The following is a 117,382-nucleotide window of genomic DNA, read 5'->3' as shown; positions in this document are numbered from 1 at the left end:
GCCTCGATCAGGTGCTACTCGCAACAGAGAAGTGCAAAGAATAATCAGAGGTGTTTTCCAAGAGCCAAGGATCACCTGTGGAGAGCTTCAAAAATACCTGGAATTAGCATGTACTGTTGTCACAAGGAAAACAGTGCCCCCCATGGGGATGCATTTGAACAGCATTTAGACAAGCCAGCTAAATACTGGGAGAATTTAGTTTGGTCGGATGAGAGCAAAATTGAACTGTTTCGATGCCATAATGCACACCACGTTTGGAGGAGAAATGGCACAGTACATCACCCTAAAAACCATACCAAGTTCAAAGGTGGGAACATGATGGTGTGGGGCTGATTTTCAGCAAATGGTACTGGTAAACTTCACATTGAAGGAAGGATGAATGGGTAAATGTTAGTGATGGGCAAATGATACGAAGAAGCGGCTCAGAAAATGGATGGATGGATGAACAAAACACTTGGATGACTATACAGACTTTACTGAACTTTAATTGCTGTCATGGGAAACAGTGCCAGTGCTTTAGTGGTTGCTATGGCTTCAGTTGTCCACCAGATGTCACCGTCACTGAAGCCTTGAAGCTTTTAATGTTTTTCAGGACAATTGTTCGGAAAGCCTCAGTGCTTCATGAGGCTTCACTTGCCCACCACTAGCAAATGTACATTCTTATAAAAAATCTGATGCCATCTACGAGGATGATGAAAATGAAACGTGGGTGGACATTTCATCAGGATAATGATCAAAAACATACTGCCAAGGAAACTTGCAATTGGTTTCAAAGAAAAAAAATAAAGCTGCTAGAATGACCCTGCCAATCACCTGACTTGAATCCAATTGAAAATCTATGGAAAGAATTGAAACTCAAGGTCCATAAAAGAAACCCATGGAACGTTCAAGATTTGAAGACTGCTTGTGTGGATGAATGGACCAAAATCAGACCAAAGCAATGCATGTGACTAGTTTCTCCATACAGGAGGCGTCTTAAAGCTGTCATTGCAAACAAAGGATTTTGTACAAAGTATTAAATAAATACCTGTTGGTGTGTTCAATGCTTTTTCCCTGTGTCATTTCACATTATTACACACAACTTATTTTCTGAGCTTATTTGTTTTTCTATGTATGGATTACTTGGGGGCGGCACGGTGGACGACTGGTTAAAGCGTCAGCCTCACAGTTCTGAGGTGCGGGGTCGATCCCCGGCCCCACCTGTGTGGAGTTTGCATGTTCTCCCCGTGCCTGCGTGGGTTTTCTCCGGGCACTCCGGTTTCCTCCCACATCCCAAAAACATGCATTAATTGGAGACTCTAAATTGCCCTGTGAGTGCAAATGGTTGTTTGTTTGTATGTGCCCTGCGATTGGCTGGCAACCAGTTCAGGGTGTACCCCGCCTCCTGCCCGATGATAGCTGGGATAGGCTCTAGCACGCCCGTGACCCTAGTGAGGAGAAGCGGCTCAGAAAATGGATGGATGGATGGATGGATTACTTGGGTTGTTCCCAACATCTGGTGAAATTTTCATTTCAATTGCACCTTTGGAAATATATTTAGTGAGAAAAATGGTGACGTGTTTAATAAATATTTCAGCCGCTGTATGTGTTTGTATATGTGTATATGTATGAACATGTTTATATATTAATAATATATATATATTTATTCATACACAAATTGGTATCAATTTTAACATACCGTAATTTCCCGTGTATAATGCGCACCCATGTATAATGCACACCCCCAAAGTTGACCTCAAAATTCTGGAAAACCCTTCAACCTATTTATAATGCATTTTTACAATGCATGATTTTGCTTCTACCCATATGATCAAAACATGAAGTATTGTCTGTATTTTGTGAGTTTTTCCAAATAATTATTCTGAAGTTATGCACTTTATTTGATCACATAATACTTTATTTGTATTTACTTACTCTTATTTTGAAATTCCCAGCCCTACTTTTATTTATTAAATGAGAAAACACACAGTTGTGCTCATATGTTTGATTACCCAGGCAGAATTTGTAAGATGTGTACAATTCTTTTAAGAAAACATGAGCGACCAGGCAAATTTGGCGAATTAGTAAGATGTGTACAATTCTTTTAAGAAAACATGAACGACCAGGCGAAACACATTTAATTTTATTTTAATGGGATTCAAATTAAACTGTCAAGCATTTCAGAAAAGCATTATCATTGGACAAAACATAACCATAAAGAAATTAATGATGGTTGTTGTTCAGTCATAAGTCATATTTAAAAAAATTTAGAAATTTCACAAATTCTGCCTGGGTATGTAAACTTATGAGCACAATTGTACATATATGCAGTCATATATACATATATATACATATATACATACATATATACATATATATATATATATATATATATATATATATATATATATATACATACATATATATATATATATATATATATATATATATATATATATACCGATCAATGCAAACTAGAACTAGTAGACATTCCAACAGCTTCTTCCCTCTTGCGATCAACTTCTTAAACACCTAACCTATAATTCCATTACAACAAGCTGGCAATTTTTTGACTTGAGTTCGTTGTCACATTTCTGTGGGGCCAATTATGTATTACTCGTGCACTCACTGTAGTTGTCTCGCCATGCTGCACTATTTGCATATACTGGCCACTCATGCCAGAGTAGCATTTGCTCCATTTGCACACTGATTGAGGAGTATCTGTAACATTTGCACAACCAACATTGTACCAGATTATCGCACTACTCGTCACTTTAAACCGCATACACTCCTTGAAGTCTCAGCGCCCTTTGCACAATGGTCATTGCAATATTAGTCATTCGAACTGCTCTAAGTGCTAGAGGACTCTGCATCTTTTTGCACTATTGTTTTTTGTCAATGTCTTTATGTCTCCAAAGTGTTCTCTAAATTGACTGTCTGTTGTACTAGAGCGGCTCCAACTACCGGAGACAAATTCCTTGTGTGTTTTGGACATACTTGGCTAATAAAGATGATTCTGATTCTGATTCTGAAAAAAAGACAGATTACAGTTTGCACATACACACCGGGACAAATGTCTTAATTTTTGGAGACGTGCTCTAATGAGCATCGTTATGTTTGGAGGAAAAAGAGTGAAGCATCATGTTGTGGGGTTGTGCATTTCACAAAATAGATGGCATCATGAGGAAAGAACATTATGTGGAAATACTGAAGCAGCATCTCGTTACATCAGCCAGGAAGTTAAAGCTTGGGCGTAAATGGATCTTCCAAATAGACAATGACCCATAGGATAGTGCCAAACTGGTAACAAAGCGGTTTAAGGATAACAAAGTCAATGTTTTGGAGTGGGCATCACAAACCCCTTATCTCAATCGTATTGAAATTTTATGGGCAGACCTGAAATGGCATGTGCAAGCAAGGTGGCCTACAACCTTGGCTCATTTACAGCAGCTCTGTCAAGAGGAATGGGCGAAAAATTTGGCCCATTCCTCTTGTGGAAGGCTATCCACAATGTTTGACTCAAGTCATACAGTTCAAAGGCAATAGTGCCAGATACTAATAAGACGTACTATATGTAAACGTCTGACTTTGAAGAAGAAAAAAATTGTCCCCCAAAGATTCCTGTCTGATTATTCTGGCATTCAGCAAATGGAAATAATTTTGGTAATTCTGTTTGACCTAAAAGAGGAAAAGTTTAGTCTGATTTCATGTCAGACAGTGAATAAAACAGCATATCTGTCTTTTTATGTAATGCATCTAAACATCTGGTTTCAACTGTACATTTGGAAATAGTTTGAAAGGGTAAGGAGCAGTCCTCTCGAGTGCCTGTTCCAAAAGTGTCCAGTCAAAAATAATGATTATAGGGCAGTACCCATAACCTCCAATGTAGTAAAACCACTTGAAAAAAATCATGATGGAGGAACTCAGAAAGGAGACTGTGCATTTAGACCAATTTAGATGAGTTTGCCTATTCAAAGAATCACAGTACATCTGATGCAATAGTCAATGGAGCACATCTCATTTTGAAACACTTAGAGACCCTATAGCATATGCCAGGCTGACCTTTATTGATGTTAGTTCAGCATTTAATACTATTGATTCTGATCTTCCGGTCCGTAGATTTGTTGAGCTTAATCTAAATCCACTTCTCATATTATGGTATTCTTCCAATTAAAAAAAGGCAACAGGTCAGATTTAATTCTGCGTTGTTGAAGAACGAGTATGTAGTACTGGGGTGCAGCAGGAAACTGTTAGCTCTTCCCTCTTATTTAAATTATACACGTGTGACTCTGTCCAATTTATCGTAAAATATTCGGATGGAAAAGTCATAAGTCTTGACAAAGAATAGAAGATCTTATATTTTGAATGGGAAGATTTATCGAGTGCTGTGATGAACATGACTTACAAATGAATGTAAAGCAAACAAAATGCATTATAGTTGATCCCGTCTGCCTCACAGTTCTGAGGACCCGGGTTCAATCCCCGGCCCCGCCTGTGTGGAGTTTGCATGTTCTCCCCGTGCCTGCGTGGGTTTTCTCCGGGCACTGCGGTTTCCTCCCACATCCCAAAAACATGCATGGTCGGTTAATTGGAGACTCTAAATTGCCCGTAGATGTGAATGTGAGTGCGAATGGTTGTTTGTTTCTATGTGCCCTGCGATTGGCTGGCAACCAGTTCAGGGTGTACCCCGCCTCCTGCCCGATGACAGCTGGGATAGGCTGCAGCACGCCCGCGACCCTAGTGAGGGGAAGCGGCTCAGAAAATGGATGGATGGATGGATAAAAAAAGTGTACTCGGTGGAAAATAACTCCAGTCACGTCTCTCCTTCCAGTGTTATCTGTGTGTGCTGGGGGTGGGGGGTGTTGGGGTGCTCTTTGATAGAGAGAGAGAAGGGTGCGGGGGAAATACCAGGCAGCCCCTGCTATTGGCTACGTTTTATGTGTGGGTGGGGCTTGTAGGGAGGCGGCGGCGGCGGCGGTGGTGGCGGTGGTGGTATTGAGAGCAGGGCACAGCTTCTATCTGCTTCAGTTTTGGAAGGAGTACCACAGCGGCAAGAGAATGAAGTGCGATAACCCCGTCAACAGATAATGAGTGAACCAACGACGGTTTCGCAACAGCAGCCTCCGCATTGCTCCAACTCAGGCATAAAAAAAACAACAACACCTGCATTTGGACTCAGCCTCTTCGCTCCAAGCTCTAACACAGTTCAGTCAGTCTCTGCTCCGCTGCCAACACGTGCGGTTGTGTTTGTATCATCTCAGGGGGACCGTTTTTTTATATTTGTCAACGCACGTCATACATGTATGCACACAATTTCTGGATTTGAAACAATTACAGCCCGCGCCTGAAGAGTGTGAGTCGTGATTTGGAATGGATCTGTGAAAGGCTTAGAAATTCTGTGTACCTAAATGGAGCAACACTGGGGGTAAAATCCTTGAGCATCGCGCAAAGGTGAGTTTCATTATAATAATCATAATTAATAATAATAATAATACTTATTATTATTATTAATATTGTATTTCTTTGCAGCAGATGGCAGCCTCTCTCTCTTTGACTTTCAGTAAAGAAAACTTTACTCATATCTTTAGAACGGACAAAATCTGTTGGATTTTGATGGATGACCTGTCATTGTGTCTGTAGGTTAGTAAGTCCAAAAACTGTCCAGGCTGGGTAATTGGAGACTTCATATTGCTCATAGCTTTGAATGGTTGTCTGTCTATATGGGTGGTATGCAGTGTTGCGACAGTTACCATGAAAAAGGAACTCGGTAACTATTAGTTATTTTGCCAATACTTTATTGAAAGTGCATTTTTAACAGTCGTGTTTGAGAATTATTATTATTATTATTATTTTATTACAAAAAAGTCATTTTGACACGACATAAATACCTTTTTTATCCATCCATCCATTTTCTTCACCGCTTATCCTTATTAGGGTCATGGGTGTGTTGGAGCCTATCCCAGCTATCTTCGGGGGTGAGGTACACTGCGAACCGGTCACTGGCCAATCGCAGGGCACATATAAACAAACAACCATTCGTACTCACATTCACACCTACGGGCAATTTAGAGTCTTCAATCAACCTACGACGCATGTTTTTGGGATGTGGGAGGAAACCGTATTGCCAGGAGAAAAAGGTGCTCTTGACCTGAAAATTTCACCAGATGTTGGGAACAACCCAAGTAATCCATACATACAAAGAAGGTAGAACAAAAAAAGCTCAGAAATTAAGTCGTGTGTAAAAATGTGAAATGACACGGAGGAAAAAGTATTGAATGCATGAAGAAAGGGAGGTGCAAAAAGGCATGAAAACCAAGAAAACACCGAAAATCTATCAATAATCAAACAGCAATCCAGCCCCTTGTCAGTGCAAATGAATATCAGATCACGGTCCGCCAGTTAATAACATCTGTTTTAAACAATCGAGCGAGCTGTTTAGCTGCTTAGCTCGCTAGCTAGTTAGCTAGAAAACTTAATAAATAGTTAACTTTCCCGAAAGTGTCATATTGTTCTACAGTATCTATGTCTGAGACTTTCCCTTTAACCTTGATTGTAACCGCGCAACTTAAAATGTTTCTTCAACATTGACGTAGTGTTTTTGAAGCTATAGAACACTTTGGCGACAGTAGAGTATACAATATAACTCAATAACATTTCATCTTTAGCTGACACAAACTTGTTAACAGCTTGAAAACATGAGCCTCTCTCCTTTCTCCATTGTTGACTGACTGCTTGTCCGCGCGAGATGTCCACGTCTTGAAAACATGACTTGGTGCATACGGGACATCACTCCCCTGGATGGGAGGATGTGTGATCCTTCCCAGAATGCATCACAACTCTGTTTGTAAAAATGTCATAATGTACAGTTGTCCGTTGTGTGCCTTAAAGTTCGGAATAGTTAAGAATGGTGTTTTATTATTTGTCTGTAAAACAAAGGCTGACAGTTGGTTTAAACCTACAACATACACCGTCAGTGAATGATGTGTTCATTGACATGCCCCAAATTAGTCTCTGCTGTGAACTGGTGGCAATTGTCTGTAAACCTCCTCCCATCTTTCCGCTCAAATTTCTCTTACTGCTAATGGTTTTTACATTAACCCCACCTGACGGCAGTTACAGTATATTCATAGCCTGTGGTCACTATGAGAAGTAAATAATGTGTATGACCAAGCAGAAGGAGACTTGAGTGAGTGGCATGCTAATTGTTGTCACAGATTAAACCACACACATGCTACATGCAGTTTTGTCCATCCATTCATTTTCCATACCGCTTATCCTCACTCGGGTCGTGACTTTGAACTGGTCGCCACCCAATCACAGCATGCAGTTTTGTGTTTAACGGAAACTGTTGCCAGAGGGCTCCAATGTAACATTCTTGCAGTTTTGTATGTGTGTCTTATTTTTTAATTTAACCCTAGTTTGATTAGCACAGTGGGAAAAAAAAAAGTTGTTTGAATGTACTTAATTTGAAGATGTACATCTGTTGCACATGATTAAAATTATGTTAAACTAACATACATTGTTTATTTCGAGGAAACGAAGGGGGCAGAGAATTACACAGTTTACCATTTTAATCATGTGCAACTGCAAATTAAGTACTTCTTTTCACCGCACTTGCTAGTTTTCCCTGCTGCTGCTTCTCTATTATGTAATAAGATTCTTTCAAATGAAATAAGTGTTGTCACAGTAAATTTGTTAAGTTAGATTGAATGAGTCTGCATTGTACGGTGCCCTGGAAGTGCAAAACAATATAACAAATTCTGAAACACTTACATTTCAGAAAACAAATGAACAAAAGCCGAAACACTTTTACTTTTCAGAAAACAAATGAACAAAAGCCGAAACACTTTTTCAGAAAACAAATGAACAAAAGCCGAAACACTTTTTCAGAAAACAAATGAACAAAAACCGAAACAATTTTACATTTCAGAAAACACATTCACAAAAGCAGATATACTTTTACAAAAGACAAAACAAATTACAATTGAGACAACCCGGAAAGGGAACGTCCAACATGATTAGGAATCCAGCGCATTTTCCTGCTCCAACATTACTGGCTCCAGGACTGATTGGCTGCTGTATCCCGGTAGAACACGCTCCACTGCTTCCAGACGGTAAAGGAAGTATGTGACTTATTAAGTGTGGCAGCGTTAATATAAATGCCATTAACCCTAAAGCCTGTCGAACACTGTGCAACGTGGTCGAACCCGACTGGACCGAACCATCGCATAAATATAGGAGTTGCCGACGCACCCCCACACATTGAGCTATTGTTCACATGGACGCCCTGAACAGCGAGCCTGTATAGGCGTTTGATGCTGTATATACAACCCCAATTCCAATGAAGTTGGGACGTTGTGTGAAACATAAATAAAAACAGAATACAATGATTTGAAAATCATGTTCAACCTATATTTAATTGAATACACTACAAAGACGAGATATTTAATGTTCAAACAGTTTTTTGGAAAGTGTTGCAGCCATAAAATTCAAAGTTAATGATAATTTGCTAAAAACAATAAAGTTTATCAGTTTGAACATTAAATATCTTGTCTTCGTAGTGTATTCAATTAAAGTACAAGCGACGAGCCCCCCCAAGCTGAGAACAATAGCACACTAGCCAACGACTTGAATACCTTGCACATTCAATAACAACAAACCGTGGTTCACTGCCAAACTTAAGCAACTTTGCCAGGCTAAAGAGGACGCATATCGAAGTGGGGACAGGGCCCTGAATAATCGCACTAGAAACCAAAAATTAACATTGCAAAGAGAAACTATGCAGTAAAGTTAGAAAAACAGTTTAGCGCTAACAACTCTAAATCAGTCTGGGATGCATTACAATCGCTAACCAATTACAAGCGACGATCCCCCCCCCCCAAGCTGAGAACTATAGTAGACTAACCGACGAGTTGAACACCTTCTACTGCAGATTTGAAAAGGACACTTTCACACCACCGACTTCTGCGTTAACCATCCACGAACAGGATGTGAGACGCATCTTCAAACAACTAAATATTAACAAGGCGGCAGGCCCAGACCATGTGTCCCCATCCTGCCTCAATGTCTGCGCGGACCAGCTCGCTCCAGTCTTCACTCAGATCTTCAATAGATCTGGAACTGTGCGAAGTATCATCCTGTTCCCTGCTGGACCCCCTGCAGTTTGCATACGGGGCAAACGGGTCTGCGGATGATACAGTCAACATGGGACTGCACTTCATCCTAGAACACCTCGACAGTGCAGGGACCTATGCGAGGATCCTGTTCGTGGACTTCAGCCCAGCGTTCAACACCATCATCCCTGAACTCCTTTCCTCCAAGCTTCTCCAGCTCAGCGTCTCACCTGCCATCTGCCAGTGGATTTACAGCTACCTGATGGGCAGGACACAGCAGGTGAGGCTGGGGGAGGTCACCTCATCCACGCGGAGCATCAGCACTGGGGCGCTCCAAGGTTGTGTCCTCTTTCCGTTACTCTTCTCTCGCTACACGAACGACTGCACCGGGATGTCAAACTCCTGAAGTTTGCAGATGACACCACTGTGATCGGCCTCATCAAGGACGGTGACGAGTCTGCATATCGACAGGAAGTGGAGCGGCTGGAGCTGTGGTGCGGCCGACACAACCTGGAGCTGAACACGCTCAATACTGTAGAGATGATCGTGGACTTCAGGAGGCATCCTTCGCCACAGCTCCCCCTCACGCTGTCCAGCTGCCTTGTGTCAACTGTCGAGACCTTCAAGTTCCTGGGAATTACAGTCTCTCAGCACCTGAAGTGGGCGACCAACATCAAGTCCGTCCTCAAAAAGGCCCAGCAGAGGACGTACTTCCTGCGGCTTCTGAGAAAGCACGGCCTGCCACAGGAGCTACTGAGGCAGTTCTACACAGCAGTCATCGAATCAGTCTTGTGTTCTTCCATCACAGTCTGGTTTGGTGCTGCTACAAAAAAGGACAAACTCCGACTGCAACGGACAATCAAAACTGCTGAAAGGATTGTCAGTACCCCCCCTACCCACCCTTGAGGACTTGCGCGCTGCCAGAACTAAGACGAGTGTGCAAAATCCTCTCGGACCCTCCACATCCCGGTCACCGTCTCTTCCAGCTCCTTCCCTCAGGTAGGAGCTGCCGATCAATGCAAACTAGAACTAGCAGACATTCCAACAGCTTCTTCGCTCTTGCAATCAACCTCTTAAACACCTAACCTACAATTCTATTGCAACACGCTGGCAATTTTTTTGTCTTTTTGTCTTGAGTTTGTTGTCACATTTCTGTTGGGCCAATTATATATTACTCGTGCACTCACTGTAGTAGTCTCAGCACGCTGCACTATTTGCATATCTGTTGTTGACCAATACTGGCCACTCATACCAGAGTAGCATCTGCTCCATTTGCACACTGACTGAGGAGTATCTGCAACATTTGCACAATCAACATTGTCCCAGACTATCATACTACTCGCTTGAAGTCTCGGCGCCCTTTGCACTATGGTCGTTGCACCGGACTATTGTAATATTAGTCATTCGAACTGCTCTAAGTGCTAGAGGAGTCTGCATCTTTTTGCACAACTGTCAAAAAAAAAAAAAAAAAAAAAAATGTACCGAAAGGACATTACCAGATAACTACCAACCCTTTATTGCTCAGTGACTGTTTTTCTCAATGTCTTTATGTCTCAAAAGTTTTCTTTTGTCGTACTAAAGCGGCTCTAGTCTGTGAAATGGGACGTTCCCTTTCCGGGAACGTTGTCGCAAACGTAATTTGTTTCGTCTTTTGTAAAAGTGTTTCGGTTTTTGTTAATTTGTTTTCTGAAAAGTGTTTTGGCTTTTATTAATTTGTTTTCTGAAATTCACATTTTTTTTTGGCTTTTGTTAATTTGTTTTCTGACATGTAAAAGTATTTTACAATTTGTTATATTTTCTTGCACTTCCAGGCCACCGTAGCATTGTGTCACTGTGAAACTTGAGCTGGTCCCAGTTGATTTAGAGGCAGAGTACACCCAGGGTGACATGGTGGACGACTGGTTAGCACATCTGCCTCACAGTTGTGAGGACCTGGGTTCAAATTCGGCCTCGCCTGTGTGGAGTTTGCATGTTCTCCCTATGCCTGTGTGGGTTTTCTCCGGGTACTCTGGTTTCCTCCCACATCCCAAAAAAGGATGGTAGGTTAATTGATGCATTCAATACTTTTTCCTCCGTGTCATTTCACATTTTTACACAACTTAATTTTTTAGCTTTTTTGTTCTACCTTCTTTGTATGTATGGATTACTTGGGTTGTTCCCAACATCTGGTGAAATTTTCAAGTCAAGAGCACCTTTTTCTCCTGGCAATACGGTTTCCTCCCACATCCCAAAAACATGCGTCGTAGGTTGATTGAAGACTCTAAATTGCCCGTAGGTGTGAATGTGAGTGTGAATGGATGTTTGTTTATATGTTGTCAGGATTATTTTAACCAACACCTTCACACCAAGGAAGGAGACAAGTAAGAATCACAACTTGAGTTACGCAACTTTGCAAAGTGAGAGCAGCTTCAAGAACAAGCACCACGCTTATCTCTCCCAACTCCTCTGAGGTGCCTGTACTTGCGCAGCTCTTTTTATTAAAACTTGAGTCGGTGGTATCACATTCCAAGATCCTTTTAAGGAATTGTTTGTTATCAAGATGTGGTCAGTGCCTGGAGGTGTGGGGCTTTGTGCCTTGTTGAATGTGCATTGTAGTGCTTTTCCAAACTGCTCTTGTTTCCAGTGAACAAGGGTGCTATCATCTTAATGCAGTTACAGCAACAATGTGTTTTTATGCGATAATATATAAAATGTTTCCATCATATGTGCCCTGCTATTGCCTGGCCACCTGTTTGGGGTGCAATTAGCTGGGATAGGCTCCAGAATACCCGCGACCTTAATGAGGCTAAGCGGTATGGGAAATGAATGAGTAGACCCATGAGTGACCGCACATGAGATACAACTTTCTCAGCATATTGAATCAATCGCAACTGGAGTGTTATGTTTGTCGTAGAAGACGTTTCACCTCTCATCCGAGCAGGCATCATCAGTTCATGCAACAAGGCTTAGGCCATGTCGACACGGAAATGGAGCTGATCTAAACATGGAATCGTTTCAAGAAATATGTGGTTCCACACAAAAAACGCTAAAACACTGTGGTATATTTGCCAGACCTGTGTGGCACTGTTATGTTGCCACCGAAAATCACCAAAAGCATAAAATAAGAAGCCACGTGACGTAAACAAACTCACACAGAGCGAGGAATAAAGAACACATTTGTGTGGATTGGATTTTTGCAGAGATTTTGTTGGAAAAGCCATATCACACTCAGGAGTTTCTACAGCACAAATCCAACAGGGGTAATCCACCATTGATGATGTTAATGTTGTTAGTGTTCGTGCACCATCACAACCGGGCCATGATGCCTGTTTTGCATACATGGAAACGCGAGGGCAGCATTTTGAGATTTATCCACTATGGGACCTGATTTTGTTTTGTTTTTGTTTTTTTAAAGGATCGGCTTTGGGCTCCCAAAACACCGAAATGCATGCCTGGACAAAATGTAGAAGTGAAACCTTTGCAGATACACTAAAATGGGTTTTCGTGTGTCCCTGTTGTGCTACCAGTGCATTGTGGAACATGATCTGTCCAGTACTCTGCGCCCTTCAGTCTACAGAGACTTTGTTACTTATCTGTTGTTTTTTGAAACTGTCACATTGGATATTAAAAGTCATCTCCAATGACTACTTTGGTCTGGTGTACTGAGTTTGGGTTGTACTCATACCCATGACAATCATATTATACAGGTTGTCATGTTGTGGCTGGTTGATGAAGAAGGGTGTATAGAGCAGAGCAATAGAGTCCCGGAGCAACTGGGGTGTTTAGTTCCTTGCTTAAAGCTACCTCAGTGAGAGTGTTTAAAGAGGGTTTTGTGTAGATGTATTAGTATTACAATGGTTACATTTGTGCGATAATTAAGAATAATAAAATGTTACATGGCGGCACGGTGACCGACTGGTTAGAGCGTCAGCCTCACAGTTCTGAGGACCGGGGTACAATCCCCAGCCCCGCCTGTGTGGAGTTTGCATGTTCTCCCCGTGCCTGCGGGGGTTTTCTCCGGGCACTCCGGTTTCCTCCCACATCCCAAAAACATGCATGAATTGGAGACTCTAAATTGCCCGTAGGTGTGAATGTGAGTGCGAATGGTTGTTTGTTTGTATGTGCCCTGTGATTGGCTGGCAACCAGTTCAGGGTGTACCCCGCCTCCTGCCCGATGATAGCTGGGATAGGTTCTAGCACGCCCGCGACCCTCGTGAGGAGAAGCGGCTCAGAAAATGGATTGATGGATGGAAAATATAAATAAATAAATATTTACTGTAATGTCTGGTAATGATTGAGGTACTGAATAACTATTTTTTAAAATTTGACACAAGCGGTCAGGCAGAGAGGTGACAGTTTGTTTGACTGGAGCAAATGTGTGTGTCTGTGGGGGGATTGGGGGGTACAATGTCATAAAACTGTCATGCTTACGTCACACGTCATTTGCTGCAAGAGTTGAACACGTGGCATAAAATATGCATTTGGATTACGTTCAAACCCATAAATTGTGGCCACTGTTTTTATCTGCAGTGGCGCAAGATGAAAATACAGCACCTACCCGCACACGTGAGCTATTATTTTGCTCACTAATCATTCACGATGCTCCTGTGTGTGTGTGTGTGCATGCGCACGCACGTGTTTGTTTGTGAGAGGGACACAAATGTCATGTCACAGAGATCCAGTTAGAAGTTGAAAAAGTAAAAATACAAAATGCAGATATATTGTTTATAATTGTATATTGACAACATGTAGACATAACCTCCAGTATTGTCAACCAGTATATTTGAATATTTATTTTTATTATTTTTTTTATGTATACACCATATGTTATGCATACAATAGCCAGTTATGGAGCTAGGCTGTACTACACAATACAAGCCAGTGTACTATCAAAATAATTTGGAAGCTTTTTTTCACTTAATCCACATTTTTAATCAAAAGAGGACCATTTGAAAGGATAAACTTAAATCTGTGGACAATAACAAAAATGCCAGTTTTTTTTTTTTTTTATTACAACCTGCAGGTTTCAATTTGATTAACCTGTGGTTGGACTTCTCAGAAAAGGTCACAAGTATGTCTCGCACATCTATATTTTTAACATTCTTACCTGTATACAAGTGTCCAAAATGTTAACTACTGTAAAACGTAACGCTAACAAAATACAACTTTTATGACAAGTGACAATGTGCATGCTGATGCTGGAGTCTTCCTGCTTTGAATGAGTCCTCATCATGTATTGTACTGGGCAGGCACATGCAGGGATTTTTATGGAGCCAGGGGCTTAAGCAAAAAAAACAAAAAAACGCAACCAAGCAAATGGAAAACAGTGGCTGAATCGACCAACAGCTAATTGACTGCCATTATATTTGAAGTGATTTACAGTCTTGCCACTTTCCATCACTCAAAAAAATATTGACAGCATTCAACTTAAGATAATGGGTGTCCCGATCTGATCTTTAAGATCAGGTGTAGGTCTGATGTCAGTAGTGGTAGTATCCGATTGAATCGTACTGGATCTGAAATCTCTGATTTTACCTCTCTTATACAAGCAGTCCATTCCATTCGCCGCTCCAGCACTTCTATCAAGCAGCGCCCGGATAGCATGCAGATCCCTTGTGATCACATAAACAGATTGCTAAGGTGCTACCATAGTAGCAAGGAGTAAGTGTGAATTTTGCTTGCTTATAGTCATTTATTGACACTTCATAGACTTCAGCTCAGCTTTCAATACCATCATCCCCCAACAACTGATTCACAGATTCACTCAACACTTCGATGTGCACATCGCTGCTGGACTTTCTGACAGGGAGACCCAGGCAGTACGGGTCAGCAGCAACACATCCAGCACCATCACCCTTAACACGGGGGCTCTTCAAGGATGTGTGTTGAGTCCCCTCCTCTTCACTCTGCTGACCTATGACAGCACACCGATACACAGCTCCAACCGCTTCATCAAGTTTGTAGTTGACACAACTGTGGTGGGTCTCATCAGCAACAGGGAGGAGACAGACAACAGGAGTGAGGCGAGCCGCCTGGCCGGTGGTGCACGGACAATAATCTCCCTGAATGTGGAAAAACCCAAGGAGATTGTTGTGGACTTCAGGAGAGTGCACTCCCAGCATGCACCCTGAACATCAACGGTGCTGCGGTGGAGTTCTTGGGAGTGCATGTCACTAAGAACCTCTCCTGGACCAGCAACATCTCATTACTGGCCAAGAAAGCTCACCAGCATTTCTACTTCCTGCGCAAGCTGAGAAGAGCCAGAGTCCGACCCCCATCATGTGCTTGTTCTACAGATGGACCATAGAGAGCATCCTGACCAACTGTGTGGTATAGATCCTGCGCCGCATCCTGCCGCAAGACTCTCCACCGCATAGTGAGGGCAGCTGAGAAGATTATTGGAACCTCTCTTCCCACACTGCAGGACATTGACAGCACCCGGCTCACCCGCAAAGCCCTACGCATAGCGGGGGATGTCACCCATCCATCACACAGCCTCTCCAGTCTGCTGCCATCAGAGAGGAGACTGCGGAGTCTGCGGGCCAGGACTAGCTGACTTAAATACAGTTTTATTCATCAGGCTTTCAGGAAGCTGAACTCTCTTGTCCTCTGCCCACCTGAACTTTGAACCCCCACGAACATGGGCATGCACACACACGTGCACAACTCCCCACACTGACTTCAAATTTGTAAATGTCTTCATGTGTCTTGGCACTCAGACTTTGACTATGTTTCACATGTCTCCCAATCGTGATATTGGCACATTTAATTTATACGTTTTATACTGTATATACCATAGCTTTATTTAGCTTCTTTATACGGCTGTTTATTATTTATACTTTTTTAAATATTCTTTTGTAGCACCGTGGGTCCTTGAGTACCATAATTTCAACCCTATCTATATGCTACACATATTGTAGAATTGACAATAAAAATACCTTGTACCTTCAGTTGAAGTTCACTTTAAAACTAAAAACAGAATTACAACTAATGAATTTTCAAATACATCACAGACTTCCTTTCTTTTTTCATTTTTGTTCACAAAAATTGTGAGCTCAAAGCTAACACACGATGGATGAAAAACACCATTGACGAGCAAAAGAAAATTAGGGTTAGGTTATCTAACTTGCGGCACTCATCTCTCATATAATATTAGTACACAAACGCTGTATAAACAGAGATAAACAGGAAATATAACAATACTCTCAGGCATATATTCTTCAAACTCTGGAAAAACGAGTTATTTTAACAATACCTGTATTTCATCGTGACAGCTACTCTCTTTGTTACCACAAGTATGTATCTCATTGTGTGCACCACACTGCCCCTCAGAGGTCAAGATCTGCACGGCACAGTTACTTTATGTAACATTTTCTGAACCTCTTATCCTCACTAGGGTCACGGGTGTGTGTCAGTAGTGGTAGTATCAATTTTATCTGTATTTTGTTCGTTTTTTCAAAGAGTTTTTCTGAAGTTAAGCACTTTATTTGAACACATAATACTTTTTATTTACTTGCTCTTATTTTGAAATTCACAGCCCTACTTTTATTTAGTAAATGAGAAAACACAGTTGTGCTCATGTGTTTGATTACCCAGGCAGAATTTGTAAGATGGGTACAATTCTTTCAAGAAAACATGAAGGGCCAGGCGTAACACATTTAATTTTATTTTAATGGGATTCAAATTAAATTGTCAAGCATTTCAGAAAAGCATTATCATCAAACAAAACATAACCATAAAGAAATTAATGATGGTTGTTGTTCAGTCATCAGTTGTATTTAAAAAAACAATATTTCACAAAGTCTCCCAGGTTATGTAAACTTATGAGCACAACTGTACATATTATGCAGTCATACGTACCCGTGTCATTTTGGAATGAAAGTGTAGGCTCCACCTTTCCCATAACCTCGAGGTGGCGGTGGCATATTGGAAGGAAATTGTTCAGCTTTTTCATAACCTCTAGATGGCGGCATACATTTATAAAATGTATGTTTTTTCCCCCCATTTCCCCCAATACCCATGTATAATGCGCACCATTTACTTTTGACATTTTTTTAAAATGCGCGTTATACACGAAAAACTATGGTCGATACCATTTTTCCATTTTCATCTGTCCATAAGGGTAAGACTGTTGCCCATTAGTGGTTTTCATCACCCATACTGTGTGGGTGCAGCACGCTTGGAATCACAACTACAAATCATATCTTGTACTATCACGTAGTAGATGTTTTTGACACTGGAAACGTGTAATTAACTTACAATGAAGCCAGTACAACCGTGACAGGCTCAGGCAGGGTTTTAAAGTCAAATTTTAAAGTAAAGGGTAAAAACATTATGAAACATCTTTACTTTCAGTATACCTCAGCATCTTAATGTGTTACTGTGGCTACTGTTCCATCTCCCACTAATACATGTAAACCACTTTGCAGAAGCAGAATAAAAAAACACTGGTGAGTTTATGTATTGAAATCCAGTCACACAAATCCTGTCCAAATCAGATACCTTCATCAGACAATTAAGGTCCATATTTGTCCATTTGTGACCATATCCAGTACTCGATCTGTAGAGGCTTCCTGTTACGTGCATTTACAATTTTCCTTGAGCCAAAGAATGCAACACAGTTTAAACTTGTGTTAAAATTAATTTTGTATTTTTCAAATATTTCTCTAATTGTATGATTTTAATAGTTGCTAATTTGAGTTGTTGTAAAAGATGAGTTGCGGTGCCTAAATAGAAGTACTAGGATTTTTATCTTGATGTCTATCTTGGGCGTTGCAACATGTAGCTCCTCAATTTGCCATTTAAAAGCCTCAATTGGTGTGTCTAGTCGGGGGTGCGGGGATTCTGGGTCTCCTGCCGGGTAATGTGAATAGAGGATTAGGAAGAGGAGGTATTGGAGTTAGGATGAGGTGTTGCATCCTCAAGAGAGGTGTCGACTCTTCCAAGCATGGTCTTTTGTCCTCTTTCATAGTAAGATCAATTGTAAGAGCGTAATCGAGGCAGTCTGGTTGTTGGCTCAGAGGAAGGCACACCGAGCTGCTGGAGACGAGTAAATTTCAGTTGCTAGCCTTCGGCCACGATACTTAAAGGTAAGATGTTTGACTCACCTAATTGAGTTGCTGTTTATATAATTTATGTCATGTTTATTTTATCCAGTCTCTGAGTGGTTTCATGAGTTTGCAACAAAATCTCAATGGAAAGGTTACCTTTTAAAGATATTTTGATCTTGGAATTTTATAATGACCAAAACCTTTTTCAATAGTCCACTCCTGTTTGTTGCAGGTCCAAACTGTCCTCCTTTGTAGTGGCACTGAACCAGACTGCCTTAAGATGCAATGAGTCGTATACACAAATCAGATGCTAGTCACACACCAAAGATATAATTGTTGTTATTCATTGGTATTTGGGCAGTTCACTGTCATTTTGTCTGACATACTTTTTCAGTTGACTATATTCTGTTTTGTAGACTGCATTATAAATTCAGATGATGGACCTAGTCATGCTTGAAGAATAGACTTGTCATCCACTCCGTTTCACCTCTGCGAGTCAGTCTGACTGCAGCAGGTTTGTTCTCAAAATATTTGTATTTAGATTTTTTTATGTTCAGCAGGTTTTGCATTCCCTCTTTTGTGAGTGGTTGAAAGGAGGCACCAAAATAACTGCTTGATACTGTATGACATTTTGGCACCCTTCCCTTTGGGTACTAAACAGTGGTTAAGTACAAGGTTGGAGCTAGACATATTGCAGTCTATTTTTATTGAAAGATAAAACTAAATTATGTAGCTACATTAAACCTAATCAACAACATCAAAATTAGGTGCCCGGGAGTTTCAAGTTTTTTTTATTTTTTTTAAATAGTGCAAAATCACACTGAGGCATCCCAGTGCACTTCACAATATTTTAAAACAAGGAAACACAGATACATCAACAACAGGACACATGAACAGACTGCAGTTTACGAATACAATATATCACCATCACAAATTTATTTCATGATGTACAGAATATAATCCCTTTAATTTAATAACTGGTATGACAGAAATGTGTTACATACTTGATTATGCTAAACATTGTAACCCAGCTCTGCTGAGATATGTTTTATACATTCTCGCTGAGTCAAAATCTTTCCATATCATCTGTGTGTGATTGTGATGACATTTCTAACAAATGGCAAATGGAAAGAGCAACACGAGCAAAATCCTGCTTTCTTCAGATGCGGAGTCAGGGTGTGGGCCAGGAACTGACTAAGATAAAGAAGGCTGAAGAGAGTCTGTTAAATATTTCAAGAGGACCAAGGTATTTCAAAGGGCGAGAACCAGGCCCGAATAGCATTTTGTAAATCTTTGCTTGGTTTCAGATATTAATATATGCACGGAGAGTTATGTAGATCTCTAATAGTACAAACAATGGTAATACCTTATGCAGAATGCTTATTTTGTATCACAAGTGTCCAGTTGTGTGAAATGTACAACATAAACTACCTTCTTTTAAGATATACCAGCCTTTAATTTTTGCTCTTTAACATGTGTGTCAAAAATATGTAGTGGGAATCCTATTAGCACATTCCCCTTTCACCAAAAGCTTCCAATCAACTAATGATTAACTTTCAACTCCACCTGCAACATCAAGGGGTATATCTGCACCACATACACACCTAGAAATATCTCATCCTGGGGCAGCCTTTGCCATGTGGACCCCCAAGGTAAAATGTGAAGAGAATGTGGGCAACATTACAACAGATTTGGCAAGTGTGGATAGCAAGACATTGATACCCTGAGTTGTTATTCGTGCACCAAAGTAGCCCCCGTGTGTGCCACCAACGGTGTACTTGTTTGCAGTGTTCACTACTGTGATGGGGTAAAAACAGAGGTCACATTTCAATAATATGCACGTATGTCATGACAATAAAGATGATTCTGTTCTATTCTTACAGTGCATATAGAAACATTCAACTCGATCAAAAACACATTTTGTGGAAATGCAAAGCAATACAAATCACTATAGCATGTTGTAGTGAATATAGTTTATTCCCCCTTCAAAACCGATCGATAGTACGTTTTCAGTTATTCTATAAAAATGTTGTGCTGTGACTTAAATGACATTAAACAGACCTCTCACAAATACAAATTTGTATCCAGTGGTGCTATAATTAGTAATCAATTATGCTGACAATTCTATTGTACGACCGGAGTCAGAGTTTGGTCCGCATATCCGGCAGTAAGTCGGACTCGTTCCCGGTGAGGGTTGGAGTCCGCCAAGGCTGCCCTTTGTCACCGATTCTGTTCATAACTTTTATGGACAGAATTTCAAGGCGCAGCTGAGATGTAGAGGGGGTCCGGTTTGATGGCCTCAGTATTGCATCTCTGCTTTTTGCAGATGATGTGGTTCTGTTGGCTTCATCAAGCCGTGACCTCCAATTCTCACTGGAGCAGTTCGCAGCCAAGTGTGAAGCGGCTGGGATGAGAATCAGCTCCTCCAAATCTGAGACCATGGTCCTCAGTCGGAAAAGGGTGGCGTGCCCTCTCCAGGTCGGGGATGAGATCCTGCCCCAAGTGGAGGAGTTCAAGTATCTTGGGGTCTTGTTCACAAGTGAGGGAAGAATGGAACGGGAGATCGACAGGCGGATCTGTGCAGCGTCTGCAGTGATGCAGACTTTGTATCGGTCCATTGTGGTAAAGAAGGAGCTAAGCCGAAAGGCGAAGCTCTCAATTTACCGGTCGATCTACGTTCCTACCCTCACCTATGGTCAAGAGCTGTGCGTCGTGACCGAAAGAACAAGATCCCGGACATAAGCGGCCGAAATGAGTTCGGTCATCCGGGAGGATATCAGAGTAGAGTCGCTGCTCCCCACATCGAGAGGAGCCAGATGAGGTGGCTGGGGCATCTGATTCGGATGCCTCCCGGACGCCTCCCTGGTGAGGTGTTCCAGGCATGTCCCACCGCGAGGAGACCCCAGCGATGACCCAGGACATGCTGGAGAGACTACGTCCTTCGGCTGGCCTGGGAACGCTTCGGGATCCCCCCGGAAGAGCTGGATGAAGTGGCTGGGGAGAGGGAAGTCTGGGCGTCCCTGCTAAAGCTACTGCCCCCGCGACCCGACCCGGATAAGTGGTAGAAAGAGGTGGTGATCAGTTGACAGCTCCTTCCCTCTCTTTACCCGAGTGCCGCAAGTCCGATGACACGACCACAAAGTCGATCATCGAACTGCGACCTAGGGTGTCCTGGTGCCAAGTGCATGTGTGGACACCCTTATGCTTGAACATGGTGTTCATCCATCGTTCTGCTGGGGGACTTCAATGCTCACGTGGGCAATGACGGTGAGACCTGGAAGGGCGTGATTGGGAGGGACGGCCCCCCCGATCAGAACCCGAGCGGTGTTCTGTTATTGGACTTCTGTGCTCGTCACGGATTGTCCATAACGAACACCTGCAAAATCAGGAATTAAAAAAATTAGAATACTGTGAAGAAATCATTTGTCAGTTTTTGTAGAAAAAAAAAAAGAAATTAGGGTCACATTAAATCAATCAAAATATGGTACTTTCAAAACGATGCGTTAATCTTCAATACTTGGTTGGGAATCCCTTCGCTGCCTCAATGTGCCGTGGCATTGAGGCAATCAGCCAGTGGCATCGCCTGGGAGTTATGTCCAGAAGTCCAGATTTCCTTGCTGTCAGTTCGTCTTTGTTTTTGGGTCTGGTGTCTCTCATTTTCTTCTTGATAATACCCCATAGATTCTCAATGGGGTTTTGATCCGGCGAGTTGGTTGGCCAGTCAAGCACTGTGATGGCATGGGCATCAAACCAGGTTTTGTTGGGCAGGGGCCAGGTCCTGTTGGAAGATGAAATCTGCATCTCCATACAGATTTTCCAAAACATTCTGGTAGACTGTTGCGATGACCTTGGATTTAAGAATGAGCAGAGTTTACCAACACCTGCACTAGACATTGCACCCCAAATCATGACTGACTGTGGATATTTCACACTGGACCTCAAGCAGCTTGGGTTCTGTTCTTCACCTGTCTTCCTCCAAACCCCTGGACCTTGATTCCCGAATGAAAGGCACACTTTACTTTCATTGCAAAAGAGGACCTTGGACTACTGGCCAGCATTCCAGTCCTTGTTCTCCTTGGCCCAGTTGAGTGGCTTCCTACGTTGGCTCAGGCTCAGAAGTGGCTTGACCTGAGGAACCCGACAGTTGTAGCCCATCTCCCGGCCTGAATGTGGTGGTTTTTGAAGCTGTGACTCCCGCCTCGTTCCCCTCTTTCTGGATGTCTACTAGATTCTTGAATCTTCTTTGTTTGATAATCCGCGGTCATCTCTTTTGGTGCTGCATCTCTTCCTGCCACATTTGGTCCTTCCACTAGACTTTTCATTGATAAGCTTGGACACAGCACTCTGTGAACAGCCAGCCTCCGTAGCTATGAACTTTTGTGGCTTACCCATACTATGGAGGGTATCAATGATGGTCTTCTGGGCAGTTGTCAAGTCTGCAGTCTTCCCCATATTGAACCCAACTGTGAAAATTTAACCAAACTAAATCAATTTAAATCTGAGACCATGGTCCTCAGTCGGGAAAGGGTGGCATGCCATCTCCAGGTCGGGGATGAGATCCTGCCCCAAGTGGAGGAATTCAAGTATCTTGGGGTCTTGTTCACGAGTGAGGGAAGAATGGAACGGGAGATCGACAGGCGGATCGGTGCAGCGTCTGCAGTGATGCGGACTTTGTATCGGTCCGTTGTGGTAAAGAAAGAGCTAAGCCGAAAGGCGAAGCTCTCAATTTACCGGTCGATCTTCGTTCCTACCCTCACCTATGGTCATGAGCTGTGGGTCGTGACCGAAAGAACAAGATCCCGGATACAAGCGGCCGAAATGAGTTTCCTCCGCAGGGTGTCCGGGCTCTCCCTTAGAGATAGGGTGAGAAGCTCGGTCATCCGGGAGGATCTCAGAGTAGAGTCGCTACTCCTCCGCATTGAGAGGAGCCAGATGAGGTGGCTGGGGCATCTGATTCGGATGCCTCCCGGACGCCTCCCTGGTGAGGTGTTCCGGGCATGTCCCACCGGGAGGAGACCCCGGGGACGACCCAGGACGCGCTGGAGAGACTACATCCTTCGGCTGGCCTGGGAACGCCTCGGGATCCCCCCGGAAGAGCTGGATGAAGTGGCTGGGGAGAGGGTAGTCTGGGCGTCCCTGCTGAAGCTACTGCCCCCGCGACCCGACCCGGATAAGCGGTAGAGAATGGATGGATGGATAAATCAATTTAATGATACCTGGGGAAACCTGTGCACCCGGGGAAACCTGTGCAGGTGCTTTGAGTTTAGTATGTGACACACAGTTAAAAACATTCATGGCCTTCAAAATTTGGGCTGATTTCTTCACAGTATTCAATTTCTTTGAATCCCTGAAGCCCAAATTATGTAAAAATAAACAAATAAATACTTGAAATTGTTTAAACTGTTGGCCCTGAACAAATAATCTATGGAAGTTTAATTTTTTGAATGGAATTATGGAAATAAATAAACTTTTCCATGATGTTTGATTTTTTTTTTTTTTTTTTTTTGGAAAGGGTCTGTATTGCTGTAGAAAGAGAAGCTACGAATTTTGGATTCTCAGTGCTTTGGTCAAAGTAGCAAGTCTTTTCAAGTCAATGGGTTCAAGTCCAAGTGAAGTCACGAGTCATTGCTTTTCAAGTCCAAGTCGAGTTGCAAGTCTTGTAACATATTGTCGAGTCTAAAGTCATCAAATTCATGACTCGAGTCTGACTCGAGTCCAAGTTATGTGACTCGGGTCCACACCTCTGCCATATTCTCTCGTTCATGCGTAAAGGCCTTTTCACACTGCGCAAAAGCGCAAAGACGATGGCCATCCCATATTTAGAAGTGATGTAACAGCCTCAAAGGAAGTCGGGAGGCTTTCCCCGCTGAGTGGACCGCAACTCTACAATATATTTGTCATTGTTTGAAAAGAAAGCCCCCACTTTTCTTATTTTTAGGAGGAGGAGGTGACGCAGAAGAAAAAAAAAAAAAATAAAAAAGGGAATGGGAATATCCCATACTAATTTCACGGCAGCATCTCTAAGTATAAACTCGTTCGTGAGCTTTCTAGTTCCAGGAAGAGCGCTTCGAGGTGTATTTCAGGCTGAACAGGGAGCTTTGAAAGAGAGTTTGAAAGCCTCCCGCAAAGACGTCTCGGTATATCATTTTTCTATTGGCCCAAACTTCGGGATAGTGGGACACCGTAATTATTATGCCTTCCTGAATTTTCCTCTTGCTGTTTACACTACACGTCTGCCAAAATAGCACTCACAAATAACTTCGCCAGCCCTGCTCCCATTGGATGAACTTTTTGACGTCACTGCCTCAATGCTCCAGAAAAACTAATTTAAGTGGCAACTCTTAAAATTTCTGTTTGGAGCAGTCAAGTGGGCAACTGGTATTTATATCAGTCGAAGAGATAAATCACACTGTGGCCTTATTTGAACACTGTAGCTTTGTGGAAGTGTAATGTTAAGTGAGGGTGGCACTAGAGTTTTGTTTCTCCAAGACCACAGGGAACTTGACTACTTTTTTGGGGGAAATAATGGGATTATAAAGGGATTTTAAGCAGTGTGTCCAAAATTAATGAACTGAAATTCAGTGCAAATCTTGGCTGAGTTTGTTTTCCATGTTAATTTGATATGAATGTCTTGTATGTATATTGTCTTTTGTTTAAAACAAACACAAAAATAGATATTTTTATAGCGGTATGTGGGCAGTGACTCAGGTCTTCAGTGCGCGAGCTCACCTCTTTGTGCCCACACGCATACTTCTTCTGCTTGTGTGTGTGTCATGGTGAGAGGTGGATTTATGCTGTGGATAAGTGGGTTTGTTATGGTTTGGATTCGTGACTTCCTGTGTTGTTCTGGCATCAATAAAATCCTACTCTTTAGCTGCTTTACAGCTAAATTGCCGACCCAAGAAGAGGCGTGGCAGCTAAATGAATTGTTCCATCCATCCATCCATCCATTTTCTGTACCGCTTATCCTCACTAGGGTCGCGGACGTGGAGCCTATCCCAGCTATCTTTGGGCGAGAGGCGGGGTACACCCTGAACTGGTCGCCAGGCAGTCGCAGGGCACATATAATTGTTGTTTCGCTAAAATACATCTAAATAACACTAAACAGCAATAAACTGAACAACATTGGCAACCTTTGAAAATAAATTGTTTACCAAGAATACTCATTCATCCATTCTTGCTGGTACACAAATAAGAACGATAGATACAATTACCAAAGATCAGAGGAAGGATACAAGTGCAAACAATTGGCAGCTGCAGTAGAGCAAACAATTATATACTTACACAGTAGGCTCAAGCTAGATTACAGATATGTCAACAAGTTCTACACAAATAGCTTTGATTTTTGTGAATCTCACACTTAAGTGAGGTGAAATAGCAAGGGACAGGAGTGGTGTTTGAGTAGGTTAATCCAAGGATAAATAGAGCAAACTTTTTTTTTTGGCATGACTATGTTACATGCCTATAGGAGGGTTCAGAGTTTTAGTGTTGTGATATTGTGATACTACAAACTGCCTGAGTGTGCAGTGTGAATCCTCCCTATTTATCAAGGCTGCCCCCCCCCCCCCCCACCCCCCAGTGGCTTGGCAAGCGGCATCTGTGTTCCCAGCTTATCTCCCATCCAAGTACTGTATAACCAGGCCTCCCCCCCTAGCTTCTGAGATCAGACAACAAGTGTTCTCAGAGTACTATGGCTGTATTACCTCAACTATGAAGAATTTAATTTAATTCCAGGTGGATTGTTTTGAAATGCATCTCAAAGAGCAAGTATTAGCCATAATGTTTCTAATGCCATATAAACATACCACGGCCTCCTTGTAGCTTGTCTTCAGTCACAAATGCACTTGGAGCTGTCTGCTTAAAATCTCATCTGGCAGCATTGCTGCTGGGCAATCGCAGGGCTGTCTAAATGAAGCTTGAAGCAACACAGTGATAACCTCATTATTCTTCAGCACTCCATCCAAATACTCTGTTGCAAGTCAGACAAGCTACTGATGCAGTAAGAAAGTTGATCTGTTCATCATGCATGCATAATGGATTTGAGTGTTTTTAGCGGGAGTAGTTAGACATAAGATTCGATCTACATTAAATCTACATCCGAAATCCCAAGAAATATTGATGTTTTTATTCAATTACGATTACAAACATGCGGCACGGTGGACGACTGGTTAGCACATCCGCCTCACAGTTCTGAGGACCAGGGTTCAAATCCGGCCTCGCCAGTGTGGAGTTTGCATGTTCTCCCCGTGCCTGCGTGGGTTTCTCCGGGTACACCGGTTTCCTCCCGCAGCCCAAAAACATGCGGGGTAGGTTAATCGAAGACTCTAAATTGCCCATAGGTGTGATTGTGAGTGTGAACGGTTATCTGTTTATATGTGCCCTGGGATTGGCTGGCGACCAGTTCAGGGTGTACCCCGCCTCTCGCCCAAAGATAGCTGGGGTAGGCTCCAGCACGCCCGCGACCCTAGTGAGGATGTGGTATGGAAAAGGAATGAAACATTTCATTTTCATAAGCACATGTTTCTATGAAATGAAAATATTCTACATTCAACCAATCACAGTAGTGCATATAAATAGCAACAAAGAGACCAGGGAGAAATTAGGATCAAGAAAGTCATACCTTGGTCCCTTCGATAACAGGCCACATTCTTTACCAATTTGTCATGGATGGAGTCTTATCTTCGAGACATCACATCTCCAGTTGAAAATTATTTTCATGTCATGTGTAGACAGATTTGTACTGAAATTGTACTGTACATCTCAACATCTGATTAGAGTGACTTTTCATCATGATTGATTACACACAAAAATGTGGATTTTGAAGACACAGTTTTGGAGCTGCTTTGACCAGCTCTTTGTCAAGTAGAAGATAAAAAAAAAAAATGTAGGGAGTAAGTTGACGTGTTTAACCCTCAGCGAGGGAATTCAGTGAAAGACCCACAATGAATCCCAAAATGTAACACAATACTTTAGAGATGCTTTCACTCCAACCCAGAAGAATTTTTTCAAAACACACATACATTTTCCACGTCCCCTAATGTAACAGTCTTCTTCTTCTTCTTCTTTTCCTTTCGGCTTATCCTGTTAGGGGTCGCCACAGCGCGTCATCCTTTTTCCATGAGAGGCTATCTCCTGCATCCTCCTCTCGAACACCAACTGCCATCATGTCTTCCCTCACGACATCCATCAACCTTCTCTTTGGTCTTCCTCTAGCTCTCTTGCCTGGCAGCTCCATCGTCATCATCCTTCTACCAATATACTCACTCTCTCTCCTCTGGACGTGTCCAAACCATTGAAGTCTGCTCTCTCTAACTTTGTCTCCAAAACATCGAACCTTGGCTGTCCCTCTGATGAGCTCATTTCTAATTTTATCCAACCTGGTCACTCCGAGAGCGAACCTCAACATCTTCATTTCCGCCACCTCCAGCTCTGCTTCCTGTTTTCTCTTCAGTGCCACTGTCTCTAATCCATACATCATGGCTGGCCTCACCACTGTTTTATAAACTTTGCCCTTCATCCTAGCAGAGACTCTTCTGTCACATAACACACCTGACACCTTCCTCCACCCGTTCCAACCTGCTTGGACCCGTTTCTTCACTTCCTGACCACACTCACCATTGCTCTGGACGGTTGACCCCAAGTATTTAAAGTCCTCTACCCTTGCCATCTCTTCTCCCTGTAGCCTCATTCTTCCCCCACCACCCCTCTCATTCATGCACATATATTCTGTTTTACTTCGGCTAATCTTCATTCCTCTTCTTTCCAGTGCATGCCTCCATCTTTCTAACTGTTCCTCCAGCTGCTCCCTGCTTTCACTGCAGATCACAATGTCATCTGCAAACATCATGGTCCACGGGGATTCCAGTCTAACCTCATCTGTCAGCCTATCCATCACCACTGCAAAAAGGAAGGGGCTCAGGGCTGATCCCTGATGCAGTCCCACCTCCACCTTAAATTCTTCTGTCACACCGACAGCACACCTCACTGCTGTTCTGCTGCCCTCGTACATGTCCTTTATTATTCTAACATACTTCTCTGCCACTCCAGACTTCCGCATGCAGTACCACAGTTCCTCTCTGGGTACTCTGTCATAGGCTTTCTCTAGATCTACAAAGACACAATGTAGCTCCTTCTGACCTTCTCTGTACTTTTCCATCAACATCCTCAAGGCAAATAATGCATCTGTGATACTCTTTCTAGGCATGAAACCATACTGTTGCTCGCAAATACTCACTTCTGTCCTGAGTCTAGCCTCCACTACTCTTTCCCATAACTGCATTGTGTGGCTCATCAACTTTATTTCTCTATAGTTGCCACAGCTCTGCACATCACCTTTGTTCTTAAAAATGGGCACCAGTACACTTTTCCTCCATTCCTCAGGCATCTTCTCACGCACTAGAATTCTATTGAACAAGCTGGTCAAAAACTCCACAGCCACCTCTCCTAGATGCTTCCATACCTCCACAGGAATGTCATCAGGACCAACTGCCTTTCCATTTTTCATTCTCTTTAATGCCTTTCTAACTTCCCCCTTACTAATCATTGCCACTTCCTGGTCCACCTCTTCTACTCTCCCTTCTCTATCATTTTCCTCATTCATCAACTCCTCAAAGTATTCTTTCCATCTACCTAGCACACTGCTGGCACTAGTCGACATATTTCCATCTCTATCCTTAATCACCCTAACCTGCTGCACATCCTTCCCATCTCTATCCCTCTGTCTGGCCAGCCTGTATAGATCCTTTTCTCCTTCTTTAGTGTCCAACCTGCCATACATGTCATCATATGCCTCTTGTTTTGCCTTTGCCACCTCTACCTTTGCCCTGTGTCGCATCTCAATGTATTCCTTTCACCTCTCCTCGGTCCTCTCAGTGTCCCACTTCTTCTTAGCTAACCTTTTTCCTCGTATGATTTCCTGTACTGTGAGGTTCCGCCACCAAGTCTCCTTCTCTCCTTTCCTGCCAGAAGATACACCAAGTACTCTCCTGCCTGCTTCTCTGATCACCTTGGCTGCAGTGGTCCAGTCTTCTGGAAGCTCTTCCCGTCCACCGAGAGCCTGTATCACCTCTTCCCGAAAAGCTGCACAACACTCGTCCTGTCTCAGCTTCCACCACATGGTTCTCTTCTCTGCCTTTGTCTTCCTAATTTTCCTCCCCACCACCAGAGTCATCTTACACACCACCATCCTATGCTGTCTAGCCACACTCTCCCCTACCACTACCTTACAGTTGGTAACCTCCTTCAGATTACATCGTCTGCACAAGATGTAATCCACCTGTGTGCTTCTACCTCCGCTCTTGTAGGTCACCCTATGTTCGTGCCTCTTCTGGAAAAAAAGTGTTCACTACAGCCATTTGCATCCTTGTTGCAAAGTCTACCACCATCCGTCCCTCCAAGTTCCTTTCCTGGATGCCGTACTTACCCATCACTTCTTCATCACCCCTGCACTGACTTGTGCCCCCCCTAATGTAACAGTATTCATATTAATTAGAAATTAAATGGAGATCTCTGTTTAGCCTTGATGTTTCTGTCTTTCATTCCAAGCTTCATCTATTAAATAGTTTTACCTCTCATGTGTTCACAGAGTCCGTCAACTGCCTTTCTGGATTAAATGTCACAAAAAATAAAAAAATAAAAAAATAAATAACACTCAGAGTAGTGTTGCACCAAGTACCAAGATACCAGTACCGAACTGAGGTAGTTTGACGTCAGAAATAGCGAGATACCAGTATGTTTATTTATTTATTTTCTTATTTATTTAACGGGACATCGCTCCAATTGTGTCTTAAAGGCGAGTACACAAAAAGCCTACAGGTCAGCCAATGACTGCCTGTCTTCCATCAAATTAGAAATGCCTTAAAAGTGTGGCGGGAGGCTTCTGTGTGTGTGTGTGTGTGTGTGTGTGTGTGTGCATGTGCGTGCCGAGCTGGGAGGAGCAATTAACAGACTTGGTTGCTCTGCAATTGCCGGCAGTGTAGCGGTGCAGTTGCATGGTGCATCCATCTGACTGGTCAGATTTCAATATATATATTTTTTAATGCCAGGTACAACTGAAGATACATTTGTTTGGACAAAAATAATGATGACAAGGCAAATAGCTCATAAGAGTGGAGGAGCTGACATCAAGCCATTGAAGAACCAAAATCATAGTTAATAATACAATAATATTCTTAGTATATAAGTATTGGCCCCCCTTCTCAGTCTCTTTGCAAAGTTTCTGCACTTTTTTTGATTAACAAATGATCAACAAACAAATGTAAATATCAGACAAATATAACCCAAGTGAACTTAAAATGCTGTTTTTAAATGGGGATTTCATTTATTTAGGGGGAATAAAACTATTCAGTTACCTGGCCCTGTGTGGAAAAAGTGATGGCCACCTAAACCAAAAAACTGGTTGGGCCATCCTCAGCAGCAACAACTAAAATCAAATGTTTTCTATCACTGGCATTGAGTCTTTCACATTTCTGTAGACATATCTTGGCCCACTGTTCCTTGCAGAATTGTTTGAATTCAGCAAAAATGGAGCATGAACGGCTTTTTTAAGGTCATGCCACTGCATTTCAATCGGATTCAAGTCTGGACCTCAATGCTGTGCTACATTTACGCAAGATGTAACGAGACACACACCTTCCAAAAAGCTCAACTTTCATCTCGTCAGTCCACATATTCTCCTAAGTCTTGAGAATCATTGAGATGTTTTTTTTTTGCAAAAGTAAGATGAGCCTTGGCGGCACGGTGGACGACTGGTTAGAGCGTCAGCCTCACAGTTCTGAGGACCCGGGTTCAATCCCCGGCCCCGCCTGTGTGGAGTTTGCATGTTCTCCCCGTGCCTGCGTGGGTTTTCTCCGGGCACTCCGGTTTCCTCCCACATCCCAAAAACATGCATGAATTGGAGACTCTAAATTGCCCGTAGGCATGACTGTGAGTGTGAATGGTTGTTTGTTCCTATGTGCCCTGCGATTGGCTGGCAACCAGTTCAGGGTGTACCCCGCCTCCTGCCCGATGATAGCTGGGATAGGCTCCAGCACGCCCGCGACCCTAGTGAGGAGAAGCGGCTCAGAAAATGGATGGATGGAAGATGAGCCTTTATGTTGTTTTGGAACAGCAGTGGTTTTCGACTTGGAACTCTGCTATGGATGCCATTTTTGTCCAGTCTCTTTCTTATTGTTGTGTCATGAACACTGACCTTAACTGAGGCAAAGGAGTCTTGCAGTTCTTTAGAAGTTGTCGTGCTGCTATTCGTACTATTGATCAAACCACTGGCAATAGCAATATGGCAGAAGACTAATATTAACCACATTAAAATGGTTCCAAATGCTAGACTCTGCCATTTTAAAATGTTACTCTAAAAATAATAAAAAATCGAACTAGTCTAGCTACCTTCAGAAAGGTAAAACAGAAGGGGGACTTGACGTACCCAACTTCAACCACGATTACTTAGCTAACCAAATACAGTACCTCATTCAAGGGTTAGATCCAAATGTTGAACAACAATCTTGGCAGGAGCCAGATCAGATAGACTGCAATAACACCAAACTTTCAGACCTCCCATTTATCAGCACAAGTCTCAAATGCCACAATTGTTTTAAGAATCCGATTATATATATATATATATATATATATATATATATATATATATATATATATATATATATATATTGACAGAAAAAAACGGAATTGTTGACATTTTTTCAGATTTTAAAAAAAAGAAAAACTGAAATATAACACAGCCTTAAGTATTCAGACCTTTTGCTGTGACACTCATATTTAATCCAGGTGCTGTCCATTTCTTCTGATCATCCTTGAGATGGTTCTACACCTTCACGGGAGTCCAGCTGTGTTTGATGATACTGATTGGACTTGATTAGGAAAGCCACACCCCTGTCTATATAAGACCTTACAGCTCACAGTGCATGTCAGCGCAAATGAGAATCATGAGGTCAAAGGAACTGCCTGAAGAGCTCAGAGACAGAATTGTGGCAAGGCACAGATCTGGTCAAGGTTAAAAAAAAATTCTGCTGCACTTGAGGTTCCTAAGAGCACAGTGGCCTACATAATCCTGAAATGGAAGACGTTTGGGACGACCAGAACCCTTCCTAGAGCTGGTCGTCCGGCCAAACTGAGCAATTGGGGGAGAAGAGCCTTGGTGAGAAAGGTAAAGAAGAACCCAAAGATCACTGTGGCTGAGCTCCAGAGATGCAATCGGGAAATGGGAGAAAGTTCTAGAAAGTCAAACATCACTGCAGCCCTCCACCAATCGGGGCTTTATGGCAAAGGGGCCCGACGGAAGCCTCTCCTCAGTGCAAGACGCATGAAAGCCCACGTGGAGTTTGCTAAAAAACACCTGAAGTATGCCAAGATAGTGAAAAATAAGACTCTCTGGTCTGATGAGACCAAGATATATGAATGATTCCCAAGACTTTTGGGAGCCAATACTTTTTCACAGCAGTGTATATAGTATATTGTACAATTGTATAGAAGCTATGTAAGAACAAAAGAGAAGGCATTGCCCACAATCACAGAGAGCAGGGCTCTGTCTAGGGTGAACAGAGCCCCTTCCCCTCCTAGGGCGTGTTTAGTCACAATCTAGCTATGCTCCTTGACCCTTCAGCGGGCTGTAAGCACACAAATAACCCTATCAGTTGGTAAACTCCCTGTGGTGCGGGTGTGGGAGCCTTTGCTCTCCCTGTATTCTTCTTGATGTGAATCCAGATTAGAGCCTCGGCATGCGGGATGGACAGCTCTCTGAGAATTTGGCAGGCATTGGACCTTGGGGGGCAATTTCACAGAATTTTTCAAAAGCATCGTGTGGCCTTGTTGTGATCTATTTGGCAGAAGTGATAAGCTACCATTTAGACTGCAAGCCAGGGAGGATGAAATAAACACAAGACTCTTTTTGTTGATGTTTCTTCTACTCCCATTCTGTAACTGCAGACACATTTAAACATATGCTCTTCAATACTGATGTCATACAGTCTTTCACAACCACAGTGTGAAGTTTAACACCACAAACTCACTGTCCATGGTCCTTTTGTGTTGAGAGCAATTGTCACTGTCGTGCTGACATTTCCATGTGTGTAATTATCATTCTGGGGCAAGTCGCAACTGCTGTAGCAGATCAGCTTCTTGTATATGTTCTACACTATTTGTCCTCACATTTCGCTCAATGCTGTTTGATTTGTTCAGTTTCCCGGGAGAGTTTGAACTGTGACTGAAGAGCTTTTTTGTTGCTTCCTGTCACTTATTGCACCACTGGGATTTACATCTGTGAATTTGTTGAGGAATAATTTCTTTTTTCCTTCCTCCTGTGCCAATGTTTACTCTATGCTCCATTATCTTTTTCCTTGGAAGTATATGAGTGGAAAAGGTTTATCATGCGAAGATGGTAAACTAGAATTGATCAACTTATTGTAGTTATTAATAATAAGCCATTCAATATATGGTTTCCTATTAACTTTTTAATATTTTACCCAAAATAAATGCAAATATAGAAGATTACCCTTCAACATTTTCAGTCAGTATTTTCATTTTTTTCTTGCCTTTTAAAGAAATGTCACGAGATGGGCTATTTTAAAGGCAGCCCGTTGTCGACAGAGATACGAAATATTTTCCAATTTGAAGCGTCTTCTCTAACCAAACCAGAACGATCAAATGCAAAATGCCAGGCCTCAGGTAACAAATGTGTTATAAGCCATTTTTTACACTGACCATACACATAACTGTATTCAAAGTATTCAGCTAGTAGGATATATAGAGCGGCAACTCACTCGTATAAGTAGTATATGTAATGTCCAGTCATGCCCCTGTGAGCAATGATGGTCCATTTGTGCAGAAAATTCAATGCAAGCGAGTGGCCATCTATCAAGGAACTGGATCCAAGGGAGAGTAGGGATTATGTACACACCAACACGAAGATATCAACCTATACATCTAACTCGGGGAATGACAATGTTAGGATCATGTCCTGTAATAGTGTACAAGGCACCAGTCCACAGTATCTCCAATAGATGTGCTCATTCTTTACATACCGACAATCCCCTCGCATATACGATGGGACAACAATGTAAACTCAAAACAGTGTTCAGACCAATCTCAGGACATCATTGTATGTATAGTTCATATATAGAGATGTGGCCACACTAACCTGTGAACACAATTATTTTGACTTTGTCACCTAACGTGTCTGTCTTTCTGTGTGTCTCTGTCTGGGTGTGTGTGACCTGTGTAATCTATTTGATTGATGTGCTTTGCATATAGCTTTAGATGCACGCTTAACACAGTGTCCTCCCCCGCTCTGTAGAGAAATGACCTGACAAGGCCTACGGGCACTCACCCACGATTGCTTGCTTTTCCCCCCCCACTCCAAATCCTATGACCTCTGACCCTCCACTGCACTCTATCTCTGACTGGACACATCAGGAACATGTGATTTGAGGTCATGTGATTTGCTTAAAGGGTCATCTACTTCGCCTCAGCTTCACGTTTGATTAGTTTGTATTCTCATCTCAATCAGTAGGGGTTCCCTGTATAGCTTTTTCCCCTCAGATGGTTAATCAAAAACAATTTGACACTGATTACTGGAACAAGCACCAGACAACTAGAGAAAAGATTTATGCTTTGTGCCGTTTCACAATGTCCATCCATCCATCCATTCTCTACCGCTTATCCGGGTCGGGTCGCGGGGGCAGTAGCTTCAGCAGGGACGCCCAGACTACCCTCTCCCCAGCCACTTCATCCAGCTCTTCCGGGGGGATCCCGAGGCGTTCCCAGGCCAGCCGAAGGATGTAGTCTCTCCAGCGCGTCCTGGGTCGTCCCCGGGGTCTCCTCCCGGTGGGACACACAGAAAGACAGACACGTTAGGTGACAAAGTCAAAATAATTGTGTTCACAGGTTAGTGTGGCCACATCTCTATATATGAACTATACATACAATGATGTCCTGAGATTGGTCTGAACACTGTTTTGAGTTTACATTGTTGTCCCATCGTATATGCGAGGGGATTGTCGGTATGTAAAGAATGAGCACATCTATTCACATCTATTCACAATGTGAATAAGAAATCTAAAACAGTTCATCAGAACATAATAAACTATCACGCTGGACTAATATTCACAAGGAGGTCAATTATATCATATTTTCAACTGTTCTGTAATAGAAAAAAATACTGTAAATCTCAGTTTCATCAAATTGACAATCAGATCATTACGAATATTGTACAAATGACTCACATTCTTTGTGTAACAGAGCTGAAGGTAAAGAGCCATTTGAAATCCATGTATGACAATGTTTAGTGTCTATGTATCACTGAGTTAAAAAGGTAATAAATTGGCTAATCGGAAAGTAGTAATTGATATGTTTACATGTTGTGAAGTGGCGACACAAATGCCAATGTCCTCGCACTTTTGGTATATTTCTTTCTAAATCAAACTAGCTGTAATTTATTTTTAAGGATAATGTTTTAAAATGACTTGAAGGTGATATTGAATTCTTTTGGGATAATAGATATTGGTGTATTTATATTTCTTAATATAGGCAAATATAAACTGACCTCCTCCACTGCCACATCCCCACCAGCACCCACCGCTTTGCTGATGCCAAATTCCTGTCTCCCTCCACCTGGACCAAGTACAAAACTTGGGGAGACAGTGCCTTCTCCATTGCAGCCCCTACTCTCTGGAATGCAGAAAACATCAGAGACAAAAAAAACCTACTAAAAACTCAGTTACTCAACACCGCTTTCACTCCCTTAAACACCAATAGTTTATGACTTTCTTTGAGCCTTGTGTTCTTCTCCTTGGTGAGTAAAGAATGTGGTTCTCTCATGATGCCAGCTGCTATCATTGTTGTGTTGACTGGAGAAATGAAGGGAGAAGATTGAAGGGGTTTGGGGTATTGGTGAACAAAGAGTGAGGAAGTCATCATGTGATTCAAATAAAGAAGAATATTAGCATTATTAACGCATAATATTCCTCACATATAATTCAAACGGCATTCACTATCTCTGCCTGAAAACACTCCTCCTCCAACCTCCTTCTGCTGCTGTCTTAGAGATTAATCTCCATCAGTAGTGATTGGTAGAAATGGAGACAGGGATCCCGTGGGGAAATCTGCTCATTATTATGGCTAATCTCTTAACCTCCAAATCCTCTGACTCTCTTACTCTCTCTTTTGCCCCCCCCATTCATACAGATATTCAACAATATTGCCATTGTGGAATCCTTCTTATCACATTCCGCATCGTAATTATAATGCTGTAATATGTCATTCTGATATTAGTGGCCTTTTGTTTGGGTGTTGTTGAACACAAAACATTGGTGGACCTTCAGCCTTGTTTGTCAAAGGCAAACTTTGTTTCCCATTTGATTTTCCCGTTTCCAGGAAGTGTAGCACTATTGATTCTGTGTCCACCAATCAATGTGTGTTGCCACGCCCTTTGGTCCCTGGTCATAGGGTGGCAAAATTTGCATGGATCAGTTGTTTGGATGAACAACATCAAAATGTTTAATAATGCAAATACAAAACAATTATAATCTGAAACAAACACTATTGCTTTCTGGAAACTAGGGCTATTCTGACTTTAGGCCTTTTACACTGACAGATTAATCGCATCAATTTTATTCTCACAGCACTGAATGATGTTTTCTTTCAGCAGTTCAGATTGTTTTGTTTCACTCTGGTACAGTTTGGAACGTCTAGGCTGGGGTTAGAATTGAATAATTCCAACCGAAGCCTAACTACTGCTGTTTTAGCTGAACCCTTCTACAAGATTAGAAGATGTGACAGAATGTTAAACCAATTAGTCCGTCTAAGAGTTACTGTACTAACAGAGACCCATCAAGTTTACGAGTCAATGGAAAACTCCAAATAGCAACATGACAAGCTCATAACCACTTGACGTTTACAGACTTCCGGTAGTAATTGCTATTTGAACTCATTTGATGGGGCAGTGTTTGTCGTTGCCGATCAATTCTGTGAAAACTAGCAAGGGAGCATGAGGGTTTTAGGCTCACATTTATGGCAATCTTATGCACTGTGTACAATAGGCTATTGATTTGTCTCTATGAGTACCTCTGCTGTGGAGTTAATGACGGAACAACAGAGCCTCAAATTATGTCTTCTCATGTTTCATACAAAAGCCTGAGGTGGAATGAAGTCCTATAACATTCCCATAAGGAGAGGAATCAAAATCTTTGAATTCAATCCTGAGATTTTTAGTTTCATAAAGATCCACTTGAAGCATGTGAATCTCTTAAGAAACTGAGCCCATTAATCCATGAGGACATGTTTGTCAAAGTGATGTATGGCTCCACCTTTAGTCCTCACACCATAAAAACAGAATCCAGTTTCTCCGACTGACTGACATTTTTCCAAAATATATTGAGTGAGCAAATTTGCTGAGCACCACTTTTTTTGTACAGTGAAACCTCGATTTAACGGACCCCGATTTACGTCGTAAGTAACGGACCTGGACAGCACGTGTCGAAAATTTGTTTCTAGATGTCACTTAAACCAGTGTTGTCAAAGTCTGTTAGTTCCAGAATTGTCCGTTGTTGTTGACTGGCGCTGTGGCGCAGTGGTGTGAAAAACTTCGCTGATGCCGCATAGGAGAAGTGTATGCCACTCAACCGATTTGTCGACGGGGGGCGACCGATCCGCAGCTGTCCCCCCTTTGCACGCAGTATAGACAGAGACTGGGACACACGTATTTCCGCCTCACATATATACAACATGACTAGATCCAGCCAACAGACGTGCTCGTGCCTACATAGCGGCAATGTTGGATGTGGCATAATTTCCAGGCCATACATTGACGCAGCGGGCATGATGGCAGGAGTTCTTATCTATTGTCACATAGAGCTCTGCGCAGAGAGAGCGCATATGGCAGACTGATAGTTTATTTCAACAGTAGGTTTTGGATTTAATAAAGCAAAGTGCACTCCACTACATATTCCTGGTCTTTAAAGCTTCAAAACATGTAAAAAACCGCAATTAAAGAATCTTTTTGCAGTTCTCCAGTTCATTGAACTTTGAGACAAGAGGGGATTTGATGAGTTTGGAACCTCCTCACCTGTCAGCCAAATCAGAGGAAGAAGCTTGATGAATCAAATGAAGAGACCTCAGGCCAGTAGAGTCAACAGCTTCACAGCAGGCGGGAACCTTAATTTTGGCAATGTTGATGTGACAAAAATAGTAGAATGTGACTCACCACATTAGTAGAAACATAACAAGGACTAGCAACTTTAAGTGCAAAAAGCATGCACTCTGAATGCAGACTATTTTTGTAATGATGCATCACGAAAAAGCGTTTGAGAATAGTTATTAGTTTATTAACATAAACGAAGGCAATAGAGATTTCAATTTGGACTGCTGTATTATCTGTATTTTTTTTATTCTGATCCATGTCCGCCAGACGGTGCTACTTTCCCCATTCAATTCACACAGCAAAATTTTAAACATTGCTCTGAAAACGAACATATGTTGTTGTTGACTTTCATTTTTTCCCATCAGGAGTCGCCAGAATGAGTTACTTAAATTATTTGTCTTTACGCCAGATGCCCTTCCTGACCCAACTCACCTATTTATTATTATTATTATTTTTGAATTTATGCAGGCTTGGGACTGGCCGTGGCTGGGCATTGAGGCATGAGCCGGCAATCGTCTGCACGAGTGGCAGCAACATGAACCACTACCCCACCACTGCAAATGTATACTGAAGTATGTGTAGCTATTTTTACGATACTCAGGTAATTCCCCCAAGTGGTCATTCAAATCACACTCTGCTGTATATTTTACTGTATGTTGCACACCACACAGAGACCCAGATCACACACATGCATGAATGCAAGGACAAATGGCAGCATAAACAGTGCTGCACCTCTTGAGTAGCCAGGAACAGTGGTGATTCTAGGGTTGAGGGGTCAGGCCCCGCCCAACACTGTGCTTGGCTCCCCCTGTGATATTATTCACCCGCATTTACCTATTCCGAATGACATTCCAATGTCATTGCTGTATATCCTTCTGAGTTGGATCAGGGAATCAATGTCACACTCGTTCTTGGCATACAGCTTGATGTCATCCATGTAGATCATGGAGTTCGAACGTCGCCTGGGTCAACAAGGTCCGCGTCAGGTGTAGGGGAATCAGGACACACTGATGACAAATTGGCGACTGGAACAAGAGCAAGAAATTCATGGGGATATATATATATATATATATATATATATATATATATATATATATATATATGTCATTATCTCAGTTGTGAACTTTTAATTCTGCGGGATTTCACTTGGTACCCAGAATTTCTTTTGTGGTTGTTGTTTTTTTGTGAAAGAACATGTGCTACAACGGCATTTTTTGATTGGCCGTTATATTTGCGACTTTGCCGCACACTTCAAATTCAAATTTTGCATCGCAAATAAATAGTTCCCCATGGTCGGTGAGTCATGAAAACTAGTTGCACAACCGCGCACACTGTGCAACAGTTGAGTTGCATTTGCTTGGTGTGTGACGGCCCTTAAACGCTTGGCAAAGGTAGATGGATAAATTAAGTGCATTTACTTTTAAAGGTTTACCAGAATATTTTAACTTCAGGTGAAAAGGTACCATTTTGTTCTTTAGCCTCTATGTGAGACGGAGCAAGTCTTTGCAAGAATTCTACAAAGACAAATTTGTTAGACCCCTGCACGCGTTACAGCAACTGAATGCCTTTGGTTTTGTTTTTCAAAGACTTCGCATACCAGAGCTGTAAAAAAATCCCACAAAGCGCACCTCTTGTATTGCTGACAATATGCAAGGTGACACTACTCCTTTCTCCCTGTTGTTTCTCCTTTTTCCACCAGTCTCCTCCCATTTGTCCGAGGAGCTGAAATGAGAACAGGAGGGAGGCGTAGGGGCTGAAATCAGAGTCCTCCCCTTGGAAGTGGAGGCGATTTCTAGCATGTTTGTGCTTGAGGTGGAGGAGTGGGAGGAGTGCTGGAGAGGAAAGGAAATGAGAGCATGAGGCAGCGACAGTTTGTAGAAGTGGGACGAAAGCCTTCAGAGAGCAAAATAAAAGACGTTGCGTTTATTGTTTGAGTCTGAGACACTCTGGAAATGAACTTAAATAGCAGGAGGCAGATCATGAATCTGTTTCTGCAGCTGACTGAACATGTAACCACATGTTGGAGTTAAGTAATACAAAGTGTTGGCGAGGAAATATACAGGTAAGGACAAAGGTCACTTCTTGCATGGCAGGCTTGTGGCCGTATCTCTGGCAAAAAGAGAGTCGAATATGAATTTTTTCCCCCCCTTTTTTTTCACATTCGATTTTTTAATGAAAAATACCCCATTTAAAATTCAGTCTTCCATGTTATAACTATACAGTATTTACCTTCCAGGTAACATCAACTTTTCATTTGTTGTTAGATGTTTTGTGATCAATTATCAGAGGGGGCATCATCGCTGAAGACTAGAGTGGTGGAAGTGTTGGTGTTTTCCTTTATTGTGAGGGGCCAGAGAAATGGGTTGCCGTTATTGTTGTAGTTCAAGTTGACTGAATTGTCTTTAATTCAGAGGGCTTGCTCACAGCATGAAAAAGTTGGTGTCTCAAAAATTCTGCCTCTATCTGTTGGGTAGGGAAATATTCCAACAGTTTCGTCATTTTCACTGATAATCATAGTTGACACAGATAAATTATGAAATTATCGAACATGCCCAAACTTAGAGATATCATCTTGCAGACTAAGATGTAGGGGTGTCCTGATCCGATCTTTGACATCTAAAATCGGTCAGATGTCATACAAAAAAAAAACAAGTATTCAATCGTATCAGATCGGATCGGACTGGATCTACAACCTCTGATTTTACCACTCTTATACAAGCAGTCCATTCGGTATGCCGATCTCTTGTGATCACAACAACGGGTTGCTCAGGTGCTAACATACTAGCAAGGAGTAAGAGTGAATGTTGCTTGCTTAAAGTCATTTATTAACACTCCAGTTGAAGTTGACTGTAAAACTAAACTTACATAACAAACATACGCTAGCTTAAAACATACGGTAGCATGCATGCACGCTAAAACAATGTTTTTAAAAAGGCAGCGGGACCAAAACTGATTTCGGTTGTATTTTATTTAAGTATTTAACCATGTACTCACGTTATTTTTTTGGTCAATCCTCACCCACAAATCCATCAAAGTCCTCATCTTCTGTATTCGAAATGAACAGCTGGGCAAGTTCTCAATCAAACACGTTAGGTTGGAGTCAGTCTCGTTGCCGTGCGGCTCCTCAGAAATGATGCCGGCTTTTATGATAGCTCGAACAACAGTGGAAGCAGACACGTTAGCCCAAGCAACCACAATCCATTCACAAATTGTGGCGTAACTCGCCCGGCGCTGCCTCCTAGTCTTAGTAAAGCCGTGTTCGCCATCTGTCATCCATGGCTCCCACGCCGCTCACTTCACTTTGAACGCCCGGTTTACACGGATGTCCAGCGGTTCGTCAAGCCTCCCGGAATGATGGCAAGCTTCCTCACTTGCTGCACATGGCAGAGTTAATGGACTCAGTCGAATGGTGACTTGAGACGCTTCTCCCGGCTGTTCTTTGCACATTAATCCATTGCTCGAGTTGGTCTTCCAACTCGGGCCACCTCTCCTTGTTTCCGCGTTTTGTTTTTCTTTTTTTTCCCGCGGAAACTCCGCTTCGTCGTCTTGACTTGGCGAAGCTCGTTTTCCTGCTTACTCCACTTGCGAACCATGGATTCGTTGATCTTGAATTCTCTCTCGGCTGCTCGATTCCCATGTTCCTCCACGTAAACTGATAGCTTGCAGTTTAAACTGTGCTTCGTAAGCGTGTCTCTTCGTAGTTGCCATTTTTGGGGGTCTTTAGCCAAACCGATGTTGTTTTGCAGAATGCACACCCCGGCGCTATATACCTACTGGGGGCGTGGCTTTAGCGTCCTCCTTCACGCAGCCTTCCCCTTTTATGTCCGCATGCTGTCCTCAGCCACGTTCGCTTCTCCTCTGTATAAGCAGCGTGTCGGCAGGAAATGCTAAAAAAAAAAAGATAAATAAATAAATAAAAACAGTCAAGCAGAGCGCTCATCACACAACAACATTTATAGATGTCGGAACTCGGTGCACACATAAGGCGCGCCGCATTATAAGGTGCCCCGCCCATTTTGGAGAAAATGTGAGACTTTTAAGTGCGCCTTACGGTCGTGAAAATACGGTACACCTATTGAATTTTCAACTAGATCACAGACTTCGTTTCTTTCTTTCACAAAAATCACGAGCTCAAAGCTAACAAGCAATGATTGAAAAACACCTGTGACGAGCTAACAAAAATTAGCATTGAACCCGCAGAACTAATCTATCTCAAAATAATTAATACTGGTACATAAACACTGTATAAACACATACAAACAGGCAATATAACAATACTCTCTGGCATATATTCTTCAAACTCTGTGATAAACGGGTTACATTTACAATATTCGATCGTGAGTTGTACTTTCTTTGTTACTGCAAGTGTCTATCTCATTGTATGCACCACACTGCCCCCCAGAGGCCAAGACCTGCACAGCAGGAACAGCGATCCCAACAACGCACACACAGACCTCGAGCCCAGTTGCATCAAGAAGTGTGTTGCCGCACATGTGTAGAAAGCAAATGCTGTTCCCACCATATACTGACAGTTAAAAATACCTGAATTGAACTTTATTTTGCACTTTAAAAGTATAATTTTTACTTATTTATTGTTATTTTATTATTTATTATTTTTTGTTTACTCTGTTCAAATGTAGAATATGCTTATGTTTAAGTGAAGCAGTGGTTATGTTGCAATTTAAATATATTTTTTGTTATTGATTTTATTGAAGTTATTTTTTATTATCTTCAAATATACAGTATTTTTTATTTATTTTATTCAATGAAAAGTTAAGTTAAAGTTACTTTATGTAACTCATTGGTTATTAATAAATCAGAATCAGCTTAGTTGGCAAAGTCTGCAACTAGACACAAAAGGAATTTAAATGGGTCAGTTTTTCTCATACATCATAAACACCGTATTTGACAACCGATTCGGTGTGGCCCCTGCCGTCATTCATGTTTACATTGCAGCTGGTGAGGGCGTGAGATGCGTTCAGGCACGGTGCGTGCATGGGAGCGAATATGTTCTTTTGTAATATCAAAATGATCAAATTATCAAAAATTTGAATTATAAACTGTGAACTGAACTAGTTCATATTTGGAACGGCGAACCGAACTTTTTTGAACTAGTTCGCATAGAAAAAGAACTTTCCCACCACTGTTGTCACTTACATACAGGGTGCTAAAAGGTTTTGCTCAGTGTAGTCAGTGTGTAAAATATGGCCAGGATTTGTGGCTTCACTTTGAGTCATGGAGGTGAAAAATATGGCAAATGTGGTCAGAGAGGAATAACGGGTAAAATGGGTTATGTAGCCAAACATAAGAGGGTTTCAGAAGATACTCGAGCACTAAAATATTCGATAACTGCAGCCCTACATTCAATTCCCCCATCAAATTGTTGTATTTTATTGTTTAATAAAACCCCTACTTCGGGGTCCTGTGCGATAAACCTGCAAAATAAAAATGCTCCTCAAAATTAGAAAGTTGCTCCTTAAATGAAGAAATGATTAGCAAAACTGCTCCACAAAGAAAAAAAATTATTTCAAGCCTTGTACCTTCTGTTGCTGATTATTGTTCTCTACTTGAGTAATAACACTTCATCAAGCCTTTTCTAACGTTCCGTACGACAAATTAACTGAAGTATGGATGTCTATTGCTGATATCGGATCGGACCGATCTTGTTATCGGCCAGAATCAGAATGATCTCCATCGGATCAGAAGTGGAAAAAGTTCTATCCGGACATCCCTACCAAGATGTGCAAAATATTTTGTCTTTGAATGTGTAGGTGAAATTAGATTGTACTTTAATCCAGTGATTCCCTAACCAGCGTGCCATGAGAGATCCTCAGGGGTACCATGGGAAATGATCAAATTTCACCTAATTTATTTGAAAATATTATTTCTTAATTACAAATACATCTTTGTTCATCTATCTATGCCAGCAACGTACAGTGATAGGCAGAATAAATTAAATGCTCTTGCAATTCTTGGCAAAAGTTACAATTACACCCGTGTATTTGCCTGTTGTCATTCATTCAACAAAATAAGTCATGGCTTCCTGAGAGTATACCAGCTTTGTGTTTAATTCAAGGGCCATGTTTCACACTGAGCAAGTCAATTTGTGAGTAAATTGAGATGAGATCGTCTTTATTTCAGTCTATATACTTTTTGTGACATTTTTGTTTGCGGGTGTGCTGTGAGATTTTTCTAATGTAAAATGGTGGATGCCTTGGTTGGGGAAACTGCTCTAATCTATCCAAGGATGAGCAAGAAAAGTAATCATTTGCCCTTGTGAACAATACAAAAATCTTGAGAACAGAAGCTTTAAATGACAGGAAAGTTTCCGGTACTGACTTTCAGCAACAAGGTTTTGGATTCACACTATTTTCCACTTTTAAACGGAGATCCCCCGCAATAAAACTACGACTGAAATTAGGGAAAGACCCCACTCATCCAGCTAATTAACTGGATCGCAACGTTATACAACTCACCCGAAGCAACTGTCACCACAAATGGGGTCACATCACCAAGTTTCACTTTACAAAGAGGAACTAGACAAGGATGCCCACTCTCACCCCTGCTATTTGCACTATTTACGGCAGAACGTTTGTATTAAAGGTATCTGCACTCCTGTGTCAGAACACAAAATCAATCTTTACGCAGATTCTTTAAGACATTTTCTCAATTATCAGAATATGCTATCAATTGGTCAAAATCAACAATACTCCCTCTAACGACTAACTCACGAAATCCTGCGGACCACAATCCAAACTTTCCTATTTCAAAAGGGCAATATCAAATATCTAGGCATTAATATATCAGCAAAATTGACAGAGTTAAATAATCTAAATCACATACCTCGACTGGAATTATTTTTTGATGATGGTTATCAGAATCCGATTATTGCAGCCACTTTATCAGCTTGGTGGAAAAGTCTAGAAACCACACAATCTAAGTCAGCACCATATCATTCCTCCCCAATCTGGCACAATCCCAATGTTGATATTAACAATATACCCCTTTACACCAGCACAGGGGAACAAAGTGGAATTGACCGCCTGCGTCACTTATTCAAAAATAATGTATTCATGTCACGTGAAAGCTTATTCTAAACATTTCAAATTAGAGGCGGTATCATCCTTCAATACTACAAAGTAAGAACAACAAACCTAAAAAGATTCTCAACCCACGTGAATACTCCAGAGCTTTCTGACATTTTCTGAACCTTTGTTCAGAAAACAACAGAACTACTCCCACAAAACAAAAAAACTTATTTCAAAAGTATACAAATTAAGTACTAATTTAATACATTTACCGATTGCAAAATGTGAAAAAGACCTCGCAGTGTCGACTGACATTGATTACTGGGCACATATCTGTAGAAAGACATTCTCAATGACAAAAACGGGTAATTTACAGCTAATCAATTTCACAGTACTCCATAGATCACACATGACACAATATTGTATGCATAAAATGGGTTATTGGGAATCAAATATGTGCACTCGTTTTCCTGAAAATGCTCCAGACACTTATTTTCATGCTCTTTGGCATTGTACAGCGGTTCTGGTCACTAGTTACACAGAAACTCTCCTCAATTTAAAACTGTAGGATTCCAATTTCTCCTAATCTTTGTCGATTGATTGATTTAAAAGGTATTGATCTTCCAAATAAACATGCTAATAAGCAAATGGATAACATTAAGAAAAATCGGTCACCTTTCATTAAAATGGTGAACCTTGAAGCGCGCCGTCTTCTAGCCTCTTACTTCACACACTCTGCACATTTTTATTCTTCACACTGTACGTATTTCGCACATTGGGGCACATTCACATCTCATTCAGGGTCCCGTGGGGGGCTGGCAAGAGGCATGATGGGGCGGACGCAGGGCCGGGTATTGGCACATCTGTGCTGGTCTCCGGTCTGGTCGACCCCCTTCTCTGCCCTGCCGGTCCTCCAGTTTTAATGCATCATACACCCGTCAGTGGGGGAAGGGCAGCGTCGGTGCTGGGGAGGACACTCGGCCAGGTGTTCTGGCACTCTGGCCTGCTCTCTGTCCTGCCATGACTTTCCCCGGCAGATTTTTAAGGCACCACGTACATTCGCACATCCTTTGGCGAGCTGGTTGGCCTGGGTGCGCCTCGTGAATAGTGGTGTGCGATACTGCATACTTTGCTATCGAATCGATACCAAGTAAATACAGACGCACTATCGCCGATACGGATACTTTTCAAAAACTAAAATAGATGCTCCCGCGACCCTTGTGAGGATAAGCGGCTCAGAAAATGGATGGATGGATGGAAAATAGATGCATCATCAAATGGGTAAATATCAATTGTTCATGACCTTTAAGTATTTTTGTGACGTTTCATTTTTTATTATTCCATATTTCACATCCAGAAAAGAATTCGGACAAATTTATTGGTAAATAGAACATACTTTATGATCATAACATTTTTCCAGAAGCAATAGAACAGTAACAAACCATCTTAAATAAACAAAGAAACATTAGGATGGTTCAGGATTACAAACTGAATGAAATAAGGTCACCCACCTCTCCCACAGGAGGACTGTACAAAAAGGCAGAGACAGAAACGGCAAGTAGATTTGATGAAACCAAAGAGTGCGTGCAAGGGTGAAACCGAAACGAAAGTATCGATATTTTCACGCTAGTATCGATCCGATTCAATGCTGACTTGGTATCGATACTATTGATATTTTAGATCGATCCGCCCACCAATCTCGTCTGCATTTTCAATAAACGTTAGAATAATGAGAAAGTTAAAAAATAAGCAGAAGGAGTATTTCAAACTCTCCTGTTGCACAGCAAAACCATTCCAGCACAAAACACATACACATCCACCATTCTGAAATAATAAATAAATAAAGAGAGGAAGAAACGGAGATCCCTTAAAGAACTTACTAAAAACCAGTATAGAAGCTCTCTGAACCCCCACTATTGGCAGGTTAGTGGCTAAACCCCGACACGAATAGCAAACATTTGTAATGGGTTGCCACAGGCGGCATGGTGGACGATTGGTTAGCACATCAGCCTCACAGTTCTGAGGACTGGGGTTCAAACCCTGGTCTCGCCTGTGTGGAGTTTGTATGTTCTCCCCGGATGGAATGACATCATTTCTCACATTTTATACTTAAAATAAATAAGAGGATAAAATAAAAAGGAGGACTAAAAATATTTTCTTTACTTTTGTAGCTTGTGCTACAGATGTGGGATTGGCAGGAGGTGAAATACCTTTGGAAGTTGCTCAAACATGGAGGTCACCGAATGTAAGAGAGCGTTCTACTTTTTAGATTTGAAGATTGACTATGTCAGTACTCCGAAATCCTTATTTGTAGACATGCATGTTTTGTATGGTGTTGGATTAAGGTCAAAGTGATTGCATGATACAAGCTTTTGTTTTCCGCTTCAAAAATATAATTTCTATTTTCAATTTATAAAGGATTACGCAAACAGTCCAATGGGTCAGTTTAATTCTTATAATCTGAATGAAAACAAGACGCCTAGTTCAGTAGAAAACACTTTATTCCGGTCCTATTTTTATTTATGGTATGTGATTAAGGGAACCCATCAATAGGAAGAAAGAAAATAATTTGTATACGGTTGAATATCGTATGGATGACATCCTTAGAGTACATTACGTTTGCTCTGCACTTAACTCTTGTCTTCAAATACAAGGTATTGCTCCTCATTATTCCCTTAATGAGGAATGTAAATCCATTGTCTAATTATTGTGGTGCAAAAGAGGATGTTTGAACTTAATCCACTGGACCAAAGGGATGCTTTTACCTCTTGATTAAAATGCTGTATGTTCCTGATTAACCTATTGACACTGCAGCGTCACCATTTTGCTTTCATTTATTCTTTGATAAAGAGCTTAGTTGGGGTTCCGTCCTCTTAAAATATGGGCTTTTTTTTCAGCAGGAAAGTCATTATTTTCTTGCATGATTAATATCATGATTAAGTTGGTGAAAAAAACAATACATGTTTATTTTAGTTTTTTTGTGTTAATGTGTTCTATATTTGTTTTGATTTTGCTAAGACCCCTTATGATGACGACAAAAAATGGACTCAGGTTTCCCTTGCCCGGACGCGGGTCACCGGGGCCCCCCTCTGGAGCCAGGCCTGGAGGTGGGGCTCGAAGGCGAGCGCCTGGTGGCCGGGCCTGCACCCATGGGACCCGGCCGGGCACAGCCCGAAAGGGTAACCTGGGTCCCCCTTCCCATGGGCTCACCACCTGTGGGAGGGGCCATAGGGGTCGGGTGCAGTGCGAGCTGGGCGGTGGCCGAAGGCGGGGACCTTGGCGATCCGATCCCCGGGTACAGAAGCTGCCTCTCGGGACGTGGAATGTCACCTCTCTGGCAGGAAAGGAGCCCGAGCTGGTGTGTGAGGTTGAGAAGTTCCGACTAGATATAGTCGGACTCGCCTCCACGCACAGCTTGGGCTCTGGTACCAGTCCTCTCGAGAGGGGTTGGACTCTCTTGCACTCTGGAGTTGCCCACGGTGAGAGGCGCCGAGTAGGTGTGGGTATACTTATTGCTCCCCGGCTTGGCGCCTGTACGTTGGTGTTCACCCCGGTGGACGAGAGGGTAGCCTCTCGCTGGGGTCATCGTTCTGCTGGGGGACTTCAATGCTCACGTGGGCAATGACAGTGAGACCTGGAAGGGCGTGATTGGGAGGAACGGCCCCCCCGGTCAGAACCCGAGCGGTGTTCTGTTATTGGACTTCTGTGCTCATCACGGATTGTCCATAACGAACACCATGCATAAGGGTGTCCACACGTGCACTTGGCACCAGGACACCCTAGGTCGCAGTTGGACGATCGACTTTGTGGTCGTGTCATCGGACTTGCGGCCGAATGTCTTGGACACTCTGGTGAAGAGAGGGGCGGAGCTGTCAACTGATCACCACCTGGTGGTGAGTTAGCTCCGATGGTGGGGGAAGATGCCGGTCCGACGTGGCAGGCCCAAACGTATTGTGAGGGTCTGCTGGGAACGTCTGGCGGAATCCCCTGTCAGAAGGAGTTTCAACTCCCACCTCCGACAGAACTTTGCTCATGGTCCGGGGGAGGCGGGGTACATCGAGTCCGAGTGGACCATGTTCCACGCCTCCATTGCTGAGGCGGCCGACCGAAGATGTGACCGTAAGGTGGTCGGTGCCTGTCGTGGCGACAATCCCCGAACCCGTTGGTGGACACCAACGGTGAGGGATGCCGTCAAGCTGAAGAAGGAGTCCTATCAGGCCTTTTTGGCCTGTGGGACTCCTGAGGCAGCTGATGGTTACCGGCTGGCCAAGCGGAATGCAGCTTTTTTGGTCACTGGAGCAAAAACTCGGGCATGGGAGGAGTTCGGTGAGGCCATAGAGAGAGACTTCCGGACGGCTTCGAGGAAATTCTGGTCCACCATCCGGCGTCTCAGGAAGGGGAAGCAGTGCAGCATCAACACTGTGTATAGTGGGGAACGGGCGCTGCTGACCTCGACTCCGCACGTTGTGAGTCGGTGGGGAGAATACTTCGAAGACCTCCTCAATTCCACCGATACGCCTTCCCATGAGGGAGCAGAGTCTGGGTTCTCTGAGGCAGGGTCTCCTATCTCTGGGGTTGAGGTCACCGGGGTGGTTAAAAAGCTCCTCGGTGGCAAGGTCCCGGGGGTGGATGAGATTCGCCCGGAGTTCCTCAAGGCTCTGGATGTTGTAGGGCTGTCCTGGTTGACACGCCTCTGCATCATTGCGTGGACATCTGGGACAGTGCCTCTGGATTGGCAGACTGGGGTGGTGGTCTCCCTTTTTAAGAAAGGGGACCGGAGGGTGTGTTCCAACTACAGGGGGATCACACTCCTCAGCCTCCCTGGTAAGGTCTATTCAGGGGTGCTGGAGAGGAGGGTCCGTCGGGAAGTCAAATCTCAGATTCTGGAGGAGCAGTGTGGTTTTCGTCCTGGCCGTGGAACAGTGGACCAGCTCTACACCCTTTGCAGAGTCCTCGAGGGTGCAAGGGAGTTCGCCCAAGCAGTCTACATGTGTTTTGTGGACTCGGAGAAGGCGTTCGACCGTGTCCCTCGGGTGGTCCTGTGGGGGGTGCTTCGGGAGTATAGGGTACCGAACCCCCTGATATGGGCTGTTCGGTCCCTGTACGACCGGAGTCAGAGTTTTGTCCGCATATCCGGCAGTAAGCCGGACTCGTTTCCGTTTAAGTCTGGGCGTCCCCGCTGAAGCTACTGCCCCCGCGACCCGACCTCAGATAAGCGGTAGAAAATGGATGGATGGATTTTGCTATCACAGCTTTGAGCATTAGACATTTCTGTATAATACTGTGTTCAGCTCCAGGCTGTGTGGGCCACACCAAAGCTCCAGCCACTCCACTTCCTGTCGATACGCAGACTCATCACCGTCTTTGATGAGGCCGATGACTGTGGTGTCGTCTGCAAACTTCAGGAGTTTGACAGCCGGGTGCGTTGAGGTGCAGTCGTTCGTGTAGAGAGAGAAGAGTAGCGGAGAGAGGACACATCCTTGTAGCGTCCCGGTGCTGGTGGTGCGTGTAGATGAGGTGGTGTCCCCCAGCCTCACCTGTTGTGTCCTGCCCGTCAGGAAGCTTATAAATCCACTGGCAGATGCCAGCCGAGACGATGAGCTCGAGAAGCTTGAAGGAGAGGCGTTTGGGTATTGAACACAGAGCTGAAGTCCATGAACAGGATCCTCGCGTAGGTCCCTGTGCCGTCGAGGTGTTCTAGGGTGAAGTGCAGTCCCATGTTGGCTGCGTCATCCACAGACCTGTTTGCTTTGTAGGCAAACTGCAGGGGGTCCAGCAGGGGACCTGTGACGCTCTTGAGGTGGTCCAGCACTTGGCGTTCAAAGGCGACTGTTCAACGACTTTAACTTTACTGTAGTGATGTCACCCGAGATGTCAAGGATTGGTCATGTTAGGTCTATATTCTCTTCCTTGTAATGTAATGAAAATACTGTACTCTCACTGAGCACACAGCTTAAAAGATAAATGTCAGGAAGTAATTGAGGTTTAATTCACTGGAAAGTGCAACCACGTCCGCCCATTTCTCAAGCCATGGAATTCCAATGATACACAGGGTTTTTGTTTAAAAAGACTCGAATTGGAAACTTGGCCTTCCAAATTCCACCAAGACTAGAGCGATTTTTTTTTTCTAAAAAAAAAAAAAATGAAAATAATTCTGGCCAATACCAGTGTGGATAAGCAATGCCACAAATTATATTGTGTTTAATATGGTTTAAAATTATGTTTCTTGTTCTCATTCCCAGATGAAAAGATGCACCCTACCTGAGTTTCCATCTACGCTCTTCTTTCTAACCCATCACCCTTGACCTCTGACCTTCATAGCTCTCAGTTGCCATCCCATCATGACCTTGCTGTGCCGTGGACGCCTGAAGCTTTTAGTAGCGTCACTAATGACCATCGTGCTGATTACCGGGCTCTACCTGCTATCTGGAAGCCTAGAGAGTGAGTACAAATTACACAAGGAAGTGCAGGATGTGCAAATAGTTTGAGAGTATTGAATATTAGTAACTATTATAATTTGGGTGTGTACCAAATCAGAAGAATGACACATTTGAGAACAGAAAACATCCTTATGATATTCAGGTCAATTTCCCTACTCCTGTTCAATTTTGATAATTTATGGAACCTACTCAGTTGCGTTCGAGTTTGCATTCCAATATTACTGGCAGATATTAAGACCACATGTTGTCAGCACTGTATAGTAATTTGAACCACAATAGTATCGTCAGCAAGGGGATTTATCAATTTTGTAATATAACAGAATGATTATTAGGGTTCCCACACGGAATACATTAGCTACGGGAAATGGCGATGAATCTGGAGAAATCACTGCATGTAAGCGGCAAGGCCGAAAACCAACATCAAATGCCCGTGACATTCGATCCCTCAGGCGGCACTGCATCAAAAACCGACATCAATGTGTAAAGGATATCACCACATGGGCTCAGGAACACTTCAGAAAACCAATGTCAGTAAATACAGTTCGGCGCTACATCCGTAAGTGGAACTTGAAACTCTACGATGCAAAGCAAAAGCCATTTATCAACAACACCCAGAAACGCTGCCGGCTTCTCTGGGACCGAGCTCATCTAAGATGGACTGATGCAAAGTGGAAAAGTGTTCTGTGGTCCGACGAGTCCATATTTCAAATTGTGGACGTCGTGTCCTCCGGGCCAAAGAGGAAAAGAACCATCCGGACTGTTATGGACGCAAAGTTCAAAAGCCAGCATCTGTGATAGTATGGGGCTGTGTTAGTGCCAATGGCATGGGTAACTTACACATCTGTGAAGGCACCATTAATGCTGAAAGGTACATACAGGTTTTGGAGAAGCATATGCTGCCATCCAAGCAACGTCTTTTTCATGGACGCCCCTGCTTATTTCAGCAAGACAATGCCAAACCACATTCTGCATGTGCTACAACAGTGTGGCTTCGTAGTAAAAGAGTGCGGGTACTTGACTGGCCTGCCTGCAGTCCAGAGCTGTCTCCCTTTGAAAATGTGTGGCGCATTATTAAGCGTAAAATACGACAACGGAGACCAGACTATTGAACAGCTGAAGCTGTATATCAGGCAAGAATTGGAAATAATTCTACCTACAAAGCTTCAACAATTAGTGTCCCCAGTTCCCAAATGTTTATTGAATGTTGTTATAAAAAAAAAGGTGATGTAACACAGTGGTAAATATGACCCAGCTTTTTTGGAACGTGTTGCAGCCATAAAATTCGAAGTTAATGATTATTTGCTAAAAACAATAAAGTTGATCAATTTGAACATTAAATATCTTGTCTTTGTAGTGTATTCAATTAAATATAGGTCGAACATGATTTGCAAATCATTATATTCTGTTTTTATTTATGTTTAACACAACGTCCCAACTTCATTGGAATTGGGGTTGTATGAGTGCAACACAAATTATGTTCAGTGTACCTTTGACATTTGAAGGAGGGTTTGTCTGTCTGAATTGGTATTGATAAATTTAAATCAACAATAAACTAGTAGAATAAATAATTTTAAGATGAGTAGCCCATGATCAAAATTATGTCACAGCTGTTTAAGACATGACTCTACAGGTAAAAATTGTGTTTTCATGTTGACATTTTGAGATTAAAGTTTATGGATCTATGCTCTCTTTCACTCAAAAAGAAGAAAACTTCCCAAAATACACATTTCGGTGTCATTTGTTTAACTGCCCTGTCAGTGTATCTGTAGAGTTCTCCTTAATTCACTAAACAAACTCCTCTACATATTTAAACATGTTAGGGGAATATATTCTCTCTATAACTGAAGAAGTTCTGTGGTAATTTGTTTTCCTTCATTCTTTATCCCTGCAGTGCCTTAGCAGTTCCAAATCAATGCAAATTAGCACATCGTAATGAATTTAAAATTAGATGAAAATTTTAATTCACAATTTACCTATCAATGTGGTGTTTTAGACATGACATAATTTCCCTACTGAGAAATCATCACCTAACTGCATTCACCTGTTGTGTCCCGGTACATAAGCCTGTATGCCCATGCTCCTCGCCTTAGCCAGATCAAACCTTTCAATTAGTAGCTCATATGTGCACGGTAGCAAGACACACGTTAACTATATTTGGTCTTGTCCTTTATGAACTTGGGAACTTCCTTCGTCACCACTTACCTCCAAGAGTAAAAACACCAGAAACAAAAGAAAACTGTGTCTAGGCTGGGGTCTGCTGTTGCATGTCTCTGCCTCTGCATGCTCGCAGCCACGCTGCAGGAAAAGGGGACGGGCGGGGGGAGCGTCTTACAGAGCCCACTGAGCATCATCTCCGGACCTCCCTCCAGAGATTAGAATGGAATATTTTTTAATTTATGTTTATTTGAGGTCTCCGATTGGCGGGTGACCAGTTCTGGGTGTACCCTGCCTCCCCCCCCAAAGTCAGCTGAGATAAGCGCCAGCACACCCGTGATCTTAGTGAGGATAAGCAGTAGAGAAAGTGGATGGAGGGATATTTATTTGACAGGGAAGCTGTGCCAAAGCAGGAATGTAGAAGTATTTAAGAGAGAGAGAATCATTAAAAAAAAAAAAAAAAAAACGCCCCACAAAAACGCACTTTTTGAGCAGAAGAAAAAGGACAGTGGCTCAAGCTCCCTTTTATGTCTATGTGTGCATGTCTGATATTACACACCAAATGGGCACAGTTAGACTTACCACAGTTTATTTTATTCTCTTTCACACATTTAGAAGAGAGACGAAAATTGGGAGAAGAAAGTCTCCAAAAATCAGTCATTCACTCAACATTTAAAAGTGGTATTAGTTCACAGTATTAGTATTCGTTCACCGTTGCCATTTTAGGTCACAGTGCCTATAGCAATTTTTATAGACCGTGTAGCTTCAGAAATACGTTTTTATGTGTGCCTGACAGTTTCCTGTGTCTTACTCTCCATCTCATGTTGCTCTCAAATATAGATTGCTTTATTTACCCTCATTAAATAGTTCGCAAAAGTAGATGCACAATTCTTCTTAATATATAAGTTGTTTATATAATTACTTTATTTCAAAGGATATATGCTCACAATTTAAGTTTTGTATTTTTTACTGATGTCATTGAACAGTCTAACAATGCAAACAAAATAAATAGCAAAGCGCAGTTCGGTGTCGACCAAGCCATTCATTGTGTTTGTGATGACTCGGCGCACTTACAGAACACCATGGATGCGTGGGGAGGGGGGTTCAGCGCTGCCGTGACGTCAACCGCCGCATCCAAAAGAGAGATGGTGGCAGAGTGCTTTCAAAGAGGAAAAGAGCAATACATTTTGGCGGCATTTTAGGCTGCAGTGAAAAAAATCATTGAGAAACTTGAAGAGGCCAAAAGTAAACCTTAAAGCAAGTCTCCAAATAGCCGTAGCCCGAATTCCACGAGATCCTCCCATGCCTTCATAATCGACTGAATCCATTCCCTTTATCATGCTGCTGGTCGTCGTCTCCTCCTCCTCATTACAAGAAAAGCCAGGGGTTTTCGTTGCAACGGTAACAAATCGACAGTATATTCAGGAGCTGCCGCCTACTTACGTCCAAACAAGCGGGAAAAGGAACTGCGCTACTTCCTGTTCGGTCTCTTTGCAACCATCAAAGCAAAGCAAATGTATTTATTTAGCGCATGTCCTACACAAGATTGCTCATTATGCTTTACATGATTAAAAGCATTTAAAAATAAAGAGAAGAAAAATATATAATATAAAGATTTTAGAAAAACATACAGTGAAAGAAAGATCACTTAAAAGTGAAATTGCTCCAAAATGTGTGCAGCATAGCAGCTAAAAGTTGCTTCACAATGTTTGCTTTGGACTCTGTCCTCCACATATTCCATTAATTATTATTTTTTTTCATATTCAGGACCAAAATCATTTAGTGATTTATTGACCAATAGCATAACTTTAAAGTATATTCTAAAGCTGACTGGGAGCCAGTGTAGAGACTTTAGAACTGGAGTAATCTTCTCTGATCCAGCCACAAATATGATGAGTTTGAATGCGCCATCCTCCTTGCGCCCTACCCTGCGGTGAGTGTCATGCAGAATAAGTGCAGTGTGACAGCTCCTTAAGACACTTGAGGAGGTAAAAAAAGGTCTAAAAAATGTTTAAATACATTTGCTGTAGCGTACACATATACTCCACTCGAACTAATCAGTGACAAAGCAAACAGAGAAAAACAGACCAAGGATGTTCAGCACCTCCAGATGCTTTGCCAAAGACTTCCCTGTAAAATGCACTTGGCTGTTTTCTGGTGTACTGTAACCTGATAAATGTCCGTACAGTTAATTGTCAACATGTTATGTTTTACGGCACTGTTTCACACACTAGTCCATACACCAAAGTAGGGCTGGGGGTAAAAAAATCCAATAACTCTGCTAAGTTGACTTGAAAAATTAGGTCCGCTGGGACCAAAAAAAGAAAAAAAAGCTCCACATGGAACCATGTTTGTGGCGCCTGAACCAGTTTTTCACATGGACATTTATTGGAGACTGACATAGTGTTGGGCCACTGTGATTTTTTTAAAGACACTCTTAGATGTGTAATGGACATAGAACATGATGTACAGTATGAGTGACCTTTAGTTTTTTTTTTAAACCTAGAATGGTAATCGCTGGCGCGCTAATGCTAATTGCAAATGCTAACCGTTTAGCAAAGGCTGATTTTTGTTGTCTCAAATTCTGTACTGAGTTTATACCATACAGTGAAATTTAAGGATAGAAGTCCAGCCCTCAGAAATGAGAATAAACTGCATGTACAAAATAATTGGTGGTTTGGTGTGTGCCACTCAAAGGAGAATGTGATTCAACTGAAAACTGTTCAATTCAGGCGCAGAGTCGCTGTGATGACAGACGCCACATCCAATAAGAGAAGTGGTGGCGAAGTTATTTTTGAGTGACAAGAGCAAAAGATTTGGGCCAAATTGCAGGCGCGGGAAGAATATGCAAACTCCATACAGGCGAGGCCGGATTTGAACCCAGGTCCTCAGAACTGTGAGGCAGATGTGCTAACCAGTCGCCCACCGTGCCGCCGGTAGCTTAGCAACCAGTGCAAAATATGGACACGCTTATGCCATGCTGTTGTCCCTTTGACCATCATCGAAAACCAAGTGCAGTGTGTAAACAAAATAAAGTTGAGTCTTCATCTTTTATTTGTGCCCTACCACAGACGGTCGGTCCCTGTTCCTTCCTCCCTGTTTGGCGGACACACCTGCATCTCTGTTCTTGGAACGAGCCATCCTAGAGTCACGGGTTCGAGAGGTGGAAGAAGAGAACAGGCAGATGAGACTACAGCTTAGCCAGTCACAGAGCACTGCTACCCAGTCAGCTGAGAGAAACTATGGCAACCAGCAGTGGGGCGCCTCTGCTGACACTGTACCAGAGGACGGGTATAACACAGCAGAGGAGAAGAACAACAACACTGATTGTCCAAGATTGCCTACCGTCCAGAAGTGTGAGGTAAAGAAACAATCCTTTACTTTTCCCAAACATATCAGGCTTGTCTCCTGGGTGGCTGTGCTTAGTGTCAACCTTGTTTGATTTGCTGGCATTATTACAAATGTGATGGTTTCATAACTACGTAGGTGTTGCAATTCAGTCATGCTGTACCGTCGTTAGGGGTGAACCAGCGAGTTGACTAATTGACCATTCGATGTGTAGACTTTACCAATGATCGTTGGACTTCAAATCTCCAGTCATGTGTTTTGCATTAATAACATGGACGCCTCACAGAAAGCACCAGATGAGATTTGTGTGTTTCATTTTACAGAGAAAGTGCTTTAATTTGCATTGACTGTTGAAAGCCTTCAGTGTGAAAGTTTATAGAAAGGCAATGAAAAATGTTACAGTAAGTGTACTTGTGGAGCGGTTCTAACACTAAAAAAAGAGCTAATGAAGTTCAATCTTGTGTAGTCTTATTGTATTGTCTTTGTGTAACCTTAAGTACTGCTTACGGCTTTAACACTATCAGGTCTTAAAATATGAAAATGGTTAACACTTGAGAGCATTTGTGGAAAATTATGAAAAGTAATGAAAATGTAATGAAATGTAATTGGTTTTATTACTTTCAGAAAGTAATTAAAGTAGTTACACTACTATTACATTTTCAACTGTGTAACTTGTAAAATAAAATGCACAGTAAAACAGGAAAATCAATTCTGGATATTTTCCAATCTGAGGCTTCAAACAAAAAAAACATTGTACATGCTAACCAATTTATTGCTCTTCTTATTGTGAATTAATTTGGTAGATCTGATAGAGAATTAAATTCCAATTGAAAACGCACAAATCTGGGAGGGAACTTGGAAAACTCATCCATCCATCCATTTTCTGAGCCGCTTCTCCTCACTAGGGTCGCGGGCGTTCTGGAGCCTATCCCAGCTGTCATCGGGCAGGAGGCGGGGTACACCGTGAACTGGTTGCCAGCCAATTGCAGGGCGCATACAAACAAACAACCATGCGCACTCACATTCACACCTACGGCCAATTTAGAGTCTCAAATTAATGCATGTTTTTGGGATGTGGGAGGAAACCGGAGTGCCCGGAGAAAACCCACGCAGGCACGGGGAGAACATGCAAACTCCACACAGGCGGGACCGGGGATTCAACCCTAGTCCTCGGAACTGTGAGGCTGACGCTCTAACCAGTCGTCCACCGTGCCGCCAACTTGGAAAACTTAAAAAAAGAAAAACAAAAGAATGATAAAGTTAATTAAATATACAAAATTACAATCATTTGTCATTTATCATTTACTATCATAAGGCCAGCCGCCAGTCGAACTCAAGGAAGCCGCTACAACGATTGTTAATGGTGTGCATTACGGTAACACGCTGCTGTGCTTCAAGGCCAACTTCAAAATATAAGCTTCATATGTTAAATACATTGGATATGGTGGACGACTGGTTAGCAAATCTGCCTCACAGTTCTGACGACCGGGGTTCAAATCCCGCCCTTGCTTTTGTGGAGTTTACATGTTAACCCCGTGCCTGTGTGGGTTTTCTCCAGTTCGTCCGGTTTCCTCCCACATCCCAAAAACATGCATGGTAGGTTAATTGAAGACTCTAAATTGCCCGTAGGTGTGAATGTGAGTGCCAATGTTTGTTTGTTTCTACGTGCCCTACGATTGGCTGGCAACCAGTTCAGGGTGTACCCCGCCTCCTTCCCGCAGTTAGCTGGCATAGGCTCCAGCACACCCGCGACCCTAGTGAGGATAAGCGGTACATAAAATGGATGGATGGATGGATAGATGGATATCCATGCCAATACATTGGACATCAATGCCCATTTTAGGCTTTTATTTTGAAATTGACACCTGGGGCGCGTTGCCGGCATGTTACCGTAATGCTTAGTATGAAGAATCGTTGTTTGGGCTAGCTTAACTGCTGAAACTTTTCGACTGCAGGATGACCTGACCAGAGTCATTGTTCATACAGTGTATTTCATGCCACTTTGGTGAAATAATTGCGCAAGGGGACCACATGTTCCTTGTCCAGTGTTTTGCTGTTTTTCTGCCATTTTTTTTTTCCAGATGGCTGAACAGATCAGTTGTGTTCCCTACCTAGAAGGGCAGACAACCCTGCTGCACTCTTAATATATGGCTTTCTTGTTTAAAGTCTCTCGCTTTGAATCAAAACATGTCCAAAAAACAGATGTTGATCCCTTTCTGAGCCGCTAGCTCCAATCTTTGGTTGTACTTGCTTCTCTAGTCATGATTCGCTGAGAGGCTACTGCTGCATAGTGCTGTTAGGGAGCTCAATGAAGCATTCGCTCCCTGGTGACTGGCTGACTAAGTTGGGAAAGTGCTTCATATGCCGCAGATCCCGCATTAAAAAAAAATAATAATAAAGAAAGAAAGAGGCGGCACAGTGGATGACTGGTTAGAGCATCAGCCTCACCGTTCTGAGGACCGGGGTTCAATCCCCGGCTCCGCCTGTGTGGAGTTTGCATGTTCTCCCCGTGCCTGCGTGGGTTTTCTCCGGGCACTCCGGTTTCCTCCCACATCCCAAAAACATGCATTAATTGGAGACTCTAAATTGCCCGTAGGTGTGAATGTGAGTGCGAATGGTTGTTTGTTTGCATGTGCCCTGCGATTGGCTGGCAAGCAGTTCAGGGGGTACCCCGCCTCCTGCCCGATGTTAGCTGGGATAGGCTCCAGCACGCCCGCGACCCTAGTGAGGAGAAGCGGCTCAGAAAATGGATGGATGGATGGAAATAAAGAGAAATAAACCAAGGATTTAACCAAGGACCGAGCAGTGCGATCAGTTAAAAGAGTGTCCAGACTTTATTTTCTACAGTTTTGAGAGTGTGTGTTGAGAGAGATGAAGGCTAACGGCTGAGAGAAAAAATAAATAAATAAATAAATAAAAGGTTGACCACAGGTTTAGGGCATTATCAAATTCTGATGGTATGATAACCTTTAGCAAACATATGAAGGTTTCATGGTATTATGGTATTGCAATTACTGCTCTGAAATTTATTATTTTGAAATATTGGGGTAAAAAAAATAATATTTGTAATAAATAAACAATAAACAGTCTTTTTCCCATTAAACACAAGCTATACTTGTATCGTTATGGCTCTATGCCTAATTTTAATATAATACAGAAAACACTGGACTAAAACACGTTGAAATTAGATGAATGGAAAAAAACGTTAAAAATGTTCTATTTCTACACTTCGGGCAACATGAAACTTCCCATACCCTAATTCCAGTGTAGATGTGTAGGAAAAGTATCTCTAACATTCAATACTCTCAAAATATTTGCACATACTGCAATTCTCTGTGTAAATATGTGTGCCTGTTGTGAGTAAACTATAAAGAAATTGCATCTACCAGGTGTCCCCGACTTCCATCCAAGAATAGCAGACAGAGTTGTTTTTTTAAACGTGGAAGCTGGGCGGTGGTCAAAGGGCAGGACCTTGGCGATCCAATCCCCGGCAACAAAAGCTGCCTCAATGGACGTGGAATGTCAGCTCTCTGGCAGGGAAGGAGCCCGAGCTGGTGTGTGAGGTCGAGAAGTTCCGACAAGCTATAGTCTGGCTCGCCACCACACACGGGTTGGGCTCTGGTTCCAGTTGGATTCTCTTCCACTCTGGAGTTGCCCCACGGGAGATGCGTGGAGCAGGTGTGGGTATACTTATTGCTCCCCGGCTCGGCGCCTGTACGTCCCCGGTGGACGAGAGGTTAGCTTCCCTCCCTCCGGACGCTCCCGCTGGGGACTCCATCGTTCTGCTGTAGGACTTCAATGCTTACGTGGGCAATGACAATGAGACCTGGAAGGGCGTGATTGGGAGGAACAGCCCCCCTGATCAGAACCCGAGTGGTGTTCTGTTTTTGGACTCCTGTGCTCATCACTGATAGTCCATAACGAACACCATGTTCAAGCATAAGGGTGTCCATACGTGCACTTGGCACCAGGACACCCACGGTCGCAATTCGATTATCGACTTTGTAGTCATGTCATCGGGCTTGCGGCCACATGTCTTGGACACTCGGGTGAAGAGAGGGGTGGAGCTGTCAACTGATCACCACTTGGTGGTGAGTTGGGTCCGATGGTGGGGAAAGATCCCGGTCTGACCTGGCAGGCCCAAACGTATCGTGAGGGTCTGCTGGGAAGGTCTGGTAGAATCCCCTGTCAGAAGGAGTTTCAACTCCCACCCCCGTCCCGGAGAAGGCGGGGGATATTGAGTCCGAGTGGACCGTGTTCGGTGCCTCCATTGCTGAGGCGGCTGACCGGAGCTGTGGCCGTAAGGTGGTCGGTGTCTGTCGTGGCGGCAATCCCCGAACCCTTTGTGGACACCAGTGGTGAGGGATGTTGTCAAGCTGAAATAGGAGTCCTATCGGGTCTTTTTGGCCTGTGGGACTCCTGAGGCATCTGATGGGTACCGGTTGACCAAGTGGAATCCAGCTTTAGTGATTGCTGAGGCAAAAACTCAGGCGTAGGAGGAGTTTGGTGACGCCATGGAGAACGAATTTCAGACAGCTTCTAGGAAATTTTGGTCCACCATCCGGCATCTCAGGAGGGGGGAGCAGTGCACCATCAACACTGTGTATAATGGGGATGGAGCACTGCTGACCTCGACTCGGGACGTTGTGCGTCGGTAGGGAGAATACTTCGAAGACCTCAATTCAACCGACATGCCTTCCCATGAGGAAGCAGAGTCTGGGGTCTCTGAGGCGGGCTCTCCTATCTCTGGGGTTGAGGCCACCGAGGTGGTTAAAAAGCTCCTCGGTGGCAAGGCCCGGAGTACCTAAAGGCTCTGGATGTTGATGGGCTGTCCTGGTTGACACGCCTCTCCAACATCGCATGGACATCGGGGCCAGTGCCTCTGCATTGGCAGACTGGGGTGGTGGACCCCCTTTTTGAAGGGGGACCGGAGAGTGTGTTCCAACTACAGGTGGATCACACTCCTCAGCCTCCCTGGTAAGGTCTATTCAGGGGTGCTGGAGAGGAGGGTCTGTCGGGAAGTCGAATCTCAGATTCAGGAGGAGCAGTGTGGTTTTCGTCCTGGCCGTGGAACAGTGGACCAACGGCAGGGTCCTCGAGGGTGCATGGGCGTTCGCCCAACCAGTCTATATGTGTATCGTGGACTTGGAGAAGGCATTCAACCATGTCCCTCGGGGAGTCCTGTGGGGGATGCTTTGGGAGTATGTGCTACCGAACCCCCTGATATGGGCTGTTCGTTTCCTGTACAAACGGTGTCAGAGTTTGGTCCGCATTGCTGGCTGTGAGTGATTCGTTTCCGGTCAGGGTTGGACTCAGCCAAGGCTGCCCTTTGTCACCGATTCTGTTCATAACTTTTATGGACAGAGGTTATAGGTGCAGCCGAGGCTTAGAGTGGGTCTGGTTTGGTGGCCTCAGTATTGCATCACTGCTTTTTGCAGATGATGTGGTTCTGTTTGCTTCATGAAGCCGTGATCTCCAACTCTCACTGGAGCGGTTTGCAGCCGTTTGTGAAGCGGCTGGAATGAAAATTTGCACCTCCAAATCTGAGACCATGGACCTCAGTTGGAAAAGGGTGGTGTGCCCTCTCCAGGTCAGGGATGAGATGAGTGGAGGAGTTCAAGTATCTTGGGGTCTTGTTCACGAGTGAGGGAAGGATGGAACTGGAGATCGACAGGCGGATCTGTGCAGCGTCTGCAGTGATGCGGACTTTATCGGTCCATTGTGGTGAAGAAGGAGCTAAGCCGAAAGGCGATGCTCTCAATTTACCGAACGATCTACGTTCCTACCCTCACCTATGGTCACAAGCTGTGGGTCGTGACCGAAAGAACAAGATCCCGGATACAAGCGGCCGAAATGAGTTTCCTCCACAGGGTGTCCGGTCTCTCTCTCAGAGATAGGGTGAGAAGCTCTGTCATCCGCGAGGGGCCCACAGTAGAGCCGCTGCTCCTCCACATTGAGAGGAGCCAGATGAAGTGGCTCGTGCATCTGATTAGGATGCCTCCTGGACGCCTCCCTGGTGAGGTGTTCCGAGCACGTTCCACTGGGACGAGAACCCAGCGACGACCCAGGACACGCTGGAAAGACTATGTCTCCCGGCTGGCCTGGGAATGCCTCTGGATCCCCCGGGAAGAGCTGAATGAATTGGCTGGGGAAAGGGAAGTCTGGGCTTCCCTGCTAAAGCTACTGCCCCCGCGACCCGACCTCGGATAAGCGGAAGAAAATGGATGGATGGATGGAATTTTTGGAATAAATGGGAGATTTGACACTGGCCTACAATTGCAAAGACTCTCAGGGACAAGGTTGGGTCTTCTGAATGAGGGTTGAATATCAGCCGTCTTGAAAGCTACAGGTACAGCGCCGGAGGAGACTGATGAATTTATAATATTTGAAATTGATGGTCCTAAGATTAAAAACAGCTCTTTAACATGTTTCCCAGGAAGAGGGTGGAGCAAGCACGTTGTCTCACGGTCGAGGTTGGATCTTTTGAGTAAGGGTCTAATAAATGCTATCTTGAAAGCTGCAGGTACAGCGCCTGAGGAGAGTGATAGATTTTTTCATATTTAAGATTGAAAGCCCTAAAATCAAAAACAGCTCTTTAGCAAGTTTCCCCAGAAGAGGTTCGAGCAAGCACGCTGTCTGTTTTGCCACACTAACGAGTTTTGTGAGTGTGACAAGGGATATTTCCTCAAAATAAGAGAGAGTAGCTGAATTAGGAGCCACAATGGTTCCCATATTAGTCTCAAAGATTAATAATTCAACTGGGCTTGAGGCACGGTGTCCTTAATCTCATTCCTAAAGAGCAAAATTTTTTTTTTTTTGTAAAAAAATTGCATGAAATCATCATCTGAAAAGGAGGAGCTGTTGGAAGTAGGCTGCTTTGGGGTTAGCAATGCTACTGTGTCAAATAAGTATTTAGGGTCTTTTTTTTTACTGCGAAAAAACAAAACAAAAACAATGAAATTCTTAATTTGCTAGTCTCCCTCCACTTAGACAAAGATATTAATAAAAAAAACAAATCAGAACAATATGATATATAATATAATATATTGCAAAACAAAATCATTATTTGTCTTACCATATTAAGTGTCGAAAGTAAACGTGGTCGTTGTCAGTGGGTTCCAGCTTAATTGCTGCGATTTAAAGCTTTCGATGAGATTCCGGTTTCTTTGGGATGCAGAAAAAGCTCTTTGGATCAATCTTATCAAATATTTTTGTCCAACCGATAATGCAACATGACACTACCATTATTATTATTAGATTGACAAAAACAACACAAGGCACATCTGGGCACACATACAACCCCAATTCCAATGAAGTTGGGACGTTGTGTTAAACATAAATACAAACAGAATACAATGATTTGCAAATCATGTTCAACCTATATTTAATTGAATACACTACAAAGACAAAATATTTAATGTTCAAACTGATAAACTTTGTTTTTAGCAAATAATTATTTAGCAAAAAATAATTATTTTATGGCTGCAACACGTTCCAAAAAAGCTGGGGGAGGGTCATGTTTTCCACTGTTACATCACCTTTTCTTTGAACAACATTCAATAAACGTTTGGGAACTAAGGACACTAATTGTTGAAGCTTTGTAGGTGGAATTCCTGCACTCTTTTACTACGAAGCCACACTGTTGTAACACGTGCAGAATGTGGTTTGGCATTGTCTTGCTGGGGGCGTCCATGAAAAAGACATTGCTTTGATGGCAGCATGTGTTTCTACAAAACCTGTATGTACCTTTCAGCATTAATGGTGCCTTCACAGATGTGTAAGATACCCATGCCATTGGCATTAACACAGCCCCGTACCATCACAGATGCTGGCTCTTGAACTTTGTGTCCATAACAGTCCGGATGGTTCGTTTCCTCTTTGGCCCGGAGGACACGACGTCCACAATTTCCAAAAACAGTTTGAAATGTGGACTCGTCGGACCACAGAACACTTTTCCACTTTGGATCAGTCCAACTTAGATGAACTTGGGCCCAGAGAAGCCGGCGGCGTTTCTGGGTGTTGTTGATAAATGGCTTTTGCTTTTGTTGGATTTATCTCACCCAACACCCATAAAAATGCACAAAAGGAATGAAGACGCTGGTTTCTTTTTCTCATGAGGAGGGCGTATGGGAGATTGTTCAGATTACAGCCTCTCATCACGCTCTAAACAATCTCTCCCGTCGCTCCTGTATTTATTTGAAATAGGGAGGTTTCTGATTTACAAGACATAACGTTCTAAGCAACAAGACACAACACACTAAGGGGAGGGTTTCAAGGTGAAGACATGGGACCAACACCTACCACGTCCCCGACCACGTCCTTGGTCAAGGCGCCCTTCCATCGGATGATTCCTGCTGAGTCATCTTCTTGAAGGCGAGATATCTTCCTCTCTCAAAATCGTCCATAATACTAATGCATGCTTAGCAAATAAATCGATAACTTCTACAATTTATTTAACAGCTTTCCATAGTAGAGTTTCGAGTTCCACTTACGGATGTAGCGCCAAACTGTATTTACTGACATTGGTTTTCTGAAGTGTTCCTGAGCCCATGTGGTGATATTGATGTCGGTTTTTGATGCAGTGCCGCCTGAGGTATCGAAGAGTCACGGGCATTCAATGTTGGTTTTCGGCCTTGCCGCTTACATGCATTGATTTCGTCTGGCTCTCCTGAGGGGGCAGGGGGGATAGCGGGGCGCGGGTTGGTTGGGGCGGTGGCATTGGGTCCCTGCGGCCTCCTCCGGGTGGCCGGTTGTCGGGGCACCTCGGTGGGGCCGGCAGACCACCCTGTATCCCTAGGTGTGGGACAAGTCCCATCCGCCGAGCTGCTCTCGAGTGGACTCCTGGGCCCGATCCCACCTCTCGATTGGGTGGGGTCCTCAGCCTCCGTGGTGAAGGCACAGCAATTACAGGACACTTCTATCAGTCATTGTGCATGCGAAATGGTGTCAATTCACGTGCTTGTGTCCACAGGCACACACCCCTGGGACTTTTTCGCTAGGTGTGGGGCCACTCACTTATTGCGACAAATAACTCATGAATATGCGAATTGCTTGGGTATCCCCTCACTCACACTAACCTCCTATAAACGTTTATAATTTACATAATCACTCCCACCACACTTCAGTTGTACAGCTGGGTTCACGACCCTTGTCCTGCATGCTTCTTCTCCTGTCCTTGTCCTGTTCTATCTTGTCCTGTCCTTCCCTCACAGGGTGTAGCACTACTGCCCCATACAACACTCATATCGAATGTTTCATTGTTCTAGATATGTAATGATTTACTTTACTCATCTTGTTTACAATTAGTGTTTTGTCTTCTGTCGTCGTCTCTCACTCCCCTCTAGAAACGTTGTTCTCTTTAACTGATCGACTCTGATTCTTGATAAATATCAATTATAATACTAAGAAACCACAGCAGCAGCTTAAAAACTCCACTGTAACACAGTAAACTGTCCAGGCATAAAAAGGGAAATAGATCCTCAATCCCGCTTGACCTAACACCCGAACAGGACAAAAATACTTCCATTATAATTTTTACACTGAAGCTTGTATCACATTTTATACCGTTACCATGAAGGGATTTAAGTTATACCGTGATAGGAATTTTAGATCATATTGCCCAACCTGACTTGAATATTTACAGTTTTATGTCTCCACAGGTAATACATGTCGCCTGCGTTTGTGCTGGACACAACGCCAGTAGAGACATGGTGACACTAGTCAAGTCTGTCCTCTTTCACAGGTGGGTTATGTTTTATTTACTTTTAGAAAATTAGTAATGGAGATCATTAGTGGGCAGCGGGGAGAATGGATTGACGGATAGCTGTTATAAAATAAAAATAATATATTTCAAATGTTTCCTGCAACCATTACCATTGGCGTACTCCTTCAGCATGTAGACTATTCTAGAGTATTAGAGTATTGCGCTGGACTTGAGTGTAAAATTTCAAGATAATCACTCTCAAGTAACGAAGGACGATTCAAACACTGCTTTGTAGGTAATTTTATTTTGTTCCCATTTGTGATGACCCCTGTGATTTGGAATCAAAATGCTTTGAAGGGCATCCTCAGTTGTGATCTGAAGTCATCTACACCGGTGATGATTAGATAAATGGTCAATGAGTTATGACCAAAAAGCTGTTAGCCTCACACCAGCAAAGACATTTTGGTCAGTGGCGACCATGTTTTCTAAATAAAATTTTAGAGACGTGTGTGACACTCCTTAAGACTGTGTACCAAGTTCAGGACTGATATTTGAAAATACCACAAGCTAATATGACATGATTGTGTACAATTTTATGAAAATTAGACTAAATTCACCATGGCAGTCTTCTATGGTGCAAAGAACATTTTGGAAACTACGCTGAGCTGAAATTGAAAAAAACTTAAGGTCATCACAAGCTTATCGGAAGAGGAGTATACAGTATCCTTTCAAAATCTGTGCTCGTGATATACCCAGAATCACTAAATATACTCAATGGTTTGGCCATTCGTGGCGCCTCCAGTAGGTTGTGCTTATGTGCTGTGAAGATAAAAGTTTTCTAATGATTGGGCGATTGTCAATGACTTATGGCCAATTTGCTATGAGCTGCAAATACATTTTGGTCAATGGCGGCCAAGTGTTTAAGTCAATTTTGCTCCAACTTTCCAAACTTGTCTGTATTTTTTTTCCCCAGAAATTAGAAATGTGATTGATTGATTTTGAACTAATTGAGTTGAGTTTTTGTCTCAAATTTCCAGGAGAAACCCTCTTCACTTTCATTTTATCACTGATGCTGTGGCCAACCAAATTTTGAGCTCCCTGTTTCAGTCCTGGATGGTCCCATCTGTGCAAGTTAGCTTTTATGATGCAGAAGAACTCAAGGTAAGAGTATGCCAGGCACGCATAACTGTGTCAGCCCTTGTCCCAATAGTTCTACGATGCCCTTGTTCTACAACGCCCTTGCCTCCTCCTCCCTGTTAGGAAAGCCTGAGTCACTACAATTATATCAAAAGACAATCTTTGCTGTCCAAGGTCTTCTTGAACAAAATTCATTTCACAACCAGGTTTAAAAGAGCATCAAAGTGAAGACATCAATACAAAAACGGCACAGCTCAGATAACACTAACACATAAGGTCAAAGCCTTTATCTGTGAAATCAGATTTTTCTTAATATTTTCTGTCAGAGGAATGTTGGACCTGTCTGATAAATGGATGTTCAAGATTAGTTGGAGGTTAAGCGTCAGTTTAGCCTGTAAGTTCAATATTTTATCTGTCTCAGAACTCTTTATAGATAATTTTTGTCTTCACAGAGACAATAAACATACACATCTCAAACATCTCATCTTTGTTTGAGATGTGTATATGTTTATGATTGAAGTTGTAGTTTTCACATTGTATCCTATTGAGAGTTGTTTCTTACATTTTGCTCCTCTCATTTACGTAAATAAGGTAGCCAAAATATGAACCATGGTTCTAAAAACTAGAAATCGTAATATCCTCAATGTTGTGAAAGGCTGTTGCACAGATGAAATATCAAGGAAATACTTTGATCAGTCTAATGCTATCAAAGCACAAAAGCTCAATAGGGCTCTACACTAACGTTTCCCGTGGTAGCATTGGTGCGACCAGCTTTTTAACTTTTTTCAGTTGGTCGCACCAGCACATGATTTGGTTGCACTCTTTTTTTTTTTTGTTTTTTTTTTTTGTGGGGGGGGGGGGGGGGGCACACATAGTCTCATATAATTGGCATACCAAAGTTTTTTACAAAGTCAATATTGACAGTAACTTTAGTTACGATGTCTGCAAAATATTATACTTTTAATATGAAGGTTGTCTGCAACAACCACTGGCTGACAAAAAAGGTCATTTCTTTGATATAATTTTAAAAGAAGACAACGAAAAATTTTTCAAGACTCATATATTGTTAATTTTGAAAACATTTTTTATTATCACTATCAATACGGAAACGCACATTACATTCTGCATAGGCATGTTCAACCTCAATGTGGCCAATCAGGAGAGTAGACGGTCTTCCATTCTCAAGAGTTTGGGCATAGACAATCCCACACTCTTTTGTGGGGACGTCGGTGTCTCCATCTATCATCAATTACATATAGGGCTATTATAGGGCGAAGCTATTATATCACCGATCTTCGGGTCGCAGATGTGCATGCGGTTCCGACTATTTAGGGGTTAACATCGGTACGCGTTCCACACATGCACATTGATCCTCGCCACACGCTCCAGCAATAATAATCCACATGCCTGCCTCACAAAAATGAAAAGAAACAGCTCCATTGTTGTAATGTTTAGGGTAGTTCACGCCAAGAGTTTTGAGCCATCTGACTATCTTAGTATTGGTTTATATTTAAATATAATAATGGAGATACCGAAGGATGGATGCTTGCTTCGAGGAGCACTTGTATGAAGAGATCCACTGGTATTCCAATCCAACAATACAACAAACACAGAAGCCGTTTCTTTTCACATACGCGGCGTCGTCATTTGATCATAAATGTGCATGCCAGCGTGTTAATCAACGGGGATGCGTGGAACAATGTGCTTGCCTGGAACGTGTACTGACATGAACCCTGAAATGTAGCATGAATGGAACAGTGTGCACATCTGCGGTCCGCATGCAAAGTCCAAAGCAGTCTGTGTACGCACAATGCGGAAACTATGGAAGCGTAACAAAGAGGATGACTTACGACTACTCTCGCCCTCGTACAGTGCAGACGCTTTTTTGCTCACTCTGCTTGGTTTGCCTCTGTTTGCATTTTTTTCTAGCTGATAAGCTTGTTTTTCTTCTAAAAAAAAATTTGAAGCAGCGACTCCTGGATATTTTTGAACCTGTAGGACTGTACTTTTTTGTAGATACAGTCAGTTGTTGCCATATTCCATAATTTTCTGATACCCTCTCACCATTACGTGAGCATGGCCTTCTAATTAGCATAAGCCTGCTATGAGTAACAAGACCAGCAGTCAAGATGCCTCCCTTTTCTACTGAGGACTATCACGGACTGCTGCAGAGGATGGAAACGAAAATCCACCGTCTTGAAGTGTATGTGGATGTAAATGGACAGTCAGAAAATGAAACCACTCTACCAATGTCTCAAAATGGTGAGCAGAAGTGTGCTAACAAACAGCCACTTAGCTCAACAAAGAGGACGGATGTGGACTTCGGAAACAGTAATGAATCATCCAGCAGTTCTTACTGGAATTTACTGGGAGCAAAGCCCAAAGATATGGGACAACATTGAAAAGGAAGGACACAACACCAGCAGATTACTGTGGAATCTGACTGGCCTGCGTTGCGGGCTGCTTCAACCCCGAGTGAGTGGCCGTGGACGGTCGCTACAGCGAAGGGCAAGAAAAAAAGGACGCGAGTCAATGCAAAACATTGACATCAGACTTACAAATAGATTTAAGCCACTTTTACAAGACCCTGGCCAAGAATGCTCACCCCACACCATCACTGAAAGGTATGGGAAATAAATCATACAAGAAAAAAATGGCACCCCAATTGTTAATAGTTGGTCATGGAGCTGTCAAGGATGTGAAACATTTTTGCAGTGAGAAAAACACCAAAGTACTGTGTTTTACCAATGACATGGTGTCTGATATCTCTAAGGAAAAATCCTGGAGCTCGCTAATCAGCACCCAACTGTGAAATCTGTCATGATACACACAGGGGCCCTGGATGTTCTCTAGCAGCAATCAGAGGTACTGAAGCGAGATTTTATTGATCTCCTAATAAAAGTGCAATGTTTGGATGATGAGGTTTATATAAGTGGACCTCTCCCACTTGTACGATTTGGAGATGAACGTTTCTCTAGGCTCAGTCAATTAAATAAATGGCTCAAAGATGTGTGTACTGCACTATCCATGAGTTTCATTGGCAATTTCTGCGTTGTTTTTTTTTTGGGAGCGCAGACATCTTTACAAGGCAGACAGTTTCTGTCTAAATTAAGTTGCGTTATTGGCTGCCAACATTTTTTACTGTGTACATCATTCGGCGGCCCAAAAAGAAAACACTGGCCTTGCTGACACGGCTGTAGGTCAAAAGGATGCAGTTGTTCCCAAACAATCGGAGGAACAAGAGCTAAAGCGACACGAGGCGCAGATGGATTCATCAGCGTCATCCAAACAATCGGAGGAGCGAATGACAAATGAGATGAGCCACCACTTTAAATCCCCCACACCGCTCCCTGCCCCATTGGCGCAAAGCCCAACGCAAAACTCACTCTCTACTAGCCTAAATGCCATGTTAGGTCTGATGGACAGGGTGAAGGCTATTGTCAATATTGGAGTCCAGCCCACACCACGCCAACATCCTCCTCCCGCCTGAAACCACCGTCCACTAAAATGCGAAGGGCCCCTCCTTCACACATGAAGAATCTTATCTGTGAATCTGACTGATATCTGCGGGCTCTTTTCCAGAATAAGTCAGACCCCTATGGAGATCAAGCATTTTTCATCCCTGTAATTACAAGGGAAAGAAAGTTGGTCAAAGAAATATGGCACAAAAAAAGTACAACGACAGACTTAGTAGATGCTACTCTGCCATGAGTGGCCAGTATATGCAAATGGCGAGACAACTACAGTGAGTGCCCGAGTAATACATAATTGGCCCCACAGAAATGTGACAACGAACTCAAGTCAAAAAATTGCCAGCATGTTGTAATGGAATTGTAGGTTAGGTGTTTAAGAAGTTGATCGCAAGAGGGAAGAAGCTGTTGGAATGTCTACTAGTTCTAGTTTGCATTGATCGGTAGCGCCTACCTGAGGGAAGGAGCTGGAAGAGCTGGTGACCGAGGTGCGGAGGGTCAGAGAGGATTTTGCACGCCCTTGTCTTAGTTCTGGCAGCGTGCAAGTCCTCAATGGTGGGTAGGGGGGTACCGACAATCCTTTCAGCAGTTTTGATTGTCCGTTGCAGTCGGAGTTTGTCCTTTTTTGTAGCAGCACCAAACCAGACTGTGATGGAAGAACACAGAACTGATTCGATGACTGCTGTGTAGAACTGTCTCAGCAGCTCCGGTGGCAGGCCGTGCTATCTCAGAAACCACAGGAAGTACATCTTCTGCTGGGCCTTTTTGAGGACAGAGTTGATGTTGGTCGCCCACTTCAGGTCCTGAGAGACTCTAATTCCCAGGAACATAAAGGTCTAGACGGTTGACACAAGGCAGCTGGACAACGTGAGGGGCAGCTGTGGCGAAGGATGCCTCCTGAAGTCCACGATCATCTCTACAGTCTTGAGTGTGTTCAGCTCCAGGTTGTGTCGGCCGCACCTCAGCTCCAGCCACTCCGCTTCTTGTCGATATGCAGACTCATCACCGTCCTTGATGAGGCCGATGACAGTGGTGTCATCTGCAAACTTCAGGAGTTTGACAGTCGGGTTCGCTGAGGTGCAGTCGTTCGTGTAGAGAGAGAAGAGCAGCGGAGAGAGGACACAACCTTGGCGCGCCAGTGCTAATGCTGCGTGTGGATGAGGTGGCCTCCCCCAGCCTGACCTGCTGTGTCCTGCCCATCAGAAAGCTGTAAATCCACTCGCAGATGGCAGGTGAGACGCTGAGCTGGAGAAGCTTGGATGAAAGGAGTTCAGGGATGATGGTGTTGAACGCTGAGCTGAAGTCCATGAACAGGATCCTCGCGTAGGTCCCTGCACTGTCGAGGTGTTCTAGGATGAAGTGCAGTCCCATGTTGACTACATCATCCGCAGACCGGTTCGCTTGGTAGGAAAACTGCAGGGGGTCCAGCAGGGGACCTGTGACACTCTTGAGGTGGTCCAGCACGAGACGTTCAAAGGACTTCATGACCACAGATGTCAAAGCGACAGGCCTGTAGTCATTTTGACCCGAGATTTCTTGGGGACTGGAATGATGGTGGAGCGTTGAACAGAATGGAATGTGCAACTGTCCTTTTCAAATCTGCAGTAGAAGGTATTCAAGTCGTTGGCTAGTGTGCTATTGTTCTCAGCTTGGGGGGATCGTCGCTTGTAATTAGTCAGCGATTGGAATGCATGCCAGACTGATTTAGAGTCGTTTGCGCTAAACTGTTTTTCCAACTTTGCTGCATAGTTCCAAGTATTGAAGATAATAGCATAATAGCTAAATGCTGCTTCCCCATAGTGAAGCAGCATTTAGCTATTATGCTGCACACAAATGTGATAAGTTGCCAACAGAAGTGGCGTCAGCCCCAAGTGTGAATTTTTTTAAGTCCAGGTTAAAAACGCTTCTTATTTTCTCATGCTTTTTAGAGTAGTTCCACTTTTTAATGATATTTCTTGCACTGTATGTTGTTTTAATTGAACTTTTATTTTGTTTTTTTTCTCTTTGTTTTAAATATTTATAAGCTGTTTTTTTTCTTTGTTTTTAAATGCTTTTAATCATGTAAAGCACATTGTTACACCTTGTGTGTGAAATGCGCTATATAAATAAATTTGCTTTGCTTTGCTTTACAATCTAATGTGGTGCCTGTGTTGGAGGGAGCATTAAATGTATACACTTGAACTAATGCAACTAGATGAAATTCTTACTTCAACACGCTAAAAAAAAAGATCACAACTACAGTACAACCATTTTGGTCTCGAGCCCCGCACCAAATAATGCACCAGAAAAAATATCACCAAGGGTCAATCTCAGAAACGACACAGAGTGCACATTGATCACATTTAAATGTTTCATATCATCAACATTATTTTTTTTAATATCTCACAAAGACAAAGTAAATTTAAAATGCATCTGGCCCTATGTGAAAAAGTAATGGCCCCCAGAACCTAAGAACTGGTTTGGCCACCCTTGACAGCAATAACTGAAATCTAGCACTTACGTTAACTGGTGATGAGTCTTTCCCATTGCTGGGGAGGAATTTCAGCACATGCTTCTTCACAGAATTGTTTTACCACAGTTATATTGAAGGCTTTTTTTTCTAGCATGAACTGCCTTTCAAGGTCAAACCACATCATTTCAATTGGATTTAAGTCCGTATTTTTTTTTTGACTTGGCAACTCCAACTTGACTTGCTGGTATGCTGTTGTCATGTTGCATAACCGAAGAGCGCTCGAGCATGAGGGCACGAAGTTATGGCCGGCTGTTCGACTGCAGGATTTTCTGGTGGACTGCAGTATTCGTTGTTCTGTTAAAAACAGCAAGTCATGCAGGTCATACTTCTACCACCACCACGTTTGACTGTTGGCATGATATTATTTTTCTAAAATGCTGTTATTCTTACGCCAGATAATCCAGCACAAACCAGTGCAAATTGTAGGCTGGTCCCAAGCCCAGATATATGCAGAGGAACATTCATCTTAAAACTTTGCCAAACAATTATGAGAGTTAATCTAAAGAATTCCATACTGGTTAACAACGTCCGCCCCTGGTACCGTTAACCTGCAGGGCGCCGGTGGAAAATCAGCTACTGTGGGTTGAAGACAAATGAGAGGTGGAAAGCGGGTTCTTGGGCGGAAAGAGAAGAAGAAATCACATAGCCTAGAATTTAATGTGGGGACTTTGAATGTTGGGACTATGACAGGAAAATCTCGGGAGTTGGTTGACACGATGATTAGGAGAAAGGTGGATATATTGTGTGTTCAGGAGACCAGGTGGAAAGGCAGTAAGGGTTTAAATTGTTTTTATAATGGCGTAGATGGGAAGAGAAATGGAGTTTGGGTTATTTTAAAAGAAGAGTTAGCTAAGAAGGCGGCACGATGGACGACAGGTTAGAGCATCTGCCTCACAGTTCTGAGGACCGGGGTTCAATCCTGGGCCCCACCTGTGTGGAGCTTGCATGTTTTCCCCGTGCCTGCGTGGGTTTTCTCCGGGCACTCCGGTTTCCTCCCACTTCCCAAAAACATGCATGGTAGGTTAATTGGAGACTCTAAATTGCCCGTAGGTGTGAATGTGAATGCGAATGGTTGTTTGTTTATATGTGCCCTGCGATTTGCTGGCAACCAGTTCAGGGTGTACCCCGCCTCCTGCCCGATGATAGCTGGGATAGGCTCCAGCACTCCCGCGACCCTTGTGAGGATAAGTGGCTCAGAAAATGGATGGATGGATGGATCGATGGATGGATGGATGGATGGATGGAGTTCGCTCAGAATGTCTTGGAGGTGAAAAGAGTATCAGATCGAGTGATGAGGCTGAAACTTTAAATTCAGAATCAGAATCAGAATCAGAATCAGAATCATCTTTATTTGCCAAGTATGTCCAAAACACACAAGGAATTTGTCTCCGGTAGTTGGAGCCGCTCTAGTACAACAGACAGTCAATTTACAGAACACTTTGGAGACATAAAGACATTGACAAAAAACAACAACAAACAACAATTGTGCAAAAAGATGCAGAGTCCTCAGTTCGAATGGCTAATGACGCAATAGTCCGGTGCAATGACCATTGTGCAAAGGGCACTGAGACTTCAAGGAGTGTATGCGGTTTAAAGTGACGAGTACTGCGATAATCTGGGACAATGGTTGTGCAAATGTTACAGATACTCCTCAATCAGTGTGCAAATGAAGCAGATACTACTCTGGCATGAGTGGCCACTATATGCAAATAGTGCAGCACGGCGAGACAACTACAGTGAGTGCACGAGTAATACATAATACAGAATACAGAAATGTGACAACGAACTCAAGTCAAAAAATTGCCAGCTTGTTGTAATGGAATTGTAAGTTAGCTGTTCAAGAAGTTGATTGCAAGAGGGAAGAAGCTGTTGGAATGTCTACTAGTTCTAGTTTGCATTGATCGGTAGCGCCTACCTGAGGGAAGGAGCTGGAAGAGCTGGTGACCGGGGTGGGGAGGGTCCGAGAGGATTTTGCACGCCCTTGTCTTAGTTCTGGCAGCGTGCAAGTCCTCAAGGGTGGGTAGGGGGGGTACCGACAATCCTTTCAGCAGTTTTGATTGTCCGTTGCAGTCGGAGTTTGTCCTTTTTTGTAGCAGCACCAAACCAGACTGTGATGGAAGAACACAGGACTGATTCGATGACCGCTGTGTAGAACTGTCTCAGCAGCTCCGGTGGCAGGCCATGCTTTCTCAGAAGCCGCAGGAAGTACATCCTCTGCTGGGCCTTTTTGAGGACGGAGTTGATGTTGGTCGTCCACTTCAGGTCCTGGGAGATTGTAATTCCCAGGAACTTGAAGGTCTCGACGGTTGACACAAGGCAGCTGGACAGCGTGAGGGGCAGCTGTGGCGAAGGATTCCTCCTGAAGTCCACGATCATCTCTACAGTCTTGAGCGTGTTCAGCTCCAGGTTGTGTCGGCCGCACCACAGCTCCAGCCGCTCCGCTTCCTGTCGATATGCAGACTCGTCACCGTCCTTGATGAGGCCGATGACAGTGGTGTCATCTGCAAACTTCAGGAGTTTGACAGTCGGGTTCGCTGAGGTGCAGTCGTTCGTGTAGAGAGAGAAGAGCAGCGGAGAGAGGACACAACCTTGGGGCGCCCCAGTGCTGATGCTGCGTGTGGATGAGGTGGCCTCCCCCAGCCTGACCTGCTGTGTCCTGCCCGTCAGAAAGCTGTAGATCCACTGGCAGATGGCAGGTGAGACGCTGAGCTGGAGAAGCTTGGATGAAAGGAGTTCAGGGATGATGGTGTTGAACGCTGAGCTGAAGTCCACGAACAGGATCCTCGCGTAGGTCCCTGCACTGTCGAGGTGTTCTAGGATGAAGTGCAGTCCCATGTTGACTGCATCATCCGCAGATCTGTTCGCTTGGTAGGCAAACTGCAGGGGGTCCAGCAGGGGACCTGTGACACTCTTGAGGTGGTCCAGCACAAGACGTTCAAAGGACTTCATGACCACAGATGTCAAAGCGACAGGCCTGTAGTCATTCAGACCCGAGATTGCAGGTTTCTTGGGGACTGGGATGATGGTGGAGCGTTTGAAGCAGGATGGAACTTCGCACATTTCCAGTGATCTGTTGAAGATCTGAGTGAAGACTGGCGCGAGCTGGTCCGCGCAGACTTTGAGGCAGGATGGAGACACGTGGTCCGGGCCTGCCGCTTTGTTAATCTTTTGTTGTTTGAAGATGCGTCTCACATCCTGTTCATGGATGGTTAACGCAGAGGTCAGAGGTGTGATTGTGGTCGCGGGTGGGGCCGGGTTGGTGTGTGGTGTGAAACTGTCCTTTTCAAATCTGCAGTAGAAGGTATTCAAGTCGTTGGCTAGTGTGCTATTGTTCTCAGCTTGGGGGGATCGTCGCTTGTAATTAGTCAGCGACTGGAATGCATGCCAGACTGATTTAGAGTCGTTTGCGCTAAACTGTTTTTCCAACTTTGCTGTATAGATCCTCTTTGCAATGTTAATTTCTTTGGTCAGCTGGTTTCTAGCTCGATTATACAGGGCCCTGTCCCCGCTCTGATATGCGTCCTCCTTAGCTTGGCGAAGCTGCTTAAGTTTAGCAGTGAACCACGGCTTATTGTTGTTGAATGTGCGAAATGATTTTGTTGGAACACAGACCTCTTCACAGAAACTGATATAGGATGTGACAGTGTCCGTATATTCATCCAGGCTGCCAGCTGAATTTTCAAAGACACTCCAGTCTGTGCAGTCTAAGCAGCTTTGAAGTTCCATATTGAGGGTGTTATGTATAATGTGACTAGCGGCTATGCCCCACAGGTAGGATGTTACCTAGAGGTGAAAGGGAAATTCTGGAAGGAGCTAGACAAAGTAGTTCTGAGCATCCCAGACAGAGAGAATTGCGATTGGTGCAAATTGTAATGGACATGTTGGTGAAGGAAACAGGGGTGACTTGTACAACCTTAATTCCAATTAAATTGGGACGTTGTGTTAAACATAAATAAAAACAGAATACATCCATCCATCCATCCATTTTCTACCACTCATCCGAGGTCGGGTCATAGGGGCAGTAGCTTTAGCAGGGACGCCCAGATTTCCCTCTCCCCAGCCACTTCATCTAGCTGCCAGATGTGGTGGGCCACACTCCTTCCTTATGTTCAACTTTTGCTCTATCAGTCCACACAATATTCCTCCAAGTCTTTGGGATAGTCAAGTTGTTTCTTGTCAAATGTGACATGAACTTTTGTGTTCTTTTTTTTTGTCAGCAGTGGTTTTGGCCATGGAACTCTGCCATGTACAGTGCCTTTAAAAAGTATTGGCCCCCTTCTCAAATTCTTATATTTTTGCATAGTTTCCCCACTTTAATGTGTAAGATCATCAAACAAATGTAAATATCGGACAAATATAACCGAAGTGAATTTTAAATGCTTTTTTAAAATGGTTATTTCCTTTATTAAGGAAAAAAATATTCAAAGTTACCTGGCCCTGTGTGAGTAATGGCCCCCTAAACCAAAAACTGGTTTGGCCATTCTCATTAGCAACAACTGAAATCAAGCATTTCAATAACTGGTAATGAGTCATTATGGAGATATTTTGGCCCATTCTTCCTTGCAGAATTGTTTAAATTCAGCAAAAATGGAGGGTTTTCAAGCATGAACAGCCGTTTTAAGGTCATGCCACTGCATTTCAATCAAATTCAAGTCTGGACTTTTACTAGGCCACTCCAAACCCTTGAATTATTATTCTTTTTTATTATTTTTTTCCCCACCCATTCAAAAGTTTACTTGCTGGTCATTATCCTTTCGCAGAACCAAAGTGCACTTCAGCTTGAGGTCACAAACTGATGGTTGAACATTCTCCTTCAGGATTTGCTGATAAAGAGCAGAATTCCTGATTCCATCAATCACAGCAAGTTGTCTCGGTCCTGAAGGAGCAAAGCAGCCCAAGACCATCACACTACCACCACCATGTTTGACTGTTGGTGTGATTTATTTATTATTTTTCTGAAATTCTGTGCTACATTTACGCCAGATATAAAGAGACACACACCTGCCAAATGTTTTACTTTCATCTCATCAGTCAATATACTATTCTCCCAAAAGTCTATGGAAACATTCAGATTTTTTTGTTTTGTTTGTTTGTTTGTTTGTTTGTTTTTTAAAGTAAGGCGAACCTTTGTTATTTTTGGTCAGCAGTGGTTTTTGACTTGGAACTCCGCCATGGATGCCATTTTTGCCCAGTCTCTTCCTTATTGTTATGAGCACCGACATTGACTGAGGAAAGTGAGGCCTGCAGTTCTTTAGAAGTTGTCCTGGGTTTCTTTGTGGCATTGAGGTGGATTTTTTCGCCTGTGGTTCCGAGTCGGTGGTCACCCGGAGAACACCGGCTTCCATTGGGCAGGAATGAATGAAGACTTCGAGACGCTTGGTGTTTGGGCTAATTTGATTTATTGAACAAGCCTTAGTGTCATAGCAGCTGCGTACAAAGCCAGGACAACGAGAAAGCCCCCGAAAACTCCTGGATCTCAGTTTATCAAGGTTTAATTCTCTGGGTGTGGAATCAGCCCCACCCTGGGTGCACCTGGAAAGTGGTCGCTCCTCATGACCATATTTGGAGTGTTAAAATGGCCACAAGGTGGCACTCTGTGTCCGTGAAATAACCACACCCGCCTGCTGGCGCCTCCCAGACTAGCTAAGCTCACACCCGGTACCCTTATTTTATAAGATGCAAAACAGTCCTCTTTGAAGACCGGGACGTCTGTTGTAAACCCAAGACAGGTTAGTGTCTGGGCGGAGAAGGAAAACCTAACAAACGTACAAATGGCTGAAGGAATTCCTTTGATGTAGAACTACCAAGAAAAGATGGTTGGCTTGAATACAGATCTCCAAACATTTGCCCCCCTCAAAAGAACTCTGACTTCGATACTATTTAAATATACTACAGCATCCTCGATGAATTGTTGCTGTTCTCTTGGGATAATCTTTGTCGGCCTGCCACTCCTCGGAAGGTTCACCACTGTTCCATGTTTTTTGCCATGTGAGGATAATTGCTCTCCCTATGTTTTTCTGAATTCTTAAAGCTTTAGAAATTGCTTTTGCAACCCTTTCCAATCTGATTGATGTCAATTACTTCATTTCGCGACTGTTCTGGAATTTTTTTGGATCATGTCATTTTGTTGCAGCTTTTTAAAATCATTTGTCCAACTTGATTTTGTCAAGACAGATCCTGTTGAAGTTATTTTGTGATTGAACAGGTCTGGAGGTAATCAGGCTTGGGTGTGATCAGTGAAAATTAACTAAATTCATGATTTTACAAGGGGGGTAATTACTTTTTCATACAGGGCCAGGTAAATTTTTGTTTTATTTTTTTGCTTAATAAATGAAATCACCATTTAAAAAGAGCATTGTAAGTTCACTTGGAGTATATTTGTCTGATATTAATTTATTTTTTTTGATGATCTTAAATATTGATGTGGGGAAACTATGCAAAAGTCCAAGAATTTGAGAAGGGGGCCAATACTAATTGTTGCCCATTGTCTTGGTTATGGTTAACTCATGAATACCGACCTTAACTGAGGCCAGTGAGGCCTGCAGTTATTTAGGTGTCATTCTGGGTTCATTTGTGACCTCCTGGATAAGTAGTTGCACTCTTGGAGTAATTTGGTTGGCCGACCACTCCTAGGAAGATTCACCGTTATCTTCATTTCTGATTAATGGCTCTATCTGGACTTCACTGGAGTCCCAAAGCCTTACTTTTACACATTGGGCCAGATAGGTTTGGCTTGTTTTTCCCTTAATAAATAAAATCATCATTGAAAAACTGCATTGTGTTTACTTTGGTTGTCTTTGTACAATATTAAAAAGGGATTGCTGGTCCAATCCAGAAAAAAACATAAAATCATCATTTTATTTGTTTTTACTTTGCTTTGTTTTACTCTGCTGTCTGCAGCCAGGGCGGCATTGAAAATGAGAATCTGTTCTTAATTGCCTTTCCTAGATAATTAATGTCTACAAAACAAATGTCCTGTGGGTATACGTTGAATCCAGTTAGCCAACCCGCAGGGAAATATTTTTAAATCATCTTAAAAATATGGGTGTTAAACATTCTCCATGGCCCTGTTAATCTACCATCTCAAGTGCTAGGATTATAGTACAGTATATGTCACTCCTTGGACAGCTGGGGTATATGTCACTCCTTGAACAGACGCCTGTTCACCATGTTGTTATCAATGTCATCCAGAAAAAAAAGAATTTTGAACATTGAGCAATTGTGACTGTGATTTCGTTACCAATGCAGTGATGTTACATCAGTGAGTGAATTAAAATGTTAGTAGTTGTGTGTGACTTCATCCTGCATCATTCAAATCATTATCACATTCTCCTCCCGACTAGTATTTATGATGAGGCCTTTGTGCTGACAGCTGCTTAGACATGCAGTGGCTTTGTAATAACTCACATCAAACTGAAGAAAAATAGCCAAGATTTTAAGATGATTATATTTGCATATAATGCTCTTATGCAGATCCAATTGCACTGAATCAAGAAAATGTATTAACATGCACTATTTGTCGACACGTACTGTACATACAGTAGAGTCTTTCCCTAAATGTTTTCTATGTGGAAATATTTTAACATTCAAACAGACAACTACAGGTACATTGGAAACATTTTGCCAAATCCATGACTCAGGACTTACTAGTGATGGGGCAGTTCATATAACCCATGGAACCGTCCACCTCAGTTTTTGGGCCACAGTTTAGTATATTTTCGGTATGTGTTTTATGCATAAAATAAATAAATAAAAATTTCATGTTCATGACAATAAAAGGTGATTCTTCTTCTTACGTGAAGTCACTGTGAAAGAAGTAAAAAAAAAAACAAGATCCTTGGGGTCTAGTGAACAAATATTAACAGCTATGCATTAGCCCAGTGGTTCTCAACTGTTGTCACACTGGGACCTGCAATTTCCTATTGTTGCAAAGTTGTGACCCACTTCCATAGATGTTAAGAACAAGAAAGATATTTTTTAAAATAGCTGAAAACACACGTAACGTATATTATATTTTTAAATGCGGTTTCAAATGAGGCGGCACGGTGGCCGACTGGTTAGAGCGTCAGCCTCACAGTTCTGAGGACCCGGGTTCAATCCCCGGCCCCGCCTGTGTGGAGTTTGCATGTTCTCCCCGTGCCTGTGTGGGTTTTCTCCGGGCACTCCGGTTTCCTCCCACATCCCAAAAACATGCATTAATTGGAAACTCTAAATTGCCCATAGGTGTGAATGTGAGTGCACATGGTTGTTTGTTTGTATGTGCCCTGCAATTGGCTGGCAACCAGTTCAGGGTGTACCCCGCCTCCTGCCCGATGACAGCTGGGATAGGCTCCAGCACGCCCGCGACCCTAGTGAGGAGAAGCGGCTCAGAAAATGGAAGGATGGATGGATGATTTCAAATGAGTTTGCTGGACCTACAAAATCCGCCAGCCAGAGGCTGAGCTGCACTGTATTTGTTTACAGTGTAAACTCATGGCGAGAGTGCAAGGACGTACCGTAACATTTCTTGTCGTTTTCCTACTATGTTCCATGTGGGAACGTGGTATGCCTCTGTAATGTACAGAAAAAAATCAGAACACGAATAGGCCTTCATGGTAAATGTAAATTTTTTATTTATTTATTTTTTTAACTAGCTGTCCGCGACCCACCAGTTAAGAATCACTGCATTTGACTATAAGTTCATATTGTACTCAAGCATCGGCGTGGATGAATTTGCGCAGCGAAATTTTTGCTGTCTTTAGTGATCTTGTGAAGCATGTAGTCATTTTGTGTGGAGATAGAATGACCCTAAGAACCTCCATCCATCCATCCATTTTCTACCGCTTATCCGGGTAGGGTCGCGGGGGCAGTAGCTTTAGCAGGGACGCCCAGACTTCCCTCTCCCCAGCCACTTCATCCAGCTCTTCCGGGGGGATCCCGAGGCGTTCCCAGGCCAGCCGAAGGACGTAGTCTCTCCAGCGTGTCTTGGGTCGTCCCCGGGGTCTCCTCCCGGTGGGACGTGCCCGGAACACCGGGCAGGCGTCCGGGAGGCATCCGAATCAGATGCCCCAGCCACCTCATCTGTCTCCTCTCGACTCTACTCTGAGATCCTCCCGGATGATGGAGCTTCTCACCCTATCTCTAAGGGAGAGCCCGGACACCCTGCGGAGGAAACTCATTTCAGCCACTTGTATCCGGGATCTTGTTCTTTCGGTCACGACCCACAGCTCGTGACCATAGGTGAGCGTAGGAACGAAGATCGACCGGTAAATTGAGAGCTTCGCCTTTCGGCTTAGCTCCTTCTTTACCACAACGGACCGATACAAAGTCCGCATCACTAAGAACCTGATTAGTCCTAAATAATGGAAGCACATGTCATAAACCCCATTGCAAAACCATGGTCCATGAATGCATGAAGAGCAAGTACTCACCCATCCATAATACCAACTATATTATGCTACATATATTACATGTCACGTCTATGTTGCGTACACATGCCTGTGGACAACCGTAATTTGCCCAAGCACACCTCTTCCGACATTGAGGGAAGTAAGTGTACCACGCTTGAATATGGAGCATGTACATTTGTCAAACAGTTGGTATTTCAGGCATCAAACATCTTCAAGTTTGGTACTTTTGCTGTGAGTGCATCCGAACTAACCAATGATTTACTGTTCTGTTTCAGTCTGAGGTGTCATGGATACCAAACAAGCATTACTCAGGTATTTATGGCTTGATGAAGCTGACTCTAACCAAAGCCCTGCCACCTGACCTGTCAAAGGTTATTGTCCTGGATACAGACATCACATTTGCCACTGATATTGCTGAGCTCTGGGGTATTTTCAGAAAGTTCACAGGTAAGGCATTTTGAATTTTGTATACCAAAAAAAAAAAAAATTATATTTGCCAAACAAAAATATGACAATGATTTGAAGTGTGGTGTACTGTTGGTCAGATAAACATTGCAGTGCAGTTTGGGTCAGTTCAGCTGAAGCAGATGATATAAATGTTAACTGTTTATTAACCATAACCACAGTGGCACATGTTATTTAGCCAGTAGCTGACTAAGGATACTTAGTATCCTTAGACATAGCATGAACGAATGCATTTGATTCATAGGCATATATTCAGATTAATCTGTGAAAAACACATTTCAAAATGTTCTATTGCAATGTTCTTCTATTCTTTTGTAAGCTTACAGACACATGTAGCTCCATGTATGCTTTGCACCAAACTGCCCCTAAGAGGCAAAGAAAAAGGGTGTATTTTAGTGTAACACCTGGAAAATTTGAATGCATTGCTATAGTTAAAATTACTTTATCACATGTTGACTGCATTAAAATGCATCTTTGTGTTATTTTGTACAGACAGGGTTTAACAAAGTTTTTAGTCATTTATAGTTAATTGTTTATATATATATATATATATATATATAGTTCACAAATTCTTCCTGGATATGGAAACTTATGAGCATAATTGTACATATATGCAGTCTTACATACCCTTGTCATATTGGAATGATCGTGTAGGCTACACCTTTTTCATAACCTCTAGGTGGCGGTGGCATACTAGAATGAATGTGTAAAACGTTTTCATAACATCTAGGGGGCGGTGGCATATTGGAATGAAGTGTACAGCTTTTTCATAACCTCTAGATGGCGGCATACATTTATAAAATGTCAGTCTTTTTCATTTTCTCCTATACCAATGTATAATGTCCACTATTGACTTTTGCCAATTTTTGGGGGGAAACAATGTGCACCATACACGAGACATTACGGTAGTTAGGACGCATTCGCCAGTGTTTGAGTGGAAAACTGGCCACAGGCACTGGCTAGTGCGTCCGAACTAAGCCTTGAAGCGAAAGAAGGAGGAAATTAAAAAAAAAAACCTTCACGTTACTGTCTGCACAAGAGTTTTATTGATGAAACATAAGGTTTCTGAATGAGTAACAGAGGTGTTTCATCGAATTACACACTTATGATGCAACCACAACACATTTAAAAAAACAATTTCTTTCACTTTTTGGTTGTTATTATTTTACCAAATAAGAATTTTTATTTACTTTGGGCTGAATACATTTGGATTAAGCTTGTGTAATATTTAATCACGCGTTTTAGCATTCAGTATTACTAAAGTGTCTGTCTGGAACACTAGCTTGGTTGATTATATCTTGGCTTATTTATTCACAGATAAACAGGTTATTGGTCTTGTGGAGAACCAGAGTGATTGGTACCTTGGAAACCTGTGGAAAAATCACAAACCATGGCCTGCACTCGGCCGAGGCTTTAACACAGGTAGGATCCTGACATAAGATAGCAGTTTTTCCTGAAGATACCAGGTGGAATGGTGTATCTTCAGTCTCCAGTAACAGATGATTACTATTAACAGCCTGTTATCCAGTGATTTCTAAAAATTAAGGGTTTTAAAGTCATATTTTCTATTATTTCATGCGCAAAATTAGGTGTCATTCTTTTATACCTGGAGCGGTTGCGACAAATCAGATGGGAGCAGATGTGGCGTCTGACAGCAGAGAAAGAGTTAATGAGCATGCTCAGTACATCTCTGGCTGATCAGGTGAGGAAAACCAAAATCAAAATCTATTCTTGCGTTTAGTCTAATGTTAGAAGGAGACGTGATAATACTGTCTTTAGACTTCTTATTCAAGTCGTATGTTGTACTTTTAGGACATCTTCAATGCATTCATAAAGCAGAACCCAGTCTTGGTCCACCAGTTGCCCTGCTTCTGGAATGTTCAGCTGTCTGATCACACTCGCTCCGAGCTGTGCTACACTGAGGTTTCCGACCTCAAGGTATGCTCACACAACACTAAGAAAGAGGTCGGTCACTGACGCTTTCTTAAAGTGTGCATTTTTCACAAGACCCGGGGACTCATGTACAAAAGGTGCGTACGCACAAAAACGTGGCGTACTTTCTTTTTCACGGCAAAGTTCAGATGTGAAATGACCGCGGAAATGTGCGGTGCCTCACGCCAACTTCATGGCTGGCATACATACGCACGTTTCGACAGCTGTTGGTGCTTTGGCTACACTTAGAGGTGATGCTGGGAAACTGTTATAATAAATCGGCACATCAGAGACACATGAACAATTAGCACCGATGAACAATTCATGCCCGACAGCATTTTATTTCTACAATGTAAAAGATGCAAGGACTCTGCATTCACTTGTTAACCAGTGTATTTAATGAATCACTACTAATCACCTACTCTGCGCACCACGAATGCTTAATAAATCCAGACTGGTCATTTATGCAGATGATTCTACAATGGACAATACAGCTACTAAATATTTGTATTTATTTAAAGCCACTGAATGGCCACACATTACTGTTAAACATAATTGTCCTGCAAAACATTGTTACCAGCAGTCAATTGAGGATAAGGTATATGTCACAGCGAATGTTCCAAGGCATTGTTTAAACTGTTGATTGAATATGAAGCAAATATTGTTATTATTATGTATGTGTATATATACAGTTATATATATTATTATATTTTTTTGTGTAAACGATATATATATGTATAGTTAAAGAAATTCATGATAAATGTCATAAATGTGATCTGATCTTCATCTAAGTCAGGGTAATGACATAATGAAATAATAACCCTTAACATTAATAAGAATTTCAATTTAGCGCTTCCTGTAGCTGTTGATCACCTGCACAGGCTATTGTTCCTGGCAGAACTGCGTTAGCTCCACTGTATTCTGTGGACATCTCATGTATGGCCCTCCTCAAGTCAATCCATAGCATCTCTTTTTGGTTGAGGTCTGGGCTCTGATTGGACACTCCAAAAGGTGGATTTAGTTTTTCTTACGTCATTCTGTTTTGGACTTTCTCCGGTGTTTTGGTCATTGTCCTGTTGTCTCACCCACTTTCTACACAGGTTCAGCTGATATACATTCTCTTATGGAAAATTGAATAATACTTGTGATGCCATCTTCCACTCAAGAATTATTTACAAGCTGACCATGCCCTGCTTTAGCAAAGGAGGTCCATATAATGATGTTTCCTTCGCCATCCTTTACTGAGGGGATGTTATCATGATGATATGCAATGCCAAATTTAACGCCAGCTGTAGTGCTGTTTTTTTTTTCTTCAAAATAATTCAATTATAGTTTCATAGTTTCACTGTTGCTGTCGCTGTGGTCGTCGTCGTATGTTGTTTCTTTCTCCCTGAACGCTGGCAGCTAGATCCGTTCCACACATCCACACACAGATGTACTTGTAAATATTACTCTGTGGCGGACTAATATGCAAGCGCATCGGCCTGAGGTTCCGCCTGTGCGCTCGGGAACTGCTTTGGATAAGTCACAGGAGTTGACGAAACCAGACAAAACACTTCCGCCGCATCTGCTGTGAAGAAGTAACAGTACTTTTACTCCATTTCAATGATCTAAATGTTGCTCCCTACTTTTATTTATCAATTATTGCTTATTTAACAACTATTTGGTGCGTGACACTACAGCTTTGACTTATGCGTTGGGCGCTGTTTGCGCCAATCCAAATTAAGTGCTAGTCAGGTTTAAGTCTACTTCACCAATCAAACGACAAAAGAAAGTCACATGAGCTCACACAACGTCTGCCATTGGGATTCCCGTGCATATGTATTAACACTATATAAGCCAGCCCCGCTGATCGTCATGCTTACGTGGCGGCCATGTTGGAAAGGTCGTCATTACCATGAAGGCAACGGCGCGCTACTCGTGTTTACATTTAGACGAACAAAAACAACAGCTTTCATGTATTGTCGTATTTGTCTGGCACTGTCTGCCCAAACGTGGATCATTCAGCTCACTTACAACTTGAGAAAACACTGTGCAGTAAATTGCAGATGTTTTGTTGTAGTTTTGACTGCGCACACACACACACACACACACACACCAGAATTTGCACATTCATTTTTATGTATATATATATATATATATTTATATATATATTTTTTTTTAAATTGATGTTCATGCTGGCGGCACGGTGTACGACTGGTTCGAGTGTCTGCCTCACAGTTCTGAGGACCTGGGTTCAATCTCCGGCCCCGCCTGTGTGGAGTTTGCATGTTCTCACCGTGCCTGTGTGGAGGCCAGAACAAAAAAGCAAAGAAATGAGGAAGATTTAATTTTAATCTTAAATTTGTAAATCAGCATGTATTTGAGCGGTGTAAATAAATGCTTTTCTCCGTGAAGAAAATTTGATTCTTTTGCCTTATTGTACTCTTCGGAGTCTTCCAGATTGGTTAATTTATAATAAAATAAAACTAATTCTTTGCAGGGGCCTGGGGGATCAAGCGACCCCAAACACAATGGTTTTTTTTTGGTCACCTTTTTTCATGCCTTTGGTGTTTGCATGTCTGTTCATAGGTGATGCATAATATTGCACAATATAGGACCGAGTGATACCCTGTCTCAATATGTGCTTTTAGGTAATCCACTGGAACTCGCCAAAGAAGCTTCGTGTGAAGAATAAGCATGTCGAGTTTTTCAGAAACCTTTATCTCACCTTCTTGGAGTATGATGGGAACCTGCTGCGGAGGGAGCTGTTTGGCTGCTCAAGTCAGGCCAGCCCAGAGAGCATCCAGGTTAGATGAATTCATGCAAGTGCACACACAGCACCATGTCAGCAGGTAGGGTAAAGTGTTTCTGGACGTATTTAAATCAAAAGTCAAAATCATAATTCATCAAACGTTATAAATATTGTCTTCACATAAATTATTTCATATTAATTTGACATTATACTGTATATATGACAACCATGAGATGAAACGAGAGGTTTCTTATTTATCCCTATTTCATGTTGAAACCAATGAGAAAATGGACTAGCGATACATAAATGTTTCTTTTCATGGCCGATACCGTCATTAGTATTACTCGTCAAGGAAGTTGATAACCGATAATTGGAGCGTTTTGCGGTAAAAAGGAAACACTTGACTTAATTTAAATGCCTTAAGCACATTTATTAAACAGCTTTTAAAATTTGCAACATGTTAGTTTTCTTTTTTAATCTTAGAAAATAGGCATCTTTGTTTTAAAATTCAAACAAAAAGTGCAAGGAGCTCCCAGGGTCAGCAGCATGTCATAAATGAAAACTCCCTAAAGTTTTCAATAGTAACTAAAGTTTTCCAAAAATGTCAATATAATTGAAATGTTAGTTTTAAATAATAATAATAATAATTATTATTATTTTGTTTAAAGTTCAAAAACAGGGAGTTTCCAGGACCAGCATCATCTCTTATGAACTTAACTGCAAATTTAAGCAAATAGTTTCCTAAAGTTTTATCAAGTAAATCAAATAGAGTTAGAGTTGTCACCTCCACCACTGGAGTAGGTCTCCTTTCCACGTGTCGATTACTGGCTCCTTGAGGTACAGATGTAGCTCAGCCTCTACGCAGCTACTGACCAGCAGGTCACCAGTGTGATGTGCCAGCAGAGAGCTGAACGTCTCATCAACACGACTCCTGAAGGATCGCGTTCTCTCTGTCACCTATTGTGGGTGCTTCCATTATTCTCCTGTGTTCATATGCAGCTGCCCAAATAGTTAAACAGCCATTATTTCCCTCCAGATTTAGACATGAATGCTTTCCTGTTGCGCGCACACACACACAATTCTCTAGCCATCCCCTCAACGTGCGGGCTTCCCTGCAATAAAACGAACTGAATGTTACTCTCGCTCTCACTCACACACACAATCACATTACTTTTACCACTATTTCCCTATCAATATTATTAGCAACCATGTTTCAAGAGGTTTATGGTTTATGTGGCAAATTAGCCGCTAGCTAATGGTGGTGTGGTGTTAGCCTGAGAGTTAACCTCTTCACATTGTCTACTAGCGGAGGTTTTCTCAAGGCGAGGCACTGGCAGCTTTAGTTATACAGCTCATTTAATACATAAGGTAACTCAATGTGCTTTACATCAGTCGTCCCCAACCACTGGTGCGCGGACCGGTACCGGGCCGTGAGGCATTTGTGTCCCGGGCCTCAGAGAAAGAATGACCAATTTATATAATTTCTGTTGTCTTGCAATTCATGTGTCAATGTGTTTTATTTTGAAAATTGACCGGATCTTCTCCGCCGCAGCAGCTGAGCGTCTCAATTGACACGTCGAGACTTGAACGCTTCTGTTTCCAGTCCGAGTGGACCTGCTAACGGTGGCAGAGCTCAAAGAACGAAATAATTGAATAAACTAATTCAGTTCATTACGTTTACTGAAACGATTTGTTCTTTTGAACGAAACGTTTGCGAACGAAACAACACTGTATCAGGAGTCCTACTTAAAATACGGGTTTATCGCAACAGTTAACTCTCACGCACCAAGTCCGCTCTGATACAGATACAGTTGTAGGTTCCTGCTCGACACATGCAGAACTAATTTTACGGAGTTCAAAGTCTACTCTCATTGAGGAGCTCTGACCCCCACTCCACAGTGGGCGCACCACGAACGGGGAAGGAGGAAGCAGTAGCGTGCGCCACCACAGCCGGTCCGTGAGAAAAACGTGCGGTGCAAAGAAGCTTGGGGAACACGGCTTTACCTGATTGAAAGTACAACAGTTCCTCTGAGCAAATTCACCCAATTAACACTAACAGGCACGTCTGCAGGGACTGGGAGGGAGCAGAGCTGCTGCATGTGTTTATATACAGTATATTACAAGTAGTTGTGCATTGAGGACTAGGATTTATTTATACATTTTTGCCGGGGAGACGGGACGGGGTCTGCAGTTGATTCCTCAGCCTGCCGCCATTGAGTTTTGGGAGTAGAGGGTACGAGAGGGGCAGAGTGCACAGGGACTCGGGAAGGTGCACTAGGAAAAACGGGTGGTACTGAACGAGGTGGCTTGGGGGCAGGTTTGGATAGACACGACTTAATTGGAGGCGTGGAACAAGGTGTGGGAACTGATGAAAACAACCACGCAATCCAATTCAACCTATCTACTGTTGCTGCTCCCAAACCCAGAACAGAACTCCTTAAATCTTCTATAACCTATTTGTTTTCCAAAAGCAGTTAAAAGAATACCAAATGAAAATATGTCTGCAATGACCAGAGACCTTCCAACGTATTTGTTTGGACGACAAACCTTGACAACGTTCCAACCAAAGTCTCTTTTTCTTTAGCTGCAGACTGCTCTGGAGGAGCTGGATGAGGATGATCAGTGTTATGACTTCCGCCGTGAGCGACTCACCGTTCACAGAGTCCATCTTTACTTCCTACAGTATGAATATACGCCGACAGAGGAGGAGAATGATGTCACTCTTGTGGCTCAACTCTCCATGGATAGGTACCTCCCATTAAAAACATTTCAATTGCCATTTCACCAGTTAGAATTACAGTAGATGGTTATGAAAATCTGGATAGAACTTTGGGCCATCCATATCAAGAAAAAAGATACAAATCCATAAAATCCATTGTTATACAGCAATATCCAAATAAACCTTTTTGGTGATTTTGTACATGATGCTTGTTTGTTTGCATTCATTGTAGTAAGTACTTTAGTAGTAGGATAGTATTGCATTGTACCTCACTAGACAAATGTATGTAGCAAAGTGACCAATGAGGGTTGCAGTTGTGCTATAAATTAAATGAGGTAACTTTAAGGCTGCTGCACACCGAGCGATGCGACCGAACCCAACTGAACTGTCACGCAGTATATAACTGCGCAGTGTTTCTGCAACTATTTTCATGAGTGGGCGATCAGTTGGACACTAGTTTTGCTTTTGCAGCAATTCAAAATTTGAATCACAGTTGCACGATAAAGCCACTAGCCAATCAAAATGCAGATAAGATGTAGATCCAATCTTTTACAACAGTACTTAACTATATTTATAACTTATACCTGTGGATGAAATAGCGAAGCCTGTGGCCAAAATGTATGCGAGCGGTACGTGCCACGCCATGTACATTCAAATGAATGGGAGCAAGCCAGCCTCTTTTAAAATATCCACGCTTGCTTTTATTCTCGCCCTTGTCCTCTCTCTGTAGTAATCTGCTTCTTCCTTAACTATTACACTGATAAAGTAAAGATACTGTATGTGCAGCATCAAACGTCTATACAGGTTAGCTGTTCAGGGCGTCCATACACTGTATATCCAATCGATCATTGTGCGGATGTGAGTCGCCAACTTTTTTTTTTTGCGATGGCCCGGTCCGGGTCATGTGGTCGGGTTCGACCACATAGGGCAATGTGCAGCGGGCCTTAGTAAAAATACTCCTGTCCTCATCACTGCTACTCCATACACACTTAGACATGCTAATATAGCCAACCTATCTGCATTCTCTGTCTGAATAAAAGGTTCTCTTATCTGTCTCACCTGAAGGCTACAGATGCTGGAGGCCATTTGCAAGCACTGGGAAGGACCCATCAGCTTGGCGCTTTACATGTCTGACACAGAAGCTCAGCAGTTCCTACGCTATGCTCAAGCCTCAGAGGTCCTAAAAAACCGTAAGAACATAGGCTATCACATTGTTTATAAGGAGGGCCAGTTCTACCCCGTCAACCTGGTGAGGAATGTTGCCCTGAAGAATGCAAACACCCCCTACGTTTTCCTGACGGATGTGGACTTCTTACCAATGTATGGTCTCTATGATTACCTCAGGTAAGACCAGCTGCCCTTCAATCTTTAAAGCTTCAGCAGTGTATCCCCCTAATTATGAAAGAAGTTCAGCTATAGCTCCACTACAATGATGGGTACGCACAGCTAATAATATACACTAAAGAGAAAAAGTCTACATACTTCTGTTCAAGTGTCAGGGTTTTGTGATATATAAAAATGAGAAAAATAATGTAACATGTATCTTGTAAAGTTCAACTGTAAAAAAAAAAAATTTTAAATTAAGATGGGACGCAAAAATACACAACTGAGATAATGTGCTTACACAAGTGTGCACACCCTCTTATATAGTGTGCGTGGTTGTGTTCAGAATTAACCAGTCACACAAACTCGTTACTCTAAATGGGAGCACAGCAATTGCCACCGTATAAAGTGCCTCCGATTAACCCCAAATAATCGTGTATTCCTGACATATTTGTAGTCACATCTTATAGCACAAGCCATAAGCTGAAGAAACTTTGTACAGCATCAGAGGGCTCTCATTGTTCAAAGGTATCAGTCAGGAGAATGGTACAAAAGAATTTTCGATGCATTAAATTTACCATGGAACAAAGTGAAGACAGTCATCACCAAGTGGAGAAAATATGTCATAACAATGACAATAGTGGCTTTTCCACTGCAGGAATATTTTCAGAAACATCCCAATCTACCCTGGTATTTTGAATTCCCCAGTGTTTCTCCCGAAAAACTACCCAGTACAAAACGTTCCTCCAGGGTTGTTTCAGTTCCTCCAAGCAACTAGGGTTTTTCCTGACATTCACGGAACGCTTGAGGGGGCTGTGCTGATGAACGCGGGTTGGTTGACACAGTCGTCTTGTCAGTGTCACATCTTACTTATTTTTTTCCGACAGGGCTCGAAATAAGCGGATTTGCATCGCAATTTGCGAGTCAAAATTTGCATTTTGCACTTCATGAAAGCATGCCGACTGGCCGGAGAGGCGCGAACCCATGTGGGTGTGTGCGCCCTCTTTGGTGGCATCGGAGGTGACACCACGGGCTGCAGGAGCCGAGGTGGGACCTCCTCCATGCTGCAGAAAATGCCAAGTTGGCCATAGTGCAAGAACAGGAAATGAAGCCAGGCTTTCGGTCTGTGTTTGTTTTGTATGTTTGTATGTGCAAAAATAAAAACGCGTACAGTGGAACCTCGGTTACAAACGTAATTCATTCGTGACTCGGTTTCTAACCCAATACGTTCTTAAACCGAGGTAACGTTTCCCATTGAAATGAATAGAAATGCAATGAATCCACTCCAGCCCCAAAATTAAGTTCTACTGTACTTACCTTTTTATCAGTGTGTGTCGTTAAAAATAAATATAGTGCAATATAGAAATAAGTGAAAACCCACTATTATAAAGAAATAAAACATTAAATAAATATGATAACAGTTTATTGGTCATTAACTTTAACATCATTGAAGAAGAGTTTTCTTCCATATAACACAAGGGGAATTCTGATTCAAGGCGACACGGTGACCGACTGGTTAAGACATCTGCCTCACAGTTCTGAGGACCAGGGTTCAATCCCCGGCCCCGCCTGTGTGGAGTTTGCATGTTCTCCCCGTGCCTGCGTGGGTTTTCTCCGGGTACTCCGGCTTCCTCCCACATCCCAAAAAGATGCATGGTAGGTTAATTGACAACTCTAAATTGCCCGTAGGTATGAATGTGAGTGCGAATGGTTGTTTGTTTATATGTGCCCTGCGATTGGCTGGCAACCAGTTCAGGGTGTACCCCGCCTCCTGCCCGATGATGGCTGGGATGGGCTCGTATGCGTTCTCCATATGCAGAACGCATATGTGGAGAACTATTTTGACGTGATTACGCCAACATTAACCGTTCGTTTTCTTAATTAGAGACGCCACAATTCAATAAAAAACATATATTCCTGGTTGCACCTTGAGAGGAGGATAGCTGCCTCCAACCTCCCCAAATAAAAGGTTAGTAAAGTATGTTAAAATAAAGCTAGGACAAAGATTTTCTGTTTGGGGTGTTTAGTAATGATATATGTATTTGCAATTACTCAAATGTGTTTGCCGTGTTTGCAGAATGAGTAAACATATGCATGCTCACAATAGTGACCCGTGGGATAGCACATTCGTCGATAAATATAAAATACTTGCTCTGAGTCTTATCTTTTTTCTATGTTATAGATTCACTTTGACTGAAGTTTTTCATAATTTGGGTGTATGTGATGGCCCAAGGCATGTAACATTGCAGTTCTCCCCCCTCAAATGAAAAATATCCCATTTTCAGTGATTGTGAAAGTGATGGATCTGGTATGGACTATGAGGTGGAGATTTCCCAGTACGGATGTTGAATGCATATCCTGAACTTGTGGGCACTGATGATGACAGGAACAACATTGATTACAACTTCCCCCTCCTCCAACCCACCAGCACTACCTTACCACCTTTTGATCACAGTGCTGAATGTTTCAAACAAAGCTGTCCTGATCCAATGAAAATTTTCCTGCTACTGTATCCGCCCACACTAAGAGAGATGACCCTTGAAATGTCCAATCTCTACTCCATGCAGACCAAGGGCAGGCTAGTGGATATGGGTATGGATGAGCTCCTTAAATCTGCATATACGTAGCACTGTTCCATGAAGACATACCTGTATGCACTGGTCAGCTGACAGTGATGTTACATAATCAAATAATTTCAAATGCAATGCGAGGAAATCGATTTGGCGAAATAATGGCCTCACTACATTTTGCGGACAACACAAAGATCACTGAGGATCCATTTTTCAATTTTAGGCCAATCTTCACCAATCTTCTTAAAAAAGTCATGCCATATCCAGAATGTGTGTCAGTGGATGAGAGTATGATCAGATATTATGGCCGCCATGAATGTAAGCAACTCATAAAAGGCAAACCAATCCATTTTGGTTATAAAATATGGTGCCTTGCATCACTCAGTGGATACATGTATCATATGCAGCCATACGAGGGAGGCCATACGCGCCTCCCAAAAACTGGGTGAGGCCAAGAGCCAAGCATTGTTCTTGGTCTTGCAGAGCAAGTTGAGGTGCCTCAAGGTAGCAAATTCCACTATGACAACCTCTTTCCTTCCCTTTCACTCCTCGATGAGATGGCCAAGAGGGGATATGGGAGCTGTGGGACATTGAGGAAAAACCAACTCTTTGATGTTCCCTTCAAACCAAAGAGTGAATTTATGAAGTTACCCCGAGGAACCTCAGAACTTCTAACACAAGCAGATAAGCTGTTGGTCCGCTGGAAAGACAACAATGCTGTGACTATAGCACCAAAAACGGGGAAGCAATATATTGAAACAGTGGTCAAGAGTTGGAACAAAGAGCGACATGCCTTTGACAAAGTCCATCAACCACAAAGCCTAAAACACTATAATGAACACATGGGAGGTGTAGCTCTTCATGACCAACGGGTCTCGAGATACAGCATCACAATCAGGTCCAAGAAGTGGTGGTGGCCCATATTTTCATGGTCTCTCAGCAGTCCGCTCGTAAATAGCCATTCCTTTTATTGATTTGTTATGAGAGGGACCATTGCTCTGGTTACTTTCTTTAGGATAGTTTGGTCCAAGGCCTTTGTCTCACAGAAGGAGATCTCTACTCTCTGCTACAATGCAAGATTGGGCAAGATATGGCCAACACCCTCACGGGCCAATCAATAGATTCCTGAGATGTTGTTTGTTGTGATAAACGGACCACCTCCGCCTGCAATGCATCACTTCACAGAGAGTGCTTTAAAAAATATCACAGACAGTAGTTAATGAGATAAAAGTGAATGTAAATGGATGAAAGGGCCAATACACAAATAATATTGATGCCGTTAAAGAGTGGTGAAGAGCAGTACAGTGTTCTTTGAAAAGAGCTTCAATTGAGTCAACACATATGGCAATGGGATTGACAGATAGCTCTGAGGATGATTCTTTTTGTCATCCATATGTATGCAGGACTATCTAAATGTTGTGTTTATGTTCTGTAATGACTGTTTGACTGAGAGTAGTTCAAAATAGTTTGCACAAACAAATGTAGCACTTTGTTCATGAGGCATCAGTGTGACTGAATGTCATGAGTGGAATGTATATTTTCCGTTGAATTTTGTACTAAAATGTTATATTGACATGTACAAAATAGGCAAGTAATTGCATGAAATATTCAAATTTTAAAAAAGCAATGTTGACATATTGTGATCTTTATCGTTCGCATTTGTTGCAAGCACTTGCATAGCTTTTAAGTGGGTGCACAGCATACTATCACACTGGTCACAATTGTGACTGGTCATAAAATACACTTTTTCACCTATCTCTCTCTCTCTCTCTCTCTCTCTCTCTCTCTCTCTCTATATATATATATATATATTTTTTTTTTTTTTAAATATAATTATGATTGATTACTTGAAATGGCTACCAATGACACCTAATTTTTATGTTTGAATGTCTGGGAAAAACTTGGGATTAAATGGGTCTAATTAATTAAGGTCTGTTATGGCTATTGTTCATCATGCAGATTGGCGTGTGTGTGTTAACCTGTATTTTCGTAAACATTGCAATATACATCATAGGGTTAAAGAAAATCGCAATGTATTTTTTTCCCCCCAATATTGTGCAGTCCTAATTGTCAAAAAAAAGTCTGCATTAAAGTATGTGGAAAGAGCAAATTATGGGGTTGGCTTTCCAGTTGATATATATTTTTTTCTTTTTCTGTGCAGAAAAACTGTCATGCAGTTGGATTTGGCAAATCATAAGAAGGCTCTGGTGGTTCCAGCTTTCGAGACACTGCGTTATCGCTTGTCCTTCCCCAAATCCAAAGCAGAGCTACTCTCCATGCTGGACATGGGGACTCTTTATACCTTCAGGTATCAAAATGTGAATATAAGATGTTCTTAGTATTGAATGATGCAATGTTCTCTTCAATTTCCTTTAACCTGTTAATCAGAATTGTTCAGCGTGAGTCCTGATGTTCAGAGACAGTATTAATGCTGTAATGCATGGTTTTGAATGGTAAATATTTTGACAAAACACTGAAGTACCAGGTATTCCATTATAAATAAAATTGAACATTTAGTTGAGGTTATTTCATCTGGTATTGTTTGGGAGTTAACTGTTAGTAGAAGACGTGATGGAGAGGCAGATTTCGAATGTTGTAGCTTTAATAAATGAATCACAAGTGTAGCAATTATGGATGAAATAAGAATGGTGCTTAATTTAGAAGCGGCACCTGCGTTAGGTTATCGTAATTTTAAATTAAAATCAAGATATTTGATATATATGAGGGGAACCACGTCGTTTAACTTGAGGCGAAATGACGACAAAGTTTTTAATCAGTTCCATATCGGAAGGTGGCTACACTTTAGAAACTTTGAGTTCGAGACTTTCCAGAGGTTTCGTTCCGAACCCAAACACACACACAATCAATGCAAGTGGTGAATTTTATAGAAAATCTAATAATAAAAAGGGGTTTCTGCAGGACAAACACAAAACAAACAAGGTACAGACGAACTTTGGCAAAGGAAGGGATTTGTGACGTGAGATGAGCAGAATAGGCGTGTAGTGAATGCGTATAGCTGAGGACTCCTGTTCTCGTTAATATAAACCCAAATATGCACTCATCCGTACTTTTAGTAGACCGCAATGTTGGACTTAGGTGTCTGGAACACGTTTGAGGCAGCCGAGTCAGGCTCCCGAGTGTTCGGCCGGCCTGGTCCGCACTGGGAACAGGTGGATTAGACGGAAGGCAGGAAGGTATAAAAGGAGGAAAAGCAGGAGGCCAACGAGTTCCCAGGCATGACGTCTCTCGGGTGTCTCTGTTCGCAAGACGTTCCCCCGGACTGACCTCGGGGCCCCCAAACAGGGTAGCTCGGAGCGCTTGCAGGAGGCTCTCGTTTAGAGTCTGCGTGCGGCGTTGCGTCTCACTAGCAGTTATCGTCTACCTCGGCGGGGAGCGGCGGTAGTGCGAGGCTGGGCTGTCGGGTGGCACAGCGTTGCATGTCCGCTACACAACATTAAAGACACCCTTCACCCAATGGCTTTCTTCCATTCTGGGTGACAATATGGATGGTGGAATTATTAAGTCTCTGTGATTTTCATGTTCATTTCCATTATAACTTTGCGAGTCAGTGTGCTAGGGTACCACTAGTGATGCCAGTGAAGAACCACTATTTTGAGGAACGAGCAAAGTAACGCGTTACTTTTCCCGGGAGAGTAATTAGACTACATTTACTTCTTCAAACCAACAATAGTTACTTTAGCATCATCAATGTCTCTCACCAAATACTGATTTATAGCTGGTGATTCGTACAAAGAGGAATCAGTTAAGTAACGAAGTTACTTTTTCAAGGTAACAGTGGAAACACTGGGTATCACAACAACTGCTGTTGTCATCTGAGGCAAGATGTAAAGGTACACATCGTAAACTGTGAACAACAGTTTAAGCTCCAGGGAAGGTAGGAAAGGTACAATTTCTGAAGCCCCCTTAACACATCTATTTCAGGTTGTGAATACATAGTGTATTGCTGCTTTCAAGACTGAATGGTGTTGTTGACAAGTTCTGCTTCAATAAGACGGCATAATGGTGGACTCAGATTTACTTGTGCAATCTCGAGTGACTTAATGTGGACACGCTTTCTATTTTTCTATTTTCTATTGATAGGATGTATTGAAGCACGCACTGCCTACTAAGACATAGAGTAGCTTTCTTCATAGATCCAGAGGGGATAGAATATATTGATTAAGGGCACTAGTAAATGCGTTCTGCTCCGATTGTGTAAAGGTGATTCAGAAAGAGCAAGCTGGCTTGCTCATACTCCCCCTTGAGCTGCTTTTTCTCTTTACCTGAGGGAAGTGTAAAAAAAACCCAAAAAAAACACAATGTTGAATACTGAAAAAGCAAATATGAGTTGGTGACTTGTTTTATTACCTGTGCAAAACTAAACAAATGTATGCATTGAATGAGGAGAACCTTTATTTAATCTTACTGCGTTTGTATCCACCTCAGCTCATAATTGCTCATAAACATAGGCATTATTGTGGGGATCCTAAGTCGTCAAAATTGACAAAGCAAGACTGTGCGGTTACAGTTAATGGGGTTGGGGTGGGAAAATAAGGGAATTGTTGCATCATGGGTAATCTCAGCAGGTTAGGCCTACAGATGCAAGAAAATGGATGGATAGATGAAGATTTGATGAAGAAGTATTTGCCTCAGAAAATAGAGGAGGTTTCCACTGGAGAGAAGCCTGACCGGTGAAAGATTTCTCTTGAGTTGCACATCTGGTCATTCTAGAAACCAACAGCAACTCCGACTGCAGTGTCGGAGTAACGTAATAAGATACAATGAACTCTATATAGAACATTTTAGGTGAGGAACCTGGTAAGTAACATAACTTGGTACTTGATCAGACAATTTTCATTTCCAAACTCATTTTTCTCAATGAATTATTGTGTCTGCAGGTATCACGTGTGGCCTAAAGGCCACGCCCCTTCCAACTATGCCAAATGGAGGACAGCCACCACACCATATAAGGTTGACTGGGACCCAGACTTTGAACCTTATGTTGTCGTAAAACGACATTGTCCGGAATATGATCAGCGCTTTGTGGGCTTTGGCTGGAACAAAGTTTCCCATATCATCGAGCTGGACGCACAGGTACTCTACGCACAAAGTATGTAATGTGCACAGTACTTATATCGCTGCATAGAATCCATGGTCATTGTTTGGGGCCATTTCAGCCTGCTATTTTATTTTGCTGGGCTGGTCACAAAATTTGTTATTAGAATATTTTAAATCTATATTACCACAAACAAACGTACAGTTTGTTTCACACACAAACAGTATTGAGGCAAAAATCCAATAAGTTCCCAATTAGATATCATTATATTTTGATATTAATATACATTCTTTTTACTTCCTTTCAGGAGTATGACCTTATGGTTCTTCCAAATGCTTTCATGATCCACATGCCCCACGCGCCCAGCTTTGACATCTCCAAGTTTCGCTCGAGCTCGAGCTACCGCAACTGCCTGAAAACCTTAAAAGAGGAGTTCCACCAGGACTTGTCCAGGAAGTATGGCTCAGCTGCTCTCAAGTACCTAACTGCCCAGAGGAACATCTAAACAATGCTGTCAGACACTTTTTCACGAGAGACAGAGTTCGCACATATATTGATTTGATCTCCTGCCATGGAGATGGCAAAGCTTACAGCCCATTTCAGACATTCTGAGCCCCTGTGCTAACATCATCGTGATAAGTTTACCAAGACGGTGGATACTCTCATTTGCAGGATTCACTGGGCTGATCCAATATTGATACTGAATCAACTAGCTTTAAAGCGTGATTGAAAACTACAGTATGTTATGATTTGTTTTGACAATCAGGGATATTTCAAATATACGTGATCCAGTGGACAGTACTCACATTGATAACTGGAAACCAAGTTCAAGGACACAGAGCAAGCACCACCGAGCCATTTGGGGGGTAGTTTACATTAAAAAGGTGAATTGGTTGTGGAGGTCAGTCAAACTGGAGGAAATGTTTAGGCCTTATGACTGATAGTATTTACGAAAATATTTACTATTTTCATATTTAGTCAAATACAAACCCATGAACTTATACAAGTGATCGGGTTAATTCATCATTCTTTTTGAGACCTTTGAAATGTTATCCATCCAAGACCAATTTAATTAATTTAGACAATATTTTAGCTTCAGGGACTGTCTGTGTGTCTGCATGTGTATATACTGTGTGTGTGTGTGGGTGTGTGTGTGTGTGTATATATATATATATATATATATATACAGTATATATACACACAGTACTGTAGGTGCCGCACATACAACTACACATTTCTTGTACTCATCATCAGGGTTATTATGGTGGGGTATGAATGACTACCAATTTGCTTAAGTGTCAGCACCTGTACCACATGTTCATGTGGTAATTTCACATGTGAAAAATGATAAGAATGGTTATCTCAATAATCCATAAGGCTTCTTTATACTCGCTCGGTGCCGTGACCGAGCTGACGTCACCGCTGCTATCCCGCGCACCGTTTGCCTTTATACTCAAGCGCAACGCACACACGCTGTTTTGAAAATGTACTGCAGTTCACCTCCAAGTTGGGGGTGTCGCTACGGCTGTTATTGGCTAGGACACCACAGGGTGGAGTTTCCTCTGCATTTTTTGGCCATTTCCAGTAGCCGTTTTTACTTTCCTTTCCGTAACAAGGAACAAAGCAACAACAATGGCGACCATGGAACTGTGTCTGCTAGAACAAATGGACCTAGATGACCAGCTGATACGTTTAATTATGCTGCAAAATCGATCAAGGGGGCGGCGGCGTAGATGGTATGTAGAACCAAGGGGAACGCTGAGTACGTCATCACAGCATGTGACTAAAACGAGCCGATCACAAGAGATGATCTCCGTGTGCGCGTCAAGTGACGCAGATGGGGCGCATAGGGGCCGCGCGGGCCAATGCGTCGGTCACGTGATGCAATGCGGGCATTGTCAGCCGCACGAGCACAGGAGTATAAAGAGGCCTTTACAGGTGAAGTAATAAGCCAGACAAAGCAGCAGTGACTGGGACCAACTCACAATGCACATTAGTTTTGTCTAGAAGCTGTCATGCTGTATGTATGAGAGAAGAGCATGAGATGTTAAGTTTTCTGTATATTTTGCATTACTGTCTGATTCACTGGATATGTGTAAACTACTGAAACCTTCCAACAACAGTTTTGTGGAGTGCACCTTCAAATTACAAAGCACATTCATAAAATCACGTCACAATTTTTAGCTTAATACATGTAACAGTTCATATACAAATTGACAATTGTGGTATTTGTTTTCCACAGTTGCAATTAACCAACTATTGGTGCTGAGGAAAATGTTAGCACGTTCATGAGGTCTTAAACAGCATTGTAAAAAAGTCGTTAATCATCTAGCAAAGGATACTTTGGTCGCAGGATAACACATGAACCATCACTCACACATTTAGCTGGGCCCAAATCCCAAATATCCTGAAAAAAACAAGAAATCATCTTTTTCCTTCTTTCAATCCTATTTTTCACCGGTAGTTCTTCTTTCCCCATTGATCATCTATTGTTTATCAGCTACAGTGTAATGACCAATAATTATTTTTAATTGTACAAATAATATAATTTATTGAACATGATTCTTCACTAATGAATTTTTATGGTAATACTGGAGACAAGAACTACAAGAAAAAACATCCAATAATATGTTGTAAAGGGATAAAGGTTGCACAAAATTGCAATGAAAGTGGACAGGTTCGAATAGAGATTCCTAAAGGTCAGGGAAAAAATAGAATTGTGATATCACTCAAAAATAAAAATAAAAAGAATACTTCCGAAGTTCTATATTGCAATCCTGGTTCCATATAGCACCATTGTATGCAACTGGCGTTATTTAGGGGTTCGTGATGATTCTTTAGAAAAGTGATAGTTCTATACAGCAACTATCCCTCAACCCTCTTCCACTTATTGGATGTGAGGTCAGGTTGCGGGGGCAGCAGCTTACGCTGGCAACACCAGACATCCCTCTCTCCAGCCACTTTGTCCAGTTCTTGGGGGATCAGGAGGCATTCCCAGTAGGTAGATGCTAGCCTTGGAACGCCTCTCCAGTGTGTCATGGCCTCCTCCCAGAGGGATGTGCCAGTAACACCTTAACAGGAAGCTGTCCAGGAGGCGTCCTAACCAGATGCGTAAGCGACCTCATCTGGCACCGCTCGATGCAGAGGAGGAGCAGCTGATCCCCTTCCGAATGAGCGAGCTTCTCACCCTACAGGAAGAGCTGGGACACCCATTGGAGGAATCTAATTTCGGTCGTTTATAAGCGGTAAGACTGGTCTATAGGTAAGCGTGGGAATGTAGATCAACGAGTAAATCAAGAGCTTCATCTTTCGCCTCAGCTCTGTCTTTAACTCGACAGTCCGATGCAGAGTCCCCTCTTCAGAACCCCTGAATAGATCTGACCAGGGAGGCTGAGAAGTGTGAGCCCCCTCTAGTTGGAACACCACCTCTGGTTCCCTTTCTTAAAAGGGGTACCACGGCCACCCATGTCCGCCAAGCCAAAGGCACTGTCTCCGATGTCCTATGACATTTAACATAGGATTGTAGAGAGCTAAATACAACCATGTAACCAATGAAACAACATAATGACTAAAAACACTGAAGTAAACAATTTCATGAGGTTTACTCTCGTTGCTTTTGTGAAACTATGTCGTAATACCCTCACCATGTTGAATACTGTATGCTGCAAAAAACAAGATGCTCAAATCATGGAAAAGATTGGTATATTTGCTCCTATGTAATGTTGTATTCAACTTCATATCAAATGTTAATTTTACAATGAATTCAATTATTTTGATTTTTAAAACAGTGTTTTGCCTTGAAAGAACAAACATAGTCAATTGCAATACCTTTCAATCAAAAGCAAAAAATGGGACCAAATAAAAATGGTCGAGATCAATCACATTCCCTCCCTGCCCACAGACGAACGTTTTGGTACAGTGGGTATCAAATTCTACACATTCCTGTTCAAATGGCAGGTTTTTGTGATACAAAAAAAATGAGACCAAGATAAATCATTTCAAAACTTATTTCCACCATTTATGATCTTTAATCTGTACAACTCAATTGGGAAAAAAAACAAACAAATCTATTCAAGAGGGTGTCATCGGCCCATCACACATTTTCCAACATGCGTTGGAAGATTTCAAATTTGTTTTTACAAAATGCAGCCAGACTGAGATGTTTTCCTTTCTAACATAAAGGCTCGGCCTTGCTACTCTTCCCCATAGCCCAGATGAAGACGATGGAAGATCGTTGTTGTTGTCAGTTGTACTAAACAGCCAATATTTTTGCACCCTTCTCCTGATTGATACCTTTGAACAATGAGATCCTTCTGATGCCGTGGAAGCTCTCTGCGGACCATGGCTTATACTGCAGTACTACAAAAATGCCAGGATACTGACTGCTAGAACATCTGAACCTTATTTGGGGTTAATCAGTTTAGTGTTAAATGGTGCCAGGTGCATGCTGACTCCACTTTAACAAGAGTGAATGTGATTGGCTTATTCTGAACACACACATCCCATTTTCTAATAGGGTGTGCACACTTGTGCAACCACATTGTCTCAGCTTTTTTATTTGTACTTCCAATCTTGAAATTAGGCCCATTTCTTTTTTTATCAATTGAGTTGGACGTATTATAGTTCACGGCGGCCAACTGGTTACCATCTCTGCCTCACAGTTCTGAGGACCCAGGTTCAAATCCAGCCTTGCCTGTTTGGAGTTTGCATATATTTTCTCCGTGCCTGAGTGGGTTTTCTATGGGTACTACAGTTACCTCCCACATCCCAAAAACATGCATGGTAGGTTAATTGAAGACGCTAAATTGCCCGTAGGTGTGACTGTGAGTGTGAATGGTTGTTTGTTCATATGTGCCCTGCGACTGGCTGGCAACCAGTTTAGGGTGTACCCTGCCCCTCGGCTGAATCTCGCTGGAATAGGCTCCAGCAAGCCCGCGACCCTAGTGAGAATAAGCGGTACGGAAAATGAATGACTATTACAGTTCACACTGAGAGTGGAAAATGTTTTTAAATGATGTATCTTGGTCTTATTTTTTTTTTCCTCCAAAAACGTCAAACAAGGTGTGTGTAGACTTTTTTAATATCCACTGTAACTAATTAATTATCATCACGGGGAATAGTAGTGATAGGCATTTATATTTATGTTAAACATTGTATCTTTTTCAAAATGCTTTATCTGTGTCTAATAGATAGAATCCTATATACAGTGTTTTATAATTGAGACCCCTGTTCATGACAGGGTAGGATTTGATATTGCAGAAAAAATAAATGATGGACCAACACTTTTTATGGTGGATGCCAATGTCTCACTCATAGAGCATCGTATAGTCCTGGAATTGCGAGCAGAGATTAAAAATTGAGTGTTTTAAGTCTATCTCTGTAAACCTCTGTATTTCGTTGGTGTTTTATTCCCTGAGGTCTTCTAGTACCCACATTCGTTTATTGAACAGAGAAACAGTCCAGGTCTTGAGCAGATGCAGTGGGTCCTTAACCACGAGTCCACCGCATCATGCATGAACATGAATCATGAAGAGTCCTGCTTCCTCCCTGCTCTCATCAATGCCACATTGACTTGTTGGTGATTGTGGTAAATGCTATACTGTAGTGCCTTTGCTGTGTTGTGAAACTGGGTATTGATTGTAACAAAAGGGCCTGAGCTCAGGCACTCTATTTATTATTGAATCAAATCAATCTTATTTTTCTATGTATGTGCTTGAAATAAATTTGCCCTTTTGTAATAATTTGGCTTGGGCTATTCTGTGTCAAAGTGCAACACGAGACCAAACAAGTCAATGTCTTTTACGAGAACATTAGTTAGTGTATTGATTTAAATAATGGTTTGTCATAGGTGAATAATTCCATTTATTACCCATGACGGCATCAAGTTATTTTTAATGCTTCCTGACGTAATTTGTCAAGTCTTATTTCCGTAGGATAAGTCCACTTTCTGGTCGCAAAAGAAACATTTTGATTAGACCTGAGGCTTAAATTCACACAGTTAATTTGTGTGTAGGTAACAAAACGCATTAAAAAATAATAAAAGGTTAATGAAAATAAACACAAATATCCAGTGTCCGAATATAATTCAAAATATCTGGGAGTACAACCAGTTTTCAAGGAATGCAATAAAATGCTAAGAATTCAAATAAATACAATTTAAAAAAAAAAAAAAAAGTGCTTCAAGTATGCCTACCATTTAACTGGTTTAAGTGCTAATAATTTAACTGTTTCAGAGGTTTGAGTTTTAGGAACACAAGTTTGTCAGCTTGTTCTAAAGACCCTGACTTATACGACTGTGGTGTTCCAACCTGAACATCAAGGGGCACTATGTAAAAGAAGAACAAGAATCACCTTTATTGTCATGAACATGCATGTATGCACATTAAATTTGTTCTCTGCATTTTACTCATCACAGTGAACACACACACTTGTTAGTGGAACACACTGGAGCAGGGGGCAGCTGAAGCGCCCCGGGAGCAGTTCGGGTTATCAGTGTCTTGCTCAAGGACACCACAGCTGTGAGTCCGGGGGATGTTGGCAGATGGTCTGGTCAGGGTCTTGAACCTCGGTCCCCCACGGTGGCAGGTGATGATATTAACCATTGGGCCACGGCTGCCCGAAGTAAATAGATAAGAGATGAAGAAAAAAATAACATAGGAGTAAGTAAATAGAGTCGTGCGGATATACAAGTAGCGCTGTGTGCTGAGCTGTAAATAAAGTGAATACAAAAAGTGAAACTCTAAAGAAATATGACTGCTTTATGAGTGCGCCACCGAACCTGACTGTCCAGAACAGGCGGCTCAGCCAGTAATAGCTAGCTTGGCCCAACCAAACTGACAATCCTTAGTGGTTGATCACTCAACTCCCGCATTGATGAAGAATGCAGTTAGCGCCGACGACAATATGAGGTGCAGGACACATTGACGCCATACTATGAATGCAATTTGTGGATCCGGTGCTGGTGGACCAGCGCGTCTCTTTACTCCAGGAGTCACCAACGGGTTGACCAAACCGTAGCGTTTGTGGAGTGAAGCTAGCAGGCACAACGACGTTGACGTTTAACCTCCCCAAAGAAGAACAAAAACATAATTTTTCACAGTGAATGACAGGATGTGTTCTTTTTTACTACATTGAAAAAAAAAATTTGTCTCATTTGTGGAGCGACTGTGGCAACGCCAAAGTGTCACAATGGAGAGAGAGATTTATTTCAGAACGGACCACACAAGCTTCCGTGCTAACTACCCAATGGGCAGCGCACTATGAGCTGAACAAGTCAGCGAGTTGAAGGCAGCTTTGTGCAAACAGACCGGTGAAAAACGCCCCAAAAATAAGCAAAGGCACATTTAGAGCTGCACACTTCTTGCTGAAGAAAAAGAAGGCATTTTCGGACGAGGAGTTGTTCAAAGAAGCAACCATGATAAATGCAAAAACAGTACTTAAAGACGAGAAATATGGAACCGATGTAGTCGCCACTCTCTCCGATGTCCAATTAGGGGAAACTACAATGGTTAGAAGAGTGGATGACGCAGTCAACATGGGTGTGCACTTCATCCTAGAACACCTCGACGACGTGTGAACCTACGCGAGGATGCTGTTCGTGGACTTCGGCTCTGCGTTCAACACCATCATCCCCAAACTCCTCTCCTCCAAGCTTCTCCAGCTCAGCATCTCGCCTGCCATCTACCAGTGGATTTACAGCTGCCTGACGGGCAGGACACAGCAGGTGAGGCTGGGGGACACCACCTCATCTCCACGCACCCCAAGGTTGTGTCCTCGCTCCGCTGCTCTTCTCTCTCTACACAAACGACTGCACCTCAACGCACCCGGCTGTCAAACTCCTGAAGTTTGCAGATGACACCACTGTCATCGGCCTCATCAAGGACGGTGACGATTCTGCGTATCGACAGGAAGTGGAGCGGCTTGACTTGTGGTGTGGCCGACACAACCTGGAGCTGAACACGCTCAAGAATGTACAGATGATTGTGGACTTCAGTAGGCATCCTTCTCCACAGTTGCCACTCACGCTGTCCAACTGCCTTGTGTCAACCGTTGAGACCTTCAAGATCGTGGGTATTACAGTCTCTCAGGACCTGAAGTCCTGAAAATCAACTCCGTCCTCAAAAAGGCCCAGCAGAGGATGTACTTCCTGCAGCTTCTGAGAAAGCACGGCCTGCCACAGGAGCTGTTGAGGCAGTTCTACACAGTGGTCATCGAATAAGTCCTGTGTTCTTCCATCACAGTCTGGTTTGGTGCTGCTACAAAAAAGGACAAATTCTGACTGCAACAGACAATCAAAACTGCTGAAAAGATTGTCGGTACCCCCCTCCCCACCCTTGAGGACTTGCACACAAAATCCTCTTGGACCATCCACATCCTGGTCACCAGCACTTCCAGCTCCTTCCCTCAGGTAGGCGCTACCGTACAATGCTAACTAAAACTAGCAGACATTCCAATAGTTACTTCCCTCTTGCCATTAACTTCTTCAACAGTTAACTTACAATTCCATTGCAACATGCTGCCATTTTTTTGTCTTGAATTTGTTGTCACATTTCTGTAGGGCAAATTATACATTACTTGTGCACTCACTGTAGTAGTAGTCACGCCACGCTGCACTATTTGCATATCTGTTGTTGACCAATACTGGCAACTCATTTGCCTGAGTAGCATCTGCACCATTTGCACAATCGACATTGTCCCAGATTATCGCACTACCAGTGACTTTAAACTGCATAAACTCCTTGAAGTCTCGCCGTCCTTTGCACAATGGTCATTGCACCGGACTATTGCTCTATTAGTCATTCAAACTGCTCTAATTGCTAGAGGACTCTGCATCTTTTTGCACAATTGTCAAAAAAAATAATCATAATTTGTACCGGCACAACCAGATTACTAGCAACTTTTTATTGCTCAGTGCTCTGTCAATTGACTGTCTGTTGTCGTACTAGAGCGGCTCCAACTACCGGAGCGAAATTCCTTGTGTGTTTTTGACATACTTGGCAAATAAAGATAAATAAATAAATACAAATCTCTCCTTTGCTGCGATTGGCTGGCGACCAGTTCACAGTGTACGCCCGCGACCCTAGTGAGGATAAGCAGTATGGAAAATGGATGGATGGATCTTCCCTTTGTTTGCTCTCAGCTCCATCCAACCATCTTCAAAGATGGGCGCCTATCAGCATCCATTTTTGAAGGCTCACAGTCACAATACAAATGCAGCCTTTTCAGGTGCAAGGGTGGATATGTCAAAATTACCATTGCTGCTACTGTGCAAAGATTCTACAAAGCAAAAGTCCATCTTTGACCCATCGTCAAAAATGCAAATTCATAGCAACCAATTTCATTGCTTTGGGTATTTATGCTTTTATCATTGTAGCACCCTCCCACTTTGGGTGGAGTCTGGGTTCTGATTTAACTAGGTGGCGCTGTTACCTGAATCGAGTGTGTTGCCATGGATTTTCTAAAAGCTTGTCACTATTTTTTTCCACACCATGGTGGTTTAACATTGGAAAGGAAGCACAAATGTCATGGCTAGAACATCCTACCACAGCCTTGTGAGCGGGAGATCTGCGGATTTGCCTCTTTTCAACAATGCAGTAATAGCTGATGTCCAAACAGCTTCCCCACAGTTCCAGACAAAGACTGACATACAGAAAATCAGTATGCGAGACCACTGCAAATTAGCAGAAGTTACTGTGGGTTTGACCTTTTGTAAAACCCACACATCCTGTGCTTTCTTACAGGCTAAGAGGATGATCGAGCTAGCTGTGTGTGTGTGTGTGTGTGTGTGTGTATGTGCGCGTGTGTGTGTCGGGGGCAGGGGGGTGTCGCTCGCATGTGTGCATGCGTGTCATTCAACCATAGGGCCCATATAAATGGAAAAAAACCTTCGCATTCAATTTAGAGTTGCCAATGAATCTACCAAGCACGGAGAGAACGGGCAAACTCCAAACAGAAAGGCAAGAAAGCAAAGAATTGAACCCAATACTTTTCAACTGTGAACAGTGGCGTAACCGTGATGTGAAAGGTGGGGAGGACAATTTTCAATTTTTTACTTTTTTGCCACCCCCCAGATGATTTGTTTTCCACAATTTTAAATGCATCAATCAGATGTACTTGACGGTAACATCCAGAGAAAAAGTATGTCTAAAGCATCAGCCCCGAGCAGTGGTTCTCAAAGTGTGCTATGAGGCGGGCTCTATTGAGCGCAGGGGTATAGTTATTTGAACATATTATTTCATTCACAAAATTGCCTCAGACGTTGATTGTTACACATATTGTTAACAATGAAGTGAATTTGAACACTTGTCATATCTGTTAAAAGTGAAAAAAAAATGCATGAAAATAACAAACCCATTTAGCAAGAAACAAGAAGTAGACACTTGAATTGCTTTGCAGGGCTACATAAAGTAGTGCGATGGACCAAATCTGCCTCCCGGGCTTTGAGTTTGACACCTGTGCTCCAGTGGTATGTGAAAGAAACAATGAATTAAATGTTCAAACTGTGCATGATGTAGCAGTGGCTTGAACCTTTTTTTTTTTTAATCTAGTACAATACATTTGCAATCATTTAGAAATGTTTTTCAAACATTCATTTAGGTACACCTTTTAGTTAACTTTCATGTTACTTAACTTTCTTAATTGAAGGACAGTTTTTATTTTCTACATTTAAGCACAGTGTTAATGTTCCAACATTACATAATGTTACAGCGATTTAGAATATGAAATATACTTTATAGGAATAAAACCTGTGCCTCATTTTATGCTATTGTATTTTAATGTTGGGCCTTAAGGTGGTACTTGGAGAGCCAAACATATTTTCCTGTGGTATTGGGGTAAAACATTTGCGAAGGCTTTTAAATCCATAAGGCCATATCCAGATATTTGACAGACATGAGTGCCTGTTCCTGAACTCACTGCTTAGAACTATAACTTGGAATTTCTTCAGCTTCCCCTTGCAGACTCTTGGTCACCCTCTTTGCTGCTCATCCACCTGTTTGTCAGTCACAGCAGACTCAGGACTGCTGGTAACGTTACGAGGTGGTGGCGGGTGTCTCATGAACATAGAAGATTCTTCTGCAAGGGTTAGGAAACTTGCCTGTCTTTGCAGGACACGGCATTGCGCTCACATATGCACACATGTTCTGCTTCCTCGAGACTCATTGCACAGTGCACTGCTCTTGGCCGGTGGGGAAAACTGATAATCTAACGTCAGTGGTTAAAACATCTCAGCGATGTGATTGGGCCAGCCGATACACTGTTGACCAGTGCACTGCTGTAAATGGCAGGGGTTTTCCGCGTTGTCCTAGTGCTTGTCGACTCTCAGTTTATTGTCGCGTTACATTGTTTTTGGACAGTAAAAAACTGCAGCGGACCAAAACTTCCCTCTGAGAATGGGCAGGGGACATGTATCCCCTGTCCCCTCATAAATTATGCATATGACTGTGAAGCAGACATGCTTGCCACAACCTTCACCAAAAATATGATTTATATTTTTAAATGTTTAAGCCGACATGAATCCTGTATTTATATTTTGCTCTGCTTTAAGAAAATTCTTCTTAATAATAAATAATACTGAGTAATACATCAACTCAATAAAAAGGCAATGCCCTTGGTTAGTCGAGGCTCTTATGTCTTCTTTGTCAAAAAAAAAAAAGAGAGCAGCACATTGCTAAGAAGTCAAACACTACATAATGAAACAAGTTTTGATTGGTAGGTTACATATGCTATTTTGACAGTTAATAGTGTAGAACCATAAGGTTCATGGAAATGTCCACATCGATGCAACGGCACATGGTGGGCCAGGGTGATATCAAAACCTATACAGTTCAGGAGATCTAACGATACAATATTACATTGGGGTTTAATCTGGTATAGTTTTGGTTAGCTGGTAAATATAGCCAGCAAACGCAGAATAAATGTGGAGATATACACTGCCGTTGCACGGCAATGCACGATAAGACTGGCAGGGCCTTTAGTCTACCAGTTAAAGGTAGAAGATGGTAAGACACTGAATGCTTTCAGCAAATGGCTATCAGTGGCGGAAACGCACTTAATTCCATAAGCATACTTTAGATCCACATCTGTGGAGAGAGGCTACTAAGTGAAGGGTAATGGATGCATTTATATAACGCCTTTGTACTTTCAAGGTACTCAGCGCTTTTACAATGCTACCTCATTCACCTATTCACATAGTGCTCATGGTGGATACTACCATCTACACCGTGAACTGGTCGCTGGAAACTCTACTATGCAAAGCAAAAGCCATTTATCAACAACTCCCAGAAACGCCGCCGGCTTCTCTGGGCCCGAGCTCATTTAAAATGGACCGATGCAAAGTGGAAAAGTGGACATTTCAAATGTCCTCCGGGCCAAAGAGGAAAAGAACCATCCGGACTGTTATGGACGCAAAGTTCAAAAGCCACCATCTGTGATGGTATGGGGCCGCGTTAGTGCCAATGGCATGGGTAACTTACACATCTGTGAAGGCACCATTAATGCTGAAAGGTGCATACAGGTTTTGGAGAAACATATGCTGCCATCTAAGCAACGTCTTTTTCATGGACGCCCCTGCTTATTTCAGGAAGACAATGCCAAACCACAGTCAGCCTGTGTTACAACAGTGTGGCTTCGTAGTAAAAGAGTGCGGGTCAGAGACTGGCCTGCCTGCAGTGTAGCGGCTATGCCGTAGCCTTGCGATGGACTTGGTGCACTACCAGTTGTTTCTGCAATCTTCCCAACCCAGGCTTTTCGGTCATGTGGGCCAGTCAGCCAATCGTGTATTGGTTCGCAACCCCGAAAAAAAAGAAAAGAAAAAGAAAAATGTTTTTAAAAAAAACATGAAAAGGTGAATCTGCAGGTGCCAAACCATGAGGGAGTCGTCTTTGGCTCCAGCTCGTGTCAGAGCATTGGTTTCGTCTGTAGTTAGGATGTTGCCATCTGTCGGCGATGTTGATTGCGGAAGTGGCTTTGGAGGCCCAGCCTATAGTTGTGGTGGGGTGGCTGGTTCAGTTTTTCAAGTCTTTGTTTATGTTTATCTCCATCCTGTTGTTTACTGGCCCTCTCATATGGATCTGTGCCATCCGAAATCTTGCTCTGTCAGTGGCAAGTTGCTAGCTCGCTTCAGGGAGCATTTTAGCTGGTCCTTGTAGTCCAGTTTTGGCCTTCCGAGAGGTCTTTTTCCTGTTTCCTGTTCACCATTGAGCATGAGTCAAGGTAATCTGGTTGGGTTCATCCGTACGACATGTCGCATCCAATCAAGTCGGTATTGCAAGAAGGTGGCTTTAACGCTAGGCTCCATAACACACTTAAGGAGTTCATTGTATGAAAGCCCATCGTCCCAGCAACGTCTGGCAGAGTCCCTTGTCAGAAGGAGCTTCAACTCCAACCTCCGAGAGAACTTCACCCACGTCCCGGGGAGGCGGAGGACATTGAGTCTGAGCGGACCATGTTCCCTGCCTCCATTGTTGTACTGTGGCAGTATGGTTGTCAGTGCCTGTCGTGGCAGCAATCCCCAAACCTGCGGGTGGACACCAGCGGTAAGGGATGCCGTCAAGCTAAAGAAGGAGTCCTGTCGGGCCTTTTTGGCCATACATTATACTCATCCATTAGCCGCGAATCATTCCAAGTATTGCACAGTGTTTTCTTTTGGCTTGCACACCTGAATCAGGTGACACCCCGCGAAAGCAACAATTGGCTTCTGTCTCTTGACCCAAAAAATAATAATCTTGACTAAGAGGATATCCTCCCAATAAGCATTTTCGATTCAAAACGAAGGTTGGTTCCCCACCCCGAAAAGAAAAAAAAATAAAATCCAGAGGTGCCGAACCACGTATTGTGAAATTACACAGTAAAATGGCGATATCACCATAAAACTCTTATTGTACTTTACTGTGAGATAATACACTAAAACATTGATTTCACAATAATATTTTCGATACAGTATTTTACTGTGAAATAATACCATGGAAAATTGTGAAAGCCTCGTAACATTTTATGATAACTTGCAGGACAACTTTGGTTGTAGATCCCCTAACAAAGTCAAAGTCACTAGAGAGGTCAGAAACGTCGCAAAACCTTTGAGAGCCGCTCAGAGCCTGTGGACAAATTGTCCTTAGGCGTGAATGTCAGTGTCAATGGTTGTTTGTCTCTACGTGCCCTGCCATTGACTGGCTACCAATTCAGAGAGTACTCCGCCTCCAAAGGTGGGTAGAGGAGCCAAATATTGTACTCAAGTAAGAGTACTGTTACCTTAGAATAATATGACTCAAGTCAAAAGTAGTCCGCCAAATATTTACTTGAGTGTGAGTAATTAAGTACTCAGTGGAAAAAAAATAACTACTCAAGTATAGACTAAGCTGTGAGAAACTTCTGATTAAAAAAAAAAAAAGAGAGTGAAATATGAGCATGAACATCAAATAATATACAAAAATAATATGTGGGAGTCCACACACACTTGCCACCAATCTTTAACTGCCCAAAAACCAACAACAAATGCGTTGGACCCTACAGGAACATTATTTGCTTTCGTCACTAGAATGGCTAAATGAAGAACAGACTTATTGATAGTGTGTGTGTGCGTGTGTGTGTGAGACCAATAGATAGGGCTAATGTTGCTCGATGACAATAAAAACCAAACAAAAAAACAAAAAACAACAATATAAAGATCTGCAACTGGCGGGATTTTTTTTTAATACTCGGAATTTGGCAGGATTATTATTTTAACATTTGGTTTTGGGTGAGAGTTGGATGATCTTTGTGGGATTTGTATTGATTTTTTAAACACTCATTTGGGATTAGAAGGGCGTGGGATCAACCTCTGCAAGTGTCAACATGCACTCCCGTGTCAGCCTTGAGTTCCAGCACACCTGCGACCTTATTGACGATAAGCAGTACAGACAATGGATGGATGAAAGGACGTGTTAGCAAATGCTGTCATCGGTTTCACATGAGCCAGGTAGACTGAAAATCTGAAAATAATATTATAATATTCTTGAAAAAATTGGAAAGTATGTTGCTGTTATACAGCAGCACCTTTGTTTCGTAACATGTAGCTCAACATCCTGTGCTGAGCCTTGTAGTTAATTCTAACTAACTAGCTTGAATCTCAAAATTATTAAATGCCTCAATTCTTATGTTGACTATGAGATAAGATGACTATGTGGTAATGACATCAGATGGACAGCAGGTAGCAGTATTTAGTCACTTTTCAAAACAAAGACATCATAATTACTTCACAAGTAAATGAAAGATGATGTTGGTCTCTGCATACAGTACATATATATCAGCTTGGGTTGTAGTAATGCTGGAATGAAAACAGGTTCCATATAGGGCGGAAAGACTGCCCTTAATTTCCGACGATCGACCTATCACCGGCACGAGGGTTTTCCTGTATGAAAAATAGACTTAAATAACAACTACGCAAAAAGGCGAGGAGGCGTATGGCACTTGCTCCAGGGCAATCACTAGTTTCCAATAGCAGGACCCCCTCCAAGGACTCTAAACTGTTTGGTGCGTAGACTCATCCACCGACGTGAACCGTAACGTATAGGCACCAAGTCAGGGGCCAATCAGGATGCTTGCTCACACTTCCTCAGCGCTTTTCACCAGGAGCAGCTCCAGAGTGTGGAAGAGGGTGGGTTCCAGAGACCCAAGCCATATGTCTCGACCCCACACACCAGCTCAGCCTTCTTCCCTGCCAGCTTCCGCAACCAAGGATTGATTACATTCATTTTTTTTTTTTTTTTTGAGTACATCTTCTTTGGAAGTGGAACAGTAATATTAGCTGGCCTCTTTTTTTTTTTTAAATAAAACAATTAGTGGATACACTTATTATATGTACAGATGTCAACCAGAGTTTGTCAAAAACTATTCTAAAACCTGAGTAGTAGCAATGCACTAATTAAATTGGTATCCACGCTCTGGCTCAAAATGCAACACCCTGTACTGAGCATTGTAGTTAATTGTAACTAGCCTGAAAGTGTAGGCATCAGCAGCAGTTCTAGACCAGTTTTACTGATTGGGGCCTGGTTGGGGCCAGGGGTCTTGTCAGAGGAGCACATTCAGCCAACTTCTATAGCTAACTATAGTTAACCTTACATCAACACAAAATCAGGCAAGCCTGAAACAGTAGCCTGCCCTGTTATACAATAAACGTAATTTAAAGACTGGGTTGCTGAAATCTTGGGAATTCCTCTCCATGGCTTCTTGGCTAAAGTTCAAAATGAAATGAAAACAACACATTATGTCCTATAAAGGAACATTGAGAGAGCCAGGTAGCGAAAGAGAGCCAGAGGACTTTGGAACATTGGTTTTCGGAGAGCGAGCAGAGAGCCGCAAAGGGAGAAAGCTGAATATTGAGCGAGGAGGTTGAAAGTGTGTTTTAGACAATGGTGTACGTGTGTATTATCATTTTAAATTATAGTCAAAGGAATACAAAATGTTTCAGCAACCCGTATATATAGTAAATACAATTTAGTATAACAAGTGTAACTTTTGGGCGGCACGGTGGGCGACTGGTGAGAGCGTCTGCCTCACAGTTCTGAGGACCGGGGTTCAATCCCCGGCCCCCCCCTGTGTGGAGTTTGCATTTTCTCCCTGTGCCTGCGTGGGTTTTCTACGGGCTCTCTGGTTTCCTCCCACATCCCAAAAACATGCACGGTAGGTTAATTGAAGACTCTAAATTGCCCGTAGGTGTGAATGTGAGTGCGACTGGTTGTTTGTTTGTATGCGCCCTGCGATTGGCTGGCAACCAGTTCAAGGTGTACCCCGCCTCCTGCCCGATGATAGCTGGGTTAAGCTCCAGCACTCCCAGGACAAATTAAATAGAATAACAGTGATGGAAGAGGGCCTTTAAAACCCTTACTCTTATTATGGAGATATCTGCATATTTGAAATCCACTCTGGTTGACGACAGAAATGTTTTATTGTCCCGAATGAATCACAATTACGAATGGTGTAACGTGTTTATATCCTCCTCTGTTATGTTCCACTTCAAATTTTAAAGGTTGAACAAGTGGCTTGTTTCATAGCTGTGTAGTATAAATATACAAAAAACGTACTTTCTGACGTCCTCTGTAAATCGAATACAGCAAAAGCCAAAATGCCAAAAAGCTAAAATGTGTATTCTGAACCTTTGC

General features: G+C 42.6%; 1 protein-coding gene across 5 annotated transcripts; it reads left to right on the top strand.

Moving 5' to 3' along the window:
* Nucleotides 1-4,985: 4,985 nt before the first annotated feature.
* large2 (LARGE xylosyl- and glucuronyltransferase 2) lies at nucleotides 4,986-105,988 on the top strand. 5 transcript variants are annotated; one of them, XM_061758236.1, is made up of 16 exons: nucleotides 4,986-5,430; nucleotides 38,736-38,839; nucleotides 51,538-51,736; nucleotides 56,961-57,250; nucleotides 66,897-66,979; nucleotides 67,978-68,101; nucleotides 83,724-83,895; nucleotides 85,231-85,335; nucleotides 85,503-85,615; nucleotides 85,726-85,851; nucleotides 88,479-88,634; nucleotides 91,164-91,327; nucleotides 92,364-92,642; nucleotides 97,353-97,499; nucleotides 100,090-100,285; nucleotides 100,555-105,988. In XM_061758236.1, the coding sequence occupies exons 3-16, from the start codon at nucleotides 51,637-51,639 to the stop codon at nucleotides 100,750-100,752; spliced, it is 2,253 nt and encodes a 750-aa protein (XP_061614220.1). In that variant the 5' UTR covers nucleotides 4,986-5,430; nucleotides 38,736-38,839; nucleotides 51,538-51,636; the 3' UTR covers nucleotides 100,753-105,988. The 5 variants fall into 5 exon arrangements, with proteins under 5 accessions (XP_061614220.1, XP_061614229.1, XP_061614239.1 ...); XM_061758245.1 differs by having other exon boundaries at nucleotides 38,736-38,868; XM_061758255.1 differs by lacking the exon at nucleotides 38,736-38,839.
* The last annotated feature ends 11,394 nt before the right edge of the window (nucleotides 105,989-117,382 follow it).

The sequence above is a fragment of the Phyllopteryx taeniolatus genome, chromosome 2 (genome assembly GCF_024500385.1).
Source record: "Phyllopteryx taeniolatus isolate TA_2022b chromosome 2, UOR_Ptae_1.2, whole genome shotgun sequence".
Classification (NCBI taxonomy): Eukaryota; Metazoa; Chordata; class Actinopteri; order Syngnathiformes; family Syngnathidae; genus Phyllopteryx; species Phyllopteryx taeniolatus.
The sequence above is the reverse complement of the archived record's forward strand: the minus strand, read 5'-3'. Positions and strand labels throughout refer to the sequence as shown.

Bases quoted from the DNA above. Each gene is read 5' to 3' on its own strand.
- large2 (XM_061758255.1), top strand. From the start codon at position 51,637: ATGACCTTGCTGTGCCGTGGACGCCTGAAGCTTTTAGTAGCGTCACTA. The intron at 68,102-83,723 runs GTAAGAGTATGC...GTTCTGTTTCAG, and splicing joins ATGATGCAGAAGAACTCAAG to TCTGAGGTGTCATGGATACC. The intron at 83,896-85,230 runs GTAAGGCATTTT...ATTTATTCACAG, and splicing joins TATTTTCAGAAAGTTCACAG to ATAAACAGGTTATTGGTCTT.